Raw genomic sequence first — 121,896 nt, forward strand, 5'->3', positions numbered from 1 at the left:
GTTTACCTTCCCGCTGGAGCTGTACCTATTTATCTACTTGCACTTTGACATGCTTTTGAACTGTTAGGTTGACAGGAGCTGGGACAGAGCAATGAGAGCTCACCCCGTCAAGGGGATTCAAACCGCCAACCTTCTGATTGACAAGCCTAGGCTCTGTGGTTTAGACCACAGCGCCACCCACGTCCTTATGCAGAATGTAGGCACCCTATATATACATTTGTTTTGATTGGTATATTTGTTGATTTGATAATATGAGACAGTGTAAAACACTGGTGAGTGGTACTATATCCAGTTCTGAACCCTGCTTGTTCCTCATATAAGGTGTTATTTTCACTTAGCCAGACTGTTACCGGTAATTTGGTGAGCAGATGGCGAGCATAGAGTTTGGAGGGGATATCCAGCAGGCTAATGGGGCGGTAGTTTTAGGGGAGGGTTTTATCTCCTTTTTTGTAGATTGGCACGATGATATTCAATTTCCTACCAGCTGGCATTTGAGCTGTATTATTTATGTAGGTGTAGAGCTTAGCCAAGGTAGGTTTCCACCAATCCGTATGTGTCTTAAATAGCTCTGGCGGCATCATGTCTCATTCTGAAGGAGACCCCTGGAATCTCCCACCTGTAGGACATTGGGGTGCCATGCAACAATATAATAATGCCTTTTGGGACGGTTAAAGTATTATTCATTGTCATTCAGAATGAGGCACACCCAAATACCGAGCAAAAATAGAGCAGGTTGAGTACTGCCAAAGCCATCTGCCAAACAAACCCTTAAATTTGCATTTGAATTTTTTGACCAATGTGTTTCCAATGTGTGCATTCCCTTTGTGTTTTCTGTTTGGTGCATTCTGTGTCCCATACTTCCTCCAAGCAGTTCAGAGAAGAATTTTAGCCTTCCGGTGATATGCAGAACAGTCTGTAGACACGCCATACATTTAAAGCAGCCCCACCCCCAAGAATCCTGTGAACTGTATTTTGTTAAGGATGCTGGGTAATGCAGCTGTGTGGGGGTAAACTACAGTTTCCAGGATACTTTGGGGGAAGGGCTTTAAATGTACGAAGTGTCTTCAGCCCAGGGCATAAAGCTTCTCTTGCCTTGCTTCCATGTTCCAAGAGAGGAGAAAATAGTTGTGAGGAGAACTACACGATCCATTCCTACCCTTCTACAGGGAGAAGAGTTTTGATTTGATATCCCGCTTTATCACTACCCGAAGGAGTCTCAAAGCGGCTAACATTCTCCTTTCCCTTCCTCCCCCACAACAAACACTCTGTGAGGTGAGTGGGGCTGAGAGACTTCAAGAAGTGTGACTAGCCCAAGGTCACCCAGCAGCTGCATGTGGAGGAGCGGAGACGCAAACCCGGTTCCCCATATTACGAGTCTACCGCTCTTAACCACTGCACCACACTGGCTACGTTGATCAGCCTTCCCCACTGATGCAGCCGATGGTCAAGGATGATGGGAATTGTAGTCCAAAACATCTGGCCCACACAAAGTATGGGGAGGCTGGTGTAGGCAAACAGAAGCTTTTAAGGGAGCGGAACACAATTTGAAAGGGGTATTCATTCCATATTTTGTCCCATTGACTCTTCTGTTCAAACAGGTTTGACGTGTTTTAGTAACAGGGTAGCAGACCAAGCCTGCTGATCAGCGACTATAGTAGATGGGTAGACGCATCAAATTGTTCGCTCTTTCAAACTGCTTTCAATTGTCTGGAAAAAAAGTTGCTCCTGGCAAATGGATGCTTGGAAAATGAACATTACAATAAAGTCCCTGTGGGCCCTGAAACTAAAATCAATTATGGAATGATTCATTTGTTAATTATTTATCCCCTTAGATTGCAAAGACAAAACAATATACCAGAAGCTATTCAAGTCTGGCTTTCTGCTTTTTTTGTGGGGCGGATGTTTTTGCCCCAGCAAGAACTTTAAGAAAATTTCACCGAGGCTCTGCAGTTTGACCTACATTTGTTTTACCTCAAGATTTTAGTCCCATAAAACAGCCATGTTATATGTTTCCTGGCCAGAAGAACAGAACAGAGAACTGTAATAACCACTGGCAAACATCTGTACTATGTTTGGGCTGTGTGTACTAAAAAGACCTCAAATAAGCAGCAATTCAAGGGCCAAGTTTGCTAAATCCCACAGCTAGATGGAGGGCTTGTGTGGTAGATAGATTTGCACAGTAACTTAAGCCCCTCGCTACAGATGTTTGGAATTGTACGTGTTATCAGGAGGCACGGATACAGAATTAAATATGGAATTAAAATGGTTGTAACTTAGGGAAGCATCACTAAAAGGAGGGCAGAGATTTGCAAATAAATACATAAATTTTCTTAATTTGCATCTAGATAGATAAAGATTGGGGACCCAGGTGGTGCTGTGGGTTAAATCACAGAGTCTAGGGCTTGCTGATCAGAAGGTCGGCGGTTCGAATCCCTGCAACGGGGTGAGCTCCCATTGCTTGGTCCCAGCTCCTGCCCACCTAGCAGTTCGAAAGCACATCAAAGTGCAAGTAGATAAATAGGGACCGCTCCGGCGGGAAGGTAAACGGTGTTTCCGTGCGCTGCTCTGGTTCGCCAGAAGCAGCTTTGTCATGCTGGCCACATGACCCGGAAGCTGTCTGCGGACAAACGCCGGCTCCCTCAGCCTATAGAGCGAGATGAGCGCCGCAACCCCAGAGTTGGACACGACTGGACCTGATGGTCAGGGGCCCCTTTACCTTTACCTTTAGATAAAGATTATCTATCTATCTATCTATCTATCATCTATCTATCTATCTATCTATCTATCATCTATCTAGATGCAAATTAAGAAAGAATGACTGTTTTTCAAATATAAATAATACACATCTAGAGAAGACCGGCCAGGTAAGTTGTGTGCCTGTTTAGTTACTACCCAGGTGCAACTTGATGGGCAATTTCAAGGCTCTTCCTGCTGTAGGGTTCCTTATCTTTAACTCTGGGGCAGAGCCGTGGGGCCACCCGCCCAGCCTCCGCCCCACCCCCAAGAATCCTGTGAACTGTGGCATCACTACGGTTTGCCTGGATAAGGATGGGATGCAGCAGGGAAGGAGTGGCAAGGTCAGGACTGTGCAGCCACCCTGTCAAAGCCCATTTAGTGCTCCCACTGGGGCAGGGCCGGATTTAGGTTTGATGAGGCCCTAAGCTACTGAAGGTAATGGGGCCCTTTATAGGTCCAGCTGATCTTTGTCAACAACAAATGGTTGCTGTTTACAACAAATGGTTGCTATTTTTGTGTTGAATATATGCTATATTTTCATTTATGGACCATCTGCAGTGATCAAGGAGCCCAAGATCACTTGGGCTCCTTGATCACTGCAGATGGTGACAGCAGTCACGAAATTAAAAGATGCCTGCTTCTTGGGAGAAAAGCAATGACAAACCTAGACAGCATCTTAAAATGCAGAGACATCACCTTGCTGACAAAGGTCCGTATAGTTAAAGCTATGGTTTTCCCAGTAGTGATGTATGGAAGTGAAAGCTGGACCATAAAGAAGGCTGATCGCTGAAGAATTGATGCTTTTGAATTATGGTGCTGGAGGAGACTCTTGAGAGTCCCATGGACTGCAAGAAGATCAAACCTATCCATTCTGAAGGAAATCAGCCCTGAGTGCTCACTAGAAGGACAGATCCTGAAGCTGAGGCTCCAATACTTTGGCCACCTCATGAGAAGAGAAGACTCCCTGGAAAAGACCCTGATATTGGGAAAGATTGAGGGCACAAGGAGAAGGGGACGACAGAGGACGAGATGGTTGGACAGTGTTCTCGAAGCTACGAACATGAGTTTGACCAAACTGCGGGAGGCAGTGGAAGACAGGAGTGCCTGGCGTGCTATGGTCCATGGGGCCACGAAGAGTCGGACACGACTAAACGACTGAACAACAACAATAGGTATCTAAAGCCATTTGCACACATTGCCATGAAACCAGTCCATGCAGAATGTAGGCACCCTATATATAGAAACGAGCAAACCAGTGATATTTTAGGGAGCAGGCTAGCAGGCAGGGCCCATTACTTACATCATAGGAGCCTACAGAACACAAAACACTGTTGTACGTCGGTTTTATTTTATTTGTTTTTTATCTTATATTTTGGTAATGTACATGCAGTGTTTTTTTCTTTAATTTTTTTGGGGGGCCCCAAGAGAATAGGGCCCTAAGCTATAGCTTGTTTAGCTGATACATAAACCCGGCACTGCACAGGGGCATCCCTGCAGCCAGCCTGCATGGACCTCACTGCCACCCTTCCAAGCCCCAGCACCATTTAGGCAAGGAAGCCACACCATGCTCCATGGGGTTCCATTTTCTGCAAAAATAAAAATTGCACCAAAAATAAAATGGTGGATCTAATAGGAACAAAACAAGGCTGGCAGACGGAGGCAGCTGTCTCAAGCAGCAAGTGATGGAGGATGGAGAGAAACTTCAAGGTGTTGTGGGACAGGCCTGTGTGGGTCACCTGTGTGAACTAGCCTGCAGCAGTGGAAAATGGGCTGGTTACACACCACAAATTTAAAGCACACTGCACCATTCCTTTTTTTTAAAAAAAAAAATTTTTATTTTCTTTTACATATTTAAAATTATAATCACACCACAACATACCCACAGTTAAAAGATTCCTCCGAATCTCTGGACTTCCCACCTTCCCCTCCATGGGTTCTGTTGTTAAACCTTTTCTACTGCATCTTTTTCTGATAATCCAAGTTTTTTTTAACTCCATTACAGTATGTCCATAGTTCTCGTTACATTACAAGTGTTATTGCAGTCCTGCTAATGTTTTCAACTGCTTACAGTGGTCTTTAAGGTAAATTATAAATTTTTCCCATCCCTTATTAAAGTTTTGGTCTTCCTGGTTCCTGAGCTTTCCATTCAGTTTTGCCATTTCAGCATAGTCCATCAACTTAATTTGCCATTCTTCTCTGGTAGGGACTTTATCTTCCTTTCATCTCTGGGCTAACAACATCTGTGCAGCTGTCGTTGCATACATAAAAAGTCTTTTCTGCTCCCTTGGAATTTCAGCACCTACAATTCCTAATAAAAAAGCCTCTGGTTGTTTTTTTTTATAAAAGTTATTTAAAACATTTTTTTTCAATTCATTATATATCATTTCCCAGAATGCTTTTGTTACCTTACACGTCCACCACATATGATAAAAGGTGCCTTCTTTTTCTTTACATTTCCAGCAGATATTTGTACCCGTCTTACAGAAGGCACCATTCTGTTAGAATGCGGGCCCAGGCTAGCGGTGAGTCTGCCCCAGGGACCCAGCACTTCCTGGCTGCCAGTTAGAGCAGACCTGTGGCACTGGAATTATGTGACTGCTCCCCGGGAAGAGCAGCACACACAGGCAAGAAAGAGCCATAAAGTAGATCTATAACTACTTTATTAAAGCTATGTACAAAGTCCGTTCTCTGCTACCCAGCTCATAAACTCAGAGCTGTGCATCTTGCTTCCAGGTCGTCCAAGACCAGAAGCGAAAGTAAAAAAGCACAATAACATCACATGGGAGAAAGGAGGTAATACAGCACTTCCTTTCCCACAGTAAAATCAGACACACAAACCATACCACTCCTCGCTGCTGGAGTAGCTCGGTGTTCAAATATCCCAACACATTCTACCCAGGAGTCCTGGGAACTGTAGTTTACCCCCCCTCACAAAACTATAATTCCAAGTACTCTTGACAGACTACAGTTCCCAGGAGTCTTTGGGGGGAAGTCATGCACTTTAAATGTTTGGTCCATTCACAGCGCATAATCTGGTTGAAGTGTCACAGTTAAAAACAACTGACAAAAGATATCCTGATCCGGCATTCTTGCTCACTTGTAGCCAGTTACAAATTGCCCTTTCAGGCCTGACGGTATACCAGTTGCTCACAACATGCACCCACAAAAATGAACGTGTGGCTTCTGTATGTGTGTGTGCATGCACATGCCTGGATGCCAACATAACTTTTTCAGCACTGTCCCTCAGACCATGTGGTGGGCCGGACTATATTTTTTTTTGGGGGGGGGGAAGAAGAACGAATTACTATGCCCCACAAATAATAATAATAATAATAATAATAATAATAATAATAATAATTTATTATTTATACCCCGCCCATCTGGCCGGGTTCCCCCAGCCACTCTGGGCGGCTTCCAACAAAATATTAAAATACAGAAATCCATCAAGCATTAAAAGCTTCCCTAAAGAGGGCTGCCTTGAGATGCCTTCTAAAGGTCTGGTAGTTGTTGTTCTCTTTGACCTCTGGTGGGAGGGCATTCCACAGGGTGGGTGCCACTACCGAGAAGGCCCTCTGCCAGAGATGCATTTAAAATAAAAGCACACACTCTGCTCGTGTAGAAACACCAGGCAGGCTCTGCAAATAACCCAGAGATGCATTTTAAATAAAAGGACACATTCTACTCATGTAAAAACATGCTGATTCCTGGACTGTCTGCGGGCCAGATTTAGAAGGCGATTGGGCCGCATCCGGCCTCCGGGCCTTAGTTTGCCTACCCATGTTCTAGCATTTTTCAAACAGACGCATCTGCAAAAATATATTTTAAAAATTTCTTTTTTCTTCACAAAAGCAATGTAGGCACTGTCTGCCCAAAGAAATGGCAGGTGCTTGTTCTCAGGGCCCTCTTCATGTTCAAGCTTGTCTGAATATTAAAAGGGCCCGTTTGTGTGCAAGGGGGTAAAGGAAGGGCCAGGGTCACATTGTTCTTATTTTTCTTTGTTCCCTTAGAACAAAGCAAGGAGTCAAACTTGAATCCTCAGAGTGGAGGGAAGCCAAACAGCATGCTTGCATTTGTAACTAGTGTAATGTTAATTAATTTGGAATAGACTCACAGGCACTCTTTGTCCTCACTTGCTTTTTTTGCTTTATCAATATAATGATCAGTTCACTCGTTTTCCTCTTATTTTTCATAGCTCAAGTTTGTTTGTTTTTTAAAAGCCCGCTATCTATTTATGTAGAGCTGCTGTTTAACTTTTTTCAAAATCCAAATTAAGAAATGTAGGGCATGGTTATAGTTTTGGATGGGAGGGTGTGTGTGTCACACTCCATTGTCATATTAAATTGCAATTCTGTTGTAAACCCAAACTGAGGTTTGGAGTTCTTTAAATCCTACTGTATTCAATGGGGCTTATCTGCAGCCTTAATGGGTGGTGTGAAATGTTGGGTTATATTCAGACAGCACTTTATTCTATTTTTCCACCCTTTCCTTACCTGATAATTGTTGCATCTTCAAATGATGTAAAAGCCACTTCTGGCACTCTAATAGAATCTAGTGAAAGTCTTGGGCTCATTTCCATGCTAACTGCTGCCCCCTCAAAACATTTGCGACCCTGTTAAACTCAGAAAATTGCAGGACATAATTTGCATACAATTCTTCTGCCATTTCCATGGGTGGATCATGAGGAAACAGAAATACATATGTACATAAAGAGCGGTGGTGATGTCCGCTGTTGTGTAACACACCACCCATTGATGTGAATAAATTTTAGCATGACACGGTGGTATATGGATTTTAAAAAAGCCTCAGTTCCATAAAGCAATAAATACTGGTAACACAGTGTAAAATGAATGTTGGCAACTGGAACAGAAGTGCTAGCATTATAAGCAGGAAAACTAATGCACCCTTACTCATACTAAGGGTATCCATTCTGAAGGAATACCTATCCATTCTGAAGGAAATCAGCCCCGAGTTCTCACTGGAAGGACAGATCCTGAAGCTGAGGCTCCAATACTTTGGCCACCTCATGAGAAGAGAAGCCTCCCTGGAAAAGACCCTGATATTGGGAAAGATGAAGGGCACTAGGAGAAGGGAACGACAGAGGACGAGATGGTTGGACGGTGTTCTTGAAGGTACGAACATGAGTTTGACCAAACTGCGGGAGGCAGTGGAAGACAGGAGTGCCTGGCGTGCTCTGGTCCATGGGGCCACGAAGAGTCGGACACGACTAAACGACTCAACAACAACAACAGTCATACTAAACCAGACTCATTGCAATCAATCGATTCCACTCTTTGAGTATGACTTTGTTGGGCACCACCCAATACTTTTTGTGTGGACTGCCTTGAAGCACTTTCATCTTTAAAGGCAGCATAACATGGTCCCATCCATCCACAGGCACTGATTTCTGGAGATGATGGAGTATGGTAAGGAATTGCAGCTCAATTTGAAGGTGAAAAAAGGTAAAGGTAAAGGACCCCTGACGGTTAAGTCCAGTCACAAACGACTCTGGGGTTGCGGCGCTCATCTTGTTTTACAGGCAGAGGTAACCAGCATTTGTCCGCTCCGCAGACAGTTTTTCTGGGTCATGTGGCCAGCATGACTAAGCTGCTTCTGGCGCAACAGAACACCAAAACCAGAGCAGTGCACGGAAACACTGTTTACCTTCCCGCCGGAGCGGTACCTATTTATCTACTTGCACTTTCGGGGGTGTTTTTGAACTGCTAGGTTGGCAGGAGCTGGGACCGAGCAACGGGAGCTCACCCCATCGTAGGGATTCGAACTGCTGACCTCCTGATTGGCAAGCCTGAGAGGGTCAGTGGTTTAGACCACAGCGCCACCCGTGTCCCAATTTGAAGGTTAAAGCTGCCATTTTTAGTGCTCAAGTTTCATTAAAATTAAAAGTGGTCTGAGGAAGGGACTAAAACAGGGGAAGGCTTGATGTTTGCAACCTGGTTAATTAAAATGGTGAATATAGACACCGAAGTACAACCTGTTTCGTGGCAAGTATGGGAAATGGAGATCCCATTATTCCTGTTGCCCCTGGATGTTTATATACAGGCTTGTGGTAGCATTCAGAGTCTCAAGCCTCAGTGGTGGCTGGTGCCCATTGGAACTCGTAGGACAGAGGGCCAGCAGTCCAGCAGCAAGAGGAGCCAAAACCAATGACAAGTACAGACAGCCAATGACAGACAGATCCAGCTAAGTCTAGTTTTGTCCCCATCTTCCTCCCTGCAAAGTTCTACAAGGGCAACACAAAGGATGAAGGCAATGCTAAACTGGCAACCAGTGCCACTTCCTGGACTGAAGGTAACTAAGTAGGCAGACACAAGCAGGCAAGCAGGCAGGGGGTGGCTGAGGGTGGTGGGGCAGTGCCCCATTTACCCAAATGGACCAGCCACTACTGTTAAGCCTGAATCTCTCCTAAGATGCCTTCTGGGATCCCTCCTTCCCTCGGCAATATTGGGAAAGTGATGAGTGTCTGAGAACTTCTATAGAAGGTCCTCGGGCTTCTGTGGGCCAAAAACTGAAATTATTTTGGACTGAACTGGACCCTAGAGTGGCGAGGGCTCTAGTGGGGCTTGAATCATCACTTCTTTTCAGATTCTGCCACATCACTAGAAATTTACTAGCACCTAAGGAGTGGCGCTGTGGTCGAAACCACTGAGCCTAGGGCTTGCCAACTGGAAGGTTGGTGGTTCGAATCCCCGTGATGGAGTGAGCTCCCATTGCTCGGTCCCAGCTCCTGCCAATCTAGCAGTTCGAAAGCACGGCGGGAAGGTAAACGGCGTTTCTGTGTGCTGCTTGTTTTGCCAGAAGCAGCTTAGTCATGCTGGCCACATGACCTGGAAAAACTGTCTGCGGACAAATGTCAGCTCCCTCAGCCAGTAAAGCGAGATGAGTGCCGCAACCCCAGAGTTGTTCATGACTGGACTTATCTGTCAGGGGTCCTTTATCCTTACCTTTAAGGAGTGACTGGGATCTGTCCAGAGGGAAGTCAATAACCCCAAATGCATCATGCTATACCCTCAGCAAAGCTTTGTGATTTGTCTCTTGCTTGCCACGCCAGACTTATTATGGGCACAACCTAAGAACATAAGGAGAGCCTGCTGGATGAGGCTAATGGCCAATCTGGTCCAGCACCCTGTTCTCACAGTGACCAGTCACCAGACGCCTGTGGGAAACTTAGTATGCAAAGTTCCAAGTGTCGCAGACTTCCCTCATGGTGGGATTTGGAAAAGTTGGCCCAACAACAGCAGATCACCCCCCACACTGTGACTTACGATTCCAAACATAGCTTTTAGCCGAGAGACTGGCAGAACCCTGAAGAATGGAAACTTAACAGCTCGGTGCCACATCTATTCACTTTGTGAGAGCTGAGATTACGGTTAATCCATAGAGGCTACGTCCTATTGGAAACCAATCCAACAGTTTTGTGGGAACTTGCTTTCTTGAGGCTTTCTCGGTCTTTTCTTCTTCTTCCAGGATGCTTTCAAAGTCACCCCATGGCTGCCCTCCAAGTGCTAACAGGACACTGCTGAGGTCTGCACTGACACAATTTGGTCACCAATTGTTTGAAGGTTAGAGCTTAGTGGGTGGCATTGAATAGCTCTGGAATTTTCCCTCCGTCTCCTTGTTACTATTTGGTTGTTTCTCTTTCCTTCCCCCCCCCCGGCATCTCCCCCCCCACTTTTCCCAAGGGAGGTATGGAAAGGGGTGTTTATGGTGGGTGGAAAGAGTCTTTGCAGCTAGCCTGAGACACTGACTGGTTTATTTACTCAAACAACAAACATTCGGCCTGCCGTGAGCGCAGTGACAGAGGGCAGTTTCTGAATGGGATGGGACCGTGTGTCTTCAGAGGGGGCCACCCACGTCGAATGGGGCTCCTTCCTTGCAAGGAAATGACAGTTTGAGTCACAGGCTGCCCAACAATGTACGTGTGTGATGCAAAGGGTCTCACAGGCTGTTTGCTAATAGCCAGGGGCGAAAACTTTGCTCCTTATTTTTTGGCTCCTTCCTTCCTTCCCTCCCTCCCTCCACCCCCCCCCAACTGCCTCCCCTCACAGCCTTCATTCTTCTCACACTTCTTCATGCAGCTGGCACTGAACACCAAAGTGGTCTCCAGGCTTCCTCCTTAGAAGGGCAGTGGGGTCGGGGTGCGGGCTGGACTGAGATGCTGGATAAACAAACAGAACAATAAGAACGTTTCTCAGTGCTGTGTCCAAAAGCTGCCCTCTTGTTGGTTTTATGTCAGCCAGAAAACAAAGGGCTTCTAGGGGAGTGCAAATTGCAGGGAGGGAAACAGGAACCCCCTTTGAGCGCCTGTGCCTGCTCCGAGGTGACCACGTGGAGCTCTTGAACTTGCGAGCTTTGAAAATACAAGCCAGAGTCATCCTCTTTCTGTTTACAGTAAGCAAAATGCAGGAACGCAAATGGGACATATTAAAAACAACTTGGCATTCTCAACCCAACCAACGAACCCCCCACCTGGCTTGATTCCTTGAACCCTCTTAGTAATCTTTCACTAATGCCTCTGCTTGCTGGTTTTTCAGTCCAGTGGAAGTTGACACATTGGGGCCAATGGGGCAGTGAAGCGCCACCAACCCCAGTGAGTCTGCCCCTCCCCACCAAGCAGTCCAGAGGGTGGCCCTGCCTACCTGCTTCCAGCTTCTTAGTCTCAGTGCATACCCTCCAACATTTCTCTGGGGAGAAAGTAAATCTGGTTTATGCGATCCTGAACCCATTGTCAGTATACAAACAGGCTTGAGTGTGCATTGAATCCATTGCACCAAGGTACCTTGATAACTGAGGGGGAAATGCATTCACGGAAGGAATTAACCGCTGAGTCCAGGCCCTGGAGCATATCTGACTGCACCCATGTACATCTGCTTCACAGAAAGTCCAAGGACATAAGCCAGAACTACTGTACAAGTCCTTTCCGCTGGGGACAGTGTGAAAGCACAGCAACGAGTCAGGCTTCCAGACTGAGTCACATGCTGCACTGTAGGCGGAAGCACTTTCCAGATTAGCTGATTTACTTCTCTAGCTTCTTTTTTAAAAAAGGTAGAACAATCACTGGTAAAATTCTAATCACTCTTCTCTTTTCCTGAAAGAAAACAGGTGTTCTAGAAGGTTGGATGTTGGCAATAAGGGGGTGGTGGACAAGATCCAGCCAAATATATGCTATTGTGCTGAAACACTGGGAATTAAAAGCATTAGGTGTGGAACATAGGGAGCTGTCCTACTTAATCATCTCACCCAGCAATATCTCCTCCAACAGAGGTAGTGGATGCCTAGGGCTGCCACACATTACCTGGAATTGGGGAATTGATGTCTAGGGGGAATTTCCAAAAGGCAGCGCTTTGTCCTGGATCTTAGGTAACAGTAACGGTACCCCTGTTAGGTTCACTCGCGGATGACTCTGGGGTTGCGGCGCTCATCTCGCTTTACTGGCCAAGGGAGCTGGCATACAGCTTCCGGGTCATGTGGCCAGCATGACTAAGCTGCTTCTGGCGAACCAGAGCAGCGCACGGAAACGCCGTTTACCTTCCCGCCGGAGCAGTACCTATTTATCTACCGTATTTTTCGTTCCATAAGACACACTGTGCATCTTATGGAGCGGATGCGTGGTCCCTGGAGCCGAATTGCCCAGGGGCTAAAGGCAGATCGTGCTTTTTTTTTTAAAAAAAAGAAAGAGCTAAAGGCTAACAAGAGGGAAAGAGAAAGGAACCAGCTCAGCAGCTGATTGCAAGAGATCAGGGAGGGAGATAAGAGAGCTATTTCCCTTCCCGGCCCCTCCCAGCCCCTCGCCTAGGCCTCAATTGTTGTCTGCAGAGGGAGACATGTGACTGGCTGATTAGATTATCTGTCTGAAAACTGTAGAAATGGGTCCCTTTCCTAGAGAAGCTGCAGAACTGTGAGTTGAACCCCATAAAAACAGGATTTTTTCCCTTTCCAAGGAAACTCAACAACTTTGAGATGATCCTAAAAAAATGGAGCTTTCCCCCTTTGGAAAAAAGATGCACAACTCTGAGCTGACCCCCCCCCCCAAAAAAACCAGGGCTTTCCCCATTTCCAAAAAAAGCTGCACAACTTTGAGCTGATCCTTAAAAAATGGAGCTTCCCCCCTTTGCAAAATAAGCTTCCTCAAATATTTAGGGGGGGGGCAAAGGCACCTAGGCCTCTAGGAGTTGGCTGCTATGCCTAGGACAATTCCAGAAAACAAAAAAAAATTGTTGTTTTCCTCTTCTAAAAAACTAGGTGCGTCCTATGGTCAGGTGTGTCCTATGGAGCGAAAAATACGGTGCCTGCACTTTGACGTGCTTTCGAACTGCTTGGTTGGCAGGAGCAGGGACCGAGCAACGGGACCTCACCCCATCGCGGGGATTCGAACTGCTGACCTTCTGATCAACAAGCCCTAGGCTCAATCTTAGGTAAGTCAATGGAAAACCATGTTTTGCCTTAAAAAAAAACCCTCAACAACTCTCAGGGTGTTTTATTTTACCATTTGAAATATGGCAACCCTAGCTTATGCCAACATTGTCATCATAGCTGCCAAGTTATCCCTTTTTAAAAGGGATTTTCCCTTATGCTGAATAGGCTTCCTCGCGAGAAAAGGGAAAACTTGGCAGCTATGCTTGTCATTTCTCCATTTCTACCATTACCAGCCCCATCTCCCCATCTCCTTGGCATAGGACAGGCTACAAATCCAAAGAGAGAAATAGCCATTCTCTCTGGATAGAATTGAGAGACTAGAGGTTAGTGCCCATCACCTGTTATTGTTGCCGTTTGTTAAGGAGAAGTACTTCTTGCTTCCTTTCTCTGCCCCGTTTCATGAGCCTCGTTAATGAAAGGCTGCAAAAGAGAAAAGAGAAAAACCAAGACAAAATTAGACAAAGCAAAATACTGGGAGACCCGCAGCAGAGCATATTGAACAGCTGCTAGACCTATAGAATCCACACTGTTTCCTGCTCTGATTGTTCCAGGGGGTTGAGCTTATTGAAGTCAGGGCGACTTGAAAAAGCTGAGAGGGGAACTACTGACTGAAGAGCCCCTTTTGTACGAAACAGCATTGTCCCACAAAGGTTTTTTGGGCCGTGCCACTTTTTTAACAGGAGGAATTTTAATAAGGAAGGTTTCGTTCCTTTATGAAGTGGGTGAGCCCCATCCCTCTTTTCTCCACAGATTTAAAAGCTCTGCTCTAAGAAGCCCTCTCGTAATTTTGTGTGCTGTGAAAAGAAAAGACTGGCTTGGATTTTTGTGGTGCAAAACATTTAAGAGGAGTTCTCCTTTTACTTATCGTTAGGCGGTTTCTGCAGCTTCAAGCTTCAGTTTTCTATCAGGGCACAATCCACTGGCAACTTCCTGCGCAATGGGCTTAGTACTAAACCAGGAGCATAGAGCGATTCCATTAAAGAAGAGGCAGATATTTTCCCATGCTGCATGTGTGTGCGTGCATGAGAGAGAGAGAGAGAGAGAGAGAGAGAGAGAGAGAGAGAGAGAGAGAGAGAGAGAGATTGGTTGTGTCAGCTGCATTCTGTTTCTTCCCTTTTGAGTTACAAGAGACACGTGGACATGTGGAAATGCCTCTCTGTGCATGTGTGAAAGCTGTCGAGTCCCAGGAATGCACCAGAGCATTACACATGCTCAGGTTACGATTCCTCCCCATGTGCCCTGGATGGATTCAATAGCGTCTTGGATTCCTAAAGCAAAACCTTGTAGGGTTGCTATTTTTTCTGGCATGCATTTTAACATCTACAGGTCAGGCAGATATCCAGGAAGCTTAAGCTTTTCATTAGAATATAAGAGGTCTGTTGGGTCAGACCAAAACACCCCTAATCCCCACATCCCATTTCCCACAGGATGTGGGAAGCCCAAAAAGTAGGACATGAGGAAATAGCCTTATCATGTTGTTGTTCCCCAGCAACTGGCATTCATAGGAAATAGCCTAAGCCTTTACGGCCAGCAGCCACTGATTGCCTCACCCTCTATGAATTTGTCTAATTTGTTTAATTTCATTTTAAAGTCATCTAAATTGATGGCCCTCAATCCCAGCAGGCATGGCCAATAGCCAGAATGATACAAGTTGTAGTTCCGTAACTTCTGAGGGACCAAAGATTCCCCGGGCCTGGACTATGCAATGAAGAACTGCCCCTTTTCTGTCTCAAACCTTCCATCATTCAGCTTCATTGGGTAACATTGGGTTCATTGGGTAACATTGGGTTCTAATACTATTGTATTAGCTGTGCACGCTGTGCACGATTTTCTTAATCTCTGCCATAGTCCCCTTTTTCTCAATGAAAAGGTGCAAGTTGTCGTCTCCTTTCTTCATAGAATTACTGCTCTTGTATGCCAGGCCTCCCAGGAAGTTTCCCAGCCTTAAAAGCCCTGCCCAGATGCATCCTCCTAAGGAAATAAATTTCCATTAGATTGTTACATGTTACTAAACCTTCTGGGGAGAATTATGAAACAATTCAATTTTGGTTTTGGTTTTTGTTCATAGACTTTATGCATGTCTTGGAATAGCCATGATGGAAATCCTTCCCCCCCCCACCCCCATTATAGCACTAGGACTTAAAAACATGTGTTCTCTGCCACAGCAGAAACAGCTAATTTATAGCATTTGAAGAAGACAGTCTAACCTGGAGGTACAACACTTCAAACAAAACCACCTGTATTTCACAGAGGATCTGTTACAGAGAAAGAGCTGTTGAGGGCAGTAAATGGGAGAGAGCATCTCCACAAGCTCACTAATCTTAGCAGCTGCAAGATGTAGATTACAGTTATTCTGATTTCTGGATCAGATAAATACTGTGTTGGTTAGAGTGCTCTATGTGTGGTCTTGAAGGTGGGATGTTTGCACTTGCAATCTTAGTTGGATGCTTCTCCCTCAAAGTATGGGTTATTTGTGGAGCATATTAAATCTATATATATAAAAAAAACACCCCACAAAACTTCCAGGCTCTGTTGATATCAAACATTTGTGCCGTATTGAATTATATGCAGCTCTGAGATAGCACAGTGGTACCTCTGGTTAAGAACTTTATTCGTTCCGGAGGTCCGTTCTTAACCTTAACCTTAACCTTAACCTTAACCTTAACCTGAGACACCACTTTAGCTAATGGGGCCTCCTGCTGCCGCCACGCCACTGGAGCATGATTTCTGTTCTCATCCTGAAGCAAAGTTCTTAACCCAAGGTACTATTTTTGGGTTAGCAAAATCTGTAACCTGAAGCGTTTGTAACCTGAGGTACCACTGTAGAGTATTGCTTGGGGGAAAGAACCTCTGTCTGAGATGCCAGAGGGCTACTGAGTTGGGAGTAGAAATATTGGGCTAGATAGACAAATGGTCTGGCTGGATGTAACGCAGCTGCCCCATGTTTACCACACATGCACTCATTTCACCTGATATCAATATCAACACATAAGAGCCTTGCTGGTTTAGACTAGGGGTCCTCAACTACGTCCGCGGGCCAGTTCCGGCCTGCCAGGGTCCTGAACCCAGCCCACCTGCAAGGCCCGAGGCTCAGAAGCAGCCGGGTGGGAAGAGCCCTGAGGTAAAAGTGTGTGAATGTAAGAAAGCCCTGCTAACACGGTTGCTACTGCCAGCGGCGGTTGCTTGATAACGGCACATTGCCCTTTTAAGCCGCCGGAGGGTGGGATAGCGGCAAGGGAACCCCTTCCACACCAGCCCTTCCCCTCAGGCCGGCTCCGTGCCCGTCGGAGCAGCGCCTCGCCGGCCAGTTGCCTCCTTAACGCGCGCACGGGTACCATGCGATGGCCTTGGCAACCTTAAAAGTTAGGGAAGCACCAAAAACACAGGCAACATATGCAAATAGAATTAGCAAGAAGAGAAGTCTGAATCACAACAGTTTATTGTACAAGGGAATCTCCATGTAAATTGTTGTTGTTGTTGTTTAGTCGTTTAGTCATGTCCGACTCTTCGTGACCCCATGGACCAGAGCACGCCAGGCACTCCTGTCTTTCACTGCCTCCCGCAGTTTGGTCAAACTCATGTTCGTAGCTTCGAGAACACTGTCCAACCATCTTGTCCTCTGTCGTCCCCTTCTCCTAGTGCCCTCAATCTTTCCCAACATCAGGGCCTTTTCCAGGGAGTCTTCTCTTCTCATGAGGTGGCCAAAGTATTGTAGCCTCAGCTTCAGGATTTGTCCTTCCAGTGAGCACTCAGGGCTGATTTCCTTCAGAATGGATAGGTTTGATCTTCTTGCAGTCCATGGGACTCTCAAGAGTCTCCTCCAGCACCATAATTCAAAAGTATCAATTCTTCGGCGATCAGCCTTCTTTATGGTCCAGTTCTCACTTCCATACATCAATACTGGGAAAAATGTAAATAGTGGTGAGTTAATCTGTAAAATAAAGCTCTCCACCCAAACTTCCCCAGGTTTGAAAATAAACTTCAATGCAGAGAAAGTCACATGCATGAGGAACAACAACAACATCAAATATAACCCAGAAGAAATGAAGTATAAAGGTGAGGTATAGGTAACTTGTATTATTACTGATAGCGCCTGTTGTGTGTCTGTTCTGGCTATTATTTTGAAACAAGGTGTTTTTAATTTTTTTAAAAAAATAATACATGAAAAAGAGCATGTTTCTGGCACCCCTTTAGTCCGGCTCCCAACAGTGTCTGAGGGACAGTGAAGTGCCCCCCTGCAGGGGCGTAGCCAGGATCAAAACTAGGGGGGGGCAAGCCATGGTCGTTCAGGGGCGGGGCCAAGGCACGGGAGGGGAGGGGCCACGAAGTGGGAATGTGGGCGGGGCTACAGGCCAGCGGGCCTGATGACATCGTGGCAGTGGCGGAGGCAGCGGCCACCTTGTGCTTCTGGGGCTGGCAGCGTTGGTGGCTACCCTGCTTGGCTGGAGAGGACGGGAGGGTCGGGCAGGCGAGAGGGGCGGGCGAGGGCGAGGCAAGGCATGGCCGCAGCCACGACGGCTCCGAGGCGTTGCTGCATATCAGCATAATATTTCAACCATGGTTCAAGCCCCACCTTAGGAAAAAATTCCTGCATTGCAGGGGGTTGGACTAGATGACCCTTGTGGTCCCTTCCGACTACAATTTCATGATTCTATTGATATATTACCATAGCATATGCATCATTCTGCTTTCTTGAATTGTCCTACTCCTAGGTATAGCAGCCAACTCCTAGAGGCCTAGGTGCCCCCCCCCAAATTACTGGTAAATACCATATTTGAAAGAGTCATCCCCCCATGTTGATGGGCTTTCTATGTGGGGCTTATCTGCCCCCCCCGTATTTTATTAAGGATGGAAGAGGGAGGGAAGGAAGGAAGGAAGGAAGGAAGGAAGAAATAGAGAGAGGGATAACTCATATTTGTGGGTGTCTCTGGATGACGCTGTGATGCTGGAACTCTGCAGCAAGAGGACGGGAGGGTCGGGCAGGCGAGAGGGGGTGGCAGGGCGGGCGAGGGCGAGGCAAGGCATGGCCACAGCCACGACGGCTCTGAGGCGTTGCTGCATATCAGCATAATATTTCAACCATGGTTCAAGCCCCACCTTAGGAAAAAATTCCTGCATTGCAGGGGGTGGACTAGATGACCCTTGTGGTCCCTTCCAACTACAATTCTATGATTCTATTGATATATTACCATAGCATATGCATCATTCTGCTTTCTTGAATTGTCCTACTCCTAGGTATAGCAGCCAACTCCTAGAGGCCTAGGTGCCTCCCCCCCCCAATTACTGGTAAATACCGTATTTGAAAGAGTCATCCCCCCATGTTGATGGGCTTTCTATGTGGGGCTTATCTGCCCCCCTATTTTATTAAGGATGGAAGAGGGGGGAAGTAAGGAAGAAATAGAGAGAGGGATAACTCATATTTGTGGGTGCCTCTGGGTGACGCTGTGATGCTGGAACTCTGCATGTACAGGAGCCTTGTAAGCAGCTTTCTCTCGGCTTGATTTACAGCAGGCACGTCCAACTGGTAGATTGTAATCTACCAGTAGATCACTGGATGTCTGTGGTAGGTCACTGGTAGGTCACTGGCACCCCTAAAAAAAGCTCACCCAAAATTTTCCTCCTCCCTAAAAAAAAGTTGAACTATGACCTGAAGCCCTAAACAAAAATGGGCCTCCCTCCCTCCTAAAAGAAGCTCAACAAGTTTGACCTAAACCCCCCAAAACAGGGCTTCCCTTCCTTAAAAAAACTCAACAGCTTTGACCTGAACCCCCCCAAAAGGGGGTAGATCACCCCCAGTTTTAAACTCTGTGAGTAGATCAGAGTCTCTTGGGAGATGGCCACCCCTGATTTACAGTATACAGATGCAGGAGGAGGGGCAGACTGGAACACCACTGCTTTTTATAAACATCACTGTGTCTGTCGAAGCTACAGCCCCCCCTTTCTTATTCACTTCCTTTTAGCCTTGCAGAGCCACCTTAGTCAAATTGAATCCTCTGAGTCTGCACCCTCATTAAATCGCCAATAGAACTCTTAATGCTCCTGAATGCTCATTAACAACTCCCACTTAAGAACAATAGGGTGAAATGGTCAGCTATCGAATCTTGCCTGGGGATATATGCTCCATTGTCTTAACTGCTTAACTACTGGTAGCCACTTTGCTTTATTTATTTGATGTGTTTTTGTTACAGATGTGTCCCCCCCCCAGCAAGTGGAGACTTAGCTGCTCTTGCTAAAGCAAAGCCCTTTCCACTTCAGTTTTTGGAGGGGAAAAGTGCTGGTTATGGTCTGTAAAATACATTAATTTTTTGCTTCTAGGGGGGGCAGCTGCCCCCTCCTGCCCCCCCTTGCCTACGCCCATGGCCCCCTGTTTTAAAAGTTTGAAGACCCCTGGTTTAGACCAAATGTCTAGCTAGCCCAGCATCCTGCTTCTAACAGAGGTCAACCAAATGTCCACTGGAAGCCTGCAAGCAGAGCATGAACACAACAGCCCTCTCTATAACTCATGGCTCCCAGAAAGTGTTAGACAGCACCATACACTCTTGGTTACCGGAGGCAGCAGTCACATGAGTCCACTCAATAAGTTTTCTTGATACAGATACAAGGCCCCATGACAATATGTTACTAAGACCTAATTTGATCTGAGAACTACAGTACTGTACAGCTAAATCTTGTCTACACACCACTGCACCTGAAACAACTCAAGCTCCTGAACAGAATTCCATGTAAAATCCAGTATCACAATGGATAATTAGTGTCCATTCCATCTGGTTCTGTTGAGCAATAGCATCCTAAAATGCCTGTCAATCAGGGTAACCATTGAACAGTACTGTCTTGAGATACAGGGCATGTTTTTAATCACAATAGTAATAATTATATTCACACGGGAGCCCAACTTCACACAGAGCAGGAATGCTTGTAGATGATGGTTCATGCTGCCAAGCTATCTTTCAGTTTTAAAAACATCTGTGTATATTTTTGGTACTGAAGAGTAGGTCAAAGAAACATCCAGTTACATGTGGGGTTCTCTTATGTGGATGCACAGATTCTTCAGTAAAGCCTTGTATGTGCTTTAAAAATAGATGAATGAGTCATGGATACAGCTTTAAAACACCATTTCATCCTTTTCAAGTCAGCTATATGATGTTGGGCAGAAAACCTACAGCCTTCCCAACTCTTCCAAACCACATAGGCTATTTTGATTGAGCCTCTTCTCTTCTAATATTCAGCTTCCAGCAAAACCGTCCTAGCCACAGCCTAAAATGTTAATATTGCTAACAACTTTCCAAAAATATATAATGTAGTGGACTAACTGAAAGGGGGCTTTGCCCAGTAATTATAAGAAACCAAAAAATATTGAGATGTACAAATAGATAGTGTAATTTGGTTTTTTTCAAGTAACATGCTGGGGGGGGGGTCAATTCTGCTCAGTTTAACTGCATGTGAATGTGTTCTGCTAATGAGGACAGGCATCCTGTCAAAGTGTGGTGTGGGGCTGTTTAAAATCCCTCTTGCAAACTTCTGTAGGCTGCCCTTTGGGGAGGCTGTTTGTGTCTCCTAGGCTAGCTGCCCAGTGCTCCACCCCTGACAGCCCGGTTTTGCTCAAGCTGGCCTAACCCAACTGGAGATCTGAGGTGGTCCAGACCCAAGTTGTTTGAAGCTCATATCCACCCAAGTTATCCTGATTTGGTTTGGGATTTGCCTGGATCCATGCCAACTTTTGTTAAAATCATTACAGTTTTGAAAGGTTCAGCTGGCCATCTTAATTCAAAATGGCAGCCAGTGGTATCCAGACATAAACTAAAACCTGCTGCTCCATCTCCAAAACTGTTGTGCTAAATTGGAATCGAATTGGAATGGTCGTATAATCTGAGGCATCCAAGTCAGTGCAGTTTGGAAGGTTTGGTCTGCCACCTTTTTTCACAATCATGTCCAACTGTTTTAAAAAAAAAAAAAACACTCTTCAATTTCAGGAACTGTCATGGCAAATTGGGCAATGATATCTTCAGTAGCATCCAAATCAGCCCAGTATGGAACTGTCATGCTAAAGTGGGCAACAATATATTCAGAGACTTTCAAGTTGTTGCAGTTTGGAATGGTTTGGTCCACCATCTTGCTTTAAAATGGCATCCGACTGTTTTCGAACATAGGCCAAAACCTGCTCCTTGATCTTGGGAGGTATCACACCAATTTGGAATAGTGGTATCTTCAGATGTATCCAAATTGGTGCAGTTGGAACCACCACGTCACCACCCTCTGCCTGCTGCTGGCATGTATATCGATCTTTCACATCGTAGAGAGGTGAAGTACTATATCCCTTTGAAAATGAGCACCAGAGGAATTTATATTAGGGGGAATTTTAGTCAGACTGATTTCATAGATGTGAACAGTGCGATCGCTGTACATTGAAGTACTACAGATTCCACACTGTCCCTATTCAATTGCATACCAGCCAATAAAAAAATAATATTAAAATGTGCTGGGCAAAAAGTGTTGCGTAATAATTGCTTGAGATGGTGTCATATAACTTCCCACAAATGAAGGAGAATGGATGCTCAGTAAACAAGGAGACGCCTTATAATCTCCCTGCCAGTTTAGTACAAACAAATCAGGACGAACGCTCAACAAACAGGTTCTCTGGAAGCGGCCTCAGTCCCGCTGGGTCCAGCGGGACCTACCCCTGCATGAGCACGCACAAAACTGCAGCTGTAGTTAAAGCATGAGACGCTCTCCCCTCCTCCCTCCAGCTTCAGAAGCATTTACAGGAATAGCTGCAGCTTTCCAGGGCCGTCTTTGAAGTATAACAGCAGGCATGGTTTGGGGACACTTTTGAGCAAGCACTAATTGCCTACAGCTGTGCGCTGCCTCCCCCTTGGGGGGGAACTTGGCCTGCAACGAGGAGGAACCGCAGAATGGTGAACTGTGGCACATCTTGGGTGTGAAGAAGATGCTGTACCCCTGACAATTTAACCCTCGGCTGCCTGACTCTGGATGATGGCAGATGTGAAGCCCTTGCCGTTAAAAGCACCTCTTCATGCTACTGCACAGTTAATTAATTAACGCCCCTCTTTTATTTTATTTCGCTCTGAAGGAAGTCATTCAGACCCTGGTGATGGAAGACTTCTGAAGGCATTTTAAACCTATCGCTTGTAATCACTGGCTCCCAAATCCACGATATGATCTTTTCCAAATGGGCGGGCAGAGCCTCCTATTTAATTTCCAAGGAAGTGACAACAGCCTTGGCAAAGAAGGAACCTTAAAGACACACCCAGCACAAAGAAGCAGCGGCGAAGCCTTGGAGCCTCGGATTAACTGTTCACAGGGCAGCCCTTAAGCATCTTCATATGTTTATTATACAGTACTGGGGGTGGAGAAGAGATTGCTTTCTTTCTGAAAGCTCCCTGTGCTCATTAATCACATCCAAAAGAATACAAGAACATGTACCTCCCATGCTAGTGTACCAGGACCAGCCCAATGTAGTCAGGTCTGTGCCAGGAAGGAAGGCGGCAAAAAAAAGCAGGATTTGAGGAGCTCCAATTTTAACTCGGTCTCCCCCTGTCCCTTGGAGCAAGGTTGTCTCTAAGCTGTAGGGTCAGCTGCCCATTTCACTGCCATCTCTTGCTGCCAGCTCCATAAAAACAAATGGAATGAAAGCCCCTTCACTCCACTTGCTTGCGTGAAGGTGGAGGTGCCACGAGGGTAGGACTTCAGGGCAGAGCTCCGGGTCCTTGCACGATGAGCAGGACTGTTCCGAATTGCAGCCATGCTGGTGGGGCACATTTGCAAGTACAGTGGTACCTCAGGTTACAAACACCTCGGGTTATAGACTCCACTAACCCAGAAGTAGTACCTCGGGTTAAGAACTTTACCTCAGGATGAGAACAGAAATTGCGCGGCAGCGGGAGGCCCCATTAGCTAAAGTGGTAAAGGTAAAGGTAAAGGGACCCCTGACCATTAGGTCCAGTCGTGACTGACTCTGGGGTTGCACGCTCATCTCGCATTATTGGCCGAGGGAGCTTCCAGGTCATGTGGCCAGCATGACAAAGCCGCTTCTGGCAAACCAGAGCAGCACATGGAAACGCCGTTTACCTTCCCGCTGTAGCGGTTCCTATTTATCTACTTGCATTTTGACATGCTTTCGAACTGCTAGGTTGGCAGGAGCTGGGACCAAGCAACGGGAGCTCACCCCGTCACAGGGATTCGAACCGCCGACCTTCTGATCAGCAAGAGCCCTAGGCTCAGTGGTTTAACCACAGCGCCACCTGGGTCCCTCCAGCTAAAGTGGTACCTGAGGTTAAAAACGGTTTCAGGTTAAGAACGGACCTCCGGAACAAATTTAGTTCGTAACCAGAGGTACCATTGCTGCCTAAAGTGGGGGTGCTCCTGGAAGAGCAGTAAGACCAGAATCTGAAGCTACCTGACTGTACTTCTGCATGGATCAGAGAAAAGAAACTCTTGAGGTAGCACTCCCCAAAGCACACACGCACTGCATAAGACGAGGTGCTGGGGCTCCCATAAATTGCACTCTGCCTAGGGCAGCAAACTAGCCTGAGCCACCTCAGCAACGCACAGCAGATGCCAGTTTGTCTTTCTCTCCCATTTCAGAAAGCCAATCCCCTGACACGAGCAGGGTGGCCTCCAGGCTGATGATAATCACCTTGCTTTCCAGAATTGCTTCACTCCGTAAACTGTGCCGTCCACCCGCATCTGCGTTGCAAGCTAACTGTTTTGAGGCAACCACAGAGGATGTCAGTAAAATGTTGAATAATATTCTTTTAATGGGGAATAATCATGTCGACCTGGCAGTGCTCACACAGCATCTCCATATGGCAGGCCGCATTCCGCACTCTGCACCAGCCCTCTCTCGGTTGGGTTTCAAAACTGCTTCAGTCTGGGCGATGATTCCACAGCCAGCACGTGATTTGCGATAGCTTGCTGGAAGAATGACTAAGAGAGACGGAGAGGGAGAGATGAGAGCGGGACAGTATCATGCACCGCTTGAGCCATGGGAATGCCCTGGAGGCCTTGTACTCCTGGAGCTGTCACTGAAAATGGCCTCCCCACTGCAAGGGCTGTCCATCTCACGCGTAGTGCTTGTGAGTTCTTTTCATGGGTGGGATTCAGCTCCTGAGTCCCATCAGTGGAAGCCCTGCGCAACAACTTCTGCTTGCATGACAGAGTTTGCCTCATTGGCTTGGGTGTGTGGGTGTGGGTGTATCAAAATCCAAGTTGTGAATGCGGCATGTCATGAAAACTTTGCTGGTTGGGTGGGGTTATTCAACCTGTGGAGAGCATTTCCCCTATGAGAACCAGTGCTGCAGTTAGGTAATCATCCCCCTGGCTTACATGTCAATCTATATTCAGTGCCGGATTTACATACAGTGGAACCTCGGTTTATGAACACCTCGGTTTACGAATTTTCGGTTTACAAACGCCATGGACCCATCTGGAACGGATTAATTCACTTGCCATTACTTTCAATGGGAAAGTTCGCTTCAGTTTATGAACAGACTTCCGGAACCAATTGCACCCATGCTTCGAGTTAAGTACGCTTCAGGTTGAGTACTCCCCGGACCCGTCTGGAACGAATTAATCCACTTTCCATTACTTTCAATGGGAAAGTTCGCTTCAGTTTATGAACGCTTCAGTTTATGAACAGACTTCCGGAACCAATTGTGTTCATAAACCGAGGTACCACTGTATAAGCTAAACAAGCTATAGCTTAGGGCCCCACTCTCTTGCCCCCCCCCTCAAAAAAATGTAAGGGGGAAAAAACTGGGTGTACATTTCAAAAATATAAGATAAAAATAAATAAATTATAACCTACATATGGCAACAGTGTTTTGTGTTGTGTAGACTCCTGTGATGTAAGTAATGGGCCCCACCTGCTAGCCTGCTCCCTAAAATATCACTGGTTTGATCATTTCTATATACAGTATAGGGTGCCTACATTCTGCATGGACTGGTTTGCATGGCAATGTGTGCAAATGGCTTTAGATACCTTTTAGGTCCATAAATTACCATATAGCATAGATTCAACACAAAAAACAGTGACAATTTGTTGTTGACAAAGGACAGCTGGACATACAGTGGTACCTCTACTTACGAATAACTCTACTTACGAATGTTTCTACTTACGAATGGAGCTCCGTCCGCCATCTTGGATGCGGTTTAGATAGGATTTTTTCTACTTACAAATTTTTAGATAGGGTTGCTTGGACTTACGAATTTTTTTCTCCCAATTCATTCCTATGGGATTCGACTTACTTTTTTTTTTTTTACTTACAAATGTGCGTCCGGAACACATTAAATTCGTAAGTAGAGGTACCACTGTATAAAGGGCCCCATTACCTTCAGTAGCTTAGGGGCTCATCAAACCTAAATCCGGCCCTGTCTATACTGTATTATTGCACTGACTTCAAAATGCGGTAAGCCAGCATTTGCTGTGTCTGGGTGCCTTCCTGAGCCTTAAGCCAGGTGGGGTCTTGGCTTCTGCCTAAATGGTGCCACTGGCAACGACCTGAGGTTGCTCAAGCCCAGCTTTTCTTCCTTCTCATCTGAAGAATGACTGTAGATCCTACATTGCATTTGGGTGGGTGTTGTGATGTCATTTTGGGGTGAATTAATAGAAGCAATCACTCACTTGCTTGGGTGGGTGGGTGGTTTTTGTGTGCAGGTGTATTCTGCAGCACGTTGTTGAAACCACACTAGTGAATTAGCAGTGGATCAATACTGGACTGGCCACACATCATTCTGCTTTATTAAGTTATGTTTTCCACCAGTGTTGCCGCATTGTTGCTGTCAGAGGGGGGCGCACTCTTGCACTACAGCACAACAAAACAGGACAAAGAAAACCCCGGAACATCTGTGGTATGAAAAGTTATTGGGATTCAGCAGGAAGCTTCAGCAGGAAGCTACAGGACTTGCATGGATTGGAAATGAAGCAGGATATTTACCATGAAACGTCTGCAGGTGTCAATAATATTGAAAGTGGGGTTTCTGCCCTGATACCATCATGAACACACATTCTCAGGAACGCACAATAAAAAGGACTTCTGGGGGGACAGCTTGGAAATAATATAGGAATCTGCTGCTCTAATTCTATCTACGTTTAATTATATATGTAAGGATAAATATGAAGGAAAGTGTGTGTGTGTGTGAGAGAGAGAGGGGGGGGAGAGTTGTAACCTTTCCCTCAAGGCCATCATGATAAAATGTAAAAATATTATCCCATCTTAAAAGTTAAGTCCTAACAAATTACAGCGCATAATGTGCATGCAATGGGAGGTTAATGGGAGGTTGCCTGTTTTTTTTAAACAACAATCACAGAGGAAGCCAGGTCCAAAGTAAGTAGGTGGATTATTTTTTAATAGGTCGTAGGATGAAATGCAATTCCAGTGAGAATTATCCACAGCTCATTGCCATTTGATAGCTCTTTTGTATTTCTCCCCTCCCCTTTTTTAAACTGAAGGATCACAACATTGTCAACCAAAGCTTAGGCAACAAATCCATCGCTGATTGACTATTGTAATGTGAGAAGCAAGTGGGGAAACTTCATGGCTGTAATCCAACAGAGGAAGCGCAGAGCAATTGCAGGGGTGTGCAGGTACCTTGCTAAAGAAAGCTGAAACCCCACCAAGCCACAGACAGGAGGGGAAGGGGAAGGCTATTGGACTAAAGTCGCCCCTTCCTCCAGTCCCTTTCCTGAGCAGACTGGCAGCATATGAGCTTCTAAATAAAATAAAAAGCTAGATATGCACAGCCTCGTTTTGGAACAGGCAGGAGAATTGGGCTGTGTCTCCCCGTCCAGCAATGTGTGTGCAAGTCTGATTTCACATGTAGTAGTAGTAGTAGTAGTAGTAGTAGTAGTAGTAGTAGTAGTAATAGAATAGGATGTCCCTATTTTCATTGGAGAAATGTTGGACAGTATGTGGACTGTCCCACTTTTGACCACTCAAGCAAATTCCCACCATATGGAGAACTAACTCTCAGGGAGATCTAGCTTATCTTTCCCCCTGAACTGCTCCTTTTCTATATCTTGGAAACGGTTTTTGCATGCGGGTGGCTGGGGGAAGCTTTTGTTGTATAAGCCCTCACATATTCATCATCTCCTCTATAGCTGCAAGAACGAGGCCACAGAAGAGAGGGAGCAAGAGGCCGGTGGGTGGAAGTTGCCTGCTTGGAACTAGTAACATAAAACAATATTGCCCTCTAGTGGGTTCATGACAAGTTACTTGTCAGGCCATTCAAGAGAAATGGGATGCAGCAACAGTCAACTAAATGTGTTTCGGATCAGGATGGCAGAGAGAGAGAGAATAGGTTATCTCTTTTATGGAACCAATGTTTATTTGTTAGGAAAAACAAGCATGCTTTTCATTAATGTTTCATCATGCTCTTCTGAACCATAAAGAGTATGTGTGTTTTGCTTAAGCCTAGAGACAGGTCTGCAGAACTGCTTACATTGTGGGAAAATATTCTTTCTTTATTCCCCAGGTGTTCCTTCATTCCAGCATCGCTAGGTGTAACTTGAAACCTGCACAGCACCCAGAAGAGACTAATCTATTAAGGCTGCTATCTCCTCCTCCTATAGATGAGGGAGAAATTTAATTTTTGTTGGCATTTTTTAACCAAGATATGAACGGAAACACAATCGCCCTTTGAAATTCACACTAAACCGTTGAGTTCTTACAAATGCACGACCGGTATTATGTGGCACCTGTAATTCCACTGACCGAAGCAGTCAAACAGGCATCTGTGGAGTAAGGTGATCTCATAGGTAAACTGGTCGCAAGGGCTTTATATGCAAATAGTAACACCTTGAACTTGGCCCAGTAGCAAACTGGCAACCAAAGAAGATATCTGAGCACAGGTGTTCTCAGTGTTATATGCTGACAAAGCCTCACTCCTGTCAGCAGTTGTGCTGTAGCATTTTTGCAGTAACTGCAGCTTCTGGATCAAGCGTGACGGAAGCCCCACAAAGAGCGCATTGCAGTAATCTGGTCTTGAAGTAAGCAGCACATGAACTACTGCAGCAAGGAATGCATGTCCTCCAACATTTCTCCAATGAAAACAGGGACATCCTAAGGAAAAGCGGGGCATTCTGGGATCAAATCAGAAACAAGGACAGCTTCTGTAAATCCAAGACTGCCCCTGGAAAATAGGGAAACTTGGAGGGTCTGGAATGGCCATAGCTGCGAAACCAGGCACAGTTAGTAAAAGGCTCTTCTAGCTGCTGGTGTGTTTATTGCAATTTCAGTCTCTGGACAATCCCTCAAATGTATGGGAATGTTAAGGATAGTAGGAAAGGATATATTGAATAAGTATTATCCTTCCTTCACTCACACTAGTGAGTGATGTAGCAAAGCAAATTCACTTCAATATAGCTGGAAGCTAGTTTGCAGATTCGTTTGAATATCTTAGTTAAGATTATTTCCTGGTGTCCCCTTTAATCCCTCTTAAAAGAATAAAGACACAAGAGTCTTTCTGAGTAAAGTAACAAAAAGTTTACTCACTTTATTTCAGTTCACGATATGATCCCTGAAAGGGAGACTTTACTTGGTAGTTACACAAAGAAGCTGTGAGTTTATCTCATATGGAGACCGAACTCATGTGCTGCTGGCTGAGAGCCAGCAGACAGCAGAAATTGCATTAAGAGAATACAAAATGGCTGCAGGAGAGCAGCATGGCAGCAAGAGATAAGGCAAGACAAAAGACAAGAAGACAACTTCAAGACAAAACAGACTGATCAAGACTGAGAAAATGGCTGTGTGACTCAGCTCTTTTGTGTAGTGAGCCAGGGCAGCACCCATCTCCCAGGTCACATGAAGGGGGAGGATGCTCCAGTCAGTGGAACAAGAAGTTACACTGACTGGGTATCCTCCTTGCCTTTGCCCACTCCAGGGAAATAAGGAATGTTGCATTTGACTGTACCAATAGATTACATCCCACAAAATGCTGCCTGGAGGTGTTGGAGAACAGTTCCTCCAGTCCAGGGTGCTGAAATTCAGGCATGTCTTCAACAGGCACATTTATATCATTTGAGCTACCCGGTGGCACCCGGTGCAGAACATTTCTTGTCATCCCTCCCCCCACATTGAAATTATTAAAAGACTAGCTGGCCCGGCCATGCGTTGCTGTAGGTTTTTGTGTTAAATGGACCCTTTTCTGTTAAATTGACCTTCAGAGTCTCCCTTCAGAGTCCCCTCACCTGCCCTGTCCCAATCCTGACTCCCCTACTGTAAGTTTCAAAAATAAGACTCCCCCACCCACGCGAGTTCCTGAAAATGTCCCCACACCCCACTGCTTTGGCTGACTCAGGGTACTACCTCCCCCCCCCATGGCTATGTGTTCCCCCTCCCTTTGTTGTGCCTCATCCCTGTGAGCCCCCTCTCCCGTTGTTGTGCCTCATCCCTGTGATTCCCGCACCCTGTGAAAGGCCCATATTCTGTTTGTTTTTGCCTGTGGCCTACTGGGCAATGTTGCGGCCTACTCAGTTTTCCCTGTCCCAACCCACCCCCCACTGCTTTGGCTGACTCAGGGTTCTTCCTCCCCCCCCCATGGCTATGTGTTTCCCCCCCTTTGTTGTGCTTCATCCCTGTGACACCCCCCCCCTGTTGTGAAAGCCCCATATTCTGTTTATTTTTGCCTGTGCCCTACTGGGGAAAGGTGAGGCCTACTCAGTTTTTCCTGCTGGGCAATGCTGCGGCCTACTCAGCTTCCCCTGTCCCAGCCCACCCCCCACTGCTTTGGTTGACTCAGGGTTCTCCCTCCCCCCCCGTGGCTATGTGTTCCCCCCTCCCTTTGTTGGGCTTCATCCCTGTGACCACCCCCACCCCCGTTGTGAAAGGCCCTATTCTGTTTGTTTTTGCCTGTGGCCTACTGAATGGTGCGGCCTACTCAGTTTTTCCTGCTTGGCAATGCTTCAGCCTATTGAAAAAGCTGGGCCTTGTTGCTGCAAAAGGACTGCTTTCAGTTGGTTGCTGTGGAATTTTGTGGTGTCATCTGGCAGCGCAGCTTTGGAGGTGGCAGGATGCGATCTGCCTTTGTATTGGATGCTGCTGGAGTTTTTAGAGCTTCTGGTGGTGACGTCTAATTTGGGCGCCACTTTTTTGTGTTTAACCATTATTTTAGGTGTGAAAGGTCAGTCGACACAAGCTACAATACATTTTTAAAATGTTATACTGTACATAATTTTATAATCTTAATCTTAATTTAATCTTAATTTTATAATCTTAATCTTAGGGTCATGGGTTCGAGCCCCCATGGGTTCGATTCCTGCATTGCAGGGGGGTTGGACTAGGTGATCCTCGTGGTTCCTTCCAACAACTCTACAATTCTATGCTTCTATGCTTCTTAGGGATCCTTGGGGCAAAGCTACCCAAGTTCCCAACAGGGGTTCCTTCTTACCGTTCCTGTATTAGGGAGGCGATCCTTGGGGCAAGGATCTTGCTCCCTCAGGTCGTCGGGCAAGTCTCCTCCAAGCCCGCCTTCCCCTCCCCCGCGCCTCTACCGGTAGCTGGTTTGCTGCTGCTCCTGCGCGTCAGGAACAGGAAGAGCCGTCTTTTTCTTTCGCGCCTCTCCCTTTTGTTCTTCCCGCGAGTCAGGAACAGGCGGGGCAGAACTCCAGTAAGAGGCACCCCCCCCCATTTTTTAAATGTCTTGTGAAACAATTGAGTATGATTAATAATTTTTTCGGAGAATCGAGTTCAATGGCTATTCGATCTTTGTCTCATTCTTACATATGAAAAAAAGACAAAACGTGATTCTCCTATCCTTATTTTCTTAGACTGTACAGCTTTAGATTATGTACCATTTCATCATAAAGCTTTTGAATAAAAAAAAAGTCCACTATTTTGTGGGGGAAAATAGTGTACATAATGTGAAAAAAGCGGACTGTCTGCTCAAATAGTGGACACCTGGCAACCTTATTTTTGAAGTATAATCAAAATAGTGGAGTATTCATGTGGTTACTTTACCACGAAGTGGTCAGCAGTTGTTTGAATTATCGTGGCACTATAAATGTGGCTTTTGTGGTATGTTGTGCGTTTCAAAGAGCAAGATGCTGAATTCTTTATGGACTCTCAGCATGCTGAACTGGTCATGAGGGAAAATGGGCCAATGGCTGATTTTGCCAAAAGATAAATAATTTCCTTGAAGGAAGAGCTGCTCCGTGGCTCAAGACTCTTTGGTTTCCAAAGCAGGAAATCCAAGAGTGCTCACCCCAGCAAGTGAAAAACATACCGTAGGAATTTATTTATTCAATTTATACCCCCTTTTTATTCCAAAAAGCTGGAGGTGGCATCCATGGTTCTAACCCACTTCTCCATTTATCCTCAAAACAACCCTATAAGGTAGATTAAATAGAGAGACTGTGGCTGGCATAAGATCACCCAGTTGGCTGCTTAGCTGAGTGGAGATGTGAATCCTAGCCTCAGAGGTCCTAGTCCGGCACTCTAACCACTACACCACACTGTGGTTTTAAAAATGGGGGTTTTTTTTTTGTGTGTGTGCCATCTTACTCTGTGGTCCTCTAAAACTGAATAGGCCATGCTAAGGTCCATTCCTTTCAAGCAGAGTTAATTAATGACGCAGAGTTCTTCATTGAAGCAATGAAATCTTTACTGAGTTTTTAAAAAAAACTCCATGAAAAACTCTTGGACTATTTGGATTACAAATTATGTTTGCTGTGAGACTTAAATGGAGTGGTCTCTACATTAATGGACAGATCACAAAGACAGAAATTCACCAACGAAGGAAGACTCCAAAGTCTTTCTTCGAATTAATCGACAATTTTGATCTGATTGATACTTGGAGGATGAAAAACCCATTGGAGAAAGACCAAACTTTTTTTTCAAATGCTAATCAATATTGGAGTCGTCTCGATTACATATGGATTACAAGAGAGTTGGCACCGAGGATAAACAATGTGGAAATTTCTCCAAGAACTTGCTCCGACCATAATGCGGTACTATTGGACTTAAAAGTATCTCTACAGGGTACATTCAGATGGAAAATGAATGATGCTTTATTAAGAAACGAGAAAACAGTCGAGAAGGCCCAAAAAACATTAAAAGATTATTTCAAAACAAACCTGAGGACGTTGGTGGAAAAAAAGACCAATTGGGATGCCAGCAAAGCTGTAATGAGAGGATTTTTGATACAACAAAATGCAATTAGGAAAAAAGAATACAATGCAAAAAAGGAAAACATCTTAAATCAAATGAAAGAAAAGGAAAAGAAATTAAGATGCTGTGAGGGACAGGGGATATCGCGAAGTCCCTCCCCTCCTGAGTTCAAGCCCGTCCCCGAGCAAAGGGGAAAGCAGGGAGAGTTCCGATTCCAGTGGGGAAGCAGGAAGTCGTGTCCGAGGCTCAGGCAAGGTAGAGGAGCCAGGGTCCCAGGTGGGACAGGAAGGGGCAAGCAAGGGGGGAAGACCCATCCCTCCAACTCCAGAATTACGCAGGAAGAGGAGGGGCAAGAGGATGGGTCTGCCAAAGCTTTTGTGTTGGAGAAAGACGCGCCAAAAGCCATTAGGAGGTTCTGAAACCGACTGACAACATCGCTCCGTGTAAATAGCAATGACTTGAGCACTGTAAATACGCAGCACCAATAAAAGAATAAAATGCAGAGCTGCGTAGCGTCGTTACTCTGAAGTAGTCCACTCCGGCCACTGTGACAGCAACCTCCTAATCTTTTTTGGGCTACTTCGGAGTTGCCGGGATGAGCGTGTCCGAGGCGGAGAAGTGGCGGCAGATCGCTGAGCAAGCCCAGCTAGAACTGCAACAGCTGTCGCTGCAGGCGCAGGGAGAATTGAAGGCAGCTAAAGAGGAGACTAAGAAGGTCCAGGACGACCGGCTACAACTTGCGGAACAGGTGAGAGAGCTCCAGGAAAAAGAGCAGCATTTAAGGGCGGTGGCGGTAGACCTCCAAAACAAGCTGGATGCAGAGAAAAACAAGGCGGGAGGGGCTCCCCAAGTCCAAGTGCTGCCAGGAAGGAGAGCAGGGACCCTTGTAAGCAAGTTCAATGGAGACCCGAAGGAGTTTCAGGGCTTTGAGACTGAGATCGTGTATGCTCTTGAGCTGCACCAGAATGAGTTCCCCGATGATGAGCACAGAGTAGCGTTTATTGTGGAACATCTCACCGGAGCAGCCAGGGAGTGGCTAAGACCATTAATCGCAACCAAGAATCCTTGCATGAAAAATGTCCAACAATTTCTAGAAGGTTTGAGGACGATGTATTCGTCCGATAGTCATTTGGACCAGACTAAGGAGGAACTGCATAATTTACGCCAAGGAAATATGACAGTTCGCGCATATTGGGCGAAATTCACCATGCTGGTGCACAGACTGGGGTGGGTTTTGGATTCGCCTCCCATGCAAGCTGCGTTTTACTTGGGTTTGAGCGAGGAGGTGAAGGATGAACTCTCGAGAGGTCCAAAGCCCAGTACTATGGATCAGCTGAGCAAAGCAGCTCTGGCGGTGGGGGTGAGGCAGGAATCCCGGTGGAACGACAAGCAAGCGACGCGCGCAAAGCGGGCTTGGTTCCCACGGTCGCAGGAGAAGCCACTCCCTCAACAACCCTTTCAGGCCACGCCTGGAGCCAGCCAGGACCAGGAGCCCATGCAGATTGATAGCGCGCGCGCGCGGGCTTTTCAAACCCCAGCGGCGCCAAGACGCAAGGAGGGAAGGGGCGGGAATTGCTTTCTCTGCAACTCACCCCAGCATCTCGTCAGAGACTGCCCACATCGCAGGGAGTGGCAAGGAAAGGCGGGAACGGTGGTGCCATCCCCCACTGACGCAGCACCACAGCAGGGAAACGGGAAAGCCTGGCTGCAGGAGACAAGGGGCAGCAGCCAGGCACAGTCAGCAGACAACAGCCCCAGCCCGCCCACCCGCACAGAGAGGTGCAGAGCCAGCCCACCCCTCCCAGAGCAGGAGTGGTTCTAGAAGTGACGCTAACGCTCCCAAATGGCTATCCCCTGACGGTCCTCGCCTTAATTGACAGTGGGGCGTCCGCCAACTTCTTCTCGAGAAGCTTTGCAGAAGAGCACCAAATCCAGCTTTTGCAGTTGGATTTTCCTCTGCACGTAGCAACCATTGACGGCAGGGAGCTGCTGGGAGGGGCCATCACACATCAAACCCCCCCCATGAGAATGACGGTGGGAAGGCACTCAGAGACACTGGCGTTCAACGTCACCACCATCTCAGACCCCCCCATCGTCTTGGGCATGAGCTGGCTGGCGCGCCACGACCCCTCCATCAGTTGGCACCAGAGGTGCATCACGTTTGGGTCAGACTTTTGTCTGGAACATTGCATGCAGCACCAACCAGGGGAGGGGCCTCCGATAGCCACGGTGGCCACCATGCATATCAAAGGGGGTGAGGCAATACCCAAGCAGTACTGGGACCTGCAGGAGGTCTTCAGCGAAGCGGAGTCCGACCACCTACCCCCGCACAGGCCTTTTGACTGCCAGATCAACCTGGTGCCAGGGGCGACGATACCCCCAGCCAAGCTGTACGCCATGTCAGACCAGGAGCTGGAGGATCTGCGCGCTTTCATCGACAAGAACCTCAAGCGGGGGTTCATAAGGGAAAGCAAGGCAGCAGGGGGCAGCCCGGTCTTCTGGGTGGACAAGAAAGACACGCAACAGCGCCGTCTTGTGGTGGACTTTAGACGGCTGAATTCGGTGACAGAGCCCGTGGCTTTCCCCATGCCCAGAGTGGATGATCTCCTGACAGCGGCACGCAGGGGCAAGATTTTCACCAAGCTGGACCTAAGGGGGGCGTACAACTTGATCAGGATCCGGGAAGGAGATGAATGGAAAACCACGATGTTCACGCCTCTGGGCTCTTTTGAATATCTGGTGATGCCCTTCGGTTTGCAAGGGGGCTCAGCATGCTTCCAGGCCTTCATGCACCACGTCCTGGGGTCCCTCCTCTTCAGGAAATGCTTGGTCTTCCTAGATGACATCCTTATCTACTCGAATGACCCAGTGCAGCATGTGAAAGATGTCAGAGAGGTGTTGCAACGCCTGAAGGAGCACCACCTGTATGTGAAGCTGGAGAAGTGCAAGTTTCACACCAAAGAGGTGGACTTCCTGGGCTACAAGCTGTCAGACAAGGGGCTGGCGATGGACAAGGACAAGGTGCAGGCCATCCTGGACTGGCACAGCCCCAGGACGCGCAAAGATGCCCAACGCCTACTAGGCTTCGCTAACTTCTACAGGAAGTTCATCAAGAACTTCTCTCGCGTTACGGCTCCCATCACGGACTGCCTGAGAGGCAAGCAGAAGTTCAAGTGGACACCAGAGGCGCAAGCAGCGTTCGAAAGCCTCAAGAGAGTGTTCGCCTCAGACCAAAACCTGTTCCATGTGGTGCAGGACGCGCCCCTACGCATTGAGACAGATGCTTCTGAAAAAGCTGTGGGCGCAATTTTGTTGCAACTGGACGCCAACAGGGAGTGGAGACCCTGTGCCTTCTTCTCCAGGAAGCTGACACAGCCTGAACGCAACTACACAGTGTTTGATAGGGAACTTCTTGCGATCTACGCTGCGTTCCAGCACTGGCGACACTTCCTGGTGGGCGCGAAGCACCCCATCCAGGTGTGCACAGACCACAAGAACCTGGAGTTCTGGAGAACTGCCAGGGTGCTCAACCAGCGGCAGATACGGTGGGCAGAGTTCTTCTCGAACTTCAACTTCTCCATCCACTACATCCCGGGGGAGCAGAATGTCAGGGCGGATGCCCTCTCCCGCAAGCCAGAGTACATGGAGGAGGAGGCGCCACCAGCCCCAAGGCACATTTTCCCCCCGTCGGCATGGTCCTGCGGAGCAGCTGTGGTGAGCGAGGCAGAACTCACAGCACTGACGGCAGCGGATGAATTTGCCAACCGCATCTTCAGAGAACTGAGAGGGGGGAGGGAGCAGGCAAAAGACTTTGCAGAACGCAGAGGGCTGCTTTTCTACAAGGGTGCGCTGTACCTACCCACCACCCAGCTTCGACGTACGGTCCTCAAGCAGATGCACGACAACCCTACAGCGGGGCATTTTGGAAGGGACAAAACCGCTCACCTAGTCATGAGACACTTCTGGTGGCCAGGGGTGCGGGAAGATGTTCGAGACTATGTAAGGGGCTGTACCACCTGCCAGCGGGCGAAGGTGGTCAGAGCAGCGCCACCAGGGTTGCTGGAGCCCTTAGCCACACCACACAGGCCGTGGGAAGTGGTGTCCATGGACTTCATCACAGATCTGCCTTCGTCCAGGGGTAAGACTGCAGTGTTGGTGGTGGTGGACCTTATGTCCAAAATGTGCCACTTTATACCGTGTGCCAGGGCAGTCTCGGCAGAAGAGACAGCCAAACTGTTTGTTGATCACATTTTCAGACTGCATGGCTTACCTTTAAGGGTTATTTCGGATCGTGGCCGCCAATTTGTTTCCAGGTTCTGGCGGCGGCTCATGAACCTCCTGCAGGTGGAGGTCAGCTTGTCGACGGCTAGACACCCGCAGACCAACGGACAAGCGGAGAGGGTCAACGCCATTCTGCAGCAGTACCTGAGATGCTACGTCAGCCAGCGGCAAACGGACTGGGTGGATCGCTTGCCACTAGCAGAATTTGCCTACAACAATGCAGTGCACGTCTCCACAGGGGTGTCGCCCTTTAAGGCCAATTACGGGCGCGACCTCAGATCTTTCCCAGAGAGGGAGAGGGAGGAGGAGGAGGAGGAGGGCCCACAGGCTGAGGATTGGGCAGAGGAACTGGAGACGGTGCACCAGCAGCTCAGAGAACACTTGGAGAGGGCCAAGGAAGCGTACAAAAAGGGGGCAGATCGCCACAGGCGACAAGGGGAGGTCATCAGGGTGGGGGACAAGGTGTGGTTGTCCTCGGAGGGCCTTCCCACCAGAGGGAGGTGCAAAAAGCTGGCACCCAAAAGGCTGGGCCCCTTCACGGTCACGCAACAGGTAAACCCGGTGGCATACAGGCTGGCACTGCCAGAGGACATGAGGGTGCATCCAGTGTTTCATAGATCGCTGCTGTCGCCGTACAGGGAAAGCAGCAGGCTCCGAGACAGCGAACAAACCCCCGAGGGAGGGGGGGAGAGGGAAGGCAGGGAGCAACTCAATGAGGCCACGGCCATCCTGGATTCAAGGTGGGGGGTGGGGGGACTGGAGTACCTCATGGCATGGGAGGATGCTCCACCGTCCCAGAATGAATGGGTCCCAGCCACTCAGATACAGGAGGAATTCTTGGTGGAAGAATTTCACGCCCTCTTTCCCCACAGACCCAAGCCCTGGCACATGGAAAGGGAGGGGGAGGAGGAGGAGGCACGGGAGAGCAGCTCACCATGGCGCTGGGAAGCGGAGTTTGAGGAACCAGAGGATGAGGTATGGGTGTCACCGAGATCCACCCAGTCAGAGGAAGGAGCAGATTGGCAGAACGTTTTTACCCCCACCAGCTCTGACGCCACGGACTTTTTGGGATTCCCGTCCGCCCAGGCGGAAGGGGGGGGCTCGCAGGACTGGGGGGAGGTATTCACACCAACGGGCTCGGAGAGCACTGAGTTCTTAGGCTTCCAGTCGTCACCGACACATGGGGGGGGCCTGGGGAGGGGTGAAGGAGAGCTTGGGAGGGGGGTGGATGTGAGGGACAGGGGATATCGCGAAGTCCCTCCCCTCCTGAGTTCAAGCCCGTCCCCGAGCAAAGGGGAAAGCAGGGAGAGTTCCGATTCCAGTGGGGAAGCAGGAAGTCGTGTCCGAGGCTCAGGCAAGGTAGAGGAGCCAGGGTCCCAGGTGGGACAGGAAGGGGCAAGCAAGGGGGGAAGACCCATCCCTCCAACTCCAGAATTACGCAGGAAGAGGAGGGGCAAGAGGATGGGTCTGCCAAAGCTTTTGTGTTGGAGAAAGACGCGCCAAAAGCCATTAGGAGGTTCTGAAACCGACTGACAACATCGCTCCGTGTAAATAGCAATGACTTGAGCACTGTAAATACGCAGCACCAATAAAAGAATAAAATGCAGAGCTGCGTAGCGTCGTTACTCTGAAGTAGTCCACTCCGGCCACTGTGACAGATGCAATCCCAAGAATGTACAGATTCAGAAAGAGATTAAAGCATTGCAAACGCAATTCTCTCAATTGAGGAATCAAGAAATTGAATCGAAAATTAAATGGATGAAGCAAAAATCATTTGAATCAGCAAACAAATGTGGAAAATTGCTGGCATGGCAATTGAAGAAGAGGCAGAAGCAGAATACCATCACAAACCTCGTGCAAGAAGGAAAACACCTGGAGCACCCGACAGAGATTCGAAAATGTTTTCAAAAATATTACAAACAATTGTACAAACAGGAAAAACAAGATAAAGATAAAGTGGAGCAATTTCTGGACAAAAATGGATTGCAAAAAATTCCCGAAGATAAGAAATCCCTACTTTCTCAACAAATCTCAACACAAGAAGTGGAGCAAGCAATATCACAAATGCAATTGGGTAAGACACCAGGACCGGACGGACTTACAGCTACATATTATAGAACAATGAAGGATTGGCTAGTTCAACCCTTAAAGGATTTATGCAACAAAATTTTGAAAGGAGGAGAGGCCCCAGAGTCTTGGAAAGAGGCCTACATCACACTGATACCTAAGCCAGACACGGATAGAACGCAAGTTAAGAACTATCGCCCAATCTCCTTGTTGAATGTGGATTATAAAATATTTGCCAATATTTTGGCCTCTAGACTGAAAAAGGTTCTTAAAGATTTTATCCATCACGACCAAGCCGGTTTTCTACCGGGAAGACATATGAAAGACAATATTAGGAATGTGGTGGACATCTTGGAGATGTTGGAGCAGAAGATAAATAAAAAGGCTATATTAATGTTCATTGACGCAGAGAAGGCCTTTGATAATATTTCTTGGTTGTTTTTGAAAAAGAATTTAGAAAAAATGGAGATGGGCCAAAGTTTTTTGAATGGAGTAAATGCGATCTATTCTGAACAAAAAGCTAAGATTATTGTAAATAACATGGTTTCAGAAGAACTCAGAATTGAAAAAGGTACAAGACAAGGGTGTCCCCTCTTTCCCTTGCTCTTTATATCGGTCCTGGAGGTCTTACTCAACATGATTAGGAAAGATGAGGAAATAAAAGGTGTGCCTGTAGGGAAGAAGCAATATAAACTTAAAGCCTTTGCAGATGACCTTGTGTTGACTTTACAAGATCCAGAGTCCAGTGCCCCACGGGCACTGGAAGTAATTCATGAATTCAGAAGGGTAGCAGGTTTTAAACTGAATAAGACTAAAACCAAAGTGCTAGACAAAAACTTGGATAGTAAGGAAAGAGAAAAATTACAAGAAGCTACTGGTTTGTTATTTGTTAAGAAAGTGAAATACCTTGGTGTTAATATGACGTCAAAGAATTTGAATCTGTTTAAGGATAATTATGTTAATCTGTGGAATGAAGTTAAGAATGATCTAGAAACCTGGACAAATTTGAAATTGTCTTTGTTGGGCCGTATAGAAACTGTTAAGATGAATGTATTGCCAAAGATGTTATTTCTGTTTCAATCTCTGCCAATAGTTGATAAGATGGAAAGTTTTAAAGAATGGCAGAAGGTGATATCGAAATTTATATGGCAGGGGGAAAAGCCAAGAATCAAATATAAGATACTTACTGATGATAAACAAAGAGGAGGCTTTTCCCTGCCTGATCTTAGAATTTACTATGAAGCAGCTGCCTTTTGCTGGATGAAAGAATTGTTTTTGTTGGAAAATACGGATATATTGGATTTAGAAGGATATGATAACGTTTATGGTTGGCATGCATATCTATGGTAAGATAAAGTAAAGGCCCACAGAGGCTTGCCGGAAAAGAGATTCCTAAGAAAAATCTACCTTTTTTCATGTATGCCACGACGGCAGCAAGACTTCTAATTGCCAAGAACTGGAAATCACAGGTATTACCAACGATTGATGACTAGCAGATGAAGATGATGGAGTTTATGGAACTGGCTGAGATGACCGGAAGAATCCGCAACCGGGGGGAAGAAGCGATAGAAGAAGAATGGAAAGATTTTAAGTTGTATTCAAAAAAATATGCAAAAGTGATATATTAAGATCAGAAATTAAGTTGTAAATAAACTGTGGAATTTATGAATATGTTAAATGAAAGGAGTAAAATAAGATTATACAAGGTGATTTAAATGGTTTAGAAATTTGCTAAGTATAAACGAGCTAAAGAACCACAGGGGAAGGGAACCCGAGGAGGTCCCAATATACAATGTGAACAAAGAAAGGAATAAGTATTTTTAACTGTGTGCTTGTTGTTTTCTTGTTTTCTTTTTTCTGCTTTTTTGCTTGTTTAGTGTTATCGTTATAGTTTTTTTCTTTTTGTGTCCAATTATTGTTGTATTTTTGAAAATTCTAATAAAAAATATTATAAAAAATAAATAAATACAGCTGTCAAAGAAAAAATAATAATAATAAACATCTTCATAACATAGTTCCAAAAATGTTTACGAGGTCACATACTGAATACAGTGGAACCTCGGTTTACGAACACCTCAGTTTACGAATTTTCAGTTTACAAATGCCGCGGACCCATCTGGAACAGATTAATTCACTTTCCATTACTTTCAATGGGAAAGTTCGCTTCAGTTTATGAACGCTTCAGTTTATGAACAGACTTCCGGAACCAATTACACCCATGCTTCGGGTTAATTACGCTTCAGGTTGAGTACTCCGCGGACCCGTCTGGAACAGATTAATCCACTTTCCATTACTTTCAATGGGAAAGTTCGCTTCAGTTTATGTACTCCGCGGACCGTCTGGAACAGATTAATCCACTTTCCATTACTTTCAATGGGAAAGTTCGCTTCAGTTTATGAACGCTTCAGTTTATGAACAGACTTTTGGAACCAATTGTGTTCATAAACCGAGGTACCACTGTACAGACTGTGTCATACTAACACAACTCTGACAGAAATCTTACTGAGAGCACACAGAGAGAAAATGGCTGCTACTTATAAGGAGAATGAGTCACATGTCAGAGTGACTCAGCAGTTAGCAGTTAGGCCTGAAAGACTTTATTAGGCCCAAATGATTGTGCAGTCCCAGCACTTCCCAGCCTGTTTTGCTGCTTCTGCTCTCATGTGTCTTTGTCACATGACAATTCCAACCTGTTTTTTCTTCCTTATTGCCATTTGCAGCAAGCACTTCTCATGGGAAGGATAGAACTCTTGATATAAACCAGGCATCCCCAAACTGCGGCCCTCCAGATGTTTTGGCCTACAACTCCCATGATCCCTAGCTAACAGGACCAGTGGTCAGGGATGATGGGAGTTGTAGTCCAAAACATCTGGAGGGTCGAAGTTTGGGGATGCCTGATATAAACACAGTGTAATGTAGTGGTTAGTATATTGAACGGAGACTGGAAGAATCTGAATTCAAATCTTCACAAACTCAGCGAATTCATGCCTCCCAGCCTAAACTGCCTCACAGGATTATCATTAAGGATAAATGTGATCAGAGAACAATGTGCAAAACCCTGAGCTCCTTAGAGTAAAGGTGGAATACAAAGGTGATAAATAAAAATATAATTTGCAGCTTAAGCCATCCATTTTCCATCAATAGCTAACCTATTTTAGAGCAAAATAAAAAAATTCCTTCAGTAGCACCTTAAAGACCAACTAAGTTTTTATTTTGGTATGAGCTTTCGTGTGCATGCACACTTCTTCAGATACAGTGAAATGGAAGTTTCCAGGCACTTATGTAGAGAAGGGGTGGGGAGGGGTGGGGATGGGGAGGGGGGGATCACTCAGAAGGGTGGTGGAAATGGGTGATTGACTGACTGATAGCTGTTGATGACCGGAAACGACTGCAAATGGTTTTGCATGAAAAAGCAAGGGTGGAGATGGCTGAAGATCGCTTATCATGTATAATGAGATAAGAACCCGATATCTCTGTTCAAACCAGGTCCCTCCATGGTTTTGAGCTTGGTGATAAGTTGCAATTCAGCAACTTCTCTTTCCAGTCTATTTCTGAAATTCTTTTGTAGTAAGACAGCTACTTTGAGATCTTGTATAGAATGTCCTGGGAGATTGAAGTGTTCTCCTACTGGTTTTTCTGTCTTCTGGTTCCTGATGTCAGATTTATGTCCATTTATCCTTTGGCGTAGGGTTTGGCCTGTTTGTCCAATATAGAGAGCTGAAGGGCACTGTTGGCATTTGATGGCATACACAATGTTAGAGGATGAGCAATTAAATAGTCCTGAGATGGTATGTTGGATGTTGTTGGGGCCAGTAATGGTATTGTCTGGGTGTATGTGGCAGCAAAGTTGGCATCTGGGTTTATTGCAGGCTCTGGTACCAGTGTCCATGTTAAGTCTGGTGGTTGTATTATTGTGGGTGAGGAGTTGTTTAAGATTGGGTGGCTGTCTGTAGGCAATGAAAGGTCTTCCTCCCAGAGCTTGAGAAAGGGAGCTGTCATTGTCCAGGAGAGGCTGTAGATCTCTGATGATGCATTGTACTGTTTTAACTTGGGAGCTGTATGTGATGACTAGTGGTGTTCTGTTATTTTCTTTTTTGGGTCTGTCTTGCAGCAGGTTCTCTCTAGGTATCTGTCTGGCTCTGTTGATCTGTTGTTTAACTTCATCAGGTGGATATTTTAGTTCTAAAAAGGTTTGCTGTAGATCTCTTAGGTGAGATTCTCTGTCTGTAGAGTTGGAACAGATGCGGTTGTAACGTAAGGCCTGGCTGTATACGATGGATTGTTTGGTATGTTTGGGATGGTAGCTAGAAGCATGTAGATATGTTTGTCGGTCAGTTGGTTTTCTGTATAAGGTGGTGTCTATATGTCCATCCTGTATTTTTATAGTAGTGTCCAAAAAATGTATTTCTTGCATAGATTGGTTCATTGTTAGGTTGATGGTGGGGTGAAAGTCATTGAATGTCTGGTGGAAGGTTTCCAGGGTCTGTTGTCCATGTGTCCAGATAATAAATATATCGTCAATGTATCGCAGGTACAGGAGAGGTTTGAGTGGGTAGGAGTTAAGGAAACGTTGTTCTAAATCTGCCATGAAGATGTTGGCATACTGTGGGGCCATGCGGGTGCCCATGGCTGTGCCGCTGATCTGGAGGAACAGGTCATCACCAAATTTGAAGTGGTTGTGGGTAAGGACAAAGTGGCAGAGTTTGGTAGCAAAGTCCGCTGTGGTTTTATCTGAAATGGTGTTCCTTATGGCTTGTAAACCATCATTGTGTGGGATGTTGGTATATAGAGATTCCACATCCATAGTGGCTAGTATAGTATTGTTAGGAAGATTGTTCAAAGATTGTATTTTCCTCAGAAAATCTGTGGTGTCACGTACGTAGCTGGGAGCACTGATAGCATATGGTTTCAGAACAGAGTCCATATAGCCGGAAACACCCACTGTAATGGTGCCAATACCTGAGATGATGGGGCGTCCTGGGTTTCCTGGTTTGTGTATTTTGGGTAGAAGATAGAAAGTTCCTGGCCGAGGTTCCGCTGGTGTGTTTGTGAGGATCTGTTCTTGGATGTGTAGGGGTAGCTCCTTAATAATCTTGTTCAGTTCTTTTTTGTATGCTTGTGTGGGGTCTGAGTCCAATTTCATGTAAAAGGCAGTATTGGAAAGTTGTCTGTGGGCCTCCTGGATGTAATCAGTTTTGTTCATGATGACGACAGCTCCACCCTTGTCTGCCTCTTTAATTATTATGTCTGGGTTGTTCCTGAGATTTTCAAAAAATGTATTTCTTGCATAGATTTTGTTGTAAGCGATGGTGTTTTCTGGTGTTTTCTGACCAGAAAACACCATCGCTTACAACAAAATCTAAACCATGCTGAAAGGAGAGCCATAGAAAATCTCAGGAACAACCCAGACATAATAATTAAAGAGGCAGACAAGGGTGGAGCTGTCGTCATCATGAACAAAACTGATTACATCCAGGAGGCCCACAGACAACTTTCCAATACTGCCTTTTACATGAAATTGGACTCAGACCCCACACAAGCATACAAAAAAGAACTGAACAAGATTATTAAGGAGCTACCCCTACACATCCAAGAACAGATCCTCACAAACACACCAGCGGAACCTCGGCCAGGAACTTTCTATCTTCTACCCAAAATACACAAACCAGGAAACCCAGGACGCCCCATCATCTCAGGTATTGGCACCATTACAGTGGGTGTTTCCGGCTATATGGACTCTGTTCTGAAACCATATGCTATCAGTGCTCCCAGCTACGTACGTGACACCACAGATTTTCTGAGGAAAATACAATCTTTGAACAATCTTCCTAACAATACTATACTAGCCACTATGGATGTGGAATCTCTATATACCAACATCCCACACAATGATGGTTTACAAGCCATAAGGAACACCATTTCAGATAAAACCACAGCGGACTTTGCTACCAAACTCTGCCACTTTGTCCTTACCCACAACCACTTCAAATTTGGTGATGACCTGTTCCTCCAGATCAGCGGCACAGCCATGGGCACCCGCATGGCCCCACAGTATGCCAACATCTTCATGGCAGATTTAGAACAACGTTTCCTTAACTCCTACCCACTCAAACCTCTCCTGTACCTGCGATACATTGACGATATTTTTATTATCTGGACACATGGACAACAGACCCTGGAAACCTTCCACCAGACATTCAATGACTTTCACCCCACCATCAACCTAACAATGAACCAATCTATGCAAGAAATACATTTTTTGGACACTACTATAAAAATACAGGATGGACATATAGACACCACCTTATACAGAAAACCAACTGACCGACAAACATATCTACATGCTTCTAGCTACCATCCCAAACATACCAAACAATCCATCATATACAGCCAGGCCTTACAACCTGTTACAACCGCATCTGTTCCAACTCTACAGACAGAGAATCTCACCTAAGAGATCTACAGCAAACCTTTTTAGAACTAAAATATCCACCTGATGAAGTTAAACAACAGATCAACAGAGCCAGACAGATACCTAGAGAGAACCTGCTGCAAGACAGACCCAAAAAAGAAAATAACAGAACACCACTAGTCATCACATACAGCTCCCAAGTTAAAACAGTACAATGCATCATCAGAGATCTACAGCCTCTCCTGGACAATGACAGCTCCCTTTCTCAAGCTCTGGGAGGAAGACCTTTCATTGCCTACAGACAGCCACCCAATCTTAAACAACTCCTCACCCACAATAATACAACCACCAGACTTAACATGGACACTGGTACCAGAGCCTGCAATAAACCCAGATGCCAACTTTGCTGCCACATACACCCAGACAATACCATTACTGGCCCCAACAACATCCAACATACCATCTCAGGACTATTTAATTGCTCATCCTCTAACATTGTGTATGCCATCAAATGCCAACAGTGCCCTTCAGCTCTCTATATTGGACAAACAGGCCAAACCCTACGCCAAAGGATAAATGGACATAAATCTGACATCAGGAACCAGAAGACAGAAAAACCAGTAGGAGAACACTTCAATCTCCCAGGACATTCTATACAAGATCTCAAAGTAGCTGTCTTACTACAAAAGAATTTCAGAAATAGACTGGAAAGAGAAGTTGCTGAATTGCAACTTATCACCAAGCTCAAAACCATGGAGGGACCTGGTTTGAACAGAGATATCGGGTTCTTATCTCATTATACATGATAAGCGATCTTCAGCCATCTCCACCCTTGCTTTTTCATGCAAAACCATTTGCAGTCGTTTCCGGTCATCAACAGCTATCAGTCAGTCAATCACCCATTTCCACCACCCTTCTGAGTGATCCCCCCCTCCCCATCCCCCCCCCTCCCCACCCCTTCTCTACATAAGTGCCTGGAAACTTCCATTTCACTGTATCTGAAGAAGTGTGCATGCACACGAAAGCTCATACCAAAATAAAAACTTAGTTGGTCTTTAAGGTGCTACTGAAGGAATTTTTTTATTTTACTTCGATCCAGACCAACACGGCTACCTACCTGTAACCAGAACTATTTTAGAGCAGTTGTTGTATGAAACAGTAGATTAATAACTCCAGTGTCATTTTCAATAGCTCGGAGAGCTGTAACAGACAGATTCCTGGCTTTATCATTTCAACAAGGTCAAGCGATGGGAAGATTTAAGACAAGTGTGAGAAAATGTCTCTGTGTATTTCATTATCTTGTCATTGCTTTTGCAGTTGCATCTGACACAGAAACCTAGCTGAATGTATCCAAGTAGCTACTTTCGAAAAAGGACTGTGGCATTTCCTGAAAATACATGCCACCATTCCAGCTCCAAGGCCCAATCTGCCCTAGATTGCCCCAGAAGTTCCTTCAGGCTATGCTGTGACACCACAATAAAGTATTTCAGGCAAACGGCACATCAAATTCTTTCTCTTGTGGGTGGTCTTTTGAGAACAGTAGGGCCCTTTCTGTCCTGCCAGTCATGATAATAAGAGTATTTACAACACTGGAGATCAATGGTTCACTTAAGCAAAAAGATTTACTGAACTGTAAATTGCTTGTCTAGACAGATTTGCTGCTCTGATCTCTGTAAAAGTAAATCTTTGACTCTCTTAAGGCTGCAATCCTCAAGCCACTTACCCCAGAAAAGTCCTACTAACTAGAGTGGGAGTACACCACAGCAAGTGACTGCAGACCTGAAGCCTTAGAGCTACAGGGCAGATGTAATCTGCTAGGCTGGGAGCACATTGTACATGGTCATGGGTTAAAAGCAGTTTTCCATCCTCTTAATCTGCTTTTCTTTGTGACTGACATAGCGCAAATATTCTGCACGAAGCTATGTCCCCTTGAGGACATAGAAAGTCTTCAATTTTGAGGACTGGAAAGTCTCAAAATGTAGTACACCTTACTGAGCAGAAGCAGTTGACCTTTTTCTTGCAATTTCCTAGGGAAATACTGGCACCTTGTTTCCTGTGAGAGCTCATCCAAGATGCCACCAACATCATCATATGAGTCTAAGGTCTTGAAAGCTAGGTTCAGAGCTACTGACATCATGCCTCTCCTGGCTGGTCTTTTTTTAAAGTAAAAAGCCCCATGAAGGTAAAGGTAAAGGTAAAGGTAAAGGGACCCCTGACCATTAGTTCCAGTCGTGACCAACTCTGGGGTTATGGCGCTCATCTCGCGTTATTGGCCAAGGGAGCCGGCGTACAGCTTCCAGGTCATGTGGCCAGCATGACAAAGCCGCTTCTAGCGAACCAGAGCAGCACACGGAAATGCCATTTACCTTCCCGCCGGAGTGGTATCTATTTATCTACTTGCACTTTGACGTGCTTTCGAACTTCTAGGTTGGCAGGAGCTGGGACCGAGCAACAGGAGCTCACCCCGTCACGGGGATTCGAACCGCCAACCTTCTGAACGGCAAACCCTAGGGCTGGCTTTGTGGTTTAACCAACTTGGCCCTGTGACTATGAGTGCCTGGGGCCATGGATGCCATCCAGCATGCATGGCCCTGGCACCAAAATTTGTGGGTGCCTGACTCCTTCATGAGAAATTTTATGGGTGCTCAGGCACCCAGGGCCCCATATGTCTCTAGAGCAGGGGTCAGCAACCCTTTTCAGCCGTGGGCCGGTTCACCGTCCCTCAGACCTTGTGGGGGGCTGGACTATATTTGGGGGGGGGGACGAATTCCTATGCCCCACAAATAACCCAGAGATGCGTTTTAAATAAAATCACACATTCTGCTCATGTAAAAACACCAGGCAGGCCCCACAAATAACCCAGTGGTGCATTTTAAATAAAAGGACACATTCTACTGATGTAAAAACACGCTGATTTCCGGACTGTCTGTGGGCCAGATTGAGAAGGCGATTGGGCTGCATCCAGACCCCAGGCCTTAGGTTGCTTACCCCTGCTCTAGAATATCAGGCAAAAGGATCCAACAGCAAGCTCAGTACAAGTGTCTGGACTGAACCAAACCCAAATAAATATTGAGAAATTAACTATAAGCTAGGCCTCATTTCACTGACGTTTTAATGTTTGTTATGTGGGTTTAAAAATGGAGGCAATGAACATAAAACAGTAAAACCAAAAGCAAACAAAGTGTAATAGTCTTTAGTTTATAAGACGCATTTATTAGTTTATCCTACTGGATATTAGCCATAACAGATGTATTAGTTAACATTAGTTTGATAGTATACGACTCAGCTCAAACTAGGCAAGATCAGTACATTACAGATCAGCTAAGTTACCAGCCTGAAATGATTAATTGGTTAATTGGTTAGATTAATAGATTAAACACTTTTAATCAAGTAGGAAGGTGTTCCTGATTTTAAAATTTATATATCATTTATCTTGATAACTGCATGTAGAAAATACCGTTTTAAAAGAGGCAGTTCTTCTAAGATGGCGCCTACTATGAAACATGTTTCATATTAGCTTCAAGCAGAGAAACTGTACAACCTGATTCAGGACATTTGTTTTTGTCCACATGCAACTTTAATCAATTAATTAAAATTTATTAAGTCATATGATCAAACAGCTAAGATTTCTTGACAATGGTCCCACAAAGCACTCATTTCTCCTAATTCCTTATCCTAATAACTGATAGAGTCCAACCCTTTGCAGGGCTGGGGCTGATGGAAGCTTTAGACCAAAACATCTGGAAGTCATTAGGTTGGTGAAGCTGTTTCTCATCCATGCTGGTGGAAAGAGCTTCTGAACATGCTCTTCAAGCCCCCTCCTGTCCTCCACCATCTCCTCAAAAACTCTCTTCATGTTTTTACATTTTAATTCTTTCAGACGTAATGAAATAAATCTTCAGAACAATACTACATTGTGGGGATCAATGTTAAGATTAAATCAACATCAAAATCAATACTGGGGGAAAAATCAAATTACATCTAAGCGTGCGCCATCTGTAAACTCTGGCTGCAAAGGGACTGCAGAAGCAGAAGTACTTAATATATGGCATTGAAACAGGACAAAAAAGACAGAAGTTGAAGGGCTCTTCTTACTCATAATAAAAGCCTTTCAACGAATCAAGCTCACTCCTGGCATGTTCATACCAGACAATCCAGACAGGATCTGCAGCGATGTAAGCTCCAAAGAAGGCTTTCTCAGGTGCTCTTCCTATTCTTCTTCGCGTTTTCTGTAAATTTGACAAGTACAGTCTCTTGTAATCGGTCACTGTGGAGGATCCATGCAGGAATGCACTTCATGAACCTTACCTTTAGAAGGTATATATAAAAAGGGGGAGACACATTAATATCTCATGCATATGGTTAGGTTTCATAAGATTCAGGCTGATAGTTTTTGTGTGTGATTTTTACATGATAGCACATTGTGGGTGAATGGTCAACACCACTGCTCAGATGAGTGCCTTCTCGGTAGTGGCACCTGCCCTGTGGAACGCCCTCCCATCAGATGTCAAGGCAATAAGCAACCATCTTACTTTTAAAAGACATGTGAAGGCAGCCCTGTTTAGGGAAGTTTTTAATGTTTAATGCTGTATTGTGGTTTTAGTATTCGGTTGGGAGCCTCCCAGAGTGGCTGGGGAAACCCAGCCAGATAGGTGGGGTATGTACAAACAAACAAACAAACAAACATATTATTATTATTATTATTATTATTATTATTATTATTATTATTATTATCTGCCTTTTTTAGGGTGGCAGTGAGAAAGGTGCAATGACAATGGGAGCTTCCAGGCCAGCTGTCTATTAAGCATCCATGCAGAGATGCTCGAACGAAACTTGTGCTGAAGTTATAGGACATTGCCTACATTTCGTGCAATGTGCCTTGCATCTGCTTGCTCGGTCCACAAGCTGGCAAGGGGTTGGGATGTGGCAGATTGTCCACCATTTCACTCCCTAGCCCCCTTACCCATTTAGGATTGCACTCAGGGTTGCAATCCTAATTTTCATTGGGGGAGAAGTCCCACCGAACATAGCTGGACTTACATCGGAATGGGCATGGATAGGATTGGGCAAGAAATAATGTTATTGAAGAATAGTCTTCCAAAGCCCCCAGTAGCCCCTAGATCAGGCATGGCCAAACTTGGCCCGCCAGATGTTTTGGGACTACAACTCCCATCATCCCTAGCTAAGAGGACCAGTGGTCAGGGATGATAGGAATTGTAGTCCCAAAACATCTGGAGGGCCAAGTTTGGCCATGCCTGCCCTAGATGTTGGTGATGGGGAACCCTAGCCATCCCCTTCATCTGATTAAAGTTTGCAGTTCAATTACCAAGAATTCATGAGCTAAGGATCCACATGTCTCATCCCCAAATGTGACATATTCCAGCGATTGTCTAGCAAAGTCTTCTGCTGACTTTATGAAGAGGCTGGTCTTTGCCCAGTTGCTCATTGGAGTAGAGACACCACAAGGAGTCAAAGCCTAAACCAGGAAATAAATAAACACATCAGCAGCAGCAACCTTTTCACAATCTCAAATGCTTTGTACATTATAGGAAGCTTAAATGACAATTAGTGAAAAACCAGCATCTCCTAGGGTGGACTAAAGGAGAGAAATGGACATGTTTCACATAATTAAGATGAAATAATAGAAAATGGCAAAAACATACAAGGTCTCCCAGTATCTCATCTATGCAGACGATTTAGATTTAGTTTTATTCTAATAGCAGAGAGAATTAGAATTAAATTACCTGTATGATAATTCCCTTTCCTTTATATTCTGCTTGAAGCGCTTTGGAAAAACTATATACAAAAGCCTAGACAGACAAAATTTAATACATGTTAGTGTGTTGGTCTTTAATTAATTGCCAAAAGATCAAGAATCCCATCCCACCAATACTCTGATTCATCTTTCTTATCACTAGAGATGGAAGGATTTGTTAATTTTGGATATCTCAGTTTCTAATTTTTCCAATCTTAAATACAGTTTGCTGGTTCCATTTCTCCACAAATTTGTGAATTTTCTTTTTTTTTTTTAAATCCTCATGAAACTTCATTTTAGTGTGACTTTCTCCTAATAAACACAAGTTTTGCAAGTCGTCCTTCCTCATATAGCACAATTTTGTAGTTTTTAAATGAATGATTACCTAATATATGCATTTCTGTAAACATTAATTGGCTGGAGAGCTGCATTGCCAAATTCTGAGGAATGCAAATTTCAAAGGATACATGGTGTTACAGAACTGGGGCGGGGGAGGGACCCCCCTAAACACCTAAAATTAAAAAAATGCTAGGATTTGGGGTGATATGTGATATGGAGGGAGAATATAAGCCGCAAAGGAATTTCTGGGTAGCCAGGCCAAACTTGGGCCGTTAAGAGAGCCATTGTGGGGCGTGACTAGAGACTAGAGTATCTGCTCTGGAAGAGACAAAGGGCTTCTGGGAAGAAGAAAGGGGAAGAAACAAACCAGAAGTTTTCTTATTAGGACTTTTAGGTCCAGAAGTACCAAAAGAGCAGGAAAGACTGTTTATGTACGCTACGACAGCTGTGCAGATGTTGCTAACCCAAAGACGGAAGGAAGTGCCTACAAGAGAAGAATGAAAAGGTAAACCACTGTGAGGTGCAAATGTATGTATAAACAACCTTCACATATACAAGGAGATTCAAAAATGTGTGCAAAATCTCATGCTCGAAGTCATAAAAGTCCAGTATAACGTGCAATAATCAAGTCCGACAATAAAGTGCTATGATGTATTATGCGTTCTTATCTCTTCCCATATGTTCTTATCTCATCCGGCGGGTGGCCAGCTTCTTCAAGCTTTGGCAGTCTTGTTAAGCCTTCACACATGAACCTTTGAAAGAGTCCGCCCCCTGAGGAAACCATTCCTGTGAAACGGGCAAGAATGGGAAGAGATAAGAACGCAAAGGGACTTTTATGACTTCGAGCATGAGATTTTGCACACATTTTTGAATCTCCTTGTATATGTGAAGGTTGTTTATACATATATTTGCACCTCACGGTGGTTTACCTTTTCATTGTTTCGCCAACATCACCGTGTTGTCTGTTGTTGCTGCTACAAGAGAAGAATGGCTGGCAAAGATGATAATGACCGGGAAGATCAGAGATGAAGATAATAAGTTTAATAAAGAACGGGGGGGGATTATAAGTTACTTAAAAGAACACTGTAAACAATTAAAAACATTGGCAGGATTCTCAAAAAAACACATTTGCAATGTAATGAGAGCTATGGTAAGAATTGAGTTTTAAGAACATCATATGATGCAGTTGGAAAAGAATAACCAGGGGAACTCCGGAGGGGTGGAGGGAAGTCGAGGAATTCGGAAAATCCTATGTGTACATGATTATGACTTATTTGTGACGCTAACTGTTAAAACTAAAAATGAATAAAAAATAATTTTTTTTTTGAGACAAAACAATGGATACACTTAGAGCAGGGGTGTCAAACTCAAATTCATTGGGGGCCACATCAGCAGTTTGGTCACCCTCAAAGGGCCGGTTGTGTCTGTAGGACTATGTGTCCACTCTTTACTATCATAAATTATTGTCACTGCATTCAATTATTACTGTTTTTTGTAATAATGTAAGCTCATTCCCGCCCCCACGCGGATCACATTCCTGCGTCGTGGCGCGTGTGTGGGAGGGGATGTAAACGAGGGAAATTTGAACAAAAGGTGGGGATCGACGGCTTCCGGGGGGGGGGCTCAACTAAACCTTCGGCAGGAAGGAGAAAGCCACTGCTGGGATTAAAAACCTGCAGATGGAAAGAGGGCTTCCCTCTCCCGCCCTGCGCACACCCAAACCCCGCTAGGCAGGATGCCACACGCTGCAACCCACCCCATGCTTTGGAGAGGGGCAGGAACATGCGGTGCAGCGCCAACTCCCTGCTTTGCTTTTGCATCCTCCCTCCTCAGCGCCAGAGTCCCTTCTCCTCGCGCTGAGGGAGGGCAGCGGATTTCCCGAGGAGGAAGGCGGCGGCAGCCCCAGCGGACGTGCATCTTCGCCTCAGAGCTGCTCTTCCCCCCACCCGCACTGTTGTCGTATTCACTTGAAAACCTCCCCCCCCCAAAAAAAATTCCCCTCCCACCTACTCAAACCGCGAGGCGACTCCATCTGGAGCCCTACATCACGAGGGGCTGAGAGGAGGCGGCAGCAGAGCGGGAAGAGCAGGAACCCGTGCCGTCGCCGCCGCCTCCCTCCCGGCCGCCCCCCGGGGAGCAGCTCCGCCGGAACTAAGAAGCCAAAGGGCGGCTCGGGGGTGGGGGGGCAGAGCAAAAGCCAGGCACCCTCCCGAGTGTCTATGAGGAGAAAACAGGGGAAGAGGGAAGAGAAACCCGGCTCCATCAAGAGAGCGGCTGTTGCGCTTCACCTACTTCCCCCTCAGGCTCACTCCGCGTCCCTTTCGCCCGCTCGCTCGCCCACCTCCCGGATGCAGCCGAGGAGAGGAAGGGAAGCGGCGGGTGGCGGCTCCCCAGTGCCGCCTCACTCGCTCTCGGAGACTACAGCAAAGCCCGCCAAAAAAAAATCCAGCGCTGCTCTGTCCCGGCACCAACTTTGCCGGCGGCGCCTGTAGGGCTTTCCTACCTCCTCGGCGGGCTTCCTCCTCCTCCTCATGCATCTCACTTCCCCGTCTGGCTGCTGTGCCACCGCCTCCCTCAGCCTCATTCGAAATTGAAATTCCCTGGCCAAGGCCGTCAGCGCGGCTCCAGCGCCCCGGCCTCCGCCTGCAGCCCCGCCCCCGGTTTTGACCCTCGGCCAATCGCAGGCTCCAGAACTACTGTCAGCGGCTAGTGTCGGCGGCGGCTACACGGGCCACATGACGAGGTCTGGCGGGCCGGATTAGGCCCCCGGGCCTTGTGTTTGACACCCGTGACTTAGAGAGAGACACAATTGAAAATATCAGCACCACAGCATACCCATTCCTCCCAAACAAACTAAGAAGGATCCCCACAACACTTAATAGATACACACAAACCATGTTCAAAGCATGGAAAACAGAAACGGACAAACTATCCCCAACCACATCCCCACTACTCCCCCTGATCTACCATCCATTATTCCACCATACAGCACAAAACATCCAAACTAAAACCTGGCAAACCAAAGGCCTATATCGCCTAACAGACTTCTATAAAAATAACATACCTCTGACAACACAAGAAATACAGGATAAACTAGAAGACACCCAAATACCCTGGTTAGCACAACACCAATTACATGCCCTCTTAAACAAGCCAGCAATAAAATTAGCAGCAACAAGACCCCTGACACCTTTTGAAAACCTCCTAACGACAAAGGGTCTCGGCAAAGGGATGGTATCTGCAATATATAAAATACTGCTCCAAAATACCACAAACTCCCCAGACACAATAAAAAAACAATGGGAAGAAGACATAGGCTATGAGATTAACCCCACTCAGTGGACCAGAATGTGGTCTAAACCCCCCTTTAAATCCATATCAGCAAAAAGGAAAGAACTCACTCTGAAAACCATCTACAGGTGGTACCTAACACCACGAAAACTAGCACTAATACGCCCAGGAACCTCATCAAAATGCTGGAGAGGATGCACCTCAACAGGCACATATCTCCACATGTGGTGGGAATGCCCCAAAGCCCAACAATTCTGGAGAACAACCGTAAGAGAAATAGGTAAAATAACCCAACAAACATTAGAACTTACCCCAGAACTGGCCCTGCTAAACATCTTCCAGGACAATAATGCCCACCTACATCACAAAGAACTCATAACCCACTTACTCTCAGCTACCAGAAACACCATAACCAGACACTGGAAAGACCTGGCAGGAGTAAACGTGGATCAGTGGTACCAGACGGTTTGGGAAACAGCCCTACTAGAAAAATTAACCAATAAGTTGAAATTGACACGGGGTCAAATAGAAGAAGACGGCTTCACCCCAGTCTGGCTCCCCTTTATCACATACACAGCCCAACAAGACAACGACAGAAATCTACCAACAGCATACAAATCAATATGGCTAACCTGACCCAGAACACCCGCCCACCCTACTCACATAAAACAGACAAGCACAGCCAACCACAAAAGGAAACTATATCCTAGGCCAACCCCAACAACTCTCACCATCAAAGGAAAACAAATGCACAACAAAGAACCTGCACAACCGATGCTGACAACCCCCCCACACACACTTTAAGTAAACTAGAAACATTGTCACACCACCCCCACCCCCTCCCCTTATCTACCGCTCTCACCCCCTTTTCCTCCCCAATGTCTCAACAATTGAAACTGATCTGTAAAAAAGCTATGAGAGGCATTGCCCAAGTCTTTGTAAACTGAGAAAACCTTTAATAAAATAATAATAATAATAATTTTTTTAAAAAAAGAAGAAGAAGAAAGGGTGAAATCCATCTTGGCAAGGGAGAAGGAGGGACTGGCTGTGATGCTTTGGGCCATGCTGTAAGATCTGGAACCCCTCCAAGCAGATTGAGGGTATAAATAGGCGGATAAACCCTATTTCTTAAAGTGCGAGAGTCTCCACTGTGTCTTCTATTCTCCAAAGGGACACAGACCATGTGTTGGTGCCTATGATCCCATGCGCTCTGGACACTGCTTGGCTGAGAGAGGGGGCAGGCACTGGGCTTTTGTAACAATACCTTTTGTTTCCTCTGTAGGTTGATGAGCATGCAGAAGAGAATCTTTCCCCCTTGTGGCACCCAGACTGTGGAACTCACTTTTCCCTCAGAGATCTAGCAGATCCCCTACCTGATGGCGTTTAGACACCTAGCAAAACAGTTTCATTACAGCATGCCCACAGTATGAGCAATGTTTGGGTGTTTTTTCCTCTCTTAGCTTCCTCTAATGTGCTGCTTGTACTGTCTTTACATCCCATTGCTCTGAGCTGCCTCAGGTGACCCATTAATGGGATGGAAAGGCAGACAGGTAAAAAAAAACCACCCACATATTTACATAAATATACATGTGTTGGAGTGTGGAGAATTTGGTTTGAGGTGTTCTGCAGTTCTCAGGGCTCCCTGTCAAAACAATTCATAGGAACTCAGGAAGATGCAGTGAGACCCTTACTCTATCTAGCTCAGTACTGTTTACTCTGACTGGCAGCAGCTCTCCAGACAGGGGAGATTCCAAGGCCCATGTGAAGATGCTGAAAATCACACCTGGGACCTTCTGCATGCAAATAATATGCTTTACCCCTGAGTTGCTACCCTGCCTTTGCTTCCAGTAGATTCTACTTCCACTGGAGATAAGGACAGCAGGCTGCTGCCGTAATTTCAATTTCCTTCCTTCCATAAATCCTAGAAGGACACAAAAAATGTCTAAAACAAGTGCAGAATTCTTACCTTAGAGGCAGAATAGACTGCATATAATGGACAGACAAAGGTGCCTGCGGCAGAAGAGAGGTTCAGAATCAGTCCCTTTTGTCTGAAAAACAACATGACATCAAGCTTGCAATGTAAACGCTCTTTCGTTTTGTAACCTAATGTAAAATACCAAGGGCTTCCAATAAAAGGTAAAGGTAAAGGACCCCTGGACGGTTAAGTCCAGTCAAAGGCGACCATGGGGTTGCAGCGCTCATCTCGCTCTCAGGCCGAAGGAGCCGGCGTTTGTCCACAGTGATCATGATGTTGTCCAGGGAGCATGGCCCTGGTTGCACCAAGTAACACAACTGGATTCTGGAAGTTAAACCAAGTTCATTCCAGTTCGAAAGCTTTTTTTTCTTTCTGTTTTTTAATTCTATTTAAATATTGAACATAAGAAAGAGGTTTACCTTGACACCATCTGTTTCAAAATCATCCGTGTCATCTAAAATATATATATAAACATTATTTATTTATTTATTTATTTATTTATTTATTTACTTATTTATACCCCACCCTTCTTGCTGGGTTTCCCCAAGCACTCTGGGTAGCTTGCAACAAAATATTATAATTTATACGAGACAGAGCATTAACACAGAGTAGACCATCTGGAATGTGCTATATACCAAACTCCACAGCTCAATATTTAATGCAAATCCACCTAATTCACACTTCCTAAAAAAAATTCTTGAGCCAAAACACAGCTATCCTTTGGAAATTCAGGCTTCTCTGAATTTTGTGATCCAGTTCCCCAACCCAAAAAACTGTGTACAAAAATGAATATATTTGGGGACAGGGTGTAATTTGTAAGCAATTTTCCCAATATAATGAATTTTTAATGTTCTATTTGCTAATTTATGCCTTTTTATTAACATTTCCCCCATTAAACATATTTTTAGCACATTATTTGGTTGGAGAACTGCATCGCAAAATTTGGAGAAGTGCCATTTTCAAAGCATAGCTGCATTCCGGTTCATCTATCATTTTGGGAAGTGGAAATCAGGTAGGTTCGCATTAAACTGTGAACTGAACGGAATGTTCCTTCATCTTTTTGGCTCAGACAAGAATGACAAGCGTTCAGTTCAAATGTTGCACTTTTGTTCTGGCAAGTACACAATCTGCAACATGTATCCATAAAGTGTGAAGCAACCCACAGCAACCACAATTCAGTTTGGTCTTCAAAAACTCCTCCAGGATCTTCTCAATGAATAAGAAACATAGCTATCACCAGCTATCCACATTGTGTGAGAGTACCGGTAACATCTTTGACCACAGCCGAGATGTCTGTGAAATCCCCCCCCCACACCCCCAAATATCTTTATATTCCACATATGCATAGCCATTGTGTGGTACATACCTTGGTGACAGAGAAGATGTTGCAGTTGATGAGGTCCTATAGGGAATAAAAAGTGGATTACATGAGAGGCTGACTGATATGGTGGAGAGAAAGAGTTCCAGAAAGTTCAATTCCACATAATGTTTAAAACGGGAATGGAGAGCACTTGGCACAGCAAGTGTTGTTGGATTTCATCTCCCGTATTCTCCTACCATTGGCCATCTGGCTGGTGCAGGACAGGGGTTGAAGTTCAACAACATCTGGAGGGCCACAGGAAAGAAAGGAAACATTTAAGGATGAATAAAGGTTGTCTGTGGCAAAACTGCATGGCCACCGCATCCTCCCCTTGCTAAAGGTACTATAATCTGTGAAGAAAAGATATAAATCTAGCTAGTAAATATAAAGCAGGGCACTGTCTGCTAGATCAAAACAGCTATTCGCTAGCACCAGTGAGATTTGTAATATCGCCCTATTCGTGTTTGTTCAGAAGCAATTCCCATAGCTTTCAATGAGACTTACTCCCCGTGGGTGTGCATAGGATGGCAGCCTCAATTTTGCTTTCTCTGTTATGTTTAGGCCATCATAAAGTTGGGCATGTTAGGATTTTTATATATCCTCTGCTGCTCCAGCAGCAGCAAATGTGTCTGTTGGTTTTCACACAGTGAGTCTGAGTTACAGCGTGAGAGAGGAAGCAGGGCCGACCCTACGGCCAGGCTGGGTGGCGCAGGGCACCATGGCGCTGGCCCGCCAGGAGGGCGCCACGAGCTGCGCCCACCCGCTGGCCGGCCGGTCCGCCAGTCCGCCGTGCAGCTGTGCCTGTGGCAGCCGCGCTGTGCCCACCCGCCCACCGCGCAGGAAAACGGGGCAGGAGGGCGCCGGAGAGATCGCGCTGTGCCTTCCCGCCACGCGGCAGCGCCTGTGGCAGCCGCGCTGCGCTCACCCGCCCACCGCGCTGGGAAACGGGCGCCAGAGAGATCCGGTGCACCACGGCGCCAGGGGCGCTTAAGACGGCCCTGAGAGGAAGTCTGCGTTATCTCTTCCTGACCATGTGATGTTTTGTTTCTGTACCCTTTCGTTTCTGCTTCTCAATGGAGTAAGAAACAAGATGCATAGCTCTGATCTGTTGGAGTTCTGGGAGCAGAGAAACAGAGAATGGACTGTCTAATTAGCTTTACAATAAAGTAGCTTTAGTACTACTTTTGGCTTCTTCAATCCTGCTGAAATATGCATGGACCGTGTGTGTTCTTCTCAGAGGAGGAGGATCGCATATTTGTTGGCCCTCTGGACTGCTTCGGTAGCGGCAGCCAGGTAGAGGCCACAGGAAAGTGCTTGGAGTCTGAGGCAGTTTGCCGTTTGCCCCGAGCGTCTTTCCAACAGGGCATAATAGATCAATTCTACTGCATTTCCCCATTCCCTTCCCTTATGCTTGGATGTTTTCCCTTGTGGATTCTGTGGAAACTTTATCATTTCTGCACTATGGTCTTCAGGGAAATAAAGGAAGGTTTAAGGACTTTGGCTAAAAATAGCTGGTCCAATAACTCTGTGGAAATGTCTTGTTCTAGGCGTAGTCAATGTGGTGCCCTTCAAATGTTGCTGGACCACAATTCCCACCAACCCTGTTCATTGGCCATTCAGGCTGTGGGTGATGGAAATTTGCATCTAAGAACACCTGGAGGAACTTGTGATAGTGGCTACACTTGCTCTGTTCAGATCAAATGTAACTTGATCGGAATTGATTCAATGAACTGAATGCCTAAATAATAAATAAACAAACAAACAAATTTAACTTCTGTTCATTTATTTCGAGAGAAGTTCATGATCATTCTCTGTTCTGTATGAAAGGAAAGTGTGGGCCTTCTGAACAGTTGCTTTCAAGAGCACAAACATAGAATAATCCTTACCTCGTCATTCTCTGGTCCGTTAAGAAAACGGGCTGGAAAGGGGCTAGGAATCATTCCAACATTGTTAACTAATAAACAGAAACACAGTGAGTCACACAACTAGATGGCACAACTACTTAGACCAGTTGCTGCCAGTTTAGTTTGGTGCCTTCCAGATGTTTTGGAGTAAAGGACCCCTGGATGGTTAAGTCCAGTCAAAGGTGACTATGGGGTTGTGGCGCTCATCTCGCTTTTCAGGCCGATGGAGCTGGCGTTTGTCCACAGACAGCTTTCTGGGTCATGTGGCCAGCAGGACTAAACCGCTTCTGGCGCAACAGGACACCGTGATGGAAGCCAGAGGGCATGGAAGCGCCGGTTACCTTCCCGCCGGAGCGGTACCTATTTAGCTACTCACATTGCTGTGCTTTCAAACTGCTAGGTTGGCAAAAGCTGGGACAGAGCAACGGGAGCTCACCCCGTCATGCAGATTTGAACCGCTGATCTTCCAATCGGGAAGCCCACTGTGTTTTGGACTACAAACTGCCTGGGGCTGATAGGAGTTGTAGTCCAAAATCTGGAAGGCACCAGGTTAGTAAAAGTTGCCTTAAACTGAGTTATTGTGAAGGCATAGCATCTGTTGAACTCATTCAGAAGATAACGGGCCTTTTAAACATAATTCAATATTGACCCCACTTGTAGGTCTGATGAGGGCCAGTTTGACACAATATAATTTCATTAACTATGAGAGAAGAGTTTGTTTTATTTATTTGTTGCCTTTATCTCACCTTCCTCCCCCTTCGAATGAGCCTCAAGGTTTTCCTCTCCCTCACAACAACCCTGAGAGGAAGATTAGGCTGAGAGGCAGTGACTGACCCAAGGTCACTCAGTGAGCTTCAAGGTGACTGAGTGGGGATTAAGAACCCTGGTCTCCCAGGCCCTCCAGATGTTTGGGACTACAATTCCCATCATCCCTGACCACTGGTCCTGTTAGCTAGGGATGATGGGAATTGTAGTCTCAGACATCTGGAGGGCCGGAGTTTGCCTACGCCTGATCTAACCACTACACCACACTGCCTCACTGCAACCCAAAATGAACTCTTGAAAAGCCCTATTGGAAACTTTACCCAAAATTCCAATTTCTAATCCTTGAAGACTTTCTTCAATGTCATTGTACACGTTCCTTCTGGTAAAGTCAGCTTGTATAATTTTCACTTTTCTCCCTGTGGACTGCTCTGCATTTGGAAGGGAAAAAAGAGAGTGTCGTTTTTGTGCTCTTTAAGAATTTCATTGGCTACTGCTAAGACAGCAATGCATTTAGGCAATATGCTAGGTCAATGGTTCTCCAAGGTGTCCCCTCCTCCCAAGACCTCTTGAATATTGTTAGGGGTCTCAGAAGACCACATAACATACAGTACTTATTTTGTTCTATAAAGCAAAACACATACATAAGTCATGTTTTAACAACTTTTTTCCTTAAGCACTGGCAGAAGCACCAAAACTAGTGCTGTTTTATGACAACCACAGGCCCTAGGCCGGGATATTGACAAGGGATTATTTAACTGGTGATTTTTGAGGGGAAAACTAGTAGACTGTAGCAAAACTGTATTATAGAAATCACAAGACTTAGGCCATAGTCTTGACAGCCTCATGGCCCTAGTCAAAATTGCCCCTTATCTCCATCATCATAAATAAACAAACAAATCAAGTGCAGGATGGCGTAGAAATATTACTGTGTTTTTCTGTGAAACACTTTAATGAAATTTGTGGACCAGCACAAGGTCACAGTTTGAGAACTTGAACCTGAGTGCTGGATCCTGCCTTACACCAAAGCAATGACTCCAACTATTGCATCAGTACAAGAGCTCTTAAATTTCATTATACATATGTACAGCCAGCTCACACTGGTGTAGAATATCCATTCAATTTGCCTAGTAAGTAAAAGGTAAAGGACCCCTGGACGGTTAAGTCCAGTCAAAGGTGACTATGGGGTTGTGGCGCTCATCTTACTTTCAGGCTGAGGGGGACGGCATTTGTCCACAGACAGCTTTCCAGGTCATGTGGCCAGCAGGACTAAACCGCTTCTGGTGCAACGGAACACTGTGATGGAAACCAGAGGGCACAGCAATACCATTTATCTTTCCGCTGCTGCGGTACCTATTTATCTCCTTGCACTGAAGCACTTTTGAACTGCTAGGTTGGCAGGAGCTGGGACAGAGCAACAGGAGCTCACTCCGCCATGGGGATTTGAACCGCCGACCTTCCGATCAGCAAGCCCAAGAGGCTCAATGGTTTAGACCACAGCGCCACCCTAGTAACGTCTAATGGGATGGGGTATGTCTCTAAACATGCAGTGGACCACACTGGTGTGTCATTGGACTCCAACAACTGTGAATCTGTGACCCTCCAGATGTTGATGGATTCCAGGTTCCATCAACCCTGGTCAGCATGGGCAATGGTCAGGGATTATGAGAGCTGGAGTCCAGTATCAAATCTGGAGGGCCGCACTCCTACGTAAGTGTTCACTGAGGCAAGCAGCGAGCAAGCCACAGCTTCGAATGCTTTGTCAAGTATGGATCAACTTTTATTTGCCAGCAAAATGGGTTGTGGGGTTGGGCTGTTAGATACAGCATACACTTTCCTGGCAAAGGAGAATCTGGGATGTCCCAAACTCCACTTTTCCAGTCAGGCTATTGCTTAATTAAATAATGCCTAGTTCATTGATTAATAAAATGAATTTTACAGGGCACTTCTAAGCCTGTTTATACAGCAAAATGTCCCACTGAATTCAAAGGCACTTCCTCCTGCACAATTAGCAAGTATGCTTCGGATTACAACCTAAGGCATAAAGATATCAAGTGATAACGTTTTCACATACTGTATTAGATACAGGTACCTACCAATTTCAGAGGCTACCTTCTGCATTTTTGTTAGTGTTCTGCTAATCAAAACAATATTTAATCCACGTCTGGCGAGCTATGGAAGCAAGTCATAAATATATTAGTATTTCAGAAATGATTGGGCTGCACTGATATGGCAGAAGCTATCCAGGTGCTTGTTGCATTTGTCCTAATATCCGTAACTGTGGAGGATACACAAGTGGAGCTGAAAGGAAGCAAATGCTTTCCAGTTGTGCAATGCAGGTCGGAGTGAACTAGGAAATTCTGACTCCTAGTGGCAAAAGTATTGAAATGCTAATAAAAGGTGAGGTTATGAGCACCATTCAAGGTACTACTTATTAACTGTCTCTATTTCCTGGTGGGATTCAATCACGTACTGGCAAATTCAGGTCGAACAATTATAGTGGACTGGGAAGTTTCATGTAACCCAAAAAATGAAACTTTTTGCAAGAAGGGAACTGAACTGGAAGACGTAGAACCCTTGCTCTGATGCAATGGCTTCTAATCTTCCCACAAACAAATCAGGTGAATGCTTTAAATAGCCAACAACATCTAATCTTTCTGCAAACAAATCAGGAGAAATGCACAATAAGCAGGTCATAGGGAAGTTCCCTAAATCTCTTCTTTACATTCTCTAACCTTCCCCCTCCCCTGTGGTATAAGAACTGGGAACTAAATAAGAAGAGACTGGGGTGGGTGTGAGAAGTACAAGAGTACAATATATCACTCTTAAAATACTTGAAATACAAGCAGAGGGCTACTCGGAGAGTAGGACTAGATCTAATAAGTTTAAATTACAGGAGGGTGGGTTTTAGTTGAACATTATGAATAAATGAATGCAGGACAATTAAGGAACAATTTACAGCGGTACCTCGGTTTATGAACACAATTGGTTCCGGAAGTCTGTTCATAAACTGAAGCGTTCATAAACTGAAGCGAACTTTCCCATTGAAAGTAATGGAAAGTGGATTAATCTGTTCCAGACGGTCCGCGGAGTACTTAAACTGAAGCGTTCATAAACTGAAGCGAACTTTCCCATTGAAAGTAATGGAAAGTGGATTAATCCGTTCCAGACGGGTCAGCGGAGTACTCAACCTGAAGCGTATTTAACCCGAAGCATGGGTGTAATTGGTTCCGGAAGTCTGTTCATAAACTGAAGCGTTCATAAACTGAAGCGAACTTTCCCATTGAAAGTGAATTAATCTGTTCAAGATGGGTCCGCGGCGTTCACAAACCGAAAATTCGTAAACCAAGGTGTTCATAAACCGAGGTTCCACTGTATTATTATTTTTTTGGAAATAATAGCACAGGAGGTGGTGTTCAGTTAAAAAAAAACATTCGAATTCAAAACAAGAACTCATAAGCAATTGAATATAACTTTTTTAAAAAACCAATAAAAACAACCTATCGCAATTACAGTAGCCAGGAATCATTCAACTGGTATAGGACCAAAGGAAGTTAAGTTGCATTTTTAACAGAGACAAGCTGTCCTTCCCTGGAGGTCTTCAAGCAGAGGCTGGACAGCATCTCTTTGGGATGCTTTGGTTCCAACACTTCCTGGATCAGACAGCAGGATAAACTAAGTGATCCAAGGCCTCCACCCCAAACTCTATGATTCTCTGATGTGTCCACACAGGGGCGAAGGCGGGGCAAACTGCCAGTCGGAGCATGCGTGTGCACCGTACATATAGCGCATGCGTGCGTGCTGCTACTACCACACATGCATGCACGCTGCTATGTACTGCGCATGCGCACGTGCAGTACATACGGCAGTGGGATCCTCTACTCACGGCTGCAGCAGCAGTGAAGGGATCCTTCGCTCACAACTGCAGCGGCGGTGGGGGGATCCCACCACTGTGGTTTGCCGACAGCGCCGCTCGAGTGCTGTATGGACGGCGGAGGAGGAGGGTGCAGCCACGAGCGGAGGATCATCTTGTGCTGCTATGCCCGGGGGCGGCAAGGCAAGCCCCCTGCGGGGTGCCTTCTTGTTACCCCCCCTCAGAGATGGCACCCAGGGCAGACCGCCCCCACCCCCTTCCTCCGCCACATAGACGCTTCTCTCTTCCTGCCTCTTCAATACATCAGTGTTATGCAGAAGGCAAGCCCCTTGCCCCAAAGACTGTTGGTTCCATGTTGCAGGAGCTTTGGGGCAACATTCCCCTGATTTCCTTTGTGAGACACCATGGGGAGGCTGCAAAGAATGACTTTCTGTAGCAAAGAATCCCTGACCTGGCTGGAGCACTAAGCTGTTTATCCCATGGAATTCCACCATCATGTTGCTGTCCCCCTAATTCCCCTACGTCAAGGGAGCTTCCCACATAGCCACATGCACTCTCCTGTCCCTCGGATAAATATAGTTTTACAGGACTGTAAGGCCTGCTGTGAAAAACATGTATGCAAAGCCCTATGAATACTTCAAAACGCGACATGAATGCAAAGAGATTCTGTACATGTTTATCATACCTCAAAGGAATAGGCTTTTCCAATCCCATCGCCAGATCCTGTGATCACTAAAGGATGAGACAATAAAGACGGTATGTGATCTTTAGTTGACTCGTTCTTTCTTGCATTTCAAACACTGCGGTTCCACATGATTTTTTTTTTAAATTTTTAATTTTTGCATCGCAGTCTCATTGATGGAGAAATGCAGAGGCAGCATCCCTTGATATAATGCTGGGCAACAGCTCCCATCACCTCTGACCATTGGTTTGGATGTTGGTCAGTTTCAATTATATAAAATTGTACACCTCCTAAACGACCTATATGCTGGGATTTGTTTTCTTTTTTTAAAGCAGGGTGGAATCTAGACACATATTTAAAAAATGTTGTGAAAATGCTTTTTTCAAAAACGTTTTGAAAAATATATTGAATTTGCCATAGCTCACCATCGCCATCTAGTGTCACATTTGTATAATGCACTTTACAACACACTTATTTGCAGCTGTATTGCTGAGTCCCATATGGAACTCATGGGAACCGAGTTCCCTTACCTTTTTAAAATTAAACAATTATTATTTTTGGTCTGGTGGGGCTAGAACGGATACACACTCAATGCCTGAGCCAAAAAAAAACCCTATATCTGTAATGAATAAAGTTGTGGCCATTTCTTTTTTTTTTAAATATATTTTATTGATTTTACACACAAGGACAACATATATAACAAATTAATTCCCTCCCTCCACCACCCCCCACGGGCCCTCTCCTGCCACTAGAGCCACCCATGCGCGGCGAATCGACGGAGACAATCCATTTTATAGTTGGGTTTATCCCCACCCCCCTCTCCACCCCTCAGAGCCCTCCCCTGCCACCAGAGAGCCCCAAGAACCTGGGGAGGGTAAGGGAGGGTATCCTCCCAACTATTTTCCGTGCCTGTCCTGTAAGAAAAAATAAAAAAGAAAAAATAGAAAAAAGAGAAAAAGAAAAAAGAAAAAAGAAAAAATACCTTATTAAATCTTTATCCATGATCATTGTTCTTCTGGCTTCCCCTACCTCCCCCCTACCCCGGTCTTCATATTAATTCTCCTTTACCAGTTTTCTAATATTTTATTATATTAATCTTTTTTTTTTTAATCCTCTCAAAACTTCCTTCCTTACTAATCATTTCATACCGTCTTGCTTTTACCTATTCCAAATCTAATTTCCTCCCTAGCCTAATTTTTCCCTCCAAAAACCTCCATAAATTTTAGACCAATTTTCCTACTAATTTTCAATTCCATAATTAACTATCCTCAATACGCCTTCCCCTCCTCTTTTCCCAGCTACCCCCCTCCATCACAGCAAGCTTCGTAGTCTTCAGACCAATTTTCAATCCTGTTAATCAATCCTATTAATCAAATGTCCAATTTTCCTTCAACCCACCCCCTTTTTCCAATGTTTTACAGTCCAATCGTCCTTGTACCCCCCCTGGGTTTTTCCTCTTCTTTGACTGTTCTTTTCCTTGTGTTTATTCTGTAAATCCACCGTATCCTGTCTTTCCCCCCACAAAGGAGGGATATTCCTCCAACCGTCTTCCAATACCAAATTGTCTTTTCCTTCGTGTTGTACTTCCTTTTCATTTGTACTGTTCCTATCACAGTCACTATCATTGTCCTTCAGTTCAATTTCCGTGTTGTCTCCGACAGAAAAGTCGGATGTGAGGGCGATCTGGCTGCGACATCTGTCACCCCATTGATCGCCAGGGTTGATTCGGCTGATCTGGCTGGCTAGGCGGGTGTCCCCTTCCTCCCTCACCGCTCCATGTGCGTCCCTCCCGAAGCTGCGCGCTCGGTGGAAGAGGACGACCTTCCCAGATAGAAGGAGTGTACCGTTCTTCGGTCAAGGGTATACGATAGCTGCGCTCCCCTGCTAGAACCTCCAAACAAGCTCAAGTTGTGGCCATTTCTAATCCAGATCTTTGGGTGTGTGTGGCAGCATTGTGACTGGCCCACAACAAACAAACAAACAAACATTTTGATGAGTTCCCCCCTTTTTTCCAGAAGAAAAGCACTGCTTATGTATGTTATAAGCTACTCAACCCCTCACATGAACAGAAAACATACTTCTAAATATTGGTCCTACTGGAAAGGGTTTAGGGCACTATTAGTCCCAGCTCCTGACAACCTAGCAGTTTGAAAGCACTTCAAAGTGCAAATAGATAAATAGGTACTGCTCCGGTGGGAAGGTAAGCAGTGTTTCTGTGTGCTGCTCTGGTTTCGCCAGAAGCGGCTTACTCATGCTGGCCACATGACTCGGAAAAAGTGTCTGCGGACAAACGCCAGCTCCCTCGGCCAGTAAAGCGAGATGAGTGCCACAACCCCAGAGTCGTCTGCGACTGGACTTAACTGTCAGGGGCCCTTTACCTTATTTTTTATGATATACAGTGGTACCTCTACTTACGAATAACTCTACTTACGAATGGAGCTCTGTCCGCCATCTTGGATGCGGTTTAGATAGGATTTTTTCTACTTTCGAATTGTTAGATAGGGTTGCTTCGACTTACGAATTTTTTCTCCCAATGCATACCTATGGGATTCGACTTACAATTTTTTTCGACTTACAAATGTGCGTTCGGAACGCATCAAATTCGTAAGTAGAGGTACCACTGTATAAGGAAATGGTAAGTAGTACAACTAGAAAACTTCTGAGTTTGAAACTAAATTGGGAAGCAGACTTTAATTATGATACGTATTGAGGACAGAATGTGGACCAATAGACCAATCAAAATAATTTCTGCAAGGGTGACGGAACTCGCTCCCTAAATAAACCGCAGGTGATAGGCCAGTTGCTCTTTCATGTTTTACCTCCAAGCTAGTGCCCCAGATTGTTACCAGGGATGTGGGTTCTCTCAAACTCACTTCCATTTATGGGGGGGCACGTCCACTAGTAAAAGTCATTGGTCTAAAGTTTTTAAATAAATCTCTAAAATTATTAAGGAACCTATTCAATTCACCCCACAATTGGGACTCCTTTCTTTATTTGAGGACGGTAATCATGACATAAAAAGGGACGCGGGTGGCGCTGTGGGTTAAACCATAGAGCCTAGGGCTTGTCGATCAGAAGGTCGGCGGTTCGAATCCCCGCGACGGGGTGAGCTCCCATTGTGTTCAGTCCCAGCTCCTGCCCACCTAGCAGTTCGAATGCACGTCAAAGTGCAAGTAGATAAATAGGTACCGCTCTGGTGGGAAGGTAAACGGTGTTTCCGTGCGCTGCTCTGGTTCGTCAGAAGCGGCTTAGTCATGCTGGCCACATGACCTGGAAGCTATATACCGGCTCCCTCGGCCAGTAAAGCTAGATGAGCGCCGTAACCCCAGAGTTGTCCGCGTCTGGACCTAATGGTCAGGGGTCCCTTTACCCTTTTAATCATGACATAAGGTAAAGGTAAAGGGACCCCTGACCATTAGGTCCAGTCGTGACCGACTCTGGGGTTGCGCGCTCATCTCGCATTATTGGCCGAGGGAGCCGGCGTATAGCTTCCAGGTCATGTGGCCAGCATGACAAGGCTGCTTCTGGCAAACCAGAGCAGCACATGGAAACGCCGTTTACCTTCCCGCTGTAGCGGTTCCTATTTATCTACTTGCATTTTGACGTGCTTTCGAACTGCTAGGTTGGCAGGAGCTGGGACCAAGCAACGGGAGCTCACCCTGTCACAGGGATTCGAACCGCCGACCTTCTGATCAGCAAGCCCTAGGCTCAGTGGTTTAACCACAGCGCCACCTGGGTCCCAATCATGACATAACCCCCCCCCAAAAATACTTCTTTTATTAGCAGCACCATGTCTCAGTGTACAAAAATGGAAAACTTCGTCTAACCTCTATGTTTCTTCTTGGTTGAAAAATGTTTGGAATATTGCTCTTCTGCAAAATATTCCATGGAATGTGAGAGATTTGTTGGACATTTGGAATGTGTGATTCTCATTTTTTCAAAACCTCAGGGGACATGATAATTCATCTGGTGTTTGTTGGCATCCTTGACAAAAGCTGTGCATCATGCCCATGACCTCTTTTCTTTTTTAAATATTGTTATATTTGGTGTTTTACTTTTGGGGACTCTTGACTTTTTGTTTATTTCAAAAATCATTGGAAATTATTAATTTTTAACTACTTTTACTCAGAGTAGATGTGTTGTAATTAACGAACACAACTAAGTTAAGTCTATCCATTTCTTTGGAGCTGCTCTGCATAAAGGTTAACAAAGCATCCATTATCATTGCAGTCCTGTATCTGTCTGTTCTGAAACAAGCTCCACTGAGTTTATTGGAGCTTACTTCCAGATAAATTTGTGTAGGACTGCAGCCTGAATTGCTTTGTATTTCAAAAAGTTTGAAGTTGCATATTAATGTTTCTCAATTACATAACTGCATTAAAAAAACATTTCAAGGGTGCATGTGTCAATATTATAATAAGAAAGGGTAGTTAAAAGAAAACGGAGTTCCAGAGGGATAGATCTCCTTGAAGATGTTTGGGCAGTTCAACTGTCATGAGCAGAGCCGGATTTAGGTTTGATGAGGCCCTAAGCTACTGAAGGTAATGGGGCCCTTTATATGTCCAGCTATCCTTTGTCAACAACAAATTGTCACTGTTTTCCTTGTGTTGAATATATGCTATATGGCAATTTATGGACCTAATAAGCCATTTGCACATAACAAAATATGTATTTTATCAAAGTAATTGTTGAACTAAAATACAATTAAGAAGAAGTATATTAATAGTATGATACAATTAAGAAGAAGTATATTAGTAGTGTAATACAATTAAGAAGAAGTATATTAATAGTGAAATATTTATTAAGTTCTAACTTAAAATGATTGGGGGCCCATTACTTACATCACAGGAGCCTATACAACACAAAACACTGTTGCTGTATGTAGGTTTTATTTTATTTGTTTTTTATCTTATATTTTGGAAATGTACATCCAGGTTTTTTTCTTATTTAATTTTTTTGGGGGCCCCAAGAGTCTGGCGCCCTAAGCTATAGCTTGTTTAGCTTATACGTAAATCCGGCACTGCCCAGTGTCGTGATTAGAGGATTGGATTAGGACGGTCCATCTAGCTCAGTATTTCCCACGCTGACTGGCACCAACTCTGCAGGATTGCAGACAAGAGTCTTTCCTACCCCCGTTTGGAGAGGCCACAACCTGGGACCTTTTGTGTTGCAAAGCTGGTGCCCACTCAGTTGCTCCCCTGCTCCCACCCCAACACATCGGTTCACATTTTCCCAGCAACAAAAAATATGAGGAAAAGTTGCTTTACCTGCCCATTCTCCCATGGACCGAAAAAAAGACTCAGGCACCGTACTCCATACAAGCGGAGAGAAATATTTCAAAAGCCGAACGCATTTCGCCAGGAAAATGAGACAAGTGATTCCCCCGAGGCAAGAGAGGAACTGCTGCAGGAATTCACCCATGAGGAACCGATGCTGTGGGCTCAGTCAAGATACTGCCACTGTCTCTCTTCTGGTCTGATAAAAGGAAGAAAAAAGAAGCCTGTCTAATCATAAACGTGTGAGTCATGTGAATTTTTTTCTAGCCATAGAGATCATAGAATAACTTTCTTGGCCCAGATATGTAAACTACCCAAACAAAAACATGAGAGCTAAAATGTTTTTTTGTTTTTGCATGGAGAGATGCTCCTTCTCAAGGCACATTGTGGTCAGGTTCAGGCCAGCTAGTTTGCAGGATGATGTTGCCTTTAGCTCTCTACTGTCTCTCGCTGATATAAAAGATGTCCCAGAACATAACCCCCTAGGGATACAATATGCCTACTCCTGTTTAAGATACTCACATACAGCTACCGAAATCACAGTCGTCTGGGCTTTTCTCTCCGTGTGCCAGTGGTGCTCTCCTAGTTTTGTGGTTGGTCCATGTGACAGGACCACTTAGCTAGCTCTTGAATGAACAGCGCAATTTTGTACACTCTTACGTGGCTCTGCCCTTGAAAGCCGAAGCTAGTGAACAATGTAGCAGCCAGACTTCTCACAGGAGCGGGATGTTATTCTCCTGTTGAGAGAGCCATGTGGGCAGCATGACTAAGCTGTTTCTGGCGCAACGGAACACCGAAACCAGAGTAGCACACTGAAACGGCGTTTACCTACCCGCCGGAGTGGTACCTATTTATCTACTTGCACTTTGATGTGCTTTCAAACTGCTAGGTTGGCAGGCGCTGGGACCGAGCAACGGGAGCTCACCCCATCGCAGGGATTCAAACTGCCAACCTTCTGATCGGCAAGCCCTAAGATCAGTGGTTCATTTATTTATTTATTTGAATATTTATTTAATTTTATAACAAATAATGATACAAATATCTTTCATCATGTTATTTACAATTATTCTCCCTCCCCTACTCTGGACTTCCCTCAACTCCACCTCTGCCCAGTTATTTAGTTTTATTTATTGTATTTATTGTATTTTTTTTGTATGCTTTTCCTACACAAAAATAAAACCACTTATCATTTCTCTGAAATATCTGTTACTCAAATGAAATTGTGAACGTTTATTCAAATCCTGCCAGTGAATCCAGTCCATTCTGTTGTTTCTGCGAATAAACTGTAAATGGTTCCCAGACTCTTTTGAAGTCCTTTTTGTCCTTCTCTCTTGTTTATCTGTTAGCTTAGCCAATTCTGCATAGTTCATCAGATAGTTCATCATAGAACAGAGTTGAACCACAAGGGTCATTTAGCCCAACTCCCAAACCATAAAACACAAGGGAAAAGGGACAAGGAGGGGAGAGGCCAGGGCAGGGATCAAACCCAGGTACCAGCTTTTAAACAGTTATTCTTATAATGAACAGTTGGAATTAGGAGGTACCTAATTTCTTCTAAACCACTGAGCCTAGGGCTTGCTGATCAGAAGGTTGGCGGTTCGAATCCCTGTGACGGGGTGAGCTTCCGTTGTTCGGTCCCAGCTCCTGCCCACCTAGCAGTTCGAAAGCACGTCAAAGTGCAAGTAGATAAATAGGTACCACTCCAGTGGGAAGGTAAACGGCGTTTCCATGTGCTGCTCTGGTTTGCCAGAAGCGGCTTTGTCATGCTGGCCACATGACCTGGAAGCTATACGCCGGCTCCCTCGGCCAATAATGCAAGATGAGTGCGCATCCCCAGAGTCGGTCACGACTGGACCTAATGGTCAGGGGTCCCTTTACCTTTAAATTTCTTCTACTGAGGCAGACAAATGATACCTTATTATTGTCAACATATGCATTCTTATGTATACTTTACCTTATTATGGCTGGAGATCCGTATTGCAAAATTCAGGGAAGATCACATTTCAAAGGATGGCTGTGTTTGGGTTCTCATATTGCTTTGGCAAAAATGCAGGTTTGGTTGGTTTGCCTGAACTGAATTGAATTTACCCTACAATGCTACTTGATCTACTTAGTAAAATCCAATGCCAATTTTTCACTCACCCAGGGTTGTGCTTCCACTGGGAAATCAAGGCACAACGGAGTCTGCAGATATGGTTTATTCACACATACCTATGATTCTATGATATACACCTGAGTTTATGGAGAGTTTGGCCTGTCCTTCCCAGCAGCACAGCACTGGATTCAAAGGTATCCTAGGTGCCATCCCCATGTCTCTCTGTAACAGCCTGCTCCAGCATGTTGGCTGCCCTTCAGGACCTGCATGGAGTTCTGCCCACTTCCTGCTCCTTCCTGTGTTGTAAAAAGGCACCCCCTCTTCCCGTGGTGACATCATGGCTCCTGTTACCCTGGCAGCTTCTCCCTCTGTGCCTGGCACAACCTTCGACCTGGTTGAGGTTGAGGTTGAGGACTTCCATCGAGGGGCTGGCTATCAGTGCCATCGTTTCTTCAACAACCCACCATCACCAGGATGGCCTCATGAGGAAGTTAGCTGGCGTTGCTCTCAGCCCAATCCAGGAATCTGTGAGTTTGCTCAAATTCTGAATCTCCCCGAAAGCAAAAGACATTATGGGGAGTCTGACTGGCCTGCCAAATTAATAACAATACGAAATGTAGCTTCACTTACACGCCACGGAGTCAGCAGTGGGCCACAGTGCACAGCGCACTTGCTAGCAGCTCAGAGGAAACTACTTCTCAAGAAACTCTCACCTGTCACATTCCCTCACCCTTCCGTTCTTTAGATGAAGGCCAAAGGTACCAGGGAAACCAGTCATACACGTATCTGCTAAGTAGAAGCCTATCATGTAAAGGGAAGGGAACAATTCGTCATATTGAAGATTAACTTGTATAGGCTAGGGTCCAAAGGGTGCTGCATTTTTATTTTTATACATCTAGCAGGACGCAGGTGGTGCTGTGGTCTAAACCACTGAGCCTCTTGGGCTTGCCGATCGGAAGGTCGGCGGTTCGAATCCCCGTGACGGGGTGAGCTCCCATTGCTCGGTCCCAGCTCCTGCCAACCTAGCAGTTTGAAAGCATGAAGTGCAAGTAGGTACCGCTCCGGCGGGAAGGTAAACAGCGTTTCCGTGTGCTGCTCTGGTTTCGGCAGAAGCGGCTTAGTCATGCTGGCCACATGACCTGGAAAAACTGTCTGTGGACAAACGCCGGCTCCCTCGGCCAGTAAAGTGAGAGGAGCGCTGCAACCCCAGAGTCGTTCGTGACTGGACTTAACTGTCAGGGGTCCTTTACCTTTACCAGGAATGTGGAAATGAAAGGAATTTGAATGTGCCCTTCTCAAACAAACATGCCCCTTGCTTCCTCCATAGACTTGCTTTGAAACGGAGGGAGAGGCCTTTTAAAGGGTGCAAAGTGTGTCTGGGCCTTTGGCCTGCCTAACTAGATTCTAGTAATAGGCTTTATCCCCAAGAACTGTTTCAAGCTCACGCTCAGCAACACCCCAAGAATTATGGGAAATGTAGTCTATTAAGGGTGCTGGGAATGGTAGCTCTGTGAGGGGGTAAACTACAGTTCCCAGGATTCTTTGGGGGGTTACTTTAAATGCGCTTGAGAGGTATGGTGTTCACAGCCATAGGCCGCATTTGAAATACCAAATGTTGTTAATACTTTCAGAAAATAAACCATCCCATCCACAGGGAGAAAGGGTACTATAAAAGACTTTTACCTGTGAAAGTTGGCTCAGGTGATGAAACTGTGTCTGGGTACCACTTTAGATTGGAGGTATGAAGGGTCCCATACATTGGTGCTGACATTTAAAGCCCTAAAAGGCGCTTTTTAATAATAATAATTTTTTTAATGTGTCCGCAAGCCCAGAAAGTTTGGCAGTATCTGACCTAAGTGAATTCAACTTTCCTTTTTACATTATAATCCTGCATTTAATATATTCTTCTTATTTTTAGATGCCAGGCTTTTAGAAGCTGGTGGGTTAAGTAATTTTAATGATGTTGTTACTTATGGAATTTATGAAAAATGTTTTTATGTTTCTGTTTATTGTGTACTATGTTTTGTAAATTACCCTGTGATCATTTTTGGTGAGATATAAAAATCCCCAATAAATAAAGATGCCATAGCTCATTAGAAATTGAATGAATTTTGAATTATTGATCTCAGCAGTTGATTGGTCACATGGAACTTTAGGTCAGATATACAAAATATTAACAGAATTGCTATAAAGCAAGATGGCAAGCCTATTTGTCTATTCAAATACTGACAGACAAATGGCATTTGATTTGAAGACTCTTAAAGGAAAGTTCTATAAGGATTTAACAGGATGGTACCTGACTCCTGCCAGGTTGAGTAAAATATTTTTGAGGGCCAGTGACCCATGACAGAGATGTGGAGCTTCTGATGGAAACATCTTTCACGTTATGTGGGCATACTGAGCAATCAGATTTTGGGAATTTGTGCTGACAGAAATAACAAGCATCCTGGGCTATCATTTCCCAAAAGATCCCGTTGTAATTATAATTGGACAGATTAAGGATATTAAAGCAGAAGAGGATTGGGGAATGACTTCCAGCTATTAATAGTGGCCAAAACAGTAATCTGTCGGAGACAGAAAACTCCCATATCATTATCTCTAGATCCCTCGGGAGGTAAAGTTAGGGAAGTTGCTTACATGATGAAATTTGCTAACTTCTAGGCAAGGGCAGGCAAGGCAGCTGGAAAGGGCAGGCAAAAAGACAGCGAGTTTATTGCAAAATGGATTTTATTTATTTTTAATTAAGTACAATATCAAAGAATCCCCATTTTTTATTTTGAGACATATAAAAGGTCATAGTACAATGTGGTAAAATATAGGCAACTTCGTTCTTATAAGAGTGGTCTATAAATTTTAAGTAACAGAAATATCAATGTAACAACCCTTTTCTTGAGGTTTTTTGTACCAGCGAAGACCAGAATAATCACCGTATTCTCTACAAACTAAGATGAAGTATTTGGTTGCTTCCATAAATTTATATTTATTTCATTCATTATATTTATATTTCATTCATTAAATTTATAAATCATTCTACTGATGGATTTATTTGTAATTATTTTGCAAAAATTAAAAGGAAAAGAACCAAAATAATAATAGTGTCCTGGATCTTTCACACTATACTAGCCCTGGCTAATGTAAGATTGCTCCCCAGTTAATACTGGGGCTCTTTTCATCAGATCATTCTGAATATGGCATCTCTGTTGAACATGCAGTCATGAAAGTGTACTCAGCTTTTAACAAGTTTTGATTCATTGGGCAGGGAGGGAGCAGCTCTAGTCTTCAAAAGTTGTTGGACCAAACCTGTCATCACCCCTGGCCATTGGACATGTTGCCTAAAGCTGATGGGAATTGGAAAGTAATATATACAGGCCACAAAGGGACCCAGGTGGCGCTGTGGGCTAAACCACTGAGCCTAGGGCTTGCTGATCGGAAGGTCGGCGGTTCGAATCCCTGTGACGGGGTGAGCTCCCGTTGCTTGGTCCCAGCTCCTGCCAACCTAGCAGTTCGAAAGCACGTCAAAATGCAAGTAGATACATAGGAACCGCTACAGCGGGAAGGTAAACGGCGTTTCCGTGTGCTGCTCTGGTTCGCCAGAAGCGGCTTTGTCATGCTGGCCACATGGCCTGGAAGCTATACGCCGGCTCCCTCGGCCAATAATGCGAGATGAGCGCGCAACCCCAGAGTCGGTCACGACTGGACCTAATGGTCAGGGGCCCCTTTACCTTTACCTTTATATACAGGCCACAGGTGCCTCAGCCCTAACTTTAAGGATCACACAATCAGGCTGGGAGAAAACAAACAGGTCTCCACACCGATGTTTTAGAACAGGCATAGGCAGACTTGGCTCTCCAGATGTTTTGAGACTACAATTCCCATCATCCCTGACCACTGGTCCTGTTAGCTAGGGATCATGGTAGTTGTAGTCCCCAAAACATCTGAAGGACCGAGTTTGCCTATGCCTGTTTTAGAACCTAGCCTGGATAGAAAAATCTAAAGCACAAGCTGGGTCAAAGTGAAGCTGTAGCTTCGCCCAAGTGGATCTTCCTGAACCATGGAAGAAACATGGTCTGGGTGTTTGTTTCCTGATATCTCCTGCCCTGCACAGTGATCCAGAAACCAGCTCTGATCTGTGATGGAAGATTGATGGCCAGATGCTCCTCATCTCATGGATGAATCAAACCCAGAAGTGACCAGATCGACAGCCATTTAAGCCGGGAGAAGCTACAGGCCAGCTCTGCCCCTTCCATTGCAAGGTTGTGGATGCTCTGCCTACATGTTTATGCTCTCTTTCTCAAGTGATCCAGCAGCAGCAAAAGGGAAAACTGCCTGTGACTGTACATCAAATAGATTGTGGAAATAGGTTTGGATATCACTGAAGATAATAGTTTCATTAAATGACTAATAAAAATGAACTCTCATACTCAAATATACTGGCTTGGGTCAAAAGATGCCATTGCCTAAGAGGAAATGAATCAAGGGGCTCCCTGATGTTGTCTATTTCCCAACTCCCACTGAAGTCGGCACCGAATTCTATGACATTCCATATGGTCCCCTAACCAGAGAGGCTCTTCGGTGGATCCAAGAGGCTGTAGCAGACAGGGGGAAGTACCGTAGGGAAGGGCCCACACTGCTGAAGCAGGATCCCGTATCACTGAAGAGACTAGCTCCACTGGGAGAACCGCACAAGGAGTGTTTGGGGCAATAAGAGAGAAATCCTCAATGCAAACATATTGAACACTGAAGCCTGTCCTTCAGGCACAGCAATTTTTGGGGCATCAGATCTGATCGTTCAGAGTGTGCAAGCCTCACACAGTTCACTGCACCAGGTAGCTACGATGGAACCATATGTGCCCCCAAACCTGAAAGGGATGCTCATGACATCATCGTAGGTTATGCAATCTGCACGGGAAGGATTACACCTACCTTTGCAAAGGACATTTCTTTCCTTTTTTTTTGATGGTAGCATCATAGAACCGACTGGAGCCAAAGGGCATATACTCTAACCACTTTTCATGAGACAGGATATTTTGTATGCAAGAAACAGTTGAGAGAGTTGGGCATGTTTAGCCTGGAAACGAGGAGACTGAGAGGAGATATGATAGCCATCTTCAAGTATCTATTTTTTTTTTTAAACATACTTTTTATTAATTTTACAAAATACAAAAAAACAAAAAAAACGGTACATACTTAAACCCCTTTTCCACCTCCTTCCTACCCACCCACATGGGTCCTCCCCTGCCACAGAAGTATCCCATGTTTGTGAACAGTCAGAAATGGTCCATTTTATGCTTGGATTTCTGTCCTCCTCCCCCTCCCCTGACCCCAAAGCCCCCCCCTGCCACCAGGGAGCTCCAGCAAACCAGGGCAGTACGCAGGAGGACATCCATCCAACCATCTATTGTTATACCAAAAAAAGAGAAAAATAGAAATAGGAAAAAAAGGGGAAAAAGAAAGGGCGAAGAAAAAAAAGAAAAAGAAAAAAACAATACAAAACAGAAAAATTTTTCTTGCATTCATAGTTGAAAAACCATATTTTATGGGCTTCCCCTCCCCCCCTTCCCCGGTTTTCATCCCTTTTTTATCATCTGCAACAGTTTCTTACTTTATAAAAATACACCTTTGTATCTTATACAACTTATAAATCAATTGTTAACATTTTCATCTAATATTCAAATCACTGAAAATTCAAACTCCCATTTTCTCTTCCCGTGCCTAATTTTTTTTTTCTCCCTCTATAAGCCTCCATATTTTCACATTTTCCAAAATCCATTCACTTTTAAAACTATAACTATTCTCAATTTAACCTTACATCCCCGATTACCGGCTCCACCCCCCCCAATCCAGCAAATTCCAAAATCAGCAGACCAGTTATAAACCTGTTAATCCATCCTTATAATCACAACATCACTTTCCCTTCACCCCACCCCCTGTTTACAGTCTCTTGCCATCCAGGTCACCATACAGGACCCCTGAATTTCTTCTCTTCTCTGCATATTTTTTCCTTCTTCCCTGTGGGCGTTCTGGAGTTCCAATAATACCAATCGTGCCCCCCTCAAAGACAGGGCACTCCATCCAACTTTTTGTAGAGTAGAGTCATCATTTTTTTCATGGTGTGTTTCATTTTGTGTTGAATCATCACAGTCCTCATCTTCATCTTTTCCTTCCCCATCATTGTCATTCTCACATTGCTCTTTTTCAGTGTCAAAAGCTTCATCTCCTAGAAAATCATATTCCGCCATCACCTCCTGAAATTTCTGCTGTAACTCCTGTCGTCGTGTCTCCTCTTGACATAACTCTATTCTTGTTTCCCACATTAAGGTCAAAACAGACCGCTGGAACTCAGGGGGACACTTTTTTGTTGACATATTTCAGTCCTGCCAAGGTCAAAACTTATCACGTGGGGTGGAATATGATCACAGTTTATTTTCTCGACTCCATTTTAACAAGCTGGCTGCATTCTTCAAGTCTTGTTAACAATAAAGTTCGAACTCACATTTCACAAGCACTTAAGCCAAAAAAGAAATTCCACAAAGTCCAGAAATACAAAGTGAAGTAAAAATTGACTTATAAATCCTGATCAACTCACTGAATTGCCTAGGCTGCCGGCTCCCGAGGGAAAGAAAGGTTTTTCTTAGGCTTTACCTCATTGCTGCAGGGCAGTCATAAACCACAGTCTCTCTCCCCTTTTCACCCTGCATCAAAGGGGATATTCTCTTTGATGCCTTTGAGGGATCCTTTTGAATTACAAATCTTCTGTTTATGGCTTCGGGTTTCTATTTACTGTCTCTTTGTTGCCGTGGGGGGGGGGTGGCTTCCTCTTTTCTCCCCTCTCTCCCAGACCAAATTGTTTTATAATCCAAATCGTGAGGTTACTTACAGTCTTTTCCAATCGTTTTATTTTCGGAAGAATCCAGCGCTCTCCGCCTTCGGCTTGAAGCTTCTCCCTGCTAGAATAACGTTGCCGCTCAAAATGGCCCCCGCGACTTCTACCCTCCTCGCTCCGGAGCTCTTATTAGAGCTAACCGAAGAGTTGGGGAGTCCGGATTGGGTCTGTGCCGAGCAAATTGCCCTCGGGACGCCCTTCCCGAGGTTCTAAGGGGCGCAGCGTTGCTCTCGCTGCCCTCCCCACTCCTAGCAGAGACGGGCCGTCTCGGAGACGAGACGAAACCCCGCCGATCGACGCTGGCGCTGAATCCGGAAGCCCCCATCTTCAAGTATCTAAAGGGCTCTCACATGGAAGATGGGGCAAGCTTGCGTTCTCTTGCTCCAGAGGCTAGGACCCAAACCAATGCCTTCAAGTTACAAGGAAGGAGATTTCAATGAAATATCAGAACTAAGTATCGAAGAACTTTCTGGCAGTAAGAGCTGTTCGACAGTGGAACAAACTTCACTGAGAGGTGGTGGACTCTCCTTCCTTGAAGGTTTTTAAGCAGAGGTTGGGTGTCCAGCTGTCATGGATGCTTAGTTTATAAACGTGCATTGCAGGATCCCTTCCAACTCTATGATTCTATGATAGTTCAGTATTGACTATTTTGACTGGCAGCAGTTTCTTCAGGGCCTCGCAGCCCCCTTACATTCATTTTTTTTCTTTTTTAGCTGAGTGAAACATCATTCATACAGACCACATACTCTGCCACAAAACTGCAGATCCCATTTTATGTATTGTAACATGTGTGAATTGTGGAATTGGTTACCTGAATGCTATATAATTGATACAGTAAATTGAATTTTAAAAATTTCTTCTTAAGATTTTTCTGTATGTGTGTATGTATATACATACATACATACATACATACATACATATATATATATATATATATATATATATATATATATATATATCCTTTTCATTATTATTACTATAGAAAAGCCATAGAGATAGGGATTGACAGTTTAATTAAAGATATGAACAAGTTATAAACAGAACAGATACAATTTTCATGACTTACAAAAAGGTATCCTATTACAGAGATAGACAGTTGCCTGCTTTCATATTTAGGGATATTTCCATTTCAGGATTTATATCTGGGTATCATCAATCACCACATAGTTATCTCCTTTGGCAACCTGCCCACAAAAGACATTCAATCCCCCATGTTCCTCCCCCTGAATTTCTGGATATTTCCAAAATAAAAAAATTCCTTCAGTAGCACCTTAAAGACCAACTAAGTTTATATTTTGGTATGAGCTTTCGTGTGCATGCACACTTCTTCAGATACACCTGAAGAATATTCTTCAGATATTTCCATTTCTCTAGAACAGGCATAGGCAAACTCGGCCCTCCAGATGTTTTGGGACTACAACTCCCATCACGCCCGACCACTGGCCCTGTTAGCTAGGGATGATGGGAGCTGTAGTCCCAAAACATCTGGAGGGCCGAGTTTACCTATGCCTGCTGTAGAACATATGTGCCACAATGTTCATGTACTTAATCAGAAGTACTTACAGCATCTCCTGCCTCTCCTGGTATGCCCCGCGGAGGACCTTAAGGTCCACAAATAATAATATTCTGGAGATCCCGAGTCATAAGATGGTTAGATTGGCCTCTACTAGAGCCAGGGCCTTTTCAGTACTGGCCCCAACCTGGTGGAACGCTCTTTCCCAGGAGACCAGGGCCCTGCGGGATTTGTCATCTTTCCGCAGGGCCTGCAAGACAGAGCTGTTCCGCCTGGCCTTTGGGTTAGACTCTGCCTGACCCTTGTGTTTCCCTCCCTCATGGCTTGGATTTATGGGCTACTTGAAATGAGGCTGCACTTTAAATTTTAATACTGTATTTTAATCTGTATTTTAATTAATTGTTTTTATGTTTTATTGTAATTCTGTTGGTGTCAGCCGCCCTGAGCCCGGTTTTTGACTGGGGAGGGCGGGGTATAAATAAAAATTTATTATTATTATTATTATTATTATCTCCTTTCAATGCATTTGCACTGTGTAGACTGGCTAGCAAAAGATACCCAAAACCTGATTGTCTCAGATATATTAATGAAAACCATTCTAGTACCTCTTGCTTCCTTAAACTGCAACCTATTCAAAGCTCCCAATTTAGGGCTTTTATGGGTGGGGACTGCAAGAAGATCAAACCTATGGACTGCAAGAAGATCAAAACCTATCAATTCTGAAGGAGATCAGCCCTGAGTGCTCACTGGAAGGACAGATCGTGAAGCTGAGGCTCCAATACTTTGGCCACCTCATGAGAAGAGAAGACTCCCTGGAAAAGACCCTGATGTTGGGAAAGATGGAGGCTACAAGGAGAAGGGGACGACAGAGGATGGGATGGTTGGACAGTGTTCTCGAAGCTACGAACATGAGTTTGACCAAACTGCGGGAGGCAGTGGAAGACAGTAGTGCCTGGCGTGCTATGGTCCATGGGGTCACGAAGAGTCGGACACGACTAAATGACTAAACAACAACAACATGGGTGGGGAAATGTAGTTGAATGAAATAGTAAGAACATTTCCCCAAAATTTCTCCAAATGGTAAAGGAATATTAGAATCTTGTCCCTACTTGTGTCATTTGCTGGTGGTGTTCTGGGCAGAATCCTTGAGGGTCAGACAGAGACCTGGGGGGGCCACATTTTACTCCACTTGGCCTGAGGATCCCATCTTCTGCCAGGGAGATTAAGCAAAAGCCAAATGACTTGAAATGAGGAATTAGCAGCCAGTTCAGGCTCTCCAAACGGCAAGCGGCCAATCTCTGTATCTCTGCTATCATTTTATGCCATGAGCTATGAACGTTCTGTACCTCTGTCTCCCATCTAAAACGTTGCTGTTCTAAAGGTGAAAAGTGTCTGACAAAGGAATTTTAATTTTAAAAAATTCCTTCCAGTAGCACCTTAGAGACCAACTAAGCTTGTCATTGGTATGAGCTTTCGTATGCATGCACACTTCTTCAGATACATGCATGCACACGAAAGCTCATACCAAGGACAAACTTGGTCTCTAAGGTGCTACTGGAAGGAATTTTTTTATTTTGTTTCGACTATGGCAGACCAACACAGCTACCTACCTGTAAAAGGAATTTTAAGGAACTTTGCCCTGCACTGTAGCTTTCCTAATACTTCAAGCTCCATTGGCTTTCTCCCAATTAACCCAACAGCAACAGCCTGGAACAGCCCGACCATGGCAGCATAGCAAAAGATGACGGAGGCTGAAGACAATTGTCCCACGGGGAGAATTAAACAAAGAGAACCAGCACAGTAAGAAGGAAAGCCCTTAATAGAAACAATCTGGCTTGGACCCAAAGATTGTGTTGTGCCATTCTAGAGGGTTCCTTGACCTTCGTGGGCTGCCAGAGGCTCAGCTGGAAGCGGGAGAGGGAAAACCCCAATTACATGAGCAGCACTCCATTCAGAGAAGTTAGGGCCCATGCCAATGAACACCAACCTGCTATTCTTCCTTAAGGCACAAAACGTATTTGGTATCGGATGTGCTCATGCCCTGCATGGCATATTTGGCATCCAGTGAGATCATTCAGTGCAATCATTCCCCAGACAGCCCAATGTATCTGGAGGTTGCAGATCATACTGGAGACCCATCCTCCCACAAAACTGGTGGGGCACAAGATCACAGTAACCTCTGCAATCGAACGGCTAGTTTCTGGATAGCGCTGGAGTTGCCTTTGCAAATGACATATATCTTGCCCTTTCAGCTCCAGCATCCTAGAGCTGGGGGGAGCCAAGGGGACATCTAAGTCTATCCTCCAACCAGTACAATGCAGCCCAGATCTCTAAAGCTCTGAACCGAGAGGCAGCTAGATGTGGCCACGGCAGATGTGTGCTGTCGAGTTCCTAACCGAAGCGGCACAACAATAGTTTGCAGTCTGTATCCATCTTCTGGTCAATCCTTTTCAAAAAATTTAAGCAAGGAGTCTACCCACAGCTACAGGCAATCTGGGAGAAAAGGCGATTCAACACCCTCGACAGAATAAACATGGAGGAAGGACCCCTGGATTTGACCCAGCGCAAAGATTTCCCGTGGAGGGGGCAAATACCCAAACCCTGTCACCCATCCACCTATTGTAATTAGCCTTGCTACATAAATAATGATCAAACATGCCTGCAGGTGACTGTTTTCCAAGATCATGCCTTGTCTCGCAAGGATGCCCTGGACCGCAATGCGAGATGAGGTAGAACTTCCACTCTACAGCCACTTCTGCGTTGAACTTCTACAGGAGCCTGCATCCTCACAGCTTCCCTTGCCTTTTGTTTCTGCTAGCTCTTGGCACCTGGCACTGCTTTTTCTTCATCTGTGGAGCTCTTAGGATTGTCGTTTCCCCGTATGGTTAGAAACGAGTACCTCAGCCCTCCTGCCATGCTAAAGGGGGAAAGCAGAGAACACACACACACAGTCAGAAAGCCATGCCTTCCTGTCCTCTGTGTGAACTGGGCATGCATTCAAAAACCCCACTCACCAGATATTGAGCCCTATGAAGTTCAGCATGGAAAAGATATAGTCTCCACCAATTAGCATTCCAATGTAAGCGATGGACACATTCTGAAAAAAATAAAGAGGCATGCTTTAACTTATTCTCCTAGTATCTTGTTCCCAAGAACTACAAGCAGTTAAGAAAATATTCTGATCTAATGTTGATGAATTGAAACTAACATGTACTTTTGGGTTGTCAGTAATGGCCATTATGTCTCAATAAAACTTCAAAATAATAATAAAAGATTCCCCTATGCTGTTCTGTTTTTTAATGCACACAGCATTTGATACATTGTGTTGCCCTCCTGGGGAAACAAGAGATATTTGTTCAGTGAGTAACATCTCATCAGGCTATGAGCTGCCCACAATTGAGATAAGAAGTATTTGGCCTTCATGATGCCACTGTCCATATCCTTTAGAATCCTAGGAATGTCCACAGTTCTCATGATAAAGTTTTTTTTAAGGGCAATTAATGAATACGTCTTTGTTCACCTCTCAGGGTTTTATTTTCTTCAAAAAATAATAATATTTATAATATTTTAGATTTTGATTTTCAAAAATAACAATACCAAAAATAGAAGAGAGGCGAAGAAAGCAAAAATGGTAAGAACTGCAGCAGTACAGTGTCAATAGATCATAGTACAAATAAGCAGAGACATATTAGTCCTAATATGGTTTCCCCCTTAAGAAATTATGTCTGGAGAAATCCTATGGAATCTTAAGCATTATTTCCACCCCCTACCAATTTATTCCCTGTATAAGGTTACTCAGAGCAGACCCAGCCTTCATACATCTTGCACTGTCTCCTATTGCATAGAAATGTGACCTCTTAGGTGTTTTTCTTACTGATCCAAGATGCCTGTTTGCCTACCATATTATAGGCTCAGTAACGATTTGTCTCTGCCATTTTACAAGCTAACCAAACTAAAATTCACCCGCCCACGAAAAGAATCCTCTGTGGCATATCCCGTCGAATCCATTTCTCTTTAGCAAATGCACCGTCATTCAAACAAATTAAGTTTCCCTATCAGAAGACGAAAATGAAATCTGAATGGATTCCATAGCTAGTTCTGATGATGTCACTCATCAACAGGTCCTGTTGGTTTCACTTACCTTTATAGCACCAACCACTGTGGTTGTGAGGGCAGAATTATAATGGCTGCAAAGGACTGTAGAATACATCAGAAGGAACCTAAAGTAAAAAAAAACCAACCAAAAAAGTATCTTGATCCTGTGCACCTTTTCCCAGAAGCAAGCAAAGGATTGCAAACTTCATGATACCATAATTTCATTGCTCCACTTATACAGGGCTGTATATATTTTTAACACCTCCAGCATGATCTAAAAGTTGAGCTGGGAGACTTGTATAAGATGATTAAATAAAAACCTGTGCTTGTGCAGACTTCACCACCCATGTTTGACTATACAATTTTCACATCCTTCCATGTGGGCCAGAGTGGATAAAAATCAATGATTTTTAAAATAATAATTTTAAAAAATCAGATTTAAAAAAAAATTAAATCCGTTTTTTTATCATTAAAATTGGATATATATATTTTTTAAAAAATTATATTGGATTTTTAAAATAAAATGCTTTTGGAGGAAAACCCTTTTTATAGATAGTTTTCTATTTAAGTTACATTATAGTCCAAAGGCTATTCATCAGGAAATAAGGATTTGTTTTATGTTTTTCATAAACTCAGTTGTTGTTGTTTTAAAGTTTAACCACATCAGTTAACAAACATGGATACATATGCTATAATGTTTTCATTTTAGTTAAATAAATTGTTTAAATTGTTATTAAGGAAATGATTGTTTTTCTCCTTCCAATAAGATACAGCAGAAAAGTTGTCCAAATACAAACAGTTAACTTATTAAACCTCACAGTGATTTCATAATTATCTGTCTATTTATTTCTAATAGTATAACCAAATCAGTAATTTTTTATATAACTGTAAAAACTACTCTGAAAATTTATTATTCCAAAAATGAAACCTTCATCTGGTTGTAAATATTAAGGTTATACCAGCAACAATGAGTCTCTCTGTAAAAAAATGATGTAAATCAAGCCTTACTGACTAGTGATTTAAATTGTGATTTAAATTGTGATTTAAATCAATTTGATTTAAATCAAATCCACCCTGATGTGGGCTATCCAAAACTGCCACACAACTTGCTGTCAGGGACTGGGCCGAAGGGGAAGAGATTGAGGAGGAATGATAGAGATGCCCCCCCCCCCAAGCTTCCAGAGAAGAGGAAGGCAATAGTCATACCTTGGTTCTGGAATGCCTTGCAACTCGAACGTTTTGGCTCCCGAACGATGCAAACCCGAAAGTGAGCGTTCTGGTTTACGAATATTTTTTGGAAGCCGAATGTCCGATACAGCTTCCAATTGAGTGCAGGAAGCTCCTGCAGCCAATTGGAAGCTGTGCCTTGGTTTTCGAACGTTTCCGGAAGTGGAACGTGCTTCCGGAACAGCTTCCATTCTAGAACCAAGGTACAACTGTATTGAATTACAGTGGCGGTTTGAGGAAGGTCACAGCTCAGAGGCAGGCAAAACGAAGAGTTGGGAGGTGTTGGGAGAAGAGAAAGGGGAGACGGAGTCAGAGCAGCCTGCTGACACGTTATAACTGGAGAGTATTTCTGACCCCTCTTCTCCCAGAACCCGGCATCCATTGAGAGTGCAAAGGACTCAAGAGACAATTAGCCCCTGTCGGCCACCATAAGGGAAAGTGCTGTTGCTAGGAAAGGAGGGGGAAGGAGCTCAGTTGGAGCAACGCCATTAATGGGAGACAGACTGCATTCCTTTGTCTCTCGTTGTGATGACTGAATAAACTCATTAGTCAGAACTCTGTCCTTCTTGCTGCCACTGGGGGAAGGATAGAATTCCCAGCAGCCTGACGCTTGCTCAATCAGAGACAAATGAAATGAGGGCTGCTGCTCTGCATCATATCCCTGATAGATAACCACCCAACCTCCAATGAAGGAGGGTCTACACCACTTCACAACTTTCCATGTGCTTCAGAACAGACAGAAAAAGAAGAGCAACACCTTCTGAGAAAGAAACGGCAGAAATTATCTGTGCTTCCTGGTAAATGCACTGGGACATTGCACTAAAGATGGGGAATTAAAACCCTATTTGAACCAATTGGGTTTCTTATCTTCCTAGGGTTTTGCTGTAGTTATTTGCTGTTATCCCAACTTGCTGACTAGGGGTATATAAAGGTCAAGAGCAGATTTGTCGGATGAAAACCAAAACCAAAACCAACCCAGCCAGCGATTACTTGTCAAATGCACCTTACCCCAATACACAGGAAAGAAGAAATTGAAAGATAAATAAAACATTTGTCCACTCCTTGAAGTTGGTGGCCTATCAAAATAAAGAAGGACATGTTTTAGGTATAGTTACAGGTAGGTAGCCGTGTTGGTCTGAGTCGAGGCAAAATAAAAAAATTCCTTCAGTAGCACCTTAAAGACCAACTAAGTTTATATTTTGGTATGTTTTAGGTATGTTTTATTGAAAATATATATTCTAATGACCCAGTTAAATATACAGGAAGATGACAAGGTGGATACATCTGATGCTTGAGAATTGCACCAAGATGTCTGCTCTAAATTTAACTGCCTGCATTCTTTGAATATCACTTGCAATGAAGATGGATCTAAAGACCTGTTCCTTAAGACCCCCACAAAAGGTTAGACATGTGCTGTTTTCATGTCAGTTTCAATCCCAGACATGCATTTAGAATGTGCAGAGAAGATAAAACAAAGGAAATTTAAGTTGTGCCCCATGTTTACTTGTGATCTCTCTAATCTCTCAAACCTGTTGAACCAAGTTTGCATAATGAGGACTTGTTTGCTATTGACCGCTCTGCAGTTGGGGAACTGCCTCCTCTTGTAAATTTGCATCAATTCTTTCAATTTACATTTGGCTTCAATGGCCACTTTCAGGAAGACTTTGATTCTGCAAGATTCAAAGGATAAACCCCTTCTTCTTCTTCTTCTTTAAAAAAGGTGTGGCTACCCAACCCCTGAAACCATTTGCATAAAATATTTCCCTAGTTAAAACAGACTTGTTCTCGATTGGGCAGAAAGGCTGCTAATTTACATTTTTGTTGCCAATCATGCTTCTAATTTCCAGTGGTTAAAGTCCCTCTTCATTGTCAGAATTATCCCTGCCTTGATGAATTTTAGGGAACCGTCCCATAATGCTGACCCTGGGTTTTGTTGACCAGCTGCACATGGTCACTGGAAAAAACCCCTCCCTGGATTTTTTACTCAAAACTTTCCTAAGTTATCTTCTTTCCATGGGAAATGAGGATCCAATTCAATGGATGTATTACAATGACTTAAGTGGTTTGCAAGCACAGCTTACCTGTTGGAAGTCTCCACTGAAGAAGCTTATGAGAACTGTAGGAATTACCATAAAACAGGCATTATAAAAAATGACTCCATATTTTCCCAGCTCCTGTATTAGAAACAGACACACCTGTTTGACAAGCTAGTTAAAGATCACGTAATGGCCACAGGGGAATTTTGTATTTAAAGATCTAATAGCACTCTAGCAAGAAAGCATTAAGCAATTCACCCATTTAATATATATGCCTGCAGTTTCTGTAATATATGCTTCTGTAACAGAGGTTTCTTACTAAATAATCAACTCAGCGAAGTCCCACCTATGAAATGCTTGTGGTTAAAACTGTGGTTAGAACTGACCAAAATTGGAGTAGACACTCAATCAAACATCTTACCATCTTTTGTTTATTTATATATCACTTTACAGTATTGTAAAAGACCTCAAAGTGGTTTACAAAGAGAATAAAACACACACACACACACACCCAAAAACAAAACCCTTATTGGTAGAAAGAATTAAAACAATAATTTAAAACATTCAAAAAAATTAAACCCTGCAATAAACTAAAAAAATGCATCATCATTCTAGGCATCTAGGCAAGCTTATCTAAACAAAATGTTTTTGCAGGTGCCAAAACGATGCTTGCCTATTATCAATAGGCAAAGTGTAGTTGGTGACACACTAAAAGATTGATTTTTTGGCAAATGCTGAACAGGGATTATGTGGCACCTATCATAGGAAAAGGGACGCGGGTGGCGCTGTGGTCTAAACCACAGAGCCTAGGTCTTGCCGATCAGAAGGTCAGTGGTTCGATTCCCCGCGACGGGGTGAGCTCCCATTGCTCGGTCCCTGCTCCTGTCCACCTAGCAGTTCAAAAGCACGTCAATGTGCAAGTAGATAAATAGGTACCGCTCCAGCGGGAAGGTAAACGGCGTTTCCGTGCGCTGCTCTGGTTTGCCAGAAGTGGCTTAGTCATGCTGGCCACATGACCCAGAAGCTGTACGCTGACTCCCTCGGCCAGTAAAGCGAGATGAGTGCCGTAACTCCAGAGTTGTCCGTGACTGGAGACCTAACGGTCAGGGGTCCCTTTACCTTTACCTTTATCATAGGAAAAGTTCTGCAGATAGAAGCAGTCAAGTGGGAATATATGGGGTAACACATTGTGTCAGGTAAACTGGTCCCAAGTTGTTAAGTGCTCTGTATACTAATAGTAGTGTTTTGAACCTGGCCTGGTAGCAAACAATCAAACCAGTACAGGTCTCTGAGCACAAGTGTGAAATGGCCAGAAGGTCTTACTTCTGCCAACAATCGAGCTTTGTCTAGCCGGTGCTCTGTCTATCATATATGATGTCAACTTCCTTTTCTACCCTCCCTCCCCCAAAACAAGCTGAACCTAGCAAAGGTGGTGACCGCAAATGGCTAAGATAGCAAACACAGAAGTTCATTTCCTAGGAAGCAGAAGATCAATATTTGAGAAGTAGGCGGGGGGATGGAAGAGAAATATGTTACAAGCAGATGGGGAAGAAACTCTCAAACTGCCAGTAAAAGCCCATTTACACGCTACTATTCTCTGCTCATTTTTTGCCATGAAGAAACCTGGCCATAATTTTACTATGTAGTGGTTATGTGCCTGTTCTAACCATCTCCAAATTGCAACACACCAGGGCCTTTAAAAATCTTCCCAAAGTGAGTTCAGCAAGGATTCAAGGAATAACATTCCAAAACAATTGCATGGCTACCATACCATGCATTTTTTTAAAATCCAAAAAGATCTCATAACAGTTATGTGAAGATCTCTTGAATTAGTCTAATGAAGGATACAGGGAATGTAAAGGCAAGAGAAGCTAATGAGATAACTGAATTTTGCTGATAGTTCAGCAGCAACTCCTTGGCCTGAGAACCACCCAATGCAGCCCAGCTTTCCGAAGACTTTAGCCCAGATTTACCGGTACAAAGCTGCCTGTGCCTATGTCTGCATAGAGATCAGTTTCCTTCTTGATCCAGCAGCTAACCAATCTTAAGATTTCCTTTCCTGAGATGTTTCTGGCTTCTTAAAAAGATGACAAATCCTTTTAGAATCATGACATCAGTGTGAAGGCCAGAGCTGGAAAACCATTACCTAAGTACCTAAATATTTAACTGCTGGACTGTCAACCTCTTATCAGAGACAGTATGTAAAAAATTGAAGTTGACTTTCACAATCTTACTCAAGTCCTAATTAAGGCTGTCTATGAACAGATTCATAAATTCTTAGAACAAAGATGATCATTCCTTGGTTTTCCGCGGAAATGAAATCCCCACATAGTTACCTTGGGGTCAATTTTTTGTTTTGTGTAAACACCGTTTGCTGCTGTGAAGACATCGTTCAGCAACACAGAGGCATAGCCTTCCATGCTGAAAGCTAGATCTGATCTGGAAGACAGAATATAGAGATGAAGGCATTTAAAAGGCATCCTTTGAACAGTGTTGTGCCTTGCTGGCTCCCCAAACCACTTCCATATTATAAAACCTGTTGACGCTAACAGCATGTTCAGAAGTCCGTAGCAGTATAGACAACAGCTAATTGAAACAAAACAGCTGGACCGTTCCAGATAACATTTCATTCCAGGCAATTTCTCCAATGGTGACTTGGCTGATCTATGCAACCAACAGCTAAAATCAGACTAATTCTCAAAAGAGATGGGCAGGAAATAGCCATGAGTCGACTTTAACAAGTGCTACAGCTAAATATCCCCTGTTCATTTCGACAGAGCTTGTGCGGTACAAACCTCACGAACAAGTTGTCAGCAATTTATTGGTTTATGAGTATCATAGACTTGTTGGGTTGGAAGGGACCACACCTATCATCTAGTCCAGGGCTGCCACAGAGGACTGGCCCTGGGTTGCTCGGGGAACCGGAATTAGGGGCTTTCAAATGAGCTGGTTTGTCTCAGGGGAAGGTCTATGTCTGCAGATCTGGGCACAGAATCTGGCGACCGTCTGGGTTATCTTCTGGTCTTTGCCTAACAGGAGCAGGTCATATCTTTGCTTTTCCGGGAGGTCGACTAGCCTCCCCAGTATGGGATCCAAGGTCTCCCTACGTGCCTCTTCATAGAAGGGACATCTAAAGAAAAGTTGCTCTGGGCTTCCTATTTCCCCCAATGAACAGGCACAGTCTTTGAGTATGTGGAACTTTTTTGTAAGATCCTTCCAGGACAGGCGTGGGCAGGGCCAAGCTTCTGGCAAGCGTGAAAGCCCTTCTTGCATTTTTGGCTAAGAGAAAGAAGAGGTAAGCTGCCGGAGCGGCTATATCTCTCTCAGTTTCTCCAATTTTATATTTGGGGCATCTTGAGCAGTCCTGTTGTCTCTCAATGTCTATGATTCTTTGGAACTGAAGAGAGATTTATTTGTAGTTTTTATATGGCAGTGCGCTGTCAAAGGAGAGGAAATCAACGGACCAGTGCCGAGTGCAGCTGAGCAGTGTGCAGTGTGCGTCCGCACTGGGCTCCGTGCTGCAGGGGACAACACAACAGTGCTGCAAAACTGAGCACGAGAGTTGGAGATGTGCCAAATTTTAGGGCTGCTGAAATTTGAGAGCCCAAAGTCGGTCACTAAGGGCAGCAGGGTGGGGAAAGAACCAGCTGGGAAGGGGGACTGCAGGCCACATGGACACCAGCCAAAGGGTCGCATGTGGCTCATACATTATGTGATGTAAAGAACCGCGGAATAAAAGCATTTTGCACCAGCCATCTCCTGCACTCTTCTGCCAGTTCCTGACAAAATGGGTTTCATTCTTGTGGTACACACTCAAGAAACAATGATCCAACATGAAAGGAAAGGACTTTAAAATCTTACCCTGCTGCTATGAAAGCCCCAAGGATGATTGCGAACACACTAATTACAATGCTCAGTGGATAGCGCTTCCTGTAAAGAGAAACCATATGGTTGATCCCATCCAGTTTATAATTAGGATGGTTTGTGATACAGCAGAATGAAACAAAAGAGTTAGGTTTATTTCTTTTAATCATACAGCATCTGCAGGCCAACAAGATTCCAATTTCCCCCCATTCTGAAATATTTTGAAGCTTCCTTTAAAAAGGGTTGTAGATCCCAGATTCAATCCCTGGCATCTTCAGGAAGAGCTGGGAAATATTACCACCCGAAACCCTGGATAACAGAGCAAAAAATGCTGAGCTAGATAGAGTAATGGTCTGGCTCAGTGCAAGGCCTGTGCTCCCATTCTGTCTTACAAATAGGTCAGTCAAAGCCAGGGTTCATTTGTGGTGCCTTTCCAGGGATTTGTTTCTGATGCACAAGCTCCAATGGCTTTGTGGAACTCCCAGGGGATAGCTCAAAGAAGAGGGAAACTCCAGCCACGGAAAGGGGTAATGAAGTATCTCACACTCGACAGAGTGTGACATCATCAGTAGGGTAAAACTGTATCTTACAATGCAAATCTGAGACTGGTCTACTCACAATTATGGCCCATGGTACATAGTCACAGACAATTGTGTATAGGACTGTATACTTAATGATTCAGTGACAAGAGACAGTTACAGTAAGACATGGGTAGGCAAACTAAGGCCTGGGGGCCGGGATCCGGCCCAATCACCTTCTAAATCCGGCCCATGGACAGTACGGGAATCAGCGTGTTTTTACATGAGTAGAATGTGTGCTTTTATTTAAAATGCATCTCTGGGTTATTTGTGAGGCCTTCCTGGTGTTTTTACATGAGTAGAATATGTGCTTTTATTTAAAATGCATCTCTGGGTTATTTGTGGGGCATAGGAATTCATTCATTTTTCCTTCAAAATATAGTGTCGTCCCCCCAACAAGGTCTGAGGGACAGTGGACTGGCCCCCTGCTGAAAAAGTTTGCTGATACCTGCAGTAAGACAAGAGTATATGTAGAATCCTGAAAATACTCTATGTAAATTGCTAATTGGTTTTACAATGAACTTCTTGCAATGCACTGGGCCTCTTGCAAAAGCTCAGTGCTAAGCTGGGATTACATCCTCCCTCTCCACTATGAAAGCATTTGGGAACTCCCATAATAATTCCCAATAATCTACATTCCAAACTTGTACATGATTCATCTGATTTTGGCAAGAATGCAGAGCATTGCAGCTCTAACATCTTGCTTGTGGCAGTGCCTGATGCTCCACAGAAAAGGGAAATCCTTTTCCTTTCATATGTGAGTGAAATAAATTCAATTTGGGACATTAATAGGAGAAACCCCCTTTATGACCCAGCCATTAAGGAACCTGACTCCAAGGCATATTGCAATCTTTACTGTATTGTGCTTGTGACAGGAAAGCCTCTGACACAGACTGGCTGAGATGGTGTGATGTTATAATGTTCACAAATATTCCAAATGCTCTGGAAGCAAGGAATCTTTGTGATCCAAATTCTGTGAGGTGGAGCACAGCTGTCAGTTTCATTGGGATCATCTTTCCCAGGCCCTAGGAACAGGAAAAGCACTATAGGCAGGCTACTGACTGGAAAGGGAAGATGAAAGGTGTCATGCTGGCAATGAACTGAAAACAGGTTACCGAAAAAGGTTCGAGAAGATGGAATACATGGAGGTCAAGGTAAGTAAAGGAAATGAAATGAAGCAAGCAATCTGGAAAACAATATGTGATTGGGGCATGGAGAAATGAGGAGCCAATGAGAAGGAGAAGATAAGGAAAGTCTGGGAGGACATGGTTATGAGGTCCAGATTTGCACAGTACCTTTGAGAGTTTTGTAGAAGATGTGGTTTCTGCTGTCATTCTACTGCTGGGCCAAGAAACCAGCGGGGTATTGTGGGGTAGAGCAGTGTCTCCCAACCTTGTGCCTCCAGATGTTTTGGGACTACAACTCCCATCATCCCTAGCTAGCAAGACCAGTGGTCAGGAATGATGGGAATTGTAGTCCGAAAACAGCTGGAGGCACAAGGTTGGGAAACACTGGGGTAGAGGACTGAACTTCACTTGTTAGTTTGCCAATTCTTTTGCTGCAAGTTTCTAGTGCTCATCGATTAAATGGTGTCTGCTTTGTACCCAGTGCATAGTGTTCCGAGGAGCCTGAATATTATCGTCAAAATTCAACTAGCCAACAGGAACAACTCATCCATGCATTCTGGCCACATAGCCTAGCTGATAAGACTGCAGTGGTATTTCAAAAATGGGAGGCAAATACTCACCCAAGAACAATCACTTCCAGCAGTAATGTAAGAGGAATGGTAAACTTCCTAAGGACTGTAAACATTGGTAAACTGGATTTTTTAAAATAGAAAGAGAGGGGGGAAATATCCACGTCAGCTGCAAGGTTTTTTTATTACTATTAATGCTTCTCTGTCTCTGCTAATGATACTCCCCCCCCCCAATTAAGAAAAGTGCCTGAACAAATTCTAAGTCTCTGTCGCGGTCAAATGTCAGTCTGACCCCAACAGGCCAAATACACAACAGAATAGTTGGAAGTGACCATTTAAAAAATAAAGCAAAACTTGGACCCCTGCACAGCAAAATATTCAATGAAGAAAAAGTCATAGCATCAACCAAGGAGGGCTTTAAGATCAGCTGGGGAGGCTCATAACATGCAGCAGAATGATTCTAAGTGGCTGCACCCCATTCATGGAATTCCCTCCCAGTACAGATCTCCGATTGTCCCTCACATTCTATGGATGTCAGACGCCGAGTTAAAGTGAATTTATTTATTTCCATTGGCTTTTGGAGCACCACGAGGATGGCTTTGTTGCAATGCCTGCAATTGTATTTCATGCCAACGAATTCTTTTTTAATATTGTGCTGTTTATTGCATCCATTCTTAGCCACTCCGTTCCGAGAAAGAGCAAATTATAAGCAAGGAATAAGAAGCAATGAGTCAATTAAGGTTTTTAAGCAAACCATTTAAGAAAAGATTTTTTTAAAAAATTCATTTATGCTTCTTGTTAAATAAATAAGTAAATGATATATTGCCTCCCACCAATCACTAGCTACAGGCCAAGGCATCAGGGCAGTCACTGCCAAAGGTATCGGGGCTGAATCAGCCTTGGTTGCCCTAATGGATGGTTTTATCGAGGGAGGGTGTGCCACTCATGTCTTTCAGCCACTTTTGAGACCACTGTCTATGGTATCCTCCTGGCCTGAGTGCTCAGGATGGGCATACCTGCCAAGTTGCTGTCGGAGAAATAAGGGACCGGGCCGAAAGTAGCAGACCGGAAGTAGTGCTGCCGCCATTTTGGAACTGGGCGGAACAGCATCAAAAGTCACTTCTGAGCATTCTCCGCCCAGTTCCAAAATGGCCGTCACGCCAGAATAAACCAGGAAAAAACAAAAAAATCCATTTTTTCCAGCTAGGAACAGCTGGAAAAACGGGGATTTCCCGGGGAATACGGGAGACTTGGCAGCTATGCAGGATGGGTACTGGACACTGTATTACAGTGATTTCATTCCTCTTTGCACTGAAGAGTCCGGAGAGCAGTATTGGGGGTCCTGACAGGTGCTTTAAGATTCCACAAGGCTCTATTTTTTTTTTTTTGTACATACTTTTTATTAATTTTACAAAATACAAAAAAGCAAAAAAAAAAGGTACATACTTAAACCCCTTTTCCACCTCCTTCCTACCCACCCACATGGGTCCTCCCCTGCCACAGAAGTATCCCATGTATGTGAACAGTCAGAGATGGTCCATTTTATGCTTGGGTTTCTGTCCTCCCCCCCTCCCCTGACCCCAAAGCCCCCCCCTGCCACCAGGGAGCTCCAGCAAACCAGGGCAGTACGCAGGAGGACATCCATCCAACCATCTATTGTCATACCAAAAAAAAGAAAGAAAAATAGAAATAGGAAAAAAGGGGGAAAAAAAGAAAGAGCGAAAAAAGAAAAAAGAAAAAACAATACACAACAAAAAAAATTTTCTTGCATTCATAATTGTAAAACCATATTTTGTGGGCTTCCCCTCCCCCCCCCTTCCCCGGTTTTCATCCCTTTTTTATCATCTGCAACAGTTTCTTACTTTATAAAAATACACCTTTGCATCTTATACAACTTTTAAATCAATTGTTATCATTTTCATCTAATATTCAAATCACTGAGAAATCAAACTCCCATTTTCTCTTCCCGTGCCTAATTTTTTGTTTTTTCTCCCTCTATAAGCCTCCATATTTTCACATTTTCCAAAATCCATTCACTTTTAAAACTATAACTATTCTCAATTTAACCTTACATCCCCGATTGCCGGCTTCCCCCCCCAATCCAGCAAATTCCAAAATCAGCAGACCAGTTATAAACCTGTTAATCCATCCTTAATCACAACATCACTTTCCCTTCACCCCACCCCCTGTTTACAGTCTTTTGTCATCCAGGCCACCATACAGGACCCCTGAATTTCTTCTCTTCTCTGCATATTTTTTCCTTCTTCCCTGTGGGCGTTCTGGAGTTCCAATGATACCAATCGTGCCCCCCTCAAAAGCAGGGCACTCCATCCAACTTTTTGTAGAGTAGAGTCATCATTTTTTTCGTGGTGTGCTTCATTTTGTGTTGAATCATCACAATCCTCATCTTCTTCTTTTCCTTCCCCATCATTGTCATTCTCACATTCATCTTTTTCAGTGTCCAAAGCTTCATCTCCTAAAAAATCATATTCCGCCATCACCTCCTGGAATTTTTCCTGTAACTCTTGCCGTCGTGTCTCCTCTTGACATAACTCTATTCTTGTTTCCCACATTAAGGTCAAAACAGACCGCTGGAACTCAGGGGAACACTTTTTTGTTGACATATTTCAGTCCTGCCAAGGTCAAAACTTGTCACGTGGGGTGGAATATGATCACAGTTTATTTTTCGACTCCATTTTAACAAGCTGGCTGCATTCTTCAAGTCTTATTAACCATAAAGTTCGAACTCACATTTCACAAACACTTAAGCCAAAAAAGAGTTTCCACAGAGTCCAGAAATACAAAGTGAAGTAAAATTTGACTCATAAATCCTGACAACTCACTGGGTTGTCTGGGCTGCCGGCTCCCGAGTGGAAAGGTTTTTTTTCTTAGGCTGTACCTCTTATTGCAGGGCATCATAAACCGCAGTCTCTCTCCCCTTTTCACCCTGCATCAAAGGGGAGATTCTCTTTGATGCCTTTGAGGGATCCTTTGAATTGTAAATCTTCTGTTTATGGCCTCGGGTTTCTATTTACTGTCTCTTTTGTTGCCGTGGGGGGGGGGGTGGCTTCCTCTTTTCTCCCCTCTCTCCCAGATCCAAATTGTTTTATAATACTCCAAATCATGAGGTTACTTACAGTCTTTTCCAATCATTTTATTTTCGGAAGAATCCAGCGCTCTCCGCCTTCGGCTTGAAGCTTCTCCCTGCTAGAATAACGTTGCCGCTCAAAATGGCCCCCGCGACTTCTACCCTCCTCGCTCCGGAGCTCTTATTAGAGCTAGCCGAAGAGTTGGGGAGTCCGGATTGGGTCTGTGCCGAGCAAATTGCCCTCGGGACGCCCTTCCCGAGGTTCTAAGGGGCGCAGCGTCGCTCTCGCTGCCCTCCCCACTCCTAGCAGAGACGGGCCGTCTCGGAGACGAGACGAAACCCCGCCGATCGACGCTGGCGCTGAATCCGGAAGCCCCACAAGGCTCTATTTTGTCCCTGAAGACAAACATCAACATTGGGTAGGGTCTCCCCCACCCCAACTCCAGAAGTGGCAGGGAAAAACCACACTTGTTTATTTTCTCACACAAAAAGCAGCGAATAAGCCCCAGATACCCGCACCACCCCTCCTCAGAAGCAGGATGGGGAATCCCCAACGTAGAATCACCAACCAAGAACACCACATAATCCTGCACATTCTAGAAGACAATGAGTACACTTGGAGAGAGATGCCATCGAAAACATCCCCCACAACAGCATACCCATTTCTCCAAAACAAACTGTACTGTAAAGAAAATCCCCAGAACACTGAACAGGTTCACACAGGGGAACGCGCTCCCATATGTGCGCACACTCGCTTTTTCTGGCGCGGTGCGGTGCTGGAAATGGCTCCTGCGCATGCGTCATTTCCGGTGCACTTCCGAGTCGGCACAGCACCAGAAATAGCTTGTGTGTGTGCGTATGGGAGCACGTCCCCCCGCCCTCCGGCCCGTGCATGCGCACAAGCTATTTCTGCCGCCGACCCGGAGCTGGGCAACCGCACCGCGGCACGCCGATAAGAGTGGCTGGCAGCGGGGGTTGTCGGGGGCGACACGATTGGCTTGTGCAGGCAGGGCCGGCTCTAGGTAGAGTCCCGGTGGCGCGGGGTGCCGGGGCGCCGGGCCGGTAGGCCGGGCGCTGCGCGGCAAAGCCACGCGGAAGCCATGCTGCGCCCTGCGAGGGCGAGGGCGCCGGAGCGATCTCCGCCCCTCAGCGCCAGGGCGCGCAGCCTGCTCAAGACTGCCCTGCGTGCAGGCCGCTTCCAGCCCCCGGGCCTTAGTTTGGGGACCCCTGGCCTACACTGTTTAAAAGACTCCTACAAAAACAACAAACCCATACCAAGACAACTTTGGATATGGTCATTAGGAGTTTTGGAGCATGGTGAGTTTTGGATACACTAGTGATGCATAAACTTTATTTCTCATCTGATTCAGGAGTGGCTGCCCAAGCCCTGGGCCAGTGACCAAATGTAGTTGTGAGCAGGGGGAGCGCCAATAAATGGAGTTGGATGGAAAGATGGAGGCGGTAGCTCCCATAAACACAGTTCAGGCGTCTGACAGCATGTGATATCTCTGCTAAAGCATCTGCACCAGCCGCCCACGTGTAACAATGGGGGTTAGTCTCAATTTTTTATGGGCTTTATTTCTGGAGATCATGGAGCTAGCATGAATCAAATATAAAACACCAGCTTTTATCTGAAACGTGGCCAGGAAGGGACAGCAAACATCATGATCGTTAACGCTTACAGGAAACATCGGCACACTAAACTTGAAGTCACCAGAAAGTTAATCATCACCCTCTCGTACGTAGGAAACAGGCTTCACACACACGATAAAAAATCTTCTTTCAAGGGTAAAATTATGATTCTGGAAGTGTATGGATAACCATGCGGTCTTCCTGAAATTAAGGCTGTGTCCCTTCCGCTTCAAACTTTTCTCAGTAAACAGGAATAAACAATGGTTCAAATGACTAAAGTATTGTGGTATTCACTCACCCAGGAAATCCCCTCCCCCCCTCCACAGATTACAGTAGAACCCAGTGCTTTTTTCCCTGGGGGGACACAGGGGTATGCATACCCCTAAATATTTTGTGAATCAATGTTTGGCCTCATTGAGGGGCAGTATTTCTATATGAGTAGAAAAATGAGAGTACCCCTAAACATTTTTTTTAGAAAAAAAAGCACTGGTGGAACCTGTTGTTGTTTAGTCGTTTAGTCGTGTCCGACTCTTCGTGACCCCATGGACCAGAGCACGCCAGGCACTCCTGTCTTGCACTGCCTCCCGCAGTTTGGTCAAACACCAAATTAATTAAACACCAAATTAATTAAACACCAAATTTTCAATGGTCAGGTAGCTCACAGCTCTAATGGGATCCCTGTAGCTGATTGATTATCTAGGTTCTCTTAAAAAGGTAAAGGTACCCCTGACCGTTAGGTCCAGTCACGGACGACTCTGGGGTTACGGCACTCATCTCGCTTTACTGGCTGAGGGAGCTGGATTTTGTCCGCAGACAGCTTCTGGGTCATGTGGCCAGCATGACTAAGCCGCTCCTGGCGAACCAGAGCAGCGCATGGAAACGCTGTTTACCTTCCCGCCGGAGCGGTGCCTATTTATCTACTTCAGGCACCCCCAAACTTCGGCCCTCCAGAAGTTTTGAACTACAGTTCCCATCTTCCCTGACCACTGGTCCTGTTAGCTAGGGATGATGGGAGTTGTAGGCCAAAACATCTGGAGGGCCACAGTTTGGGGATGCCTGATCTACTTGCACTTTGATGTGCTTTTGAACTGCTACGTGGGCAGGAGCTGGGACCGAACAACGGGAGCTCACCCCATCATGGGGATTCGAACCGCCGACCTTCTGATCGGCAAGGCCTAGGCCAGGCATCCCCAAACTTTGGCCCTCCAGATGTTTTGGACTACAATTCCCATCATCCCTGACCACTGGTCCTGTTAGCTAGGGATCATGGGAGTTGTAGGCCAAAACATCTGGAGGGCCAGAGTTTGGGGGTGCCTGCCCTAGGCTCTGTGGTGTAGACCACAGTGCTACCCATGTTCTCTTACTGGAGGTCATATTTTGGTCTCTTCCCCACTCCTCCCTCCCTCCCTCCCTCCCTCCCTCTTTGCTCTATGATCCCAAGGGTTATCCCTGCACTTCACTGGTCCGCAAATCAAAGAATGGGCGAGAGATTCTGCTGCCTTGCTGGCATAGAATACGGAAGGAGAGAGCTCAACTCACATGGAAGGCATAGATCTCTATCCCTGACTTGCATTAGGCTTGCTTCAAGACCTAGTACAGCCTCCCTTTTTTCTTTTAGCATGGGCCTGTGGCACATTGATACTCCCACTCTCCAGGCTGAGGTAACTTTGCACTTTACAATTAAGCTCTATGTTTGTATTGTGCGATTTGCTGCCTGGGTGTTATCCACGTAGCAGCCTGAATGAGCATCTATGTGCTCAGTCTCTTTTATTTTCATGCATCCTGGTCTACATCCTGGTGTGTGAACATCTTGCATCTTGCATCTACATCCTGGTGTGTGAACATCTTTATTGGGCATAAGGTTCAAGGGACGTGCGCAATGACTCCAAATAAAAGATTCAATTCCTCTCAGAGTTGTACTTTCGGTAGGGTTGCCATGCCATGCGTCCTCTTTTTCCAGAACCCGCCCTCTTTTTCAGGGGTAAAATCTGAGACAAATTGCATTTATTTGCTTTGAACGGCCACCATAGCACCCTCTTTTTTTGCTCTTCAAACTCTGGCCACCCTAACTTTGGGTTCACATAGGTGGTGGACATACATGTGGAGTCAGAACTACACCTGGTTACACATATGCTACAAGGCCAGTTTCAAGGCTCTTCACAGGAGGGGCAGAGATCTCTCAGTTAGGCAACAGGAAGCCTCCCTTCTCAGCTGAGGGATCCCCACCCCCTCCTGCTTGCTTGCATGCAAGCAGGAATGGGATTGGGGCTGCTCTGATCGCACTGCCCGAACTTCACCATCGCTCTCAGCCCTCCTTCTCCGCCTTCCATGCCTGACCCACCATGCACCGCTTCTCCACCACCACCACCACCAAAGAACCAACAACTTAGGGGCTGTCCAGGCTCATGGAGAAAGGAGATAGAAGCCTCAGAGGAAGGGGAAACGTGGCGGTTGAGGTCAAGGTGGTGGCTGCCCCTCGGCCACCGCCATCACTGCAGCATCAACATCCTGAACGTGTAGCAATTCATTCATTTATTCATTAAAGTGTCCCCGGATTCATTGAAAAAAACCTGGTAAACCTTAATCTGGCCCCACCCCCTGCAATGCAGGAATCATTCAAACCCTGAGATTAAGAGTCTCAGGCTCTACCGACTGCGCTATACTGATAGGCATATTCAGTGGTTTTGTTTTTTGTGTGTGTCAGTTGTTCTTACGATTATTTTTATTGCTTTATATAGCTTATGTTTCATTGCATTTGTATATAGTGTTGAACAGTGCCTTGATATTTTGAGTGGAAGGTTCATAAATATTTTTAAATAAATAAATAATAAGATAAAATAAATCAATGGAAGGTACGTACTAATCCTTTCTATCTGCCTCACACAACACAGAGAGCAATTTTACTCAGTGTGTTGTCCAAAAACAATATGTGGATGTGGCAATATGGCTCTCATTCAATCAACATGTAGCTACAGCACTGTTTAATGGTCTCAAAACATTTTCACTTACAGGGGCTAAATAAAAACCAAACTGCCCGGCAACAACCCAGCTTTTGCTGTACCTTAACTTGCTTGTACTTGATAATCCACTTATGTGATTTCCAACGTAAATAAGAGGAAGTGGAAACAGCTGCAACAAAATGAGGGTACCATTTAGTTTAAACCAGTATTTTACCCGAAACTGAGGAAGAACTCTATTCAAGTTACTTCATACACTCTAGCACAGACATAAAAAAGGAAATACAGCAAGCAGCAAACTTTGTAAATGATTGCCACTTTTGAACTTTGGCAATGTTTTATACAACATTCCAGGCCCTGCTTGTTTCAATAAAAGAAGTTTGATCTTATAAAAACTGATTACCAGAAACCATGAAAATAAAATAAAGTAAAAAATCAACACATCATGTTTACACCAACCAAAATTTTGACCCCACTAAGCCTAACATAGGGACGTGGGTGGCGCAGTGGTCTAATCCACAGAGCCTAGGGCTTGCCGATCAGGAGGTTGGCGGTTCGAATCCCCGTGATGGGGTGAGCTCCCGTTGTTCGGTCCCAGCTCCTGCCAACCTAGCAGTTCGAAAGCACGTCAAAGTGCAAGTAGATAAATAGGTACCGCTCTGGCGGGAAGGTAAACGGCGTTTCCGTGAGCTGCTCTGGTTCACCAGAAGCGGATTAGTCATGCTGGCCACATGACCTGGAAGCTGTCTGCGGACAAACGCCGGCTCCCTTGGCCACTAAAGCGAGATGAGCGCCGCAACCCCAGAGTCATCTGCGATTGGACCTAACAGTGAGGGGTCCCTTTACCTTTACCTTTAAGCCTAACATGAGGGCAGCGGAAGGCAACCATTTCACATTATAAAGCAGGGGTGGAGAACTTGTTGGGACTCCAAATCCTATCATCCCACACTGACTAGGGCTGTTGGGAGTTGGAGTCAAACACCATCTGGAGGACCAAAGGTTCCACACCCCTGCTATGAAGACTCAGTAAACATGGATCAAGTTGAAAGATTAAAAATCTTATGGATGTTTACTTGGAACACTTCACATTCAGTGGGGCTCATTTCCAGATGACTGTAGAGAATTGCAGCCTATGTTTGTTCTAACATTTCCAGCCCAACATCTGGGCTGAAAAATATGGATCTACATGGCCCACAATTCGCCAGGTGGGAGCCAATTCAGAGGCAGCACTGAACACAAAGTTCACTCTTTAATTGAATGAATAGGAGCGCGAGAGAGGAAAAGCTGTTACCCTCTGCACTTGCACGCGAGTGCTGCCTTTTTGGCTATATAAGAATTGGTACAGGGAGAAGCAAGGATGCTATTCATATACAGTCGTACCTCGGAACTTGAACAGAATCCGTTCCAGAAGTCCGTTCGACTTTAAAAAATTAAAATAAAATTAAATTTATTATTTATACCCTCCCCATCTGGCTGGGTTTCCCCAGCCACTCTGGGCGACACCCAACAGAATATTAAAAGCGCAATAAAACGTCAAACTTAAAAAACTTCCCTAAGCAGGGCTGCCTCAAGTGTCTTCTAAAAGTCAGATACAGTGGTGCCTCGCTTAACGAATGCCCTGCTTAACGAAATTTCCGCTTAACGAAAGGATTTTTCGAGTGGAGGTTGCCTTGCTAGACGAATTCATTTTATGAAAAATTCGTCTAGCGAATCACGGTTTCCCATAGGAATGCATTGAAATTCAATTAATGCATTCCTATGGGCAAAAAAAAAAATTCAATGCATTCCTATGGGATTCGCTAGACGAATTTTTCGTTATAAGAAAAGACCCGTGGAACGAATTAAATTCGTCTAGCGAGGCACCACTGTAGTTGTTTATTTCCTTGACATCTGATGGGAGGGCGTTCCACAGGGCGGGCGCCACGACCGAGAAGGCCCTCTGCCTGGTCCCCTGTAACCTCAGTTCTCGCAAACCTCACTTCTTCCGAAACGTTTGACTTCCAAAGCGCAACTTCTGATTGGCTGCAGGAAGCGTCTGCAGCCAATTGGAAGCCGCAGAAACCCCATCGGATATTTGCTTCCTTTTTAATTAATATAATTTTATTACTTTTCAAAAATAACAAAAAAGAAAAATCATTAACAAATTTTTAAACCATCATTTTTAGCTTGACTTCCCTCCACTACTTCTCTTGGTTACATTGTTTACCCTTGTTCATGCACATCCATAAAACCTTATACTGTATTCTTAACAATCCAGTTTTAAAACCTTCTTCATCTTATTACAAGTGACTTTTAAAAGTTATACTAATGCAAAGATCTCTACTCAAATCTTAAAGATATGCGTTAAACATTTGCCCCCTTTTTTAGAACTCAAAGTCCTCTTCTTCCTTAGGTTTCAAATTATTTAATTTGTCCTGCATATTTCAGTAATGGACGTTTGGCTTCCAAAAACTGTTCAAAAACTGGAACACTCACTTCAGGTTTTCGATCGTGTGGGAACCGGAACGTTCGACTCCCAAGGCGTTTGGGAGCCAAGGTACGACTGTATCTGATGCGGTTTTGGCTACATAAGCAGCAGCACTCACAGCAAAAGTGTCAAATAAAGAGGGAACAATACTGTTGACTCATTCTGAGTAGTTGACAGCTAGCAAAGGAAGGGGAGCTCGCAAGCCTGAGGCATTGCTTGGGCTTGTTCCAACTCTTGCACATAGCAGTAAACCAGGCATAGGCAAACTCGGCCCTCCAGATGTTTGAGGACTACAACTCCCATCATCCCTAGCTGTGACCAGTGGTTAGGGATGATGGGAGTTGTAGTCCCAAAACATCTGGAGGGCCGGGTTTGCCTATGCCTGCAGTAAACCATGGTTTAGCATTACATACTTTGTTGGAGAGGAAAACCCAGTACTCCCTATGGCGGCTACACAAGCATGGGGCAAAAAGGCTCCAAAGTACTGATTATCAAGCATCCTTAAGCACTGATTATATTATGCAACATAGAACACAGCATCAGATTAGGATTTTCACTTTCTAAAATTATGCACTTCATCTTACCTTCATAGGGATACTCTTATCAAAATCAGGGAAGTGAATGATTCTATTCAGTTTTGACACATATAAGATCAGAATAGTGGTTACCATCTAAAAAAACAAAATTCAAATATACGGGTGGGTGAATCACAAAACACTTTCTCTGTTAGTCTGCAGAGAAGCTGCATTGCTGCACAGCAAGAGTCGGTTCTCCTTTCAGTGACCCTAACAGGCATTCCATGTTTGCAGACTTCACCAGTGGAGGCAGATCCTAACCTTGGATAGGCAGCAACCATTTTAGGTGTGTCTGATATGTGTGTGACCGTGCACATTTGCATTGCGCCGAACCCAGAAGTGACCCCCAAATGTCCAGATGTTTTGAGACTACAATTCCCATCATCCCTGACCACTGGTCCTGTTAGCTAGGGATCATGGGAGTTGTAGGCCAAAACATCTGGAGGGCTGAGGTTGAGGAAGCCTCAGCTAGAATGAGTCCGAGCAAAGCATATGGCCTGAATTCTGCGGTGTTTAGTTTTGCTTTCAAAGAATCTCCAGTTAAAGGGAAATCATGGTTGAAAACTCTTGTGACTCAACAAGGCTATGGATTGAAATTGGCTTGCTTAGAAAGTAAATGGAGTTTGTTTTAAACCATGGTTCATATTCAGCACTAAATCAGCATTCCTCGAAAGTGAAACTAAACATTGCAGAAGTCCTTTTCCTGGCTATGCAGAAGTGTAAGTCTGAGATTTTGCTTCTGCTTATTCTAGCTCGTGCGTGCATGTAGCGCTAATACATGGTTCAGTGTTACATGCCACTATTGGTCAATGTATCCCAACTTTATGGCTGGAGCACACCTCAAGTTGTACATTAGTGACTAGGTTGTACAGTCCTACCTTGGTTTCCGAACAGCTTAGTTCTCAAATGTTTTGGCTCCCAAACGCCGCAAACCCGGAAGTGACTGTTCCGGTTTGCAAACTATTTTTGAAAGCCAAACATCCCACAGGCCTTCCGTGGCTTCCAATTGGCTGCAGGAGCTTCCTGCAGCCAATCGGAAGCCGTGCTTTGGTTTCTGAACATTTTGGAAGTCGAACGGACTTCCAGAACGGATTTCATTCGACTTCTTAGGTACGACTGTACTCAAGAGGAAGCAGCCAGTCTGCATTTCATCCATTTCAAGATGGAGGTGAATAAACATACTACTCAGGTGTTCCCCTCACACAATTTCAGTCATGTAAGTGCGGAGAGCTGGGGCACTATTTTTGGCCCTGTCCCCTCTGCCACATTACTGTCACATTTCATGTGTCGAGAAGATGCATGTCTGTAGCAGGGAACTTTCAAGAGTAGAGAACGTCCCTGCCACAGACATGCACCTTCTTGACACATGAAATGTGACATGTGATTCAAGATCCTGATCAGGTGATAAAGCCAGAGATGGTGGTGCAATATAGGGGAAGCTCCAGGGGCCCTGTCTGGGCTCTCCTATCTCACATGATGGGACATAGGACACTACCACGTCCTGAGTCAGACCATTGCTCCACGTAGCTCAGGATTGACACTGACTACCAGCACCACTCCAGGGTTTTGGATGAGAGTTTCTCGCAGCTATACCTTGAGATGTGCCAGTGATTGAACATGAGATCTCCTGTGTGCAAGATCTCTACCACTGAGCTTCAGCCCTTTCCCACCCAAAGTTACAGAATTGCGTCAATAGGCCTTAAACCTGAATTGGAAGTCATATGCAACACTGAAATCCTAAGCCACTGACATCAACAACATTTTGGAACTAGCCTAATCATCTAAGCTACCTGTCATTTAGAACCTTTAAATCTTTGAACATACCTGTCCTACTCCAAGAAAGACTGGAGATGGGAATCTAGAAAGAAAAGAAAACTGTATCAGATACAATTTAAAAACAAAACAAATCAAGATTTAGACAACTCTTTTTTTTATTTCAGAAAGAAACAAAGCTCTTGAAGATGTTGATAAAACAAAAGAAAATACAACAGCTTTTCATGTTAGGTTCTGATATTGTTTGAAGGAAAATAAAATTGGCTTACCCCTTTAAAAGAAGGGTCGTGCAAATGGGGGGACAGTGAGCTTTTCAATGCAATATTTTCATGAGAATTGAAAGAAACAAGCAAAAGTTGCCAGGACAGATTACTTGGCAATTTTTCTGTGCAATTCTCACCAACAGCATATGAACCTATTTCTCTAATCTGGCAGGACTTTATTTTTCCTTTGGCAAAGAAAGATGAAAAAGCTGCCTGGTTCTGAAGCTACAGAACTTTCATTGTTTTCAGAAGCTGCTTGGAATCGTACTTTTGTGATCACATTGAACATTTCCTGCTACAGAGATGTGGTCTTCTCATAGGACTTTATAGTTCCCAGCAAGCCTTGGGAAGAAACCACAGCTGTAAAACTATGTATCATTACTTAGAAATAATAATAATAATAAATGTTACAGGGTGGGATGCAAAGATGCCCTTCTACTAGCAGAAAGCCTCTTCCACTCACAAAAGGGCTATTTCTGACTCGAGGGAAGAGTTTTGCACATGGAAGGTGACCCCAAAGCCAGGAGTTATTTTGCTTCTACAGGCTCAAGACTGTGATCCAGTGGAGTTTACATGTTACAGAAGTAGGGAACCTTTGGTCCTCCAGATGATGTTGAACTGCAACTCCCATCTTCCCTGACCATTGGCCATGCTTGCTGGAGCTGATGGGAGTTTAATCATGAATCCCAACTGAGGAGGCCGTTCCCTCTCCCAGCAGCCACCACAGGGCTTTCCAAGGACCATCTGGCCCTATGGGGAAAGCTGCCCCCCATCTAGCTCCTGCTGTTTTATTTATACCCTGCCCATCTGGCTGGGTTTCCTCAGCCACTCTGGGCGGCTTTCAACAGAGCATTAAAAACAGAATAAAACTTCAAATATTAAAAACTTCCCTAAACAGGGCTGCCTTCAGATGTCTTCTAAAAGTCAGATAGTTGTTTATTTCTTTAACATCTGATGGGAGGGCATTCCACAGGGCAGGTGCCACCGAGAAGGCCCTCCGTCTGGTTCCCTGTAAATTCGCTTCTCGCAGTGAGGGAACCGCCAGAAGGCCCTCGGCACTGGACCTCAGTGTCCGGGCAGAATGATAAGGGTGGAGACGCTCCTTCGGGTATACTGGGCCGAGGCCCCTCTCCACACAGCTCAAGATGGAGGATCTATGGTTGAGTGGCTCCTATGTCTGGGAGATAGGCCTGCTGCTGGTTCTAGATGGGGCTGCACTCTCTTTGTAGGAGAGCCCCACATTCTGGGGCTGCTACTTGATCCATCTTTTGTCGCCTCGGATGCAGGTGCTCCCTGAGGCTAGGAATGCCCATTATAAGTTCCGGCTGATGCAACAGCTGCAGCTGTTCCTGGACCAAGGCCTTAGTGGTCCAGATACTGCTGCTTAAAGATCTCTGCTGGCAGTCAATATGCTCTCGGGCAAAATTTAGGAGGTAAGGACAGATCCTGAAGCTGAGGCTCCAATACTTTAGCCCCCTCATGAGAAGAGAAGACTCCCTGGAAAAGACCCTGATGTTGGGAAAGATGGAGGGCACTGGGAGAAGGGGACGACAGAGGACAAGATGGCTGGACAGTGTTCTCGAGGCAGTGGAAGACAGGAGTGCCTGGCATGCTATGGTCAGACACGACTAAACAACAACAAAATTCACATATAAAGCCCAGCCTACTTGAAGGACCACCTTTATCCAAACATTAGGGTTGCCATGTTTCAAAAAGTAAAAACCAGGACACCCCAAAGTTGCTGAGCTTTTTTAAGACAGCCCCCCCCAAATGATTTTCCTATTGACTTGTCTAAGATTGAGGACAAAGCTCAATCAAAACTCTCCCTGGATGTCAATGTTTGAAATCCCAGTAAAGTCCGGAAAAATCAGAACGTATGGCAGCCCTAATACATGCCTGCCTGTCTTTTGTGATCTGCTGGAGAAGCACTGCTAACTGTCCTGTGTGATATCTGAGTTTGACAGCTAAAAGAAATTGAGTTTGTAATGTACTAAGGAATTCAGGAATGTGCTTAGTTTTAGATACCAGCTTAAAACATTTTTATTTGCACAAGCTTACCTTGCCATGTGGCCTGCGTACACTGCTTTGAGAAGCTGGTTTTTGGTTTTTTTTTGGCATTTGATTTAAGGGTTTAGAAATGTATGGATGAATAAAGTAAAAAAGAGAAATTCCTTAAGAATGCATTCTTGAACCATGAAAGCTGTTAGTTTTGACTGTATTCATATGATTCATGAAACACATTCCTGCATTTCCACTCTCCCAAGTTGGCTAACCACCAGAAAAAGCAAAAGGCTGAGCACGAACTTTGGACTAAGGAACTCTGGAGCTCAGTTCAACTTTCATCACCAGAGCAAAAGCTGCCCAAATTTCGAACGATATTTATTGAATTTTATATCTCACTTTTTCCTCTAAGGAGGGACACATTGTTCTCTGCCTCCTCATTAATCCCTACAATAACCCCGCGGGGCTGAGATAAGAGTGGCTGGCCCAAGGTCACCACAGAACTTCATGGCCCAGCAGGGATTTGAAACCTGGTCTCTTCCAGCGCCTGGCCCAAACACTCTAACCACTACACCACCTGCCTTATACCAAGTCAGCCCGTTGGTCCATCTAGCTTAATGTTGTCTACACTGACTGGCAGCAGCTCTCTGGCGTTTCAGACACGGCTCCCTCTCTGCCTTACCTGGAGATTGAACAGGAGACCTGATGCTCTCCCACTGAGCTTCCCAGTCACCAAACACCTTGCAAAATGCATGTGTGAGTTCAAGAAGAGATGGGGCGGCGGCGGCATTATTTGCAGAGAGGGGTGAAAGAGAGGCACCGGTGAATGTTTGTGCCCCAGCCAGGAAACTACGGGACAAATAGGGGTGGGTTGTTGCCGTCGAGTTAGCAGGATCGATGCCCAGAGGCGGCGGTGACGGGCGCTGTAAGGGAAGTATTGGGTAGAAAAGTAGGTTTTGAATGGGGCGGGGGCAGGAACCGGATCTCACATCCACGATCGGAGGGGGAAGTTGGGGGGTTTGTCCCACCTCCGACGGTGCGCGGGATCGCTGGCCGTCCAGGTGCTCGTCCTCCTTCTCACCTGTAAGCCGTCAGCACCGCCTTGTTTACCAGGACGATGCAGAAAGAGCAGATCCCGTAGAAGAGGGCGGAAAGCAGCCTGAGCAGAGGGGAAGGGGCGGCGGGGGCAGAAGCAGCCGGCTCCGGCTTTTCCTCTTGGCTGCCTTTCATCTCTTGGCGAGACCCGGGCGCTTGGCCGTTCCGCGCGGCATCCCCGCCGCCGCAGCCGGAGGGAGCCGAGCCAAACAGGAAGGAGATCGCGCCCCGCCAGGCAGCCAGCCTGCCCGTCCCCACCCACTCGGCGGCGGCGGCGGCAACGCGCCCTCTTTCGCTCCTACGGAAACTTCTCGGCAGCGCTGAGTTTGGGGCGCCCTCTGGTGCCGCTTTCGTCTCTCCAAGCAGCACAGAGCGGAGGCCGCTCGGGTTACGGCACGCTGGCATTTAACGCACCAGTGGATTTACGCATAAACAAGCTATAGTTACAGGTAGGTAGCCGTGTTGGTCTGAGTCGAAGCAAAATAAAAAAATTCCTTCAGTAGCACCTTAAAGACCAACTAAGTTTATATTTTGGTATGAGCTTTCGTGTGCATGTGTATCTGAAGAAGTGTGCATGCACACGAAAGCTCATACCAAAATATAAACTTAGTTGGTAAACAAGCTATAGCTTAGGGCCCCACTCTCTTGCCCCCCCCAAAGAAATTTCAAGGAAGGGAAAAACCCCAAAATATAAGATAAAAACAAAATAAAACATACATACAGCAACAGTATTTTGTGTTGTGCAGGCTCCTATATGTTATGTGCAAATGGCTTTAGATACCTATTAGGTCCAAAAATTAACCATATAGCATATATTCAACACAAAAAACAGCAACAATTTGTTGCTGGACATATAAAGGGCCCCATTACTTTCAGTAGGGTAGCTTAGGGCCTCATCAAACCTAAATCTGGCCCTGTGCGTCACTCATGCCCCTGGCAAGTGTTCAGGGGACTCCAAACAAAGTCAGAACTGGGACCCATTTTTGGCTTCCAGCTGCAAGAGGAGAGCCGTTTTAAGTTGGAGGCTAGGATGGATTCAACCTCACCACCACCACCGTTTTATTGACTCCGTCAACATGAGCGTAGCCAGCAAATAAATACAGTAAAATACTTAACTAATTGATCAATTGTGTGGCAGATAACAGGGTTCTGCCCCCATAAAATAAATCCTAACTTTGTCCATGGACGCGGGTGGTGCTGTGGGTTAAACCACAGAGCCTAGGGCTTGCCGATCAGGTCGGCGGTTCGAATCCCCGTGACAGGTAGAGCTCTCGTTGCTCGGTCCCAGCTCCTGCCAACCTAGCAGTTCAAAAGCACGTCAAAGTGCAAGTAGATAAATAGGTACCGCTCCAGCAGGAAGGTAAATGGCGTTTCCATGCGCTGCTCTGGTTCACCAGAAGCGGCTTTCTCATGCTGGCCACATGACCTGGAAGCTATACGCCGGCTCCCTCGGCCAATAAGTTGAGCGCCACAACCCCAGAGTTGGTCACGACTGGACCTAATGGTCAGGGTCCCTTTACCTTTACCTTATGCCCATGTCAGTCAAGATGAGGATGTTCCTGCGGAAACTATTAAATTCGCACAGCAAAGTGACTGGGCATTGCTTTCTGTACCAGAACTTTTGGAACCTCAGGCTCTCCAGATATTGCTGGACTGCATCTCCTATCACCCATTTTAATCCTTCGTCATGCTCACTGATGACAACGGGAATTGGGAATCCCCTCTTCTATACATTTCCTTAAAATGTCAGGCTGTGATTCTTGGATCTCAGTGCTTTTGGCTCCACGAACTACAATTTTGCTTTATGTATCTACCAACTGAGAACAGTGCTATAATCAATATAATAGCCTTTAAATCAGGCCTCCTCAGACTTGGATTAATATTTGAAGAGCTCAAGAATGATAACTACAAACTACACCTGCTGATAATTAAGCAATTAAGTAAGGCCATTGGATTAGCAACCCCTGCCTGCTACGTAGCCTCTTAATTCCTATGGAAGTAGTAAGGGTGTACTACGTAAATATTTTCCAGTACTACGTAGAATAAGCTAGCCCCTAAGAAAGCATATGAAGAAGAACAGGCTTATTAGTCAAGGTTTCAAATGCACACAAGGTGTTTTGCATTTCCTGTTAAAAAACTTTTTAATTAGAGAGAGAACTGTACCAACCAGTTCTTCAACGTACAAGTCAGACACACAGAAACATTGTGCATGTACCAGAACTTGTGAATGTAGCATATGATTTCTAGGATACAATACAAAGCAACAGTATCATCATAAAGTTTTAAAACTCAGGCAACTTTTTATTCAAAGCTTATTAGAATTACAGCATTTTGATTCATGCCAAAAGTACAGCTTAATCATATGAAGCAGAGAATTCTTGAACCACCATTTCAAAAAGCCAATCTTTTTCACAAATGTAACTTATTCTGGAGTTTTTCCCCCCCAAAGATGTATTTTATACATAATTGGTAAAGCAGCTCAACTAGCCCAGAGCTAGTCAGTATGCAGGGTTTTCTTTAAAAAAATAATAATTAAATGCATATTTTCAATATGCATTCTGTGTAAATATAGATTGAAAAAAGGAAATGTGTTTGTGTGTAACAATGAATTAGGCCTCACTCGCAATACCGGATGTTGCAGTCGTAAGTTTACCTTTAAGTTATCAGTTGGATTCCATGAAGTGCAAAATGTCTTTCCCCTTTCAGGGAAAGCACCAAAGTTGCCATTTGAGGGTCCTTAGCCTTTCCCCCCCAATGACTTCATGTCAATTCTTATGTACTCAAAAGATCCAGGTTGAAGTGCTTTGCTTTAAAGAATCAGAGGTGGCAAACAAACATAAGAAATTAGCAAGCCAAAAAGTGACAGTGTAATTTAAATCCATCTACTGCACTACCTTCCCCATTTTCTAGCTGTTTGCCAGCATTAATACATAATTCTTAAGGATATACAAAAACGACTTTGACACTGTATAAGTATAACCCTGGAAATGGATTTTTATCTTGCCAATGACAAGACATCTGTAATTAAAACTTTATATTGGGAAATAACATTCTTTGCTCATTTGTTGTGGTCAGAAGGAATGAAGTCCAACAAATGCTTAAATAATAGGTGGTTGTTCGGACAAGTATCACATAGTTTATATTTTTATGCCAATAGCCTTTATTTTTTTCTAAAAACAGGAGCATAAAATTCTCTTAGTCTATTATGCACCTCTACTCAATTTGATCACAAATCACTATAAAAGGCACATGCCTGGCATATGATAACTTAAAACTATTAAGGCTATAACTTTTTTTCCGTTGAGTGCTCAAGAGCACTAAGTGCTATCCCTATATCTTAATTTGGGGGGAAAGGGAATAAAATACTAATCCATATATCTCACACTTGCAACTACTTCTGGAAGCCTAATTTACTAATTGTATAGCAAATACTTTTATCAGTAACTGTACTAGCTAGTGAACACAAAACTTGGTATGTAACGTTTCAAATGGAAGCAATAAGGTGGCGTTATGCAAGAAATATCTACCTGCAATAAAATCTTCTGAAGCAGTATTAGTGTTTGCTGTCTTTTACTAAAACCAATGCTACCCTGTAAATATCCCCATTACCAAAACCAAATCCCATTGTTATAGGATCTAAATCTGAAAGAAATCCTCAATTGATGGAATGTTACCATGATGCCTAGAATTTGCAAGATGTAATCACTCAGTTATAGGTGAGTCCAACAATGTGCAAATGTTCCCAATATTCTGTTGGGAACAAGAAGTGCTACTCAACCAAGAGACTGCCGAGACCTCAGCCTACTAAAAGGAAAGTCAGTCTCCATGTCAGTAGTCACAGTGAAGATCCTGAACGACATACTACCAAGTTATTCTATGCGGCTACAAGGTTACAACGGCTATTTCTAGCATTCTTGCGAGCAATGCTAGCAATGAAAAACCATGGTTGCATCACTGTTTACATCCAATTTTTTAGAAAATGTTTCAACTATTTTCTTTGAACATATGTACCATTATTCTAATCTAATGAGTTCAGAAAGTGCTTCCTGTGAAAACTGTATCAAAGAATGACAGGAATTCTGACTTTACACACTTTTACCTAGAGGCAAGCCCCACTGATTGCAGTGACTCACTTCCACATACTTGTGATTAAGAGCAAAGCCCTAACTTGGCAAAACGAGCTTTCCATAACATGAGCATTCCCACTCTGCATTATACAGTCTCCTATTTACAAAATACTTTAAAAAGCTTTACATCTGACTTTCCCATACAAAAAAAGTGCAATTCTCTCACCCCATTTTCTGGGGCAACAACATTCTTCATAAATTCTACAGAATAGCAGCCTATAGAAGCAAATAAGGTGCTTAGCTTATGCCCAGGAGCTAACTGGTTTTAAGTACCAAAATGCAGTACTTTTTATCAGCAGGTCCAGATCTTCAATTACTGTCGTAATGGTGCCCCAGCCAAGTTGGCAAGCTCAATGAGTGCCAGTGCTCCATGCAAGCGTTCGCGCTGTTCTTGGAGGCGGCTACAGGAAACTGAATGGGCAATATTTTTTTCCTCCTCCTCCTCATCTTCAGACTGAAGGTATTCCATGGGATCCTGCTGCTCCTGGTCAGGCTTATGAGTAGTTTTGCTTTTCAATGTAGGAGTGCGCTGTTCTCTCATCTCCCAGTACCTATCAGTAAAGATGAATACTAGCATTATAAATAGCAACTGAAACACTGTAGCCTGATAGTCCCTTGGATTTCATTTAATTAAGCTAAGGAAAGGATTGGTTCATTCAAAGCAAAGACGACTGTGAGGTAAGAAGGAATAAAGAACTTGCTGAGTGTGGTTTGAAATGCCATTCTTACAACGTGACATGACAAAATGTTCTCAATTCTCAATGCTTTTAAACTTATTTCATTTACAAAATGCCTTCAAACGTCGCAAAGTATTTTAATAATAATAATAATAAAATAATAATAATAAATGTAACAGCTTTGCATTTTATATGAAATAACTTACTTTGCCAGCCATTCAGCAACAGCTTTGTTCTCTGCAGTTTGCTTTTTATTCAGTCTGTCTGTTGGTTCTTCTCTCCTCAGCTTTGCATATGGATGTTTGGGACAATGACGGTTTGCATGCGTGAACCTGCTGGCGCATCCTTATTAAAAAAGACAAGGCAGACATACCAATCATTTAAAGAAAGGCATTCTACTATCTTCCCATGTTTAAAACACAAACGCTGCTTGGCCCAGAAAACATAACATTAAAAACATACACCAAGTGGAGTTTTCCTGTAGTTAAGTGTTACAAAGTGGACACTAGCGCTTGGCAACCAAAATTCTGGCTTACGTGTTCCAATCAGTATATAAAACTCCCAGGTTCTGGGCCCTTTTAGCTTTCCAAATTTATCTTGCATGCCCTCCCCACTTATTCCAAAGATGTATGGGATGTACTGCCCTATGGCCACACATGCTGAATGGCCATGAAATGGCTTTCCCCCTTTCAAGCTACATAATCCCCATAGGTTCCCCCTTCTAAGGAAGCAAGGGGCCTACACAAAATACCTACTCCCCACCTCTGTATTCAAGCATTCAACTTCAGCTTTCACCATTTTCAGCCATCCCAACCCCCCCCCCCACCCAGTGCTTCACTACATCAGGCATCCCCAAACTTCGGCCCTCCAGATGTTTTGGACAACAATTCCCATCTTCCCCGGCCATTGGTCCTGTTAGCTAGGGATCATGGGAGTTGTAGGCCAAAACATCTGGAGGGCCGCAATTTGGGGATGCCTGCACTACATGATGCATTCCAGGCAATGTAAAGCACTCAGTATCACCAGTTTTAGCTGAGGAATTAAATATTAGTTGAACACTCTCCCACAGATTTCAATGGATTTTTAAAGCACTTTATTTGACTGTTAATACTGTTATTTTTTCAAACTAACAGTACACATAATCTTCCTCCCCTCTCATATGATACATATTAGAAGCAGGCACGTCTTATTCCCAATTGTATTCACAGCAGTTTATTTGAACAAAGGTAATTCTGTCTTGGCTCACCGTTTTCTGCGCACACAAAAGGTTTTTCCCCTGTATGGAGACGTTGGTGCGTTTTAAGTTGCCCACTCTGAACAAAAGCTTTCCCACACTCTGGGTAGTCACACAAATAAGGCCTTTCACCTGGGGGGAAAACAATCATAGGGTTGAAAACGGTATTTGTAGAAATAAAAGCGCTGAAAACTTATTCTGAAAAGTGTTATTTTTGTTAGTATTGTAAAGCTGTCAAATTTTAAAATGTTTTTAGTTGCTTTGAAATACAATTAAGGGACAACAAAGATTTATATAAAATTCAGAGTGGACCAAGTGCGATGCCCTAGCTGGCATGCTACTTGACTACACACCTTTAATTAATCTCTCTGATATACAGTCTCTGCTTCCAAATTACTGCAAAAGGTACATCCTACCATGGGCGTAGCCAGGAGTATTGTCGGGGGGGGGGGGGAGAGAACCTCAGTTTGCTATTTTTATTGCTGGGGGGGCAGCTGTCCGTCCTTATCCCCATCCCGGGCTGGTTATGCCCATGCATCCTATATTTCCTCATTCAACAGAATGGGCATTATTCAAAGTTAATATTTTTTGAAGTCCCATTGGTTTAAAGTTCTCCCATTGAAAGGACAATCTTGTAGCCCATGGGTAGGCAAACTAAGACCTGGGGGCCGGATCCGGCCCAATCGCCTTCTAAATCCGGCCCGCGGACAGTCCGGGAATCAGCGTGTTTTTACATGAGTAGAATGTGTGCTCTTATTGAAAATGCACCTCTGGGTTATCTGTGGGGCATAGGAATTAGTTCATTTTTTTCCTCCAAAATATAGTCCAGCCCCCCACAAGGTCTGAGGGACAGTGGACCAGCCTCCTGCTGAAAAAGTTTGCTGACCCCTGCTATAGCCCTTTGGAGGGTGCCAGAGATCTGACACTGCAGGGAGTTCTGCTGAAATATCAAGCCTGTTAGTCCAACATATGTCAGAGCTTTGATGCTGTAGGCCGGATAGGAGGCTTGTTGGGGGCATGCCAGGGGAGGAACAAGAAACTGCAGAATGCCCCCTTTCTCCTTCACTCTACCAATACTTCCAAGACTACTTCACCTGGATTTCAAATTATAGCTGCAATGCGATTGTTCTACTATTGCAAACAGACGATATCATGTTTTAGTCTATTTTTCTCCAAGACCCATGCTTTGACAGAATATCCATGCTTGATTTCCCCCCTTATTGACTTGTTCCACTTACCAGTGTGAGTTCTTTTGTGGGCCTGTAAAGACTTTTCTCGTGGGAATACTCTGTTGCAAACACTACAACGAATCCTGCTTGAAGAGTGCTCTCCCTCGCTTATTAGATCTCGGACGGTGTCTGCTCTTGGTCGACCTCTTCTAGTCCCATCCTGGTGAATAAACAGGCCATTGTCAAATGCTTCCCAAGAACTACTATATAAAAGGTGGTGGATTACTAGACCTCAGCTCATAGGCCAGTGGAGCTGTTGCAGGCATTTTCTGGCACAAAACTATGTATTCATCAATCACAACCTGCTAGAGCCCAAAACACTGGCATTTTTGTCAGCACCTGAAAGGGACCCCTGACCATTAGGTCCAGTCGTGACCGACTCTGGGGTTGCAGCGCTCATCTTGCTTTATTAGCCGAGGGAGCCAGCGTACAGCTTCCAGGTCATGTGGCCAGCATGAAAAAGCCGCTTCTGGCGAACCAGAGCAGCCCACGGAAACACCGTTTACCTTCCCGCCAGAATAGTACCTATTTATCTACTTGAACTTTGACATGCTTTCGAACTGCTAGGTGGATAGGAGCTGGGACTGAGCAACTAGGCTCTGTGGTTTAACCCACAGCGCCACAGGTTGCATTACTTATCCCCTTAGTTAAATAAACAGGTTGAATTGTATCTCCTTAGTTCGGGGGTTACATATCTCCATACCCTCCAATATAGGGGCACTTGGAGGACCTGGCATTGTGAAGATGCTTGTGCCTAGGTCATTGTGTGACTCCCTTATCCCTGCCTTTCTGCGAGTCTTGAAAGAAAAAGAGCGGAGAGCAGTATTAAATTGCGGCAGCGTTCGCAACCACTGTCCGGGGGTATGTGTGTGCCACATATTCAGGAAGCGTGTTCTCTATCAATCTGGTGTGGTGTAATTTTACACATTACTTGGGAAGACAGGCATACTAATTCCAGCGTACTGGAAGAAGCAAAGATCACCAGTGTTGAAGCAATAATTCTTCAACATCAACTTCGTTGGACTGGTCATGTTGTGCGGATGCCTGATTATCATCTTCCAAAGCAACTACTCTATTCCAAACTTAAAAATGGAAAGTATAATGCTGGTGCTCAACAAAGAGGTTTAAAGACTGTCTCAAGGCAAATCTAAAAAAATGTAGTATAAACACCAGGCATCCCCAAACTGCGGCACTCCAGATGTTTTGGCCTACAACTCCCATGATCCCTTAGTTAACAGGACCAGTGGTCAGGGATGATGGGAATTGTAGCCCAAAACATCTGGAGGGCCGAAGTTTGGGGATGCCTGAAAACACCAACAACTGGGAAACACTGGCCTGCGCACGCTCCAATGGGAGAACGGCCTTGACCAAGACACACAAAGCAAGGGAGAAACGTGCTAAGAGGAAGGCACGCTTGGCAAATCCACACCGTGATCAACTCCTGCCTGGAAACCAATTTCCCCACTATGGAAGGACGTGTCGTGGATCCAGAATTGGCCTCCACAATCACTTATGGACTCATTGTTAAGACTGTTTTAATGGAAGACAACCTTACTCGGCTAGGAGTGATCGCCAAAGAAGAAAGAAGAGAGCATCAGGCTAGGACCTGGGAGGTCTGGGTTAGATGGGTTAGAAATGTAAAATGTAAAAATAAACAAAATATCCAGGAAGCAGAAAATTGCCGTTTATTTAGGAGTTGTATCGACCGGACATAAGGAGGCGAGGTTGCTGCTGTCATTGTTGTTGTTATTTAAAGGGCGCAGAGAGAGCGCGCCCGCGCCCCCTTCAGCACCGCAGAGCCCAAAGAGAGCTGATCCTGCGCGCCCAGCCGCGAAATTCGAGCGCGCGCGCGCTCTACCACGCGGGAAAAAGCGGCGGCGCGCGCGCGGGGAGACCTCTCCATACACACACCAAAAAAAACAAAACACTCCCGCTTTTGGCGCGCGGAGGTGTCGTCACCCAGAGCGTGAATCACCCGCGGAAGTGACTTAACTGCACATATACACCAAAAAGAGCCCCCTCGCGCCTCGAGGGGGCGGGGCCGGCCGGACGTTGGCCAGAACCCTTTAAAAAAAGGGATTTGGGAGCCCTTTCCCCTCAACCGCCGCCGCGCGCCTTTCCCTGCCCCGCCCCCTCCAGGGGCTCTTAACCCCTTCGGTGCCGCCGCACTCACCCTCAAGTGCCCGCCGCCCCCGATGCCGCTGTCCGGGCTGCCCGCCTCCTCGTCCTCTCCGCCCGAGCGCCCCGCGGCTCCACGGACGCCGCCGCCCCCTGCTCCTCCTCCTCCGCCATCGCGGAGAGGCTGCGGCGTGGCCGGCGGGGGGCTGAGGGTGACGTTGTGCGCGTTCTCCCCCCACCGCCACGGGTAGACCATGAAGTCGCTGAAGCCCGGGCTGGTGGGGATGGGCGGTGGCGGCGGAGCGCGGCCGTCCCCTCCGCGGGGCGGCTTGACGGGGGTGGTCTTGATGACCGAGACCAGGACGCGCTTCGGGGAGTCGCCCGGGCACATGATGACCGGCGAGGGGAGGCCCGGCCGCTCGGACATCCTGCACCGGGACTCGCCCTCTCGCACGGTGCGATCCGCTGCCCCGCCGCCGCCCTCGGCTCTTCTTCGGTGCCCGGAGGGGACACCTCAGGGGTGCATGGCAGGGAAGCAGGCAGAGCTTTTCTTCCTCAAGGACGCCGCACGTCGGCAATCGCGCTCCGGCTCCCGAAGCAGCCGCGGCCTCTTCCCACACGCGGCTTGTCACCCAGCAGCGGCCGCAACCCTGACCGCCGCCGCCACCGAATCCAAGACTTTCCCGCGTTACATTTCGCGCCTGGGCGGAACCAATCACCAAGTCGGGCCTGGACGTCAAGAGAGTGGCGGGCTGCCGCGGCCAATGGTGTGCGAGGAAAGCGCCGAGCTCCCTCACTTCAAAGGCGGGCGGCTGCGAAAAGGGAGCAGCTAGGTGGGACTTAGCCGTAGCAGAGCTCAGCCATTGGCTGGCCCTTCGCTCTCCCCGGCCAACAGAATTCGAAAATCTCGTAGGGTGGGTGGGCCGCCGGCATCCCACCAAGGCCCGCCCCCGGCTGTCCTCATGTGAATAATTGTGCTTGGTACTGATTGGCTGTGGGCTGGAAAGAGGCGGGTTCTGTCGCTGGCGGTTACCGTAAATGCGCAGTAAACAGGTTTGGGGCGCGTTTGGCGCGTTATTTAGTCCCAGGTATCTGGCCAATCACGACTGCCGACGCAGCTCTCTAGGCGCGCTAAGCAAGAAGCCACCTGAGCGCTTATCACGTGACAACCTCCTTATTTAAATGTAATTAGTGAATCAGAATAAGAAAATGTGCAGTTGGACGGAAAAAGCGCTTATGTTATTAGCTAAAACTGTGACAAACAACGAAATACGTCGTGCCAGTCTAATATATTGGGCTTTAAAGCCCTGGTTCTCAATAGAGTGGAATTATTCCCCAAACCTAGAAGAAAATTGTGTGCCAAAGTCCTGTCATCGCAGAGGCCCGAGCTAACAGCCCAGTTGGATCAAACCAAAGATCCATCTATTGCAGCCAGGGATTTGCTAGCTTGCTCAGCCACGATTCTGTCAGCTCTTGGTTATATGTTGCTGGGACAATACACTCTTATAGTCATGTATAAGAAAAGTTGAATTTAGGATTTATGAGGCGTATTTGTAAAGGCTTTTTAAAAAATGAATACAGCCATTGCTTTTTTTCAGCTGGAATTCACCAGAACTCAGTTGCGGCACCTCTCAACTGGGCACCATTGCCATTATAAGAGAACGAGGGAGGGAGGCATTTGTGATGAGTTCCTGCGCCTCTGTTTCTAGAAAAATAGCAGTGAATACAGTATTGTCTGGATATTTACTGCATTTCCTTTCTGTGGATAAGCCAAGCAGAAATTCATTAAATATTTATGTTTAAAACCATCACATTTATATTCTACATTTCTTCCAAGGAACTCAAGGTGACAGGCATGTTTCTCCCGCACCCCATTTTATATGCTGAACAGTCCTGTGAGGTAGGTTAGACAATCATTATTTGCCATGGCTATTCTCAGCTTTTAGTATGCGTCTGAATCCCAGTGGCTGGAAAGCACAGGAGGAGAGAGTGCTATTGTGTTCGGGTCTTACTAGTTGGGTTTCCCATAGGCACCTAGTTGGAAACCATGAGAAGATGATACTGGACTAAATGGGCCGCTAACATGATCTAGCAGGCTTTTACATTCTTTGATTGTGACTGGTCCAAGGTGAGCTTTATGACTGAATGGGAATTTGAAACCCTGGCTCCCAAATCCTAGTCTAACACTGCTACCCGCCCCCCGCCCCCACTATCATTCACATACATTCCTACCGGTATGTAAGGAAGCTATTATGAAAGCTGCAACTTTTAAATTTCTGTCGGGATATATCTGACATATATCTATATATATCTATATCTGTCTTGGGGCAGTGAGGAAGCCATGTGCTTTTTACAGATGCCTACTGGAGTTCATTAGCCTGGTAGGTAGCAAGTGATTTGGAAAGCT

General features: G+C 45.1%; 3 protein-coding genes across 4 annotated transcripts; all 3 read right to left on the reverse strand.

Annotated features, from left to right (window-relative positions):
* Positions 1–48,162: 48,162 nt before the first annotated feature.
* HSD17B3 (hydroxysteroid 17-beta dehydrogenase 3) lies at positions 48,163–73,226 on the reverse strand. Of its 2 annotated transcripts, XM_035100258.2 has the most exons (13): positions 72,992–73,226; positions 72,221–72,302; positions 70,258–70,465; positions 64,994–65,040; positions 62,531–62,606; positions 60,758–60,865; positions 59,655–59,722; positions 57,775–57,810; positions 56,828–56,862; positions 56,400–56,481; positions 50,793–50,858; positions 50,375–50,524; positions 48,163–49,356 (listed from the first exon to the last, which is right to left on the reverse strand). In XM_035100258.2, the coding sequence occupies exons 3-13, from the start codon at positions 70,409–70,411 to the stop codon at positions 49,246–49,248; spliced, it is 933 nt and encodes a 310-aa protein (XP_034956149.1). In that variant the 5' UTR covers positions 70,412–70,465; positions 72,221–72,302; positions 72,992–73,226; the 3' UTR covers positions 48,163–49,245. The 2 variants fall into 2 exon arrangements, with proteins under 2 accessions (XP_034956149.1, XP_034956148.1); XM_035100257.2 differs by lacking the exon at positions 72,221–72,302 and having other exon boundaries at positions 48,164–49,356; positions 72,992–73,225.
* Positions 73,227–80,240: 7,014 nt separating this feature from the next.
* SLC35D2 (solute carrier family 35 member D2) lies at positions 80,241–110,352 on the reverse strand. The gene is made up of 12 exons (XM_035099972.2): positions 110,091–110,352; positions 106,797–106,830; positions 104,982–105,068; positions 102,035–102,102; positions 94,305–94,376; positions 91,977–92,045; positions 90,452–90,554; positions 88,161–88,253; positions 87,088–87,155; positions 84,899–84,977; positions 83,772–83,854; positions 80,241–83,674 (listed from the first exon to the last, which is right to left on the reverse strand). Exons 1-12 carry the CDS (start codon positions 110,237–110,239, stop codon positions 83,572–83,574), a joined length of 1,008 nt encoding a protein of 335 aa, XP_034955863.1. The 5' UTR covers positions 110,240–110,352; the 3' UTR covers positions 80,241–83,571.
* A 2,045-nt stretch (positions 110,353–112,397) lies between these two features.
* Positions 112,398–120,222, reverse strand: ZNF367 (zinc finger protein 367). Its single transcript, XM_035099966.2, has 5 exons — positions 119,545–120,222; positions 117,381–117,531; positions 116,155–116,274; positions 115,115–115,253; positions 112,398–114,782 (listed from the first exon to the last, which is right to left on the reverse strand). Exons 1-5 carry the CDS (start codon positions 119,914–119,916, stop codon positions 114,545–114,547), a joined length of 1,020 nt encoding a protein of 339 aa, XP_034955857.2. The 5' UTR covers positions 119,917–120,222; the 3' UTR covers positions 112,398–114,544.
* Between the last annotated feature and the right edge of the window lie 1,674 nt (positions 120,223–121,896).

The sequence above is a fragment of the Zootoca vivipara genome, chromosome 11 (assembly GCF_963506605.1).
Source record: "Zootoca vivipara chromosome 11, rZooViv1.1, whole genome shotgun sequence".
Taxonomy (NCBI): domain Eukaryota; kingdom Metazoa; phylum Chordata; class Lepidosauria; order Squamata; family Lacertidae; genus Zootoca; species Zootoca vivipara.

Excerpts from the sequence above, each read along its gene's own strand:
- HSD17B3 (XM_035100258.2), bottom strand. The coding sequence starts at position 70,411 with ATGGGTGAATTCCTGCAGCAGTTCCTCTCTTGCCTCGGGGGAATCACT. Across the intron at positions 65,041-70,257 it reads GTCCATGGGAGAATGGGCAG|TGATCACAGGATCTGGCGAT; the intron begins GTAAAGCAACTT and ends CTCATCCTTTAG. Across the intron at positions 60,866-62,530 it reads GAAGGTAGCCTCTGAAATTG|AGCAGTCCACAGGGAGAAAA; the intron begins GTAGGTACCTGT and ends TTCCAAATGCAG.
- SLC35D2 (XM_035099972.2), bottom strand. The coding sequence starts at position 110,239 with ATGAAAGGCAGCCAAGAGGAAAAGCCGGAGCCGGCTGCTTCTGCCCCC. Across the intron at positions 102,103-104,981 it reads ATAAGAGTATCCCTATGAAG|CTGTTTCCACTTCCTCTTAT; the intron begins GTAAGATGAAGT and ends ATTTTGTTGCAG. Across the intron at positions 83,855-84,898 it reads CAGTGGTTGGTGCTATAAAG|AATGTGTCCATCGCTTACAT; the intron begins GTAAGTGAAACC and ends TATTTTTTTCAG.
- ZNF367 (XM_035099966.2), bottom strand. The coding sequence starts at position 119,916 with ATGTCCGAGCGGCCGGGCCTCCCCTCGCCGGTCATCATGTGCCCGGGC. Across the intron at positions 116,275-117,380 it reads CCACAAAAGAACTCACACTG|GTGAAAGGCCTTATTTGTGT; the intron begins GTAAGTGGAACA and ends TTTTCCCCCCAG. Across the intron at positions 115,254-116,154 it reads TTTTGTGTGCGCAGAAAACG|GATGCGCCAGCAGGTTCACG; the intron begins GTGAGCCAAGAC and ends TTTTTTAATAAG.